We start from the raw sequence: 141,970 nt of genomic DNA on the forward strand, positions 1-141,970 counted from the left end.
GACAATTTGTAACTTTTGTAGTGAAGACACGGTGTGGTAGGTGACTTTGAATCTTCGAGTTAATAACGCTGGTATAAAATGAGGCTGGGGAATGAATGAATGAATGAATGAATGAATGAATAAATAAATAAATAAATAAAATGAGGCTGGGAAAACGCTGTGCCATCATGGGTATTCGCTAGCATCACTCAGGCCCTCAAGGACATGGCAATCAGGGAGCCTGTCCAAGAAAACTGTGGGTCACTTTTGGAGAACCGTGGTTCTTTAATACATTTACACACAATTTTTTTTTTTTTTTTTTTTTTTTTTTTTAGTGCAGCTCGGCCGGGGCGTTGGGAGCTTCTGCTTCTGGATGAATATCAAACAGTCATGATCAACTTCAGGTCTGTCCTTCCATGCCCTTTATCTCAGCTTTCTCTCCATCGGTGGAAAGCTCCACTGTGTCCCTGTTTGGTGTACCAAGGCACCGGAAATCAGAGTTGCTCTCTCTGTTCCCCTGGCCAGCGGTTTCCTTCTCTCGGGGCCTGGCTCTCTTCTCGTGGCGAGCATATCTGCAACTGGTGGTAGATGATCTGACACCAGTGGTGAATCAGTGCTTCTCAAACTGGGGAACCACCGGCGGCTCCTGTTAAAAATGCAGATTCTGATTCAGTAGAGCCGGATGGGGCCGGACAGTCTGTGCCTCTACTAAAATTCCAGCTGAAGTGGATGCTGCTGGTCCGTGGAAACACATTTTAAGTAGCAAGGTATTAAAGTCACAGGTAGGCGTCCCTAAATAGACGAGGGACTCCCACTATACTGTTAGTTAACCTTCAAGACTTTCACAAATTATATTAGTTTAAGAAACATGCTTTTAAGCAAGGTATGATGCTATCATCGATACTAGAGTGTTACGGCTTAGAAATAATATGGAAAGTATATAAAACAGATAAAGTATAAAACACAGAAAATGTTTTCGTATTTGTTTACAGAGCCTAGACAAGTGTAGGTTCTTAGAGATCTGGTATAAGCTGGCATAAGGTAGTAAGATGCAGATAAACAATCTCCATGTGTAGTTTTTTTTTTTTTTTTTAAGCCAGATGTGTGGCATAGTCTTACTTCATGGAACATTTCTGGACTAAAACTGTATCATAGTAAGAGAAAAACAAATTAAAAAGGTGGGTTTTTTTGTTTTGTTTTAAAGATGTTATTTATTTATTCATGAGAGACACAGAGAGAGAGGCAGAGACACAGGCAGAGGGGGAAGCTGGCCCCTATGGGGAGCCTGATGCAGAACTCGGGACTTGATCCCAGGACCCCGGGGTCACGCCCTGAGCTGGAGGCAGACACTCCACCCCTGAGCCGCCCAGGCATCCCTCAAATAAAAAAGGTTTTAAGCCAAGATCTGAAGGAGCAAAAGAGGAACACTAAAATAACATCTCTGGTTTGATTTTGACCATACTTCTCAGTTCTGCCTGCTGGTGTTTCTACCTTTAGGAGGATGAAAATGGGGCGCCTGGGTGGCTCAGCTGGGTAAGTGTCTGCCTCTTGATCTCAGGGTTGTGATCTCAGGGTCGTGAGATCTGACCCTGTGTGGGGCCCCACGCTGGGCACGGAGTCGCTTGAAAGTCTCTCCTTCTCCCTCTGCCCCCCCGCCCCCCACTGTCCTTCTCTCTCTCAACAAATAAGTAAATAAGTAGAATATTTAGAAAACAGAGAAAGAGGGAATCCCTGGGTGGCTCAGCGGTTTAGCGCCTGCCTTTGGCCAGGGTGTGATGCTGAAGTCCTGGGATCGAGTCCCACGTCGGGCTCCCTGCACGGGGTCTGCTTCTCCCTCTGCCTGTGTCTCTGCCTCTCTCTCTGTCTCTCATGAATAAATGGATAAAATCTTAAAAAAAAAAAAAAAGAGAAAACAGAGAAAGAGAGAATGAAAGAAAAAAGGAAAGAAAGACGGAAAGGAGAGAGAGAAGAGACATTCAGACTGGCTTCCACCTTTTCAAAGGCTGGGTAATTACCCTGAACACCAGGTTCTGGAGCAGGCCCTGCTGTGTCTTGCACATCAGCGGCATCTACGGCGTGCGAGCTAAGTTTAGTCCAAAATCTTCCTCACTGCAGGCCTACGTGCTGCCCCCGACCCCCACCCCTGGGGACCCCGCACTGAGCCCTGGGGATGGACCCAGCCTAACTGGACCAGGTATATGTTATCTCCCTGCACACAGAGCCGGTTTTGAGATCACCACAGCAGACTGGTTGTGATCAAGGGCATGCAACGCAAGGAGAGGTTTCCCAGGATTTCTGAAAAAGATAGCTCTTCCTTGTTGCGCTTAATGTGGCGATTTGAGGAAGGGTGGTTTAGAGCCTGGTGAACCATGGCTGGTGAAGTCAGCCCACGGAGGAAGACAGCCCTGGAGGGGGCAGGAAAGCTGAGGAGCCCGCTGACAAGTGAGCCTGAATGAAGCTGCACCAGAAGGAAACTCTATCTCCAGGGTTTCAGTTACAGGACTGAATGGATGCCTTTTTTTATTTAAATCACCTTGAGTTGAGATTTCTGGTCCACTGAAAATGAAAATGATCTTAATTGGCCGGGGTGTTCTTGGAAGCACATGAATATCATTCTTCTTTATGTTTCTTCCCCCACCAGCCCAACGTGGTGCTTTTTCACACAGTAGGTGCTCACTAATGAATGAATATCACAGAAGCCTTTCTGGGTGGGAAGTTGAGAGCTGTTTGTCTAATCCCAGTTCTTGCAATAAGGAATGTGTGACCATGCATACATCGCTTAACCTGTTTGGACTCCGTGTTCTCATTTGAGGTATGAAGGGTTTCGACCAGGTCACATGCTCTTGGCTAATAGTATTTTAGTTCTCACCAGTGTAGCAGTACTGGCTGCTGACATCTCGTGTCATGTCAGCTTTGTTTGGCACAGGGACCTATACTGTTCGGTCAGTGCTTTTGCTGTGCTGTTAAATATTTTAATTATCTCTCTTGTAAATTTATTTTTATTTTTACATTTTAAAGATTTTATTTATTCATGAGAGACACACAGAGAGAGGCAGAGACACAGGCAGAGGGAGAAGGAGGGTCTCTGCAGGGAGCTCAATATGGAACTCGATCTCAGGACCCCAGTGTCACAACCTGAGACGAAGGCAGATGCTCAACCGCTGAGCCACCCAGGCATCCCCTCTCTTGTCGATTTATTAAGTCAACAAACGTTGAGTGCCTCCTGCCCGTCAGGCACAGGGTTAGGCCCTGGGATATAGTAGAGAGTGAAACACACGTGGTCTGGTCTATTGTTTTCCTGCATCTCACGACCCAGAGCTGTGCTGATCAGTATAGCAGGCACTAACCATCTATGGCTGTTGAGCACGTGAAAGGTGGCCAATCCAAATTGAGGTATACTCTCAGTATAAAATAAACACCTGATTTAAAAGAGTAGCTCCCAAAGTATTTCATTAGTCATTTTTTTATATTGATTATAAGTTGAAATGATGACATTGTAAGAACAGTTGAGTTATATAAAATATATTACTATGATTCACTTGGGTGTTTTCTTGGCACTTTTTGAGTGTGGTTGCCAGAAAATATAAAACCACATATGGGGCTCCCATGAGATCTCCAGTGGATGGCACTAGTTAGAGCAGGAGACCAGTGATTCTCAATTTTTAATGTGTCTATGAATCTCCTGAAAAGTCTTGTTAAAATGCGGATCTGGTTTGAGTTGGTCTGGGCTGGGGCTCGAGATGCTGCATTTCTTACAAGCTCCCAGGTAATGGCGCTGCCATTGCATGCAGTAAACCTTGAGCAGATGGGAAGGGCTTAAAAGGCTTATGAAATGGTCAAACGTGGATTGGAATGTATGATTGGGAAAAAAAATGTATAGGTATGACTTCATTATAGAAAGAATGAATATTAAGATAGCTAAAGCAGTCGCAGAGGAAGTCATGGAAGTAAATGTATTGTAAGGTCAGTCAAACTAAGAAACAGTTCGGTGTCTTGTGAGGAATTTAAATGTCCTGTGACTACTAGCATTCGGGTATGGAGCCCCTTAAACCTATGCACGTGTGCACAGTATTCAACAGTTGATTTTGACAAATATTTAGTGAGCTGACGTGGTGCAAGTAGTATATCTACCAGCACACTGAATAGATTTTTAGGGATGAAAAGCCAAAGATGTGCTTCTTCTCCAATAGCTCATCATGGAGTCAGAGAAAGAGGAAGACACGACTGACCATCATACGGCACAAGAGGCGTGAAGCTGTGGCGGTTTCTTTCATCTGGACTAGTAACTGAACTGATTTCTCTGTAGAAAATCTGCATCTATCACCCCATCACGTTGCCTCGGTGCTTTTGAGGTGTGGACTCCTGAACTTCACTGAAGGATCCCACGGTGGAGCAAGTCAGGCAGGTCAGGCCAGAGCAGAATGTTCCTGGCATGCAGACTGGGCAGGGAGGGGGGACACGCAGTACCTCAAGAGGAAATGAGATTTTTGAGAAGCACTGAATTTCCAGGGGGATGGGAGTTGGCAAGGGCCTCTAGCCATCTCGCTGGTCCCAAGGTCCTCAGAGACCGAGGAAGCCGACTTTTGGGAATGGAGCAACTCAAAATTGCTCTGATTTCTTTGGAGCTCCTTATCAAGCTGTCCCTGAGGGCAGATAAACTCCTCTTAATTTTGTGAGCCAATAAATTCCATTTGCTTAAGCAAGGTTAATTTTCATTTCCTATTCTTTGGAACCGAAAGAGGCCTATCCAACCAACCAATTGCACAAACACAGCCCGGAGAATGGGACCAGTAGTTTTGCTTGGGAGCCTCACAGAGCCCTTGACATTTAAGTTAAATGCCTTAAATGATAAAGCAAGATCTAATGAACCTTTATAGGATAGGACTGTGCTCCCTGTTATGTTGATTGATTCTGCAAACCGGACAGGATTTCTAAAAAGGCCAGGTCAAGTTCACATGACACAAGAATACGTTCCTAGTCTCTGGTCGAAGCACTCTAGAGTGAGAAGATGATTTTCTGGCCAAAAGAATCAGCTGATTCCTCATTAGGGCTTAAGGGTCACCTCCTCGGGCCGTCTTCCCTGACCTCTCTATCCAAAAGTGCCTCGCTCTGTTCCTCCTTTCTTCCAGTTATCCCACAAAGACAACTGAAGAAGCACCTTTGACTCTGTGATTATTGTGTTTACTATTTTCACTCATTTGTGATAATGATCTATCTTAGGAGACAAGCTCCTTAAGGGTCAGGACCTTTCCTGTCTTGCTAAGTGTTGTATTTGCGGCATCTGGCACACGACCTGTCATCCGGGCGCTTGTACACATCTGTTGAACTAAGGTGCAGTTAATTAGGGCATGGAATCCCAGCCTTACTTCCAGCCAGTTTATAATGGTATAAAGATTCTATAGCAGGTCCAGAGAAGAGAAGCAGAAGGGATGAAAGGAATGAGAAGTAAGTTCAATAAGGAATTGTGAAAAAAATTAAGACAGAAGGGAAGGCTTGGGGATCATTTGTTCACTTCACAACTCAACTCCTTATCAGGAAAAATGTGGAACGATTGCTCTCGATTGTCACAAACTTCTAAATCAGAGGCGGAAACAAACAGGAGTACTTCTGTTGGTACCAGGTAGAACTTTAGCAACATCAGGTTAAAGGTCTGTAGTTCAGGGCTCAGCATACTGTGCTTTCCGCGGGTTGCTCCACCTTTACCAAGGGGTGGACTGTGGGTGGCTTACCGGATAACTCTTCTTCCCTTCATGGTTAGCAAAAGAATCATGATTTCATTTAAGGTGGTAATGTGTGTGCTTCTGGGAAATTTTCTATCCCAGTCTTTCTGGTCAATGGGATGTAAGGTGAGATGTGTGGGAAAAACAATACCACAATTTAATCGCCTAAAGAGAATTACTGGGAGTTGCATCCTTTTGTATTCTTCTTTTCTTCTTTCCTGATGCTTGGAAGGTAGATGTGATGCCAGAAGCTGCAGATCCAGCAGTTATTTTGTATTTTATGGCCTTGAGCACGGAAGTCACACATGAGGAATAGCAGAGAGAGAGAGAAACATCTTGGGTCTCTGATGATTTCATGGAGTTGCCATACTCCTTTTATGTGGAATTAAAGTCCTTGAATGCTTCAGCCATTATTATTTTGCATTCTGATCTTACGTGTAGCCAAACTTAATTCTAACTGCTATTTCTCACTTTTTAATCAAGTATATCAAGTCTCTATTCCAGACTATCTATTCCAGACTATCTATCAGGACTATAACTGCCTGAATTCAGAGTTCTTTACATTCATAAGATGGAAAGGAGATTCAAGCCAATTGACAAATTACAGAAAACGTTTAATAAAGATAAAAGACGATATATGCAGAATCTCCCACATAGAGTGGCAAACAGGCCCGGCAATGTATTTGAAGAGACTTTTAGGCATATACAAATGGTGGCTAACAAATGTTCATTGCCTTAACTGGAAATTATCATTAATCAAAATGAACTAGGAATAAGAAAGTAGGTGCTGTTCCTTTAAAAAGATCATTAATTTTAGCCCATTTTCATGGAATTCTGGTGGGTAAGAGCTGGGAATAGAGTCTCTCAATATATTTTACAATCATCAGGCCCTTGTTAAACTTTAGGTATTATGTTTTGTCCCCTGAGTAATGAAGAATGGAGAAGAACAATAAAAATGATAAAAGGGATAGATGATAGGGCATTTGAAAAAAAAAATAAAATAAAAAAGACTGTTCAGCCTGGAAAAGAAAAGTAAAAGAGGACTTTTAAAGTATCTCATGAATATTAATGGTTATTACAAGGAAAGTGGTAGGTTCTTAATCACTAAAGTGAAACAGCATTAAATCCCTTTATACTGAAGAATGTGCTGATTGTCATGAGGACACATTGAAAAGCCTCAGTCCCTAGAGATCTTTCCAGTCTCGAGTGGGTATGAGGTATCCAGGTATCCCACTGTGATTTCTCACCCCACAATCGCCACCCACAGTCCTCCTGAACCTGATGTCTGTGTGGCAAAGAAGGGCTTTTCCCAGAAACGCAGGACCACAGGGTTTGGTCTGGACACGCAGGACCTCTTAGAATTGTCCTGATTCTTTCTCTGAAACTCAGTGACTGGAAAATTCCTGGAAATACATTCCATTTCTTTTTCTTTCTTTTTTTTTTTTTAACCAAAGAATAAATGGCAGACACCATCGATTGCCCACCTCCAGCGGATGCTGTGTCTCATGAAAAGATAAAATCTTAAAAAAAAAAAAAAAAAAAAGTCTGGTGGCTTATTAAAAAAAAAAAAAAAAAGATCCCTGGGTCCTCTCCTACTCCACTCCCTATAAATAACCGCCTGACAGAGAGGACCCCCCCCCCCCCGCCCTGTAAGCTTTAGGCCAACCGTGGGGCTTGAGCTGGCGACCTGAGGTCAAGAGGTCAAGGGTCGCTCCCCCCGGGCCGCCGGCCCACAGAGTCTGAGGGGGGCTCGGAGGCGCTGCCGCAGCGCGGCCTGGGGATGAGGTGGAAGGCGGCCGGGCCCAGCCGCCGGTGCCCTCTCGCCGCCCTCGGGGGTTCGTGGCGGCATCGCCTCCCGCTCCCGGCGCTTCGCGGCGGCGAGGCCTGAGGCCCGGCAGCGTGGCGGCCGCCGTGTGACCGCGCGGGGCGACGACGCCCTGGCAGCCGCGGGCTCCCACAGACCCCCGCGGGCGGCGTTGGCGGCGGCGGAGGGGCCTCCCCGGCGCGCTGAGGCACCGCGCGGCCGCCTCGAGGCGCTTTCCCACAGGCCGCCCTTCCCGCGCCCACACTCCCGGGTGCCTTGCAGCCAGGCCGTGGCCCCGTGACCCGATAACGACCCGGGCGCTTCCGGTCAGCGGGGGCGCGCTTCCGGGCCGCGGGCGCTGGGGGGCGAGTGGGGGGGCCGCGCCCCGGCCCCGCAGTCGCAGCACGCGAGGCCGAGAGACGCCGTCGGGCCGCGGGCGTGTCCTGCTCCCTGAAGTCGGAGCCCCTGGGCCCCGACCGAGAGGCCCCGGCGACCGCGGCTGCCCGCCCTGCTCAGGCCCCGGAAGTGACCCCGCGAGGAGGTTTCGGGGCCGCGCCCCGCCAGGCGGCCCTGGCCTCGCCGGCACTCGCCTCGGGAGGGTTGGCGGCGTCCGGCCCTGCGGCCCAGCCCCGCGAGGCTTCACCCAGAGCACGGGGCCAGCGTTCCCGGGATCCCCCGGGCCCCCCCCCCCGCCCCCCGAGGCCCCTGCAACCCGGAGAAGGACCGAGGCCCTGAAGGGTATCGGGGCTGTTCTCCTGCAGTGGCCGTTACCGTTTCGGAGTGGAGTTTTTCTAAAAAGAAGGAAAGTGAAGGCAAATTGCGTGACTTCAAAAGCTCTAGATAAAAATAAAAAATATACGGAAAACCCTTCAAAAAGAAAAGCGCCTGTGCGCGTATTCTACTTAAAAAGCGGGACTTCTAGAGACTAGAACAACCATATTTCCCTTTAGCCTAATGTACCGAAAACCTTTCCAAAAGGAAGGCATCTGTGTCCATAGGACATTTAAAAAGTAGGACCTTTAGGGGCAGCCCGGGTGGCTCAGCGGTTTAGCGCCGCCTTCAGCCCAGGGCGTGATCCTGGAGACCCGCCAGGGTTCCCTGCATGGGGCCTGCTTCTCCCTCTGCCCCTGTCTCTGTGTCTCTCTCATGAATAAATAAATCCTTAAAAAAAAAAAAAGTATGACTTTTAAATAAAAAGTAGAACTTTTTAGAGACTAGAAAAATCAAGTTTCTGTTTAGCCAAAGCTAACGAGATGAGAACCTAGAATTTTAATTCCAAGGAATATTTTCTCATAGAAATAGGTAATATATGTGTATGTAGATACACACATTTTATAAGATGTAGAGAGATAATGAAGAATAGACGTTAAGATGTTGATGAATTCCACTAGTCTACTTTGTGCTTATTGATGGAAAAAAGGTCTAATACTGGTCTTCCTAAAATATGTATGTACATGGGATCCCTGGGGGGGCCCGGCGGTTGAGCGGCTGCCTTCAGCCCAGGTCGTGACCCCCCGGGGTCCCCGATTGAGTCCCGCTTCCGGTTCCCTGCACGGGGCCTGCTTCTCCCTCTGCCTGTGTCTCTGCCTCTCTCCCTGTGTGTCTCTCACGAGGAAATAAAATCTTTTTAAAAAAAAATATGTTCATACATATATATTTATATTTGCTTTTCTCGGTTGGAAATCACCTATTTTCCTAGAGACTTTTCCTGGTTTTGGAACTACCACTTCTACTCTACTTCCCTCTGCATGCAGAAGACTGGGGCTCTTTTTAGATGATTCTGCATTCCATTCACCTTAAGAGTCTACCCTTTGATAGCATTTCTATAGACCAGCAGCCACTGAATATCTTTTCTAGTGGAAGAACAGGTTGGCTGAGTCAGGCATCCACTCCTTTAGGTGGATGAATTGGCCTGGGGCCCAAGGTAAGGTGAGCTTTCTTTGCTCGGTGCATCATCACTCCACCTAGTTCAAGTTCAGACGCCTTCTGTGATTTTAGAAATTCTCTGGGGAAGTGCGCCCTTGCTTTTAGCCTGAGGCTGGCTCAGAAACGTCACCTTTCACCTACTTAAAAGTTCTGCACGGTAGAGAGATTTACTATTCAAGTAGCTATTTCTAGCTCCTTCACTGCTTAAAAACAACAAAAGAAGAAAAACCCGAACCCTCCAAATCAGTTTTATTTCCCGTGGTTTCAAATCTGACTTAATGCTATAACTTTGTTCACAGACCAACTAAATATTTTGTTGGGTTAAAAAAAAAAAAAAAAAAAGAAAAAGCCCAACTCTCCTCCCACTAGGGCAATAAAAGTCATCTTTTCACAACGGAGCCCTGCAGTTGTTTTAGCCATTTCTGTTTTGGTTTGCATGTGTTTGCTTTGGGGAGGCGGTGTACGTGCACTCGTGTCTTTTTTTTTTTTTTTCCTTTTGTGGTATTTAAAATGGATAAACTCTTCAAAAACACACAAACACTTTCAGATTCAGAAGAAGAATGTCCAAAGACAAGAGTTTGGAGTAAACTTCAGCCTTTGAAAGCAAACGTCGGTCTTGCATAAACGGTGCGTGCCGTTAGAGAAGATGGCTCTTTGCTGGGTTAGGGGAAGCCAAAGCCTGAGGAACAGTAGAGGAATTTGCTTTGGATCTTCGAGGCCCTCTCGCTTCAGACATCCCCGAAGATCGTTTCGTCTTACAAAATTCGACGAGGTGTGCGAGAACCGGGGAAGGATGACAATGCCGCGCATGTTGTTTCACGATCTCCGCAGTTTACTGCGTTTCTAGTTATTTTTTTTTTGGGGGGGGGGAAGGGCGGTCCTGCCCGCCCCGGTCCCGCCCTCCCGGGGGGGGGGGACCCGTCGCGGCCGCAGAGCCCGCGCCCCCCGCCCCGCGCCCGTGGCGGCTGCGTCCCGGCGGCGGCGGCGGCTCCGCGCACGACCCGTAGTAACCCCGCCCCGCCCCCGCCGGCCGCGCCGCGCTCCCGGCCGGGCTTGGATAGGCCCAGCCCCGCACGCGCCACCGCCCGCGGGCCAATGGGCGGCGGCCTCCCTGCATATGCAACGAGCGCCGGCCGGGGGAGCGCGTCCCGGGCGGGTCGGCTCAACAGACGCTGGGCGGCCGGCGCCGGGCTCGACGCTGCGGTGGTGGCGGCGCGGCTGGGGCGGCGGCTGGGGCTGGGGCTGGCTGGGGCTGGGGCGGAGCGGCGGGGCGGGGCGCCCCCGGGAGGGCGCGGGCGCTCGCGGGGCGCAGCCGGGCCTGCGTGGGCCCGACGCTGGAGGACGCGGTGAGTGCGGCGGGGGCGGCGCGGCCTGGGCGCGGGGGGGGCGGGGGGCGCCCGTGACCCGGGGCGGGGGGGGGGGCGCTCGCAGCCCCGCGCGGCGCGGCCCGCGGGAGGAAGGTGCGCGGCGGCGGCGGGGGCGGCGGGGGCGGCGGGGGCGGGCGGGGGCGCCCGAGTGGGCTGTGCGCGGCGGCCTGCGGGGAGGCGGCGGCCCGCGTGCCGGGCGAGCATCCTCGACACGCGCGTACCTGGCCCGTCCCCCCGCGGAGGAAATGCGCCCGAGCTGTCTGGCCCACGCGGCCCCTCAGCGACGGAGGGGGACGACGGCGTCCCCAGAAATCGTATGGACGCCGCGGCAGGAGTGGGCCTCGCGAAAGCGGTCACGGCCGAGCACAATGGCAAACGGTCGACGTTTATTAGGGCTCTGCCCGGCGCCTTCCCCGTTAGCAGCTCCAGCCCTCGCTGCGGAAGCTGCGGTTGGGACGCGTGAGCCCGCCCCGGACCCCAGCGAGGGAGAGAAGCCGCACCTCTATGTCCTGCCGCCTCTCGGTGGTGGCCGGCTGAAGCCTTGCCGCCGCGAGTCGTGGTTTTTGTTTTTGTTTGTTTTTTTTTTTTGCCCTTCCCTCGGGTGGGCCGGGAGAGCCGTAGTTTGACCTTCCTTCATGGTGACCTTCTTTGGTGCTTATCCCCACCTTTCTTTGGTTTCCCCAGGTTAGTCCTGGGAGCCGAAGGTTGTGGCCGAGTGGCCCCAGGACTGCGTTAGGAGGTGATGGGAGGGAAGCGGTGTTGGGAGGTGTTGGGAGACGGCGGGGGTCATTTGCTCAGACTTTATTCTTTTGTTTTCTGGCATCTTCCTCCGCAGTTCGTACCCTTAGGGATGACTAAGACTTGTGTAGTCACCGTGGCAGGTTCTTCACGCTTCCCGTGCTCCTGTAGGAAAGGGTCAAGGTGACAAGTCACCTGATGTTTTTGGGTCTCCGATGCTGGATTTGTTCAGGCGTTTGGACGGGATTTAAAGCTGAAATAGTCTTTGAGTCTGAAATGCCCTTCTTTTTTTTTTAGATTTTTATTTATTTATGATAGTCACACACACACAGGCAGAGGGAGAAGCAGGCTCCACGCAGGGAGCCCGACGTGGGACTCGATCCCGGGTCTCCAGGATCGCGCCCCGGGCCAAAGGCAGGCACCAAACCGCTGCGCCACCCAGGGATCCCTGCAATGTCCTTCTTGAAGGAAAGAAGGAAGGAAAAGGGTTGGAAGAAATGAAGGATGGATGAATTAGGAGCAAAAATCATGCCGTGTCTGGTGTTTCGGGGAGGGGGCTGGGTCGTGGAGAGTCAGATCTTAAAGCCTCAGGATCTTTCTCATTGCTTATGTGCCTCCCTGCTGTCTGGTTCTGCTTAAATGACTATTTCCATTCCTCATTCAATTAATTGCTCAGCTAGAGCCTTTTAGCTCATGTTGTATTTTAGGTACCATGTAAGGTGCTGGGAGTAGAGTGGTGAACGGGATTGGTGTGATCCTTGCCCTCACGGAGGAAACAGATAGGAAGCAAATCATGATACAGACAAATATATAATTACAAATTACGAGAAATGCAATGAAGGAAAAGTGTATGAGTAAAGATTATAATGAGGGTTGTGGAAGGTAGGGAGTTTTTGAGTTGATACGGTGCGATTTTACAGCCTTGCATTATGAGTCTGTAATTAAATGTACCTAATGCAAGAGTTTGAGAACTTTTGAACAGTAATGTTCTGTTCGTTTCATGGTGTCTGCTCCTACCCAGAATATCACTGTAGCTCACATTACAAGATACAAAAATGAGATAGAACTTTTGAAGCAGTCATTCTGCCTTACAGCCTAACTGTTCTGTGACACTTAAATTTTCCCTTTGGAACACGAACATTTGGGAATCCGGAATCTTTACGTAAGCTTTGGACTTGGTAAGATTTGGGTGTTTTCAGGAAAGCCAGGCCAAAAAAGGTGATAGGTTTTCCTAACTTAAACAGCATCATAATTATCAAAGGTATCCAGGGTGGTTTACACTTAAAATTCTTGCCTCTTAGGAGACAAAGTGATTATGTGGTTTGGGAAATACAAGCCGTTGAGTATATGAATATTTCAGTCGAATGTGTATTAAGTCAATACAAATAATTCATTGCCGTACTTTTACTGAATGCCATCTGCATGCAAAGCACTGCTAGGTGTACCATGTGGAATAAATAAAAAGGTGAATTTGACAAAGTCCTTGTTTTCAAGGAGATTTAAATGTAATGAATATTAATACTCAGACTGAAGTCATGCCCCGTCCCCCCTACTTTTTCAAAGTAATACCATGTTAGCCCATTTGATCCTCTTAAGAGCCTTATATCACCAGCAGAAATATTGAGAAGGAAATTTGGAGGTAAAATTGTCAGACATGGTGATTAATGGTTGGGAGAAGACATCCAGTGATTGGAGCCACCAGTATAGAGGTGGTGTAGACCCCTGGGCTTGCTGTGGGATTACCCGGGAATGAGAAGTGGAGGAGGCCTGGAATGGAGCTGGGAAGAGGGGGGCTGAGAGGCCTGGGGAAGTGGGGGCATAGCCCCCTGGGAGCTGTATCCCTGTAGCCAATGAGGAAGCTCCTGTGGGAGGGAAGTTGAGTAACATCCTAAGGATTTAGCTACTCCGGGTCACGGATTCCCTTTCACACCCACATTGCTGGTAGGGATGAGGTGGAGAGCAGAAGCGACCAGAAGGTGAAGGAAATGGAGATGGCAAGACAGGACATTTTCTAAGGGTTTTGATTTTATCATTTAAGTTTAAATGCTGATGGGGATGTGGGTGTTCTTTGAAATGGAGAAGTTGGATACAGATGAGAAAAGTGTTCGCTTATTTGTGCAAAGTTCCTGAAAAGATAGATGGGAGGGGGTGGGATCCCAGTGAGGCCTGTGCCTTAGCTGGAAGGTGGGCCCCTCTTCTGTAGTGACCCTAGACAGGTCTGTAACTGATCTGATACTAATCATTACTTTATCCTCGAACCCTGGCATTTCCAAAAAAATTGCCAAGAAAAATCAAGTCCAGTTTTAGCTCACTGATACGGTCTTTACAAAACCTCCCTATGGAGGCATTGTGTGAAATTGATTTAATATGTGATTTAGCGTTGATTTCATCTACCTTAATAGGGTATATACTTTCATTTGTCTTGTGATTATTGTTTTTCTCCTGAAAAAGGAGACATTATAAACATTAAATCTTGTGATTTCTTCTACATGCTATTTTTAGTTTCATAAGAAAGTTTTTAGACTACTTCCCTGACATTTTAAACGACTTAGTTCTTTTTATTTAAAAGTTTAGCTTCTGTTTTTACTGGACTATGTTTACTTCTACTAAGGTTTCCCACTCTGAGGGATAAAGAATTGGTGGATGATTCAGTGGGTTCAACTGATCTGCTAATTCTTTTTTTTTTAATTTTTTATCTTTTTAAGATATTTTATTTATTTATTCGTGAGACACACACACACACACACACACACACACACACACACACAGAAAGAGAGAGAGGCAGAGACACAGGCAGAGGGAGAAGCAGGCCCCGTGCAGGGAGCCCGACCTGGGATTCGATCCCCCGTCTTCAGGATCACACCGTGGGCTGAAGGCGGTGCTAAACCGCTGAGCCACCCGGGCTGCCCATGATCTGCTAATTCTTAAATAGCACTGAAGATACCTGAATAACCTTTTGGATAAACCACCTCCAATTACAGGTTTCCACTTGTTTGTGAAGATATTTGTTGTAAGATATACAGGGACAATGCTTTATTCATTCATAGATTTATTTGGTGCCTGTCTTGCAAGACACTGGGAATTTGAAAATGATTGGTAGTCTGTTCTCAGACTTCCTCATGGTTCATGGAAGGAAAAGTGTACGGACGTTATATGGTGTAGGCAGAGAAGGTCTGAGAGCAGGTGTATTGCAGTGTGGAGTAATCAGTACAGACAGAGCAGAGGAGGGAAAAGGGGAGACCTGGTGGCGAGGATAGCCCGGTTTCCCAGAATGCGTTGGGCTGACAGCAACAAGGGAGCCAAGGAATAGAGTGTTTGACTTTGAATTTGGTCTGGGTGTGTATGTCTACAAATATGTATACATTGGTGATGTTATAATAATATCAAAGAATATTAGAAAAATTAAAAACGCTTCTCTTGCTATCCTAATGTTGTTCAAGAGGGGAAAAGCTGTTCATTTTTCTGTCCCCTACGTAGGAAGAAATCACAGTTACACTCTTCTGGTACAAAGCCTAGTTTTTCTTCTTCTAAACTAATGGTCTTTGGAATAAGGCTGATAGCCAACACCTATACAGTACTTCCTCTGGTCAGGTGCTGCTGCAATTTTCTTGTCACTTTTAATATATATATATTTATTTTTTTCCCAACCATTCTTATTTCACAGATGAGAAATTGAGGCACAGGAGATCTAAAGCGACTTGCCTAAGCGTGTGCTGGATCTCAGCTCAGGCAGTTGGGTTCCAGAGTCCATGTCCTTAGCGCAGGCCGTGCACCTCCTGTCTGGGGCGACAGTTTGGCTTGAGATCTTACTGAGCGCTGAAGACAGGATTATACCAGGAAAGGAGCAGGGACAATGTTTATCTCTTTTAATTACACGTAGTTTACTGCCCCCCAAAGCCCTCCTTTACAGGGGGACATAGAGAGTAACAACCTAAGTGGAGGTAGTTTAGAGTTTTCTTCTTGTACTTGAATGTGAATACTTAAGGTCACATCTTCCTTTAACATTCCTTCAGGGCTCAGTATCATTGCCATGTTAGAATTTTTTGCATCGGGGATATAAAGCAATTTGGGATGCTATAATCTACTAATATCATTTTCTTCATTTTCTTTCTGTTAAAATAATAGATATGCTTTCTGTATGTCTTTCTGTATGAAAAATATTTTATAATATTTAATCCAGTTAAACCCACTCCCTGCCCCCAAATCGTCCAGTTAACCACTACTGTGAATTCGTTGATCTGAATTTTATTACTTGTAGGCATTTCTCTACAATTTTACTGTCCGCAGTTTTACTGTTCACTTTATGTGATTTTAAACTTGCAGATATGGGATCCCTGGGTGGCGCAGCGGTTTGGTGCCTGCCTTTGGCCCAGGGCGCGATCCTGGAGACCCGGGATTGAATCCTACATCGGGTTCCCAGTGCATGGAGCCTGCTTCTCCCTCTGCCTGTGTCTCTGCCTCTCTCTCTCTCTCTCTGTGTGTGACTATCATAAAAAACAAAAACAAAAAAAAAACTTGCAGATAGATAGTATTGTAGGATTGTGCAGCATACAGTTTTTCACTCCTTATCACTTAATCATTGTGGTTTCCTCAATGAGTTTCATCAAAGTGGGTATGTACATGTCTGTTTAGCTCATTTATTTTCACTGTGACATGGTATTGCATTTTAGGACTAGACCACATTTTATTTGCCCTTTGCTCTGGTGGTAGGCCTTTAGGCTGTTTACTGTTGTTGGCATTATGAGTATTAGCATAAGTGTTCCTGAACACCATTCTTCGTCTAATTCCATTTTTTTTTTTTTTTTTTAGGGATCCCTGGGTGGCGCAGCGGTTTAGCACCTGCCTTTGGCCCAGGGCGCGATCCTGGAGACCCAGGATCGAATCCCACGTCGGGCTCCCGGTTCATGGAGCCTGCTTCTCCCTCTGCCTGTGTCTCTGCCTCTCTCGCTCTCTCTGTGTGACTATCATAAATAAATAAAAAAAATTAAAAAAAAAGATTTTATTTATCTATTCATGAAAGACTGAGAGAGAAGCAGAGATACGGGCAGAGGGAGAAGCAGGCTCCCTGCCAGGGAGCTTGATGCAGGCAGGACTCGATCCCAGGACCCCGGGATCACTCCCTGAGCCCAAGGCAGATGCTCAACCACGGAGCCAGCCAGCCCCCCACCCCCCCGCGTCCCTTTAATCCCATTTTTTACCCTGGAGTCCTCCCTGTGCTCCTTTTTCTTTGTACATTCCTAGTTCAGGTGTCCTCTAATCTTGTCCTTATTTGACTTAAGGTACTTCTCCTTCCGTCTTAGTTGTACAAACCACAGTGGGTGCTTTTCCTCTAAAGTTCTTTTTAGTAACTTTTAATTAATCTTGTTTGACTTTCTTCGTTTTTATTTCTGTTTTTGTTCTCAGGCAATTCTGCAGATATATACCTAATATCATTTCATTTTAAATTCCAATAATGACTGTAGGGATAATTCCTCGTGCCCTTCCTCTTGAGAGATTTTTATCAGTTCTACTTTTGATTAAGCCAGTTCTGTATTTTAGTACTTGTTTCATAATTTTTCTCTAAAATGTACCTATTGCCACTGTAATTTGGTGACTAGGGAATATGGACTTGGAGTGAAGATGGCTTGAATTTGAGTTCTGGGTTTACTTTTTTTTTTTTTTTTTTAAGGTCTTATTTATTTATTCATGAGAGAAAGAGAGAGAAAGAAAAGCAGGCCCCATACAGGGAGCCCGACATGGGACCCGATCCCGGGTCTCCAGGATAAGGCCCTGGACTGAAGGTGGCGCTAAACCGCTGTTCCGGGTTTACTTAATCGCTATTGGCCTTCGCCTGTTTAGCACCTCTGTTGATTCAGTTTCTTTTATAAAATAGAGATCGTAATGGAGTATACCGGTAGATCCTTATAAAGGATTATGTGAGGTAAGTGTCTGCATGTAGTCAATAATCAATAAATATTAACTATTTTATTTATTTCAGAGTATGGAATGTATTCTAAGTCTAGTTTTCTTGTTGCCTTCTGAAGCACCATTATTATGGTGCTTTACAAATACACTTCAAAGAAATGTCTGATGTGTTGTATTGGCTTATTAGGAGATGGGGAAGGGATAGTGTGAATTGTGGAAAATTGAGAGACATTTGCCAGTTTGTTATATTTTGACATCAGCAATTTAGGATTTATCTTGTGCTTTAATTAACTGGAAATGTATATAAAAGACATTGAAAGTAGTTTGACATGGTATACTTCTCATTCAAGTAACTTCCTCTCATTCAAGAAACTCTCATTCAAGAGTTTCCTCTTGTTATACATACCTTTTGTAATAAGACCTTGATAATGATTCAGGTAGCATTCCTACACACACTAATTATCCTGTATCATCAGCTCTCTGCTGTTGAGTGGAGAAGGAATCATGCCAACCATGTGTATAAAGCTTGCTGTGTGTAAATTTGAGCTGGTTCTTTAACTTTTCTAAGCCTTTCATTTCAGTTTCTTTAACATAAATATTTTAATTCTCTTCTCATGAAGTTATCATGAGCATTGAGGGAGACAGCAGATGGTAGTTTAGGGTACACAGGTGACCTTCTGTGTTGGTTGCTTGCGTCATTTCTCTGCCTCCTCTATCCACCCCCCCATTTTCTTCTTTGTTCTACCTTTCTTCCTCCTTCCTTTCTCTGCTCTTTAATGAAAGAATCTGCACATATTTAATGTAGACAGTTGAGTTTGTTCCTGCATACACCTGTGCAGCGTCATCACAACCAAGGTAATTGACATGTTTGTCACTCCCACGGGCTTCCTTGTGTCTTTTTGTGTTTTGTTTTGTTTTTCTCCGTCCTCCAGAAGCCGTTTTTTGCTGAGCAGTAATGAGGTATTCTGAATCTGATGTGTGAGGGAACTCATCCTATAATAAAAGTGTACATTATTTAAGGGGGAGTAGGAAGTCTTAGTTTCTTAAGGACAAGAATGTTCAATCTATGGGAAGATACTTACAAGATGTGGTTAATGTTGAGTGAGCGATACAGAGGACAGAATGGTCATGTTTGGCCAGGGTGACCAGGAGCAAAAGGAGACAGGAGTTGGATTTGAAGACGGAGTTGTGTTTGAGAAATGTACTCAAATGGGATGTCCAGAGCAGTTGCCAAGAGCAGGCCCGACAGATAAAATTGAGGCATTCCCCACAGGAGTTAGGGGGTCTAGGGAAGCAGGGAGGACAAATCACCTCCCAGAGGGCAAGCAAATAACAGAGGCCTGGAGAACAGAGACTGTTAAGGACTTGTATAAACTCATTTGATTCCTTCAATTCAGAAGGTAATTTTTGAATGAATGGAAGTTTCTAGGAGTAGAAAGGGACTGAGCAGCCAGCAAGTGGAGAGAACCATGTGAGTTCTGAGTTGTTAGAGGAAGAGTATTTGGGATCCAGCCCAAGTTGTTTCCAGCCTGCCTTGGTGACTTGGGGTGGCCCTGCCCCTGCCGAGCCTGGCGCTGGGGCAGTCTCCACACCATCTAGCCTTTCTGGAGTTGTTTCCTTGTCTAGAATCCTTTCTTGCTCAGTAGTGTTACCATCTGCTGCTCCACCAGTGTTTTTTCTTTTACCTTCCTTTCTGCTTCCTTTTACTTGCCTCAGGATTTTTGTTATCTATGCTGTATTTCTTCAGTTCCTTTGAAACTTTATTAGCTTTGTGCATTTCATTCTGTGTGTTCATTTTATGTGTTTACTACTTGGGATTCACAATTGGGGTGTTTGCATGAGTTTTATTAGATACTAACTGCACTGCTGAAATAGTTCTTAACTTTTTGAATATTATTTTAGTTCTAAATTGATTTTGTAGATATGTTTTAGGTCGTTTTTCTGCATTGATGTTTCTGGGTTGTAAAATTTCAATAACACCCTGGCCAACATTATTAAAAAGTTCTCCTTCAACCACAGAAGTTCTTTCTTTCTTTCTTTCTTTCTTTCTTTCTTTCTTTCTTTCTTTCTTTCTTTCTTTCTTTCTTTTTCTTTTATCAGGATTTGCAGTATTCCTCATTCTGATTCTTGACTTTAGGTTTTTTACTGTAACACTAAAATAACCAGAAATTCCTCTCTTCCCATTTGAGACTGATTTGATCTCTGGGCTTGATACCTCATGTTGACTTCTAAGATGAAATACGGAGTTTTAGTTCCACAGAAGACTAGAATGAACTACAATTAATTAATATTAGAACTGTGTATGATATAATTTTAACATAAATAGAATTCACATTAATTGAAATTATACCACATGGACCACAACCACATTGGTCATTATTATTATTTTTACATATCTACATATTTTACATACTATTTTTACATATCCTGAGTCATTTTCCTTTTGTATTATAATTTTCCATATTGCTAGTGTGCTAGAGTCTGAGAATTTGTATTCATTGTTTACCCTGAAATAGGCCAGTCTTTGTAGACTGATCCTTATTTTGACAGAACAGCACTCTTCTTAGAAATTCAAAGTGTTTAGTTTGTATATCACTTTTCTAAGGCATAAAAGGCATACCTGTTCTATCCAGTAGCATCTTGAGGTGGGAAGGTGGTGGGAGGTCATAGTTGGCTGGGAGTGGGGTGATGTCAAGGAGGGAGCTTATGGGACCCCACGTGTGAGGAAGGAGTAGAGAGGAGTGACGAAGGACTTGGGCTTTGTGACCACTCTGTTACTTGAATCCCCAAATCTAGTTCCACTGTTTTAGTTTTGTGACCAGAGCAAATTCCTTAACCTCTGAGCTTTGGTTTCTTTAGGATAAGGGTGAGGTTGGCCTCGTAGGGTACTTATACTCCCAAGTGTGTATGCAGCCCATCTCTAGGGTACGGGAAGGAATGTTAGAAACTTTATTTCTTTCTAAAATTTCCATATTTTCTGCATGATTCGTAGTGTTTGCAGTATGCTAGGATCACAGTACATATAGACAATATTAAGGGTAGACATGTTTGGAATACCAGTAGTTTTTGCCACAAGGGGCTTGTTATAATTCTTAAAGTTTAGAGACTGGGCTCCTAGATAAAAAGCTAGGCCCTCCTTGGAGGCTTATTAGTTTGGGGGAAACTTTAGAGATGAATGGAGTATGGAATGAGTTTGAAGAGCTTGGGTTAGTTGGTTCTGGGAAATGGATTCAGAGGTGTTAGATGTAGGGAGCATGTCTACAAGTTCATTTGAAAAATGGGGGACATAGTGAAACTGGCATGTGTGATGACTTGGGTTAGTTTGTAAAAGTCTTAAACCGTGTATTTTTACACTATATCATGTATTAGAAGATTACATGTTAGAAATTTGGTTGATATATAACCCAGAAACCTGAGTCAGTATTAGAGAATTGCTCTTGATGCATGGATAGTTAGCCTCCAGATAACTGAGAGCTGACTGTATGTATGTTTAAGTTACTAATGTTTGTTTATATTGTGTGATGCCAGCAGACAGACATGTTAACTATAGGTGATTAATTATAGCTTTGTGTTTCTTACTATTAATTTTAAATTGGCTTTATGAGATAATGTGTTACCTTGTTAGATGTGTTTCTTTTGGGCTCCTCAAGGGGTATGTTTAATGTATTCCTCCCCTGGAAAAGAGCTCTGTGAGGACAAGTATATTTGTATTTTATTTATACCCAGTATATAGAAGATAACTCCTATTTTGTTGAATGAATCGGTCCTTGCATCCCTGCACAGTAAAGGACACGAGATAGTGTTCATTAAATCAAGGGGAAAGATTTGAACATAGCACTGAAAAAATTTTGGAAGGCCAATAACCTGACACAAAATGACCATTGTGTGCTTATTAGTGTGAGCTCAGGAATGCTGAAAGTGTAGACTTCCTGCTGGTAAAATATGCATTTGAATAGCTGGCTGAGTGATATATACAGATATAATTTAGAAATTTCCTGATAAAGAAGATAGGAAGGTGTGATAGGTTGTCTCAGGCCAGGCCAGGTTCTTGAACTTTAATATCATGACTACTTGTTGCCTTTTTAAAGCCTTTAACACTCCTGACAGTGTCCTCATCGACCTTCATTATCTGTTGGTTTCTAGGGCACAGTTCTTGGTTTCCTTACCTTTCTAACTGGCTTTTGTAGTGTCTGTCCTTAATCTTTTTGAAGTGAATATACTGTTTTTGAAGGATTCCATGGTTTTGACTCTTAATAGGAATAGGGTCAGTGATGGTTCTAAAATCTGCATCCACAGCTCTGTTGGGAGGCCCAGTGCTGTATTTCTGACAATATCTTGAGTATCTCTTCTGGTTATTCCCACAAACTTAATATCCATCCCTATCCGTATACACCCCCCCCCCATGTTTCTATTCTTCCTCTTACATTCTTCATATCTATAACAAGATACCCAACCGTCTAGAAATGTTGATACTGATTTTCATAGATTAGTCTTAACATTTCCCTGTGTCCTATTGGTTTTACCTTGAAGTCTCTACAGTTGGTCCTGCTTCTTCTGTAAGTAGTGCCCTAACCTCTGGATCTCTTCATCGTTCATTTGAGTTATTTTAATAACTACATGCCTGGAATCCTTTCTGGTTTCTTTTCTGGGATAACCCAAGTAAACGTTAGGAAAAAACAAATTTGGTCAACTGCTTTGCTTAAAAAGCAATCTCATTCTGTCTGCTACATGTTTCTGTTTTTCATTTTCACTTCTAACTTCCCTCCTATTTTCCTGTGCTGTATCTGTCAGGCTCCTTGAGATTCCTCATTCTTGGCTTGTTCTTGCCTCTGCCTTAGATGGGAGTGGAGGGAGGAGTCAGCACTGAGGGGTTGATTCAGCTCTGTGGCACCAGGCAGGACCTTCCATAGAGGCTTCAACTGAATCTCCAAGGACCAATTTGCGTTGGTAGTCTTTGTAGCTTCTTTTAATTCTCCTAGATTCTTCTAATTCAAGCCCAGGTCTAAGTTCGGGAGAGGATATTATTGGATCATCATGTCTATATTTTTGGTACAGGCCTCCTACGTCATAGGCTGCTGGATCCCTGTGGGTGTCACATTTGCCGTAGTCTCTGGGGGTAGAGGTGGGAGGGAAGCAGCATCACATAGACAGGAGCAGTGCTTCTCTCCCCAGATGTTGCAGGCCAGGCGATGTGGGCTGTGCAGGCTACCATGATCGTGCTGGAGGTTGTTTTATAATCAGAAAAAGACTTGGGAACAAATCCTCTTTGGGACATGGGAGCTGTGGAAGAGAGGTTATTACCACGCTGATTGTTGGCTTCACTGATGTGCTCCTCGTCCTTCTTGGACTTCAATCCGGCCTTTGGCTTAGCTGAGTTTTCTTTAATGCTGCTTAATGTATTGAATAATCTTTTGACCACTGATCTGAAGTGCTCCTGTTGTCAAATATAAAAATCTCGTGACTGTTTTTCTGGTTTTAAAATTCTGTACCACAACAGTTAGAGATCAGTTAGAGATAAAAAACAGTGTTAGTTTTGATCTCTGATAGGGCAGGTATGTACTAAGTATTCTTGTTCTCAAGTTTCATTAGCAAATCTTAAAAAAAAATATTTTCCTCTAGATAAACTTCGGAATTAGTATCAAGTAATCACAAGAAGGGTGAGTATAGTACAGTGAAATGTTTTGAGAGACTACATTCACATTTCTAAATCAAGTTTTTAATTTTAGTTCTAGTACAGTTAACATAGCTTTTATTATAGTATATTGTTATAATTGTTCTATTTTATTAGTTATTGCAGTTAAAAAACAAAATTTTACCAGTAAATTTGAAGACCTAATCGGTTTTATTAAACTATTCATGACTCAGGCAGCATCCCATTTAGTAAGTAGGGGGAGCGGATATGGGGGGGGGGTGTAGAAAATGGAAGAGGGTGGGTGAGAAAGTTCTTAACAAAAGAAAAGGATTGTTTCAAGATCATGGGGTGGGAACGGCAGGGGTTCTTTTTTTTTTAATTTTTATTTATTTATGATAGTCCACAGAGAGAGAGAGAGAGAGAGAGAGAGAGGGCAGAGACACAGGCAGAGGGAGAAGCAGGCTCCATGCACCGGGAGCCCGGCGTGGAATTCGATCCCGGGTCTTCAGGATCGCGCCCTGGGCCAAAGGCAGGCGCCAAACCGCTGCGCCACCCAGGGATCCCGGCAGGGGTGGCAGGGGTTCTTAATATGGAAATTAACTCATCTTCTTTTGGGGCTGTGTGGACAAAGCCCATGTGACCTGTTACCTCATTGATGCTGATCAGAAAATTCCTGACTGACCCATTGAGGCTACATTTCTTGGAGAGGTAGAAACTGTAAGATTAGGTATTAAGTCCTTAAATGGTGGTTTGGCTTCAGTGATGCTGTTTGGGCCTGTGTTTTTCTTTTTAACCTTGTGACATTTTTAATATCTTACTGTGCCTAGTTTATAAACAAAGCTTTGTCATAGGTATGCATGAATAGGAGAAAACTGTGTGGACGGGGATCAGTACTATCTATGGTATTAGGCCCACTGGGGATAAGGGTGGGGAGACTGCTTGTATCTAAGATATTATTTCAACATATAATCAATATAAAAATTTTTAATTACATGTTTTATACTTTTTTCCATACTAAGTCTTTGTAATTCTATGTATATTTTACATTTAGAGCACAATTTGGGCAAGCCATACTTAACTACATGTGGCTAGAGCCTTCTTAACAATGTACAGTGATGGTGGTTACAACTGGCCTCCTTGCCTTTAATACTGAAAGTACCTTTTTTTTTTTTAATTTTTATTTATTTATGATAGTCAGAGAGAGAGAGAGAGAGAGAGAGGCAGGGACACAGGCAGAGGGAGAAGCAGGCTCCATGCACCGGGAGCCCGACGTGGGATTCGATCCCGAGTCTCCAGGATCGCGCCCTGGGCCAAAGGCAGGTGCCAAACTGCTGCGCCACCCAGGGATCCCATACTGAAAGTACCTTTAAGTATGATATTTGGTGTTGGTTTCGGATATATTTTATTAAGTTAAAGAAGTTTTCTTTTGTTGCTCAGTAAGGCGTTCCTTTTAAAGTTAATAATTGACATTTATTTTCCTTAAATACTTCTTCTTTTTAAACATATACTGACATGATCACACCTTTCCCTCCCACTTAAACTGCCAATATAGAGAATGGCAATAGAATCCTGTGGTATAATACAAAAATACGGTTGGTCTTGGTCCCCACTACAGACATAGAGCTCCTGAGACCCTTGGAAGTTCCTGAACCTTGAGTCTTTTGTTACTTGTAAATGCTTCCGCCTGAGTTGATGCTAATGAAGCAGTTTAGGGTGGGGGTCTCAAGATAGCCTCAGGATGGGACTTGTCACTAGAAAGACCCAGCGATTAGAGAGATTAGAGTCGATTAGAGTCTATAGCCTCACCCCTCAACCTCCTATGTGGAGTGCAGGGGGCCAAGAGATAGAAACTCCTGGACAATGTGAAGCTTCCACAATGGTGAACTGCGCAGGTGCTGGGAAGGTGGAGCCCTGGGAGAGGATTTGGAAGTTGTGTTGTCCTTCATCACTTGCCTGTGTGTCTCTTCCATCCTGCTATTCCCGTTCTGCACTGTTTATAATAAACCGCTAGACAGCAGTAATGTGTGTTCCTGAGCTCTGTGAGCCATTCTAGCAAATTATCGAACCTGAGGAGGGGATTGTAGGAATCCTTGATTTGTACCCGACTGGTGAGTCGAGACTAGCAAGTGAGTGATAGTCTAAGCCCTTAACCTGTGGACTTGTAAAATCTTGTAAAATAGTACAAAACTGTAGGTCAGTTCTAGTTTTAATAAAATTGCCTTTAAAATTACTATCAAAGGAATATCTGCACCTCGTGAAGGACTTTTTATTTTATTTTATTTTTTAAAGATTTTATTTATTCATGAGAGACACAGGCAGAGGGAGAAGCAGGCTCCATGCAGGGAGCCCGATGCGGGACCCCAGGATCACGCCCTGGGCCGAAGATGGCACTAAACCCCTGAGCCACCCCCGCTGCCCGATGGAGGACTTTTTTTTTTTTTTTCTTCGATGGAGGACTTTTTAAAGTGATTTCTTAGCAGAGTATGTTTGCAGAGTATAAATTCCTGAATCCTTACATCTCTGAAAATTTCTTTGTTCTACTTGCAGTTGATCAGGAATTTGGCTAGCAGTAGAATTCTAGTTTAAAATTCATTTCCCTCAAAACTTTGAAGGCATTGTTGATGGCCTTCTAGGGTTACCAAGACATCTGAGGCCAGTGGGATTTCTTACTCCTTTATAGGAAGGGCGACTATACGTCCTGGTTTGTCTGGAGCACTTTCAAATTATATCTTATAGCACGTGCTTTTACTCTGTAAAGTATCCTTATTTATTGGTCAATTATACAGTTATTTGTAGGTGACCTGGTTTTTGTTTTTTGGAAGCTTTTGGGATATTCTTAAACCTAGTGCTCTGCGAATTCACAAGGCTGTGTGTCTAGAAGTCAGTTATTCTCCGCCCCGCCTTCACCTGTGCCGTGCTTCGTGGGCCCTTGCCCTCTGAAGACCAGCATCCATCAGCTCAAGGATATTTTATCGTTGAGTTCTTCAGTAATTTCCGCCTCTTCATTTTCTTAGTTCTTTCTAGAGCCCCTTTTAGTGGAACTTGGTCTTTGGGTTAATTTGATACCTTGCAAGAGGACCTCGACTACCTCAGTCTTAACCTCAAACTTTATTTTTTTTTTCCAGCTCATCTCTTTAACTCAGGCCTAAGACCTTGCACAAAACATCTTGTGATGGGAACCAAAACTTCCCCTTCAAGCAGTGCCCTGAGCCAGCAAGGCCCTGCCTGGTTGATCCCAAGGCAGTGACCCAGCGACCTTTAGCCCACCTGCATGTACCCACCCACCTTTGTCCCACATTTTCCTTGCATAAACCTTCAAGTATTTTCAGCACTTTGGAGGCATGAGTCCGCTGTGTTCCTGGTGTGGGCTTCTCTGAAATATGTTTCCTTTCTTGTTTCCCCACCGCTTCTCTCTGTCTTTGGTGAGTGGCTGAACCTGGACTGTTGGAACCTTGAGTCCCTTTGCCCCAGTATTCCTATGCACTGGCTACAACCTTACTTTTAAAAAATCTTTTTGACTTCAGTTTTCTATTTCTTTGATTTTGCTTTCCTTTCTGGGAAAATATTCTCAACTTTTTTTTCCTACTGTATCTTTTTTTTTTTTTTTTTAAAGATTTTATTTATTTGAGGTGAGGGAAGAGGGAGCATGAGCAGGGGGAGGGGCACAGGGAGAAGCAGACCACCCCCCCCCAGCAGGGAGCCCGATGATGAGATGATTGGAGATGATGGGAGATGATGAGAGATGATGAGAGATGATGAGATCCCAGGACCCTGAGATCATGATGTGAGCCCAAGGCAGACAGCTGAGCACCCAGGCGCCCCTATCTGTGACTTAAATTTAATTTCAGGTGCTATTCTTATTTAACAAGAGCTTTTTATTATTATCAGTCCTGTATGGTGCCCTTTTCTTGTTTCAGCAATATAATAGCCTCTCAAATCTTTTTGAAAGATTAGTTGCATATATTTAAAGTATTCCCTCTATTTCCTACATCGTCTGTTCCATTGAGTCATTTTCCTTGCTGCTTCAGTTTTCATCTGTGACTTTCATTGTGAGTTCTTATCAAATATCTGGTGATCTGCAACTTCATATTTATTCTGGATTTTTTATTTTGGTCTTTCTGTTTCTAGTCCTCCCCCCTTCCCCCTTACCAGTAAATCCCCCACATTGGCATGAGATTTGGCAATATGAGAGAGCTGATAGACTATTCTCCTGCATACAAATCTGGATGGCTCTTCAGAGATCTGGGTATTAGCTAAGCCATTTGCACTTAGCATGGCATACAGGGCAGTGGCAGGAAGATCCTGCCTTTGTTTCTTAGAGCTGCTGTAACACCACACATTTGGTGGCTGAGCACAACAAATTTATTATCCTACAGTTCAAAGAGGCCAGAAGTTTACTGAGCTGAAATAAGGGGTTGGCAGAGCGGTGCCTCCCCCCCACCCCGGGAAGAATCTGTTCTTGCCTCTTCAGTTTCTGTGCCTGCTCCAGCCTTCCAAGGCCAGTGCTTTACATCTCTTCTCAGTCCTCACATTGCCATCTCTGAGTGTCAGATCTCCTTTCTTCTAAGGACGCTTGTGATGGCATTTAGGGCCCAGCTGATCACGCCAGACTGCTCCCTCATTCCCAGATCCTGCAAAGACCCTTTTCCCAAGTAAGGTAACATTTACAGGTTCCAGGGATTAGGGCCCAATACCTCTGGGGTCATCAATCAGCCTGCTTACAGGTACTTCAGAGTTCTCAAATGCTTCTGTGCTTTTGCAGATGCTATTATTACTGCCTGTGGTTTCCTCTCTTATGTCCTTTGCCAAAAATCTGTGGATCCACTCAGTTCTTAGCCTTCCTTGACCTTCTTTACCCCTCCTAGACAGAAGACTGCGTTTTCTGTCTGTTTTCTAAATACAGCCTGTCTCCTTATGCAGTAGTTTTTGTCATGTCAGGACTATTTGCCTTGTCTCTGCCACTGGAGTAGAGCTTTTTGAGTATCATGGGCCCATTTCCAGAATAGGAAGCATTGGGTATGGAGCCGAGTAGGCATTCACTAACTAGTTGTTGAGGAGATTCAACATTTATTAAGGGCCAATTAAATACTGGGACCTGTCATCATGTTGGACCATTTAATTAACAAAACAAAATACGGTAAAGTAAGTATGCACATGTGCCAAAATTTCTCCAGGGCAAATTTTTTTTAGGAGGCATTTGCTAGGTCATAGGAATTTACATTTTCAGCTTTTGCTAGATGGCTGCCAAATTGTTCTCCAAAGTGGCTGCACTTCCCCCAACAAAGCCAAGAGCACTCTTGTTTCCTATATCCTTGCCAATGTTTGATTTTTTTTTAATTAAAAAAATTCGATAGGGGGAAATGATGTTTTTATTTGTGTTCTTTGATAGTGAGGCTGTTTCAGTTAATAGGCATTTAGATTTTTTCCCGTGGACATAATGTAGGCTATTTTTTCTACTGAGTTTTCTTTATAGAAATTGAACAAATATTCTGGATATGAATTGTTTATATATGTTGTTGTCACTATTTATGTATGAGGAAACTAGCATCAGAAATAGGTACATTTATGAGTCCCCCCTCCCTGATGGATGGATAAATAAGTGAATGAATCTGTTTGGAGTAATAGCTCCTGAGAAACACTGTGGGTTTGGGGTCCAGGAATATCTCTGGCTTTAAGCTTTAAGGCCTGTTTTTTTTTTTTTTTTTTTTTTTTTTTTTTTTAGTGAATCTGGCTGCTTTACAGGGAACTTAATAATGCGTAGTGATATGCTAGATTTTGTCAAAGTACTTACCTGTTCCACTCATAGGCTCTGTGAGTTTGGGATGATGTTAAATTATTTTTTTAATGACTATAATGACCGCAAACCTGTCTGCTTCATAAGCGATTGAGAAAATCATTGAGACAATGGATGAAAGTGTTGTATGCACAGTGAAATACTGTTTATAAATCTTATTAATTATTCTTGACCATTACCATCATGAGAGAATAAACTCAAGCATATGCTTTAACAGTTTGGATGGACCTTTTTTTAAAAATAAACTTTATTATTTAGTGAGTTTCAGGTTGAAAGCAAAATTGAGCGGAAGGTACAGAGTTTTCCTATATACCCTCGACCTCATACATGCCAGCTTCCCCCATTATCAATAATTTCACACCAGAATGGTACATTCATTACAGTCAGTGAACCTACACTGACATGTCATCATTTAAAGTCCTTATTTTACATTAGGACTCACTCTTGGTGTTGTATGTTCTGTGGGTTTTGAGAAATATGCAGTGATGTCTGTCTACCATAAATAGTATCCGGAGTGGTTTTACCTTCCAGAAAATCCTCTGTGCTTTACCTGTTTATCCCACCTTCCTCCTTAACCCTTGGCAACCTTTTACTGTCTCAGTAGCTTTTCATTTCCCAGAGTGTCGTAGAGTCAGAATCGTACAGTCTATGTTGGCCTTTTCAGGTTGACTTCATTCCCTTAGTGATGTGCATTTGAGTTTCTTCCATGTCTTTTCGAGGCTTGATAGCTCGTTTCTTTTTAGTGCTGAATAATATTCCCTTGTCTGGATGCACCACAGTTTATCCTTTCACCTACTGAAGGACAGCTTGGTTCCTTCCAAGTTTTGGCGGTTAAGAATAAAGCTGTTGTAAATATTTGTATGTAGTTTTTTTTTTTTTCCATTAGTCGTAAGCTTTCTACTCATTTGAGTAAATACCAAGGAGGCTCATTTGCTGAATCATCTTGTAAAGAATATGTTTAGTTTTCTAAGAAACTGCCAATCTTCCAAAGTGGCCATGCATTTTGCATTCCCACCAGCAATGAATAGTTCTTCTTGCGCTGTATTCTTGCTAGCATTTGGTGATGCGGTATTCTGGATTTTGGGCATTCTAATAGGTGTGTAGTGATATGTAATACACTTTTTTGGTGAAATATTACTTGATAAAATGTCATTTGCTAATGTGATAGATGGTGTTTTCAGCAAAAGCAGGTATTTTCCTAAGAGTTTTTGGAAGTAAAAGTGTTTCCAGAAAAAGGCTGATATTTGGTTCTGACTAACTAGACTACAAGTAGTAATATTTGTCTTTTTATGATTGTTTTGACAGGTATTGAAACAAAAGGAGCATATCTTGAAGGCACTAGCACCTCCTACCATTGTCAACTGGTAAAATGTTTATATATTTTTTTTAACAACAAAAGACTTCTGTTAAGCATAACATGTATTAAGTTAAAATTAAGTGTGTCTAAATTGTCAAGAGATTTTAAAAAATTCTTTCCATTTTGTGATTGTAGAATTATGAAAGTTAGGAGAAGATAGCTTTCCTAGTAATTTTAATTCAGTACAAACCCATTGGAACAGTATCACTGATCTTCCTTTTCTTGAATTGAATTTCATATCTATGTGAGAGTTTGAACTCAGTAGCATTTCTATTTTATGGAGTTTAGCGCAAATACTACTACCATTTCATTATGTGCTGGTCATTTTAAATTTGTGTTAGTGTTATTTTAAATTCCTAACTGGACATTTTAACAGAAGTTGTAGGTTCTAGGCCAGGAAAACAGCAGTGGGCTTTTTTGTTAACTTGCAGCAAGTTCTGCATGTTACTCATAGTTGTTGTGGGGTGGAGTGTGGTAAGATTTATTCTTCCCATACTGTGGCTCCTGGGGTGAATTAGTTTCTTGAAATTTTGGTACAAGAACTTGAGGATCAAGTGAATTGAAACTTTGTAGCATCTGAGAAGTATAAGTAAAATTGGATAGAACTGTTAGAAGGAATAGTCCATGTTGGTAAAATGCTTTGGGAATATAAAAGCAGTAAACATTTTTGTCAGTTAGAATCATGAATGTTGACATTTATGTTCTGTTTTAGAAGATGATATTTCAGAATCTTTGCACCCCCCCACAAAAGTCTTTGCCCACATCAAATTTATTATTCTTTGTTTTCTATGGATTTTAAAAAGAATGCAAATACATATTATATTTATTGTTAAAAACTAAACAGTATAGAATTCATAAGTAAAAGGGTAACTTCATTGTTTCCATGATTCTACTGGGAGGGAACTATACCTTACCAGTTTGGAATGTGTCCTTTTGACCTTTTTTTTAATGTGCATTTCCAAGATGACCATCTTGTAATGAAGCAGGTGTGATGGGAAGAGGAATATTCTTTGCCCCTTGATGTGCTTTCACTTTGTTTTAGATATTTCTTTGCCTACATTTTCTTGAGTCACATACTTGGCCACATGAGGAGTACTTTGAAATTACTAAGTAAATACATTAGAACATAGTACTTTCTCTACAAATTTCTTTTGGTGGGTAGTGGGTTTTGGAAACTCCAAACATTGAATTTCTAACTAAGAATTTAGATTTATAAATAAAAATTGAAATTGCAAAGATAATTTACTATGTAGTGGCTAGGCTAGTTGGTAGAGCATGCGACTCTCAATTTCTGGGTTGTGAGTTCAGGCCCCACATTGGGCATGGAGCCTACTTAAAACAAATAATTTACTATGTATTAAACAATGGGTATTAAATAGTAAGGTGTTTGTATACATGACTGCAGCTGGTATTGCCTTTGTAGAGGCTTGGCTGGTTTGGGGTAGACAGGGAAGTGATTTTGGAGTTTTAGTACATCTACTTAGGGGGTAGGGAAGTAGTGCATGGGGAAACAAGGGCTATGGCAAAGTGACTGAAGTAACTTTGTCTTTCATCATTTTGCTTAGACTGGATCAGGTATCCAAAAAGGAAGAGGACCTTTGTCACTGTATACAGGTGCAGTATATTGTGAAGTAAAGGGAATCTCAGACCGTTTGAGGAACCCAGGGTCTTGTTTTCTAAATTATGAGAACCCTGCCATGTCACATGTAGGAACTGTGCATCTTCACAAGGCCTATGACTTCAGAAATGATGGAAGAATTGAACTGATTTGCATGTGGACATGTCCTTTGTCTGATAGTGTTGTGAACACCTTAAAAAATATGGAGAAGCAGATTTTGATTAGTTTTATATTAATGCTGATGGTGTTAGTAGTCCATCGAGAAGGGGCGTGTAGTATTTAAAGGAGAACATTAACAGAATTGTACATGAATAAATGTAGATCCAGTACCATAGGTATTGTCTGGTGTCTTAACTCTTAGAGATGCACAGCTGTCTGTTATTCTTATGTTTTTCTTGGTGTTCAGTTATATTGATTTTAAAAAGTATGTTCTGTCTGATTCTGATGATTTATATATTAAATGTTTCCTAGAGTGGCCAAGTTCTGATGGCCCTCGGGACTTCATCAGTCATCTTGATGATCCAGTGTTCCATATTCAGATGGTAGCAGAAAGGGTTATCTGTGCATATAGCCATGCAGTGAAGAGATTATTCAGAGTATTGCCATTTGTATGTGAACGTGATCTAGAGTTGAAGTTTGGAAGGGATGGGGACAGCAGCAGGTTTGCTGTTTTTTGGAATAACAAGAAAAGATTTCCTAGAGTTCAGCCAAATATTTCTCATAGCTGTTGAATAGCCTTCTATTTTTAAGACACAGTCTAGGTTTTAAACACTTAATGGAAAAGCAGCAGAGGCCAGAAAGCTAGGCATGCTGGAGAATGGAAGAGAGGGAAGATCATATCTTCATAGCTTTATTTTTGAAAAGCTTTATTAGTGGTAAAATAGTTTATTGGAAAGAGAAAATTTATGTAAGGAATTAAAAAAAATAGAATATGATTATATGGATAAAGTTAAATATAGTAAAAGACAAGGTTTGACTAAAGGAAGTATTGCATATTAAACCTTATTCTTAACTATTTAATGTTTAATCAAATAATTAAGTTGATAAACTGTTGGTTGTGATGCAGGTTATTTATCTTGTAGTTACATACTTCTACAACATACTTACAAATTCTTACTATATATTATATTCTGCTTTTCTTAAGTTTTTTTTTTTTTTTTTTTTTTTTTGAGAGAGAGAGAGAGAGATAGGGGGAGAGACAGAATCTTAAGCAGGCTTCATGCCCAGCGCAGAGTCTGACCTGGGGCTTGATCTTACAACTCCTGAGATCATGACCTGAGCTGAAATCAAGGGGTGGAAGCTTAACCAGCTGAGCCACCCGGGTGCCCCTTAAGTTTGTTTTTAACTGATATGCAAGATACAGATAAAGGGCTTTTGGGGTGAGGAGGGATATGGAGGAAAAGATAAGGAAATATCTCAGAAATCTTACTAAATGAACAATTTACAAATTCTTTTTTTTTTTTTTTAAGATTTTATTTATTTATTCATGACAGACACACGGAGAGGCAGAGACACAACACAGGCAGAGGGAGAAACAGGCTCCCTGCAGGGTCTCCAGGATCCACCCTGGGCTGAAGGTGGCGCCAAACCTCTCGGCCATTGGGGTTGCCCACAATTTACAAATACTTAAAATTGAAAGGTATAGATTTAGATTGGATAGATTTAGATGGTGTAAACTAAAATTATCATAAAAATCTTAATTTTGACACATTAATCTCTTTACATTCTCAAAGGCTAAATTTACCTGAATTCTCTCTTCTCAAACATGTTTTATTTTGCTCATTTTAATCACGTTACTTTTGCTGACGTGTTTCATATGTTTGCAACTATTTAGCTTCTGGCCTTTGAATTTTCTTTAATTTTATTTTCTATTTTTACTGTAGGGAAGAAAATAGTTAAGTTCAAAAGTGAAATTGTTAGTTGAACCAACATCTGATCCACTCTTACGTTTAGGTTCATGTAATACTAAATAAAGTACTTACCTGGATTGAGTTGAAATTACTAAGACGCTCAAGTATCAGCCAGCCAGGCTGATGTCCTTATGTAATTAAACAGTTCCTGGTCTCCTGAAATATTTATATAGGTGGCTCTCATTAAGCATTTTGGAGATAATTGGAATAAGTAAAGAATTAGTACTGCAGGAGTAAATAGTCCTATTCAGTATTATTATAATACAATCAGGGCATTTAATTCTTGGCTGGTTAGTACACACTGAATTTGTCAAAACCGTGCTATGAAGTAGGGCTCCTAGATTTGGTTTCCCTGCCCTGCCGTTTGGATAATATGATGACTAAAAATGCCATTCCCGCCATTTCCCTCCAATGGATTAACCTTAAACAAAATTCTAGGGTAAGAAGCTGCACTTCTTTATAGAGAATTTCATGTCACTTCTTTTGGATATGATAAGACAAGGGGAGTTAATGTGACTTGGAAGGTGAGTAGAAAGGAGCATAGGAATAGGTTTTCCCTTAGATGAGGAAGTTGACGCAAAATGATTCAGAACCCTGAGCCTGTGTATGTGTGTGTGAGTTGTCTGAGGGGGAGTGTTTGGGGATCTACCACACGATAGGGTTGATCAATGGACAACAGAGCCACCTCTGGGGACTCCCCCTATGTGTCACTGGGTCTTGGCATGCGGTTATGAATGATAGACGCAAGACTGTAAAAACCCTGAGAGGGAATTTTGTTGAGGATCATCTTTAGTGGTATGGAGGCCAGGTAAAATTGAGTTGGTTACACAGAGTGGGTCCCAAATTACATTCCATGTGTATTCTTTACCTTTGGGATTGGAGTGGGGTCCACAGAGTGGGATCCAATAGTTCCATGTCATAAAATCCAAGGATATTTAAACTTTAGCATGGAGTACAAGCCATGAGAAAAAAAAAATCTTCATATATGTATTTTCTTAAAAATAAATTTGTCATCATCTAACGGAAGCTCCTGGAGAGAAATCCCGTAAATTGGCTGGTGAACTAGAGATGCTTATACGAGATGTGTTAAGTATCCTTATTCTCTTTACTTATTTTATAAGGAATTTTATGGATGGAGCTATGATTCCAGCTGCTTCTAACATTTAGAATCTTAAATGTGTGAAACCTGAAATGGTAGTAATCCACAGCGGAGGCTGGAGTGCTTCTGGTGAGGCAAACATACCAGCCCTTCACACGTGCTAGCTGCTGAATCCTCCTAGTGGTCTTTGAATTTTATAGGTGAGGACACTGAGGCTTAGGAAAGTAAGTGACATTTTATTAAGTAGTATTGCTAAGTGTCAGACTCCCTCTTTTTGGTTCCAGGGCTTGGGCTCTCAGTAAGCAAGCAGGTGACTTCAGCGTCTTCAGTATCAGTGGGGGTATAAATAGGAAATAGTTATGGTGAAAGTAAAATATTGGTTTACATAGTTTGGCATTAATGAATTTCAAGTGCTACGAAAACATGCATTGTATTTTGTGGTTTATGTAGGGTGTTTTCACCTACTTTCTTCATAAAGGGACTTTTGTGAGGTATTAATTATTATCACTCCAGTTCTACAGTGAACCTGAAGCTCTGGAATGTTACAGGACTTGTCCCCTTTTATACAATGAATAAACGCGAAGGCCAGCATCAGACTGAGAGCTTATTGCCATAGTTCTAAAAGGAGCAAGTCTATTGAACATTTTTTATATGCAGTCAAACCAGTGTTGCAAGTTAATAGTACCCTCCGTAGATGATGTAAAGTATGTAAATAAAACCAAGTACCCATCTGCTTTGAAACCTTGCATAAACAGTACTTTGTACCCAAACCAACTAGACTTATAACTAGCATTTATAATGCTTTTGCATTTTTCCAGAATCCTTTATTATTTGCTGCATTCCATTTTATCCTCACTTTAAATTTTGTGCGTGAGATAAATGAGGACAGATGGGAAAATAAGATACAGAAAAGTTGTTTCATAAACAAAAGACCAAAATTAAGTAGTGGTAGATTCCAGGCTACAATTTGTGGGCTTATTCCATGAGAGGGTGAATTGTAGGGAGAGCGGCTTACTCAGGTTTGCCTAAAACTTTCCTGCTATTAGAATTGAAAGTCCTGAGTCTGGGGAAACCCCAGAGCGAGGCACCCCAGAGTGGTTGGTCATCCTAATGAATTGTCCTACTTTGTGGCAGACTGGGGATGGGACTAGGGTTGCCATATGAAACGTAAGGCACTCCGTTAAATCTGAATTTTGGGTAAAAATTGAATAATTTTTTTGCTTCATGTTCCAGACATTGCATGGGACATATGTACACTAAAATTTGTTCATTGTTATTCTGAAATTTAAATTTAACTGGGTACCTTCTGTTTTTTTATCAAGCCTGGCTGCACCAAAGTAAGAGTGAAGGGAAATTCTCATGATAGAAAGATCACGTAGCTGCTTTTTTGTGTAGACTTTAGGCTTTATACATTTATCTGCTTAATCTAGCAGTACTTGACTCTTACTGTTTGAGTTATGTAGATTGAGACACAAGAGGTGAGGATGAATATATGAAGCCATATTTTGCTCAGTGCATTAAAACTGGTATGTGCGTGCGTGCGTGCGTGTGTGTGTGTGTGTGTGTGTGTTGGTTGGTTTGAAGCAAATTTACGTGGCAGGAAATTTAACCCAGACAGAGGTGAGCCATTTCTATGTTTGTTGGATCAGTCCGTTAAGCACGGGCATATACTCACAGGCCGTCCATATTGTCTTTTGATGATATTTTAAGTATTTTTTGCTGTGAAGATGGTGTATTCACGTGAATGAAAATGAAAAGGAGGGCAGCCCCGGTGGCGCAGTGGTTTAGCGTCACCTGCAGCCCGGGGTGTGATCCTGGAGACCCGGGATCGAGTCCCGTGTCGGGCTTCCTGCATAGAGCCTGCTTCTCTCTCTGCCTGTGTCTCTGCCTCTCTCTCGCTCTCTCTCTGAATGAATAAATAAATAAATCTTTAAAAAAAAAAAAGAAAATGAAAAGGAAGTAGATTTTCCTTACTCCCTTCTTGTACCTGTTCATTTGACTGCTATGAAGACAGTCTGATCTGATTAGAAAGTGTTAGAATTTTGGAAGAGGACCTTAGAAATCTTCCTGAGTGTGTGTGTGTCTGTGTGTGTGTGTGTTTAAAGATTTTATTTATTCATGAGAGACACAGAGAGAGGCACAGAAACGGGCAGAGGGAGAAGCAGGCTCCCTGTGGGGGAGCCCAATGCGGGACTCGATCCCAGGACCCAGGATCACGCCCTGAGCTGAAGGCAAATGTTCAAACTGCTGAGCCACCCAGGCACCCTGCCTCTTGAGTGTTTTTTGCTTGTCTTTTTAAGAAGCATAAGAACTCTTGCTCTACTTCCCAGCCCCAGGCCCCTCTCCCATCAAGGAAGAGTGCCTTGTATAGAAGATGATGGATAGAAAGAGATTCTTTGGTCATTTACTTTTTCAGTGTTTGATACTTGTCCGTACTCCAAAATTGATTTGGGAGCCCTTGGCATCAGTATAGTTTAGCTCCCCCTTTTAAGATTTTATTTATTTATTTGATGGAGAGCACAAGCAGAGGGAGTGGGAGAGGAAGAAGCAGGCTCCCCGATGAGCAGGGAACCGAATGCGAGGTGAGGCTTGATCCCAGGACTCCTAGATCAAAACTGGAGCTGAAAGCAGATGCCCAACCAACTGGGCCACCCAGGCACCTCAGTTTAATCTTAAAATAGATTTACTTGAATTCCATCAACATTAATGAGAAAATACAATTTATGGATTTAGACAGGATCTCATAGTATCTATCGTGGGGATGGGCCAGATGGGTGCTGGGCATTCAGGAGGGCACTTGTGATGGCACTGGGTGTTGTATGTAAGTGCAGAATCACTGAATTCACCTCCTGAGACCAGTACTACATTGTATTTTAACTCACGACAACAATTTAGGAAACCCCCTCCCACCATCACCAAAACCCCTTGTTCTGTATCAAGCTAAGAAACATATAAATTACCTTTCTTAGTTTTCTGTTTGATTTCCTTCAAGACTCATCCCTTTTGGTCAGCCCCGGTGGCTCAGTGGTTTAGCGCCGCCTTTAGCCCAGGGCGTGATCCTGGAGACCAGGGATTGAGCCCCATGTCGGGCTCCCTGCATGGAGCCTGCTTCTCCCTCTGCCTGTGTCTGCTTTTCTCTCTCTGTCTCTCTCATGAACAAATAAATAAGATAAAAAAAAAAAGACTCAACCCTTTTTTGGAAAGAACATCTGGTTTGGACACTAGAGAAGGAAAGCAGGATGAAAGAAATTTAAAAAAATGTGTCTCGATCAGCATTAGGGAAGTCAGGGGAGTGTATTTGTGGTTCAAAGAGAATATTCGAGCCCTACTGTTATTTCAACTATTATAATAAAAGGATTGAAAAAGTTTAAAAATTACAGTGAATAACCGAAAGTTATGTAAAGTGAGTTGGCACTGTTCAGCTGCTTTTCAATTTTTGATGTAAATATGATTCTGGCAAAGACTTGCCAAGCTTCCCTCTTCCCTCCCTCCCTCCCTCCTTCCTTCCTTCCTTCCTTCCTTCCCTCCCTCCCTTTTTCTCCCCTTCCCCCCTTCCTTCCTTCTCTTTCCTTCCTCCCTCCCAGTACGTCTTCAGGGCCAAAATTTCATTTCCTGTGGTTAGAATAAACACAAGCTCAGTCAGTGTTCTTAAAAAGAAAAGGGCATAACTATTATTTCCTCATAAAATTTCTTAGTTGTGAATTTGGAAGGTAATCTAATTCAGATGATAATAATGACTCAAGCCTCTGGTAATGCTTTTTGTAGACTTTCCAGTGTAGAATTTTATAACCATTTTATTTGTTGTATTAGGGAAGTACTTGTATGGGTAAGTGGCATTGATTTTCAGCCATACAATCTAATAAATTCGTAGAGCTGTAACAACTGTGGGGTCAGAGTTGAAATTTTCAGAGTTGCTAAGCACCGTGTTAATATTAAGAGTTTTAGGAAGGAGAAGTTCTTTGTGTTTCCGTCAGTAAAGAGTGAGAACCACCATATTGTGTAGTGCTGAGGCAACTAAAAAGCTTTATGTTGATATTTGTAAGAAGTAGGAAAAACTCTGATGGTGGAATCTGCCTTTAAAAAAATTTTAGTTTAATTTTTTTATTTTTTGGCAGGAAATTTAGTGAATGTTTTAAAACCATTCTCCTGAGCCAGCTATGTATTCATATTATTTCTATTATGGTTTTAGTTGTGGGGAGCAGAGAAGTGAGCATCTTCATCAGAGCCAGGGTCCCGCCTCCAGAGAAACTTTGTCCTGAGAGCCAATTCTGGTTGCATTTCTCATTACAACTCATTAGGGCCCTGTCTGGGAAGGACATCTTTCTTTCTGCCTTTCTTGACCCAGTTTCAAGTAATTTAGATAATGTTTCAGGGAATTTTTGATTTCTGTAGAATGTGACTTTTGAAAAGGAGTGTCTCCAAAGTAGTGAAGGACTCCCCCCCCCCCTTTTTGTTTTGTTTTAACGATAAAGTATTAACCCTGGAGTTTAGGGAGTGTGGAGAAATTAAAAATCTTGGGTGGCAGTGACGAAAACGTGAAGGTTAGCATCCCATCTCATCTGTTAGCTGTAAGTGTCTTTGAGCACCATCTGTTTGAAATGTTTTTTTTTTTTTTTTTTGTAACAGAGATGATATAAAGCTCCCTACGCAGTGCTTGTATTATTGGTACTCCAAATTGCTCCCCATTTACTGCAAGTTTTTGGTAAAAACTTCCAGGCACATCTCATCTAGCAAATACGGATTCCTTGATGCCCATCCTTCTGCAATCCACTTATTCGTGCTTCCTCAGAGATAAGATGCTAAACTGTATTTTTCCCAGATATGAATAGTGTTGATGTGTGTTTGGGTGTTGTAGCTGTAAGGAACACAGAGGAAATAAGAATCTGGGGGTAGGGGCACCTGGGTGGCTCAGCGGTTGAGCGTCTGTCTTCGGCTCAGGCCGTGACCCCAGGGTCCCGGGATCGAGTCCCACATAGGGCTCCCTGCATGGAGCCTGCTTCTCCCTCTGCCTGGGTCTCTCTGCCTCTCTCTGTGTGTCTCTCATGAATAAATAAATAAAATCTTTAAAAAAAAAAAAAAGATTCCAGGAGTATTGTCTTTTCTCCCAGCAGATTTGCAGAAGAGTTTCCAAGTGATGGGCTCTGCCCTGCTCTGAAAGGAGAGGTTTACAGGTGGCAATTTGGATGGGGTGGGGGTGGGAGGGGCAGCAGGACCTGCTTTTGTAGCCAGGTAATGGGATAATGTAGTGTGTCTGCTGGCCTCCCTCCTATGAGCGCTGCAGAGGTCTCCAGGCCTGAGCCAAACTGGATTTCCATCGTTGAGTCCTCCAGCTCGGGGAAGTGAGTGGATGGAGATACTGCTGTGTTGTATCTCTCCTGAGCCTGTGAGGTTCTTGGAGTTGTTTAGAGGGCTGCAACTAGATCTAAGCAGATAAAACCATTTATTAGTATGAACAGGATGCCTGTGGCCACCTGCTGGTCTCCCGCTCCCCTACAATACAGGCATTTATAGTTTTTTTTTTATAGTTTTTTTTCCTGTTACTAAAATACATGTCTATGGAAGCTTTTTATATGATTTGTATTGTAGCTTTTTTTTTTTTACATTTACATGGGAGTTAATATAGTTAATATTAACTATAGTTAATATAGTTAAATATTTAAATGAAGCTATAATGGATCAAAGTACATTAATTTTCCACCATGAAGAATATAGTAATTTCCATCTTTACTATACTCTCAGAACTGCTAATTAAAACAAGTTTAAACATTAAAAGAAAATGACCCATCACTATTTACACAATGACTGATGAGCAAATATAATCTCTATGATAATACTCCTTTGTTTTTTCCTTATTTTAATTTTTTAAAAATATTTTTATTATTTAAGAGAGAAAATGAGCAGTGGGTGGGGGGGGGGGGTGGAGAGAAAAGCAGACTCCTGTGGAGCGGGAAGCCCAACCAGGGCCTCGATCCCTGGACCTGGACCCAGAGATCTGACCTGAGCCGAAGGCAGACACTTAACCAACTGAGTCCCCAGGAACCCAATAATACTCCTTTAGTAACCATCAAAAACATAAAATTTTATCTTAACATCAGAATTTCATGTATCCCCTAAGTGTACTAATTGAGGGTGATTTGTAGGTGGGCATTAATCTGAATTACTTTACACAAAGTTAATTTTTTAACCTGAACTCCTGCCCTCAGTTTTCTCACGATTACACAAAATCCTATCTGCCCTTCCTCCTCCTCCTCATACCCAGGTCTCCTGTGTTCTTCCTCTTAAGTAGTAGAGGCCATTCAGGGAAAGATTTTCCTTAAACTTGGTCATTATGGTTTAAAACACCTTATTAAAATGATGCAAGATGTAAATAACGTCTTTTGACATAACACAATGGACCATTTATATAGAATTTCAAAAACACATTTCAAGTGTTTGAATCTTGCTAGTTAAAATCACACAATTTCACATTTGAGATTATATTTGCTCATTGGTCATTGTGTAAATAGTGATGGGTCATTTTCCTTTAATGTTTAAACTTGTTTTAATTAGCAGTTCTGAGAGTATAGTAAAGATGGAAATTACTATATTCTTCACGGTGGAAAATTAATGTACTTTGACCCATTATAGCTTCATTTAAATATTTAGAAATAATTGCTTAAAAACCTTGTCCATATTGTTGTCAGACATAAAATCACGCAGGCCTGTATCTCTCTCTCTCTCTCTCTTTTTTTTTTTTTTGAAAAAGAATTAGCAAGGTACATGGGAGTTTCCCCCAGGTAATTGCATGTACGTATAACTAGTTTTTAATGGTTGCATTATTGTCCATAATGTGGATGTGTATATTCTTCAGCTGTTCTTTGATTGATTTAGATCATTTTTAGTTGTTAAAAGGATATTTTCCAAGGACAGTTTACTGAGGTAGTAGGTTTATTCAGCGCTTCAGCGTCCAATCTAGTGGGTAGAAAGGAACCCCGAAGAGCTCTCAAAGGCGAGGTTTATTTATTTATTTATTTATTTATTTATTTATTTATTTATTTATTTATTTATTTATTTATTTATTTATGATAGTCACACACACACAGAGAGAGAGAGAGGCAGAGACACAGGCAGAGGGAGAAGCAGGCTCCATGCACCGGGAGCCCGACGTGGGATTCGATCCTGGGTCTCCAGGATCGCGCCCTGGGCCAAAGGCAGGCGCCAAACCACTGCGCCACTCAGGGATCCCGCGAGGTTTTTATAGATCAGAGTGAGGAGGGATGAGGGAGTTAGACTGGGCATTTGCTTATTGGTAAAAGCAGGGTTCCTTTCCTTAGATGGAGCAAAGGGCTGACTTGGAGTCCGTGCAGGTAACTTCTGCTCAGCGGGCAAGTGCCGATTGGTTGCCCTGGTTCTTCCTTTTCTCTGCGAACCATGGAAATTTCAGTTTTGGTTTGCCCACTGGAGGCTTGGTATGAGTGACTGCACCTTGGACATAATCTGGTTACTTTTAACAGCTTTTTTTGCCTCTGAAACAGTACTGGCATGTCCTCCAAGCTTTGCCTTTAGATTGTACTGCTTACTCTCCCTTCCCGGTGCAGTCATCTGTCTACTATTCCTGACATATTTGAACATCAGGCTTCCTGTGACTCTGCTTCTGTCCTGTCAAGATTCTTACTGGCTTCAGTATCTTTCCGATACTGTGGTCTTTGCATTTCTCACCTCCTGTCCTTAGATGATCCCATACCCCAGTCTGCCTTTGCCACCCCTCTCCCCGAGATTACAACCTGGGCCTCTCTGTGAACAGTGATGGGCTGCCTTCTGCTGGAAGAGCTCCGAGCATCCTACTCAGACCACCGCCTCCTGCGGTTCATTTTACTCCCTTCGTACCTCAGCTCCAACAGTTCTATCACCAGACCCAGGATCTGATGTCCTGGTTTGTCTTTTTCACAAACCCTTCCCCTCCGTATGGGCCTAAATCTCCCTGATGAGTCATGGAAATAGTCTCCGTTCCCTCGTCTTCCCTCCACTGTGTTTTGTTCAGGGACTTGTCAGGTAAAACCCTCTCCTTGGCTAATCCGCTCCCTGCCTGGTTCACCTTTGCGCTCCACCGGTTGAACTTGGCTGGGAACCAGCTTGATGGGTCTCCTGCTACATCCAGGACTCAGAGTTCAGGTGGCCTGGGAGCTGTCACCTACTCCATTTATCTTCCTGTACTCTTAGGTGACTGATACTTTCTACTTTTAAAGATTTTGAGAGCGAGTGAGCGCAGGCACAAGCAGGGAGGGGAGAGGCACAGGGAGAGGCAGACCTCCCTGAGCCAGAGCCTCCGCTGTGGGGCTCAGTCCCAGGGCCCAGGATCATGAGCAGAAGCTTCCCCGACTGAGCCCCCCAGGAGCCCCGGGACAGGCATCTTCTCAGGCCTCTCCACCCCACTGCCCCCCAGTATTGTTTGTTCCCTTTAACTTGCGCATGTGTGTCTAGTTGTTCCTACCTCATGATGTTTAGTTGTTGGTCCGTGGTCTGTTTTTTTTTTATTTTATTTTTTTATTTTTATTTATTTTTCGTGGTCTGTTTTATGTTTTGTTCATGACTCCGACTCTAATCTGGAAGAGTGAGTGGTATGCATCCTGTCTGTGTTCAGTACGTGTTTGAGAAATAAACAAATGATTGAGCCTTTAATTCATATGCACTTAACACGCGCTCACTTTTCTGAAGAATAGAGCTCCGGGTGTGGGACTGCCAAGGGTTTGTGTGTGTCTTAAGTACTGCAAGGTTGCTTAGTGGACTCTGGATATTACAGTCTTGAAGTCGTTAGTACTGGAACTATTGAATGAAAATTTGTAAGGCTTCATTTTAATCTTAATTCTAAATTAAGGGAGAACATACTATTTGGATTAATGATTTGTGTTTTCTCATTTGTTTTCCTCTGTGTTGCTTGATTTTTTTATTTTTGGATTTATAAGAGCTCTTTGTATATTTTGTCACTTATTATTTTTCCCTGAATCTTGTTTTCCTTTTGATTTTCAAACTGGTTCACCAGACAAATGTTAACTCTTTAAAATTTATGTTAGAAGAATAAATCTGTAAGAATTGGTAAGAAAATTTTGAAAGACATGTGCATAAGTGGAAGTCTTACTAGATAGTTGTAATAGTTCTCAGTGTACATAAAATTTATATGGTTGTTTAAAAAGGGGACTACATGTCAGAAGACTATTCTATTTCAATACTCTCTAAAGGTAATTGTGATATGATTGGTCCATGGGTCACAGTTAGAAGCACTGCTACACATCGGCTGTGTTTGGAGGTAGGGCAAAGCAGTAAAGCAGTAGACGGATCCAAGGAACAGACTATCTAGAAACAGATCCAGTTGTGAACGAGGACTTACTATTGAAGATGACATTTTAGTAACTGAGAAAAGGGTGTTTATTTAATAAGCACTTCAGGTAGTTCATCCAAAAGAAGTAGTTAGTTTTCTCCCTTAAACAATATATGAAAATAAACTCCCTATTGATTAAAGATCTACATGTAAAAATCATGCAAATACTAGAAAAAATTTAGGAGACCATTGGTTTAACCCTGGTATGGACGAGGCCTTCTTAAGATGGACTGGAAACCTTGAAGTCATGAGGGAAACGATGAACAGATTTAATTGTTCAGGTTTTCTTTCGGAAAAGTGATAGTCACTGTAAGATGAGGCCACGTACTAGAGCACCGTGACTGCTTTCCTAGTTCTGTAGATTTTCCACAGTGCCTTCAGTAAATAGGATGCAGTTGGCCAGCGGTTTGTACTTGACCCTGTTTTAGAAAAGGATAGATTCTTTTGGAAGACTTTGAGAGAAATGAAACCTCTTAATTGCATGTCGCTGGCACATGGAGCCTGCATTCGATGCCATGGAGCCTCCTTGGCTCTCCCGACCCTGCGGCCCTCTACGGATCTCCAGGTCTTCTGCTTTTATTGGTCTTGCCAGTGGGAGTTTCCTGCTCAGTCTAGGCTTTGGTTCTCTCCAAAGTTTTCTGTCCTTGAACTTGATCTTGGAGATTTCCTACATTCTCATCCTTCATCTGATTATGGCTCCAAAAATGTGGGCTTCTAGCTCTGATCCCTCATAACCTTCACAGTTTATATATTTGGATGACTCACGAACATTATAAACTCCTCATTTTCGAGCCTTGTGTTCGCCTCCTTCCCACCAGCTGTCCGACTGCTGACCAGCTGCTGCTTCCATGTCTGTCTCAGTCGAAGGCACCCACACCATTTTGCCTTCTTTTCACTGTAGCTCCTCTCATTCGTGGCTTTATCTCTAGGAGCCGGGTTAGAAAGATTGTAGTCGCTGGGGAGGGCTCTAGAACAGCTGTTGCTGCCACCCTCTGGGCGGTCGGGAGCTGGGAATCCTAGCTGCTGGCTTCCCTCGCACCCCCTAGCCACCTTACTCCAAGGACTGAAGGGTTATCTCAACTTTCTCGTACCTGGTTGCCTCACCTCTGGTTTCTGCTGCCCTGAGCTGGTAGTTTTCTAAAACACCTGAGTGCAGTGTGCACTGAAATGCAAATGAAGTTTCTGCTAGCAGTTTGACTTTAATGCTCTACCCTCCTCTCCTCACCTGCTCCCCTGGTGACTCATTGGTCCCCAGTGAACACCTGCTGCTTTGGGTGCTTGTTCAAAGTACATGATGTCATCCATGGAAAATTTCGTTCCCCCCCCCCCTCCGCCCCCTTTAGGTGGTACTACTCTGTCTCAATTACTATTACTCTGTACTAAGTCTTGGAATGGAGATGTAAGAGCCCTCCAACTTTGTTCATTTTCAAGATTGTTTGGCTTTTCTGGCTACTTGGAATCTCCATGTACATTTTAGAATCAGCTTATAAAATTCTGTATAAAAGCCAGTAGCCTTGGTGAGGATTGTGCTGAATCTGTACATCAGTTTGGAGAACGTTGTCATTCTAACAGTATTAAGTCTTACAGTCCATAAACAAAGATGTTTGCTATTTATTTAGGTCTTGAAATCTTTTAATAATGTTTTATGGTTTTCATAGTACAAACTTTACACCTCTTATATCTTATCCTAAGTATTATTTCTGATAGTGTTGTAAATACATTCATTTTAACTTAATTTTCTGATTATTGCTAGTGTATAGAAATACAGTTGATTTTTTTTTTTTTTTTTTTTTTGATATTTGTCTTCCATCCTGCAACTTTTGCTGAACTGTTAGCTCTTCTTTTTACTAGATTCTTTGGGATTTTCTGTATGGTCACCATCTTATACAATCATCTTCTGCAGATAAATTTTTTTTATTACAACGTTTTAAAATCAAAACACAGATACATGAAATTAAATTTGAGGGAGAGCACCTCATGAGGTAACATCATTTCTCCTGGGTTATCCGAATGCATCTATTCTTTGCAGCTCTGATGTCTTGGAAGTAGTAGGATCATTTGTTTTCATGGTGCTGATTTCCTCTATAGAAACCTGTGGTGCCTCCCCATACCCTTAAGGGCACAAATCTAGGTTTCTCAGACTCTTTTTTCCAAATTACTGCACACTATATCACCAAAGAACACGCTGTGGAAATGTGAACAGTGCCTGGGGATTAGTTGGGAGTCTTGGCTTCTCACTAGCTGTGGATGGGCAAATTACAAGATAATCTTTAGCTTGTAGAATTGCAGAGTTGGATTAAAAACATTTTTTTAAAAAATTATTTTAAGTAACCTCTGTACCCAGCGTGGGGCTTGAACCTACAACTCTGAGAATAAGAGTCATACACTCTATGACTGAGTCAGCCAGGCACCCCTGGACATTTAATTTTTTTTTAAATGTCAATCTTATTTTCTATATTTTTAAAAAAGATTTTGAGAGAGAGAGAGAGAGAGAGAGAGAGAGAGAGTGTGCTGGAGCATGAACAGGAGGGAGGGGCGGGGAAATGGAGGGGCAGAGGGAGAAGCAAATATGTTGAGACCTGGGGCTTGAGACAGGGGGCTCGGTCCCAGGACCCGGGGATCACAACCTGAGCCAAAGGTGGGCGCTCAACCCCTGAGCCCCCCGAGTGTCCCCATAGTATTTCTGAATGCCGATTTCCCCTCTTCCCATTTCCGTGGCTGCTTGTTGTATTGCTGGCTTGTCTGTTTGTTCAGTGACTTTCTAATTTGTTTAGTGACTTTCAGTTTCAATGCATCCTCCCCCCATCCTTTGATGTCACTCCTCAGTGGGCACAGCCTTGGGAGTGAGTTCCATTGAAGTGTTCTCTTTAGGGGATGACAGCAGGGTTTGAGTAGGACTCGTTTTGTTTTGTTTTGTTTTCTTTTTTAAATATATTTTTTATTGGATTTTGATTTGCCAGCATATAGCATAACACCCAGTGCTCATGCCGTCAAGTGCTCCTGCCGCTCGCTGATGCTGCTGTGTTGAACAGCGCCCTGGGCCCTCAAGTGCCCCTCAGTGTCGTTCCCTTACATCAGGTGGCCTTTGTAGGGGTTGTTTGAGGCCAGTCTCCGAGCTCTCCAGGCTCTTATGTTCTTTTCCCCTGATTCTGTTAAACTTCTATGTGGTCTGCTCCTGTTGTTGCTCTTGTGGAACTACCAGCCTCATTGTGATTGCTCATCACCAGTGTCTCCCTGGTTCTCCGCAGAGCCACTGGGCTTGGGCTTCCCTGTTCTGTGTTCCAACTAGAGTCGGGCTACTTAGGGACTGGAACTGCTCAGGGGCCCTCTGTTCTCACAGCCTGCTTTGGCCTGTGGGCCCGGGGCAGGAACGGCAGCTCACCCTCTGTTGTGGGACTGTGGGCCTGGCCTGTGACTGTCGCCGCTGCTCTTCTTTGTTCTGAGCTCCTCTCTCTGCATTGGCCTTATGAGCAGGCCGAGGCAGGGGCAGACCGGAGCCTCGTATTTGTTGGCTTGCTGTAGCCACAGGACAGCTTCCTCACATTTATTTCTTGGCCACGTGTGCCTGGAATCAAATTTCTCCACTGTGGGGTTGGGGTAGAAGATGAGAATAGAAATAGAAATAGAAATCATAACCCTGGGTTTGGAGCTGGAAAGAATAACGAGTAACTTGCTTCAGTTTTGTTTCTTCCAAAATGATACTAAACCCACCTGCCCCACAGACACTGTTTCCAGCCCGGAGTGCTCTGTTTCCCCGGGAGGGGCACCTGGCTCATTCCCTCTTCCTCGTAGGCCCTGCCCAGGTGTCTCCAGTGGGGAGCCCTGGTGGATGGCCTGTAAGCCCTGCCCGTTGGCTTTGGGTTCGTGTCCTGGGTTCATCCTCCCTCTGGATGCCCTGACCCCTGGCGTGCACCTGCACACGTGCTGGCCTGCTCTCCCGGGGCTGTGTGGGTTCCACGAGAGGAGGCCCTGAGACCCATCCCCTGGCGTGCACCTCCACATGTGCCGGCCTGCTCTCCTGGGGCTGTGTGGCTTCCACGAGAGGAGGCCCTGAGACCCGTCCCCTGCGTGCACCTGCACATGTGCCGGCCTGCTCTCCCGGGGCCATGTGGTCCCCACGAGAGGAGGCCCTGAAACTGTTCACTCTTAGAGTTCCTGTGCTTAGGCCAGCATCTGGCGTGCAGTAGGTTGTCCGTAAATCTGATGAATGCAAAGTAGAAATGGGCAGTTTCCTGCCTTCTCACTTCACAGTTTAACTTGCCTAAGGTGAAAAATCTCATGAGGGGAAGTGAATTCTGTGTCGTTTGCCAACTCTGGTTCCTCACTGATGCCCAGAGTGAGATTGGAGCTCCCTGGAAAGAATGCAGTGCTTCTGGAATGGAGGCCTCCGGGGCTGTGAGGGAGGAGGGCGGTGTCTGTGCAGAGCCCTTGCCATCCCTCAGGACTGAACAGGAAATGGGTGCATTTTTGTCCTCCGTTCTGTTGTAGGCCCTTGGCTGGCTCCCTCTCACCACCGGGAAGGGTTTGTGGATGCTTGGGTTTAGGTTGGAAAAGCCACCTGTTTACAGAATGAGGTGGAAACTTCTCCGTGGTAATTTTTGTTGTGGATAGTTTTAAGAGAGTCACTCATACTGTATGATCAGGAGTGGACTGGACATTGCTGGAGGCCAGTACTAGCGGCTGCTCCTTGGGGGGAAAAATCTCTTTATTTGCCTATCTAATATGAAGATATATTTATTTACAGTTATTTAAAAATAATTTTTAACTAATATCTTTTTCTTCCTCCTAGATTCTTACGGAAATCTGTTAATTCCACTTTTTGAGCACTTATGAATAACCACGTATCTTCAAAACCATCTACCATGAAGCTAAAGCAGACCATCAACCCCATTCTTTTGTATTTCATACATTTTCTAATATCACTCTATACTGTTTTAACATACATTCTGTATTATTTTTTGTTTGAGACAAGACAAGAAAAATCAAACAAAATTAAAGCAAAGCCTGTAAATTCAAAACCTGAGTCTGCATACAGATCTATTAACAGTTTGGATGGTTTGGCTTCAGTATTGTACCCTGGATGTGATACACTAGATAAAGTTTTCGTGTATGCAAAAAACAAGTTTAAGGACAAAAAGCTCTTGGGAACACGTGAAATCTTAAGCGAGGACGATGAAGTACAACCAAATGGAAAGATTTTTAAGAAGGTAAGGTGGCCCTTCACTGCCTTTATTTCCGCTGGGGAAAATGCTCGCTGACAACAGCAGCAGGGGCAGGCCCAGCCCGCTTCTGTTGGATGCTGCTGGTGCGGCAGGAGGGGTGACTGCGTGGGTGGGACGCGCTCTGCACACAGATGTGCCTGGATTTGTCAAGACAGTCGGGAGTGCCCACCACGCCTGAATGTCTACCGTGGCTTGACTATAATGTCCTGAGCACTTTGGGGTCAGAAACCATGTTCCTTGCTGGTTCCACAGGTGCATGTGCATGCTTGAGATGGTTCTGGATTTTGGCATGGGAGGCCTGCCATTTCTGATTTTAACGTAGGCTCCAGTAGGTGCTTAATGTTTTCATACCTTGGTAGTGGCAGATGCTCGAGTGTTCTTTTCACAGATACAGACATCTTCACCTGCCATTGGTGATTTGAAACAGGAGTCAAGACATCCTTAGAGGCAATGTGACATAGTGGTTGAGAACCTGGATTCCAGATCCAGACTATGGGTTTGGAGCTCAGTTTTGCTGCCTACTAGCTATGTCATTGGAAAAGTCATGTAACACATTTGCCTCAGTTTGTTTATCTATAATATGAAGACAGTGGTAATTGCTGATATTTTATTAGCACTTGTAACGAGCCAGGCTGTTGTAAGTGCTTTACATGTAGCAGCTTATTTAAGACTTAAAATAGCCCTAGGGGTTAGTGTTACCATGTTATTTTGCGGGTGACAGCCCAGAGGCACGGGATAGGGTGACTTACCTAAGGACGGTCCAGCTATCAAGTAGTCCAGGACTAGACCAAGGTTGTCTTGCTCCGTACTCCTTAACTGCTAGCTCTCGGGGTGTTGCGAGTGTATACCCCCACATGTAGAATAGCTGTGGCATCCAGTGTAAATGCTCTGCTGTTTATTATGTTCTTTTGCCTTGGGAATTGGGTGGGCAGCGTTATGTGAGTGAATACAAAGATAAGGGGTAGGGAGTGTAACACTGTGAAGGGGAGAGTAGAAATGGCACGAAAACGCTGTATTTGAGCTTGGTTCCGTGACTCTTGTAAGCTGTCGTCCAAGCTCCAGTAGGTGAAAATTGAAGATAAATTTTTTTTAGAGGCAGTAAGATCATCTGTAACCACCTTCGATGGACTGACAGTTTGGTCCGATTATAGGTTTATTACGCGTGTGGGTAGAGTTGTTTTTCCTCCTGTTTCCTTTTTTCCAGCTACATCCTGACTCTAGCTGCCTTTTTTCTGTTGGTCATGAAGGAACTCTAGGGCCTAGAGGAAAATTCAAATAATCACACCATAAATGAAATCCCCAGAGCTGCTCCTGTGACTGCAGGGTGGGGGGTGGGGTGGGGTGGGGTGTTATTTATTTACCTTAATGACCCATTAATTTTGGCACCAACCCACACAAATTCCAGAGTCCTTTTCTTCTAAACATAGAGGAGATGGCCAGCAGGTCAACGCCAGTCAGTCCTAGAGATGAAAAACATTGTCTGGAGGTTTTATTTATCCCTTTATTTATCTTGCTTGGCCTGCCGTGTTGACAGTGCCCCTTGCAGTCTCCTAGTTGGCTTGGGGAAGCGATAGAGTCACTTGCCTTTTAAGGCATATTCTCAGTTTCTGCTGCTGACTTAGTTTTGCCTCACTTAAGTGAATTTTTTCCTGAGTTAACTTCAGGTCTACCAGGAGAGTTTCTTGAAGTTGAAGTCCTTGTTAAGCATGTTTGCTTACTCTTCTCTAACCTATAGATTAAAACTTGCAAATACATTTTATCATAAGGGTGTCTGATTTTTGGTCATATTTAGTTGCTGCTTTTGAGGGTGTACCATCCTTGATTTGTCTTTGAGAGATCTGGTGGTTATCAAAGGTATGGAAAACACTAGGCTTTTTTAGATGCTAAAGTTTTCCACTCCTCTGCCTACGCTTAAAAACATTCATTTTTATTATTTGATCTAATGCTATTTGAGTTCAAAGATTGGGTTCCATGGTTTTTAATCTCAGCATGTCTTAGAGAAGTCCTGTGTTAGCAGAAGGTTGAATTTTTCTCCAGAATGGCATATTCCAGACATTAATGGGACTGGTGCTATGTTTTCAGTCTTCATTCAGTATGTACAAAGGAGATCGATATGGTAAATATGAAATTCCTTCCTGATTCAGGTTATCAGTGTGATTAGGACACATTCAACCCTAGAGCTATCACAGTTGTTCCTTAAATGTGGCCAGATAACACAGTGGACACAGGGAAAGTGTTTTTCTCTGCTGTGTGTTCCTGTCTTCGGCTTTTCCTCCCTGTCGGGTGGGGAGGGGAGCGCTTTGTCGGCATCGGCATCGTTTATCAACAGGGGAGCATTTGAACTCAAAGAAGAAAGTTAGAAGGTGAAAAAAACTGTAATCCATGGCCTTTTCTACATCACTATCAGGCCTGCCTACCGTTGACAATTGCCTTCAAATTGGCGTTTGTGACATCAGACTTTTGGGGAGTCTTTATAGAACCCCTGATAGTAGAAAATGTTAGGTCTTTCCTATTTGAAATTCAGCTCACTGGGAAAGTCAGGTTGGTTTTTAGGTTTCGCGGGTAGTAAATGAAGCAGTTGTTTTCTGTGAGCCTTTCTCAAGAAGAGCGTGGCCTGCCCGTGATTAGCTAAGACCTGAGTTTCTGTCGGTCGGTGTTGCTACAGTTGCCGCGCTGAGCACCCTGGGCAGCGGGCGCCTCCGCGGGGAGCCGGGAGCAGGCTGGGCTGCTCGCGCCCTTGGGTGCCTTGTTCACAGCCGGCGGCTGCCAGAGGCAGCTTGTGCTTCGGCAGCACAGGCAGGACCGCGGCTGCAGGCAGGCGTCCGACAGAGTGGACTTCCGTGGGTGAGGATGCTCTGGGATTGGGAAAGCCAGCCGGTGCTGCGGCAGTGTCTAGAAGCTTCCTCCCTTCCTGTCTGGGGGGGCCGAGCTTTGGAGATTAACCCCAGAAGCTGTCTGAAACGGTTGAAACAGAGATCCCAGACCTTTATTTCAGTTCAGTGAGCGCCGAAGCTTTGTTTCCATCTTCTCCTGAGTCTGTTTTGAGCTCCCAAGGAAGATAAGCAGAGGCAAAGGCCGGGGTGGTGGTTGTGCCGCAGGTGTGCCCACAAGAGTGTGGCGGTCAGCCTCACGGACACTTTTCTGGGTGGCGGGCCGGGGAGGCAGGGCTGCTGTGTTTCCCAGGCGTGGCAGGCTTGTTCATAGTTACCTCCGGCCTTAGAAACTACAGCAGCATGTGTGTCAGCAGCGCCTGAAGCCACCAGCCTTCCCAGCCTCCTGAGGTCTTTGGAAATGAAAAACAGTGAAGGGTCAGTGTCCAGAGCATCTTAAAAATACTACCTGTACCTGAAATAGAACAACTTTGCAAAGAATGAAAATAAGTTTACAGTGAAACAAAGGAGCACAAGGCCGGCTCTAACATTTAGTAATCTAACTACCAGAACCACTTCAGATACTTTTTCTTATGTATTTTACACACATCAGAGAGAAGAAAATAGACGGGATTATGTAATCACAGTGCTTAGAAAGAGAAGATTTCACGATGACCTTCCTCCTAAATGGTTGCGAAATGATAATAGAAATACTCATTTCTGTTCATAGGAATTGACTTAGCTTTCCTTTCTGCTTCCTTGGTGCCTACTTTTTGTTATTTCTTGCTCCAGAGTCCTCTCTCTCTCTCTCTCTCTCTCTCTTTTAATCTACTTGCATATGTGTGATATTTATTTTCTGAATGGTTAAGACATTTACATCGTAGTTTACGTGAAAACCAGTGGTCAGTCTTTTGGTCAGGACTTGTGTCTTGTTGATTATAGACCCTCCGTGGCCCAAACTGGTTGCCTGTCTGCTTGTTCTTCTGGTCAGCCCCTGTTTGTGAAAGGCACCACTGTGTACCAAATGGGTTTTTTTTTAACCAGGAGTCTGATTTTTTCCCCTCCCTTTTTAACTGGCCTTCACCGCCACCCACAGACAGCAGTTGAAACGATCCTTTACACGTGTCAGGCCACCGTCTTCACCTGCCCGGTACCTTCGTCCGGTCTCCGTCCGGTCTCCTTCCTGCGGCGCAGTTGGAGCGCTGTGATTTAGTACGCGGGTTCCGGAGTGAGTCTGCCTGCATTCGTATTCTAGTCCTGTCACTTAGGCCGTGTGACTTTTGAGTAAGTTAGGCTCACTCTCTCAATGCCTCAGTATCCTCATTTGTAAGAGAGATGCTAAGAGTAGCCATGTCTTGAGTTACGCGAGTCCCGTAAGCTCTTGGCAGCATGGTTACCGCAGAGGGAACACTGGCGAAGGTTAGCCGCCCTCGTCCTCCCCGGGATCGCTACCAGCCCCCCAGACCTGCTGAATATTTTCACCTTCTGGGCTCCCTCACAGTACATTGAATAATCTTCATCCCCAGAGAGAAAGCTTCTGTGAAGCCGGGGGTACTTTGTTGCAGGCAGGGAAGTGTGTAATTTGAGGTATTTCTATCCTGAATGGCTACAAAGAAAAGTCCTGTACTTGCACTGGTTAAACCCCCAGCTCCCTGAAACCTGATCTTTATTCCATTATCTCATTCTTCAGGGTCCTGAACGGTTAAGTATTTGTTTGCTTTTATTTTACAGAATATTCTATATGTGATCTGTTTTATTTTTATAGTTTATCTTGTGAGATGAGGCTCTCATAATTAGCATCTTCAGAACCACCTAACTTCATCTGTTTCTGAACAAAGTAAATTATTAAGTTCCCGTGTCCCGGGCAGTTGTGTCTGAGTGATAACAGTGATATGGACCCATGTGTATGTCACACCTGTCCTAGCATGAAAATACAGCCAATGAAATGTGAGATATGAAAGTGACCGTAGGGCCAATCTTCACTCTCCCCCTACGTTAACAAATGAGGACGCTGCTTAAAGGGTCCAGGGTCGTCCTTTACAAAGCCACTTGAGTCATTCTTTGCCTGACTCAGAGTTGGGAAAACCAAACGCACTTGTGTCTCGTGGGTCATGGGTGAGAATATTTAAGAGGTGGTGGGCAGAGGACGTGTGTAAAGGAATGGTGACCAGAGCAGAAGAAGCTCTAGGGGTTAAATTATTAGATGAATGTGGGTTTGAGTTTGTTTGTTCGTTTGTTTTTTCCAAGTGGTCTTTTAAAAAAGGAGGCTTCTGGAAGAGAGGTGTTGAAGACTCCCTAAAGGCCCAAAGTGACTTGAAATTGTGTTTAATGACATTGTTCATTCCACGCATATAGCACATAATTACTGGGTGCTGACTATGCCAGGCTCCGTCCTAGGCCCTGGGGAGACAGTAAGGAACAGGACACACAAGTTACTCCTCTCGGGTTTTACTGTCTCTCTTCCTTCCATACAAATGTAAGTAGTAAGTGAACGGATTAACAACTACTCTGAAGACATAAAGCTATTGGAGATCAGGGATAGCGTCTCTTGTAGGTTATGGCCAAGTGGAGGCCTTAGCAACAGAGGAGCCAGCTTTGCAAAAATCTGGGTAATGAACCTTTTGTGCAGTGGGCGAAAACCAGAATGAGCCCGGGGGGAGGCATGCGGGGCCCAAAGTTGAAGAAGGCATTCAACCCCGAGAGTGAGCACCTCTCTAAATTTTGTGCCTATGGCACCTGTCTTGCCTCATCCTAGTTCCTGCCCTGGCCCAACCTGTTTGAAGGACGGAAAGGACCAAGTTGTACTTAGAGGAAGTAATGAGTTAGGGGAAGTGAGCCTGGGGAAGAAGCTTTGGTGTGAGCACGTGAGCACAGAGACTGGCACGGCTGCGTCCCTTAGGGCTTTGTTAGGCCAGTGTAAGGTTTTTGAGCTTGGATGTGCAAGTATAGAGGTGGTTAAGACTGGAGATATAAATTTGGGGAGTGCTTCGAAGTCCAGTCCTTGTAAATTTGGCTTCTGTTAGGGATGCTTCAACCATTTAATACCATGGGGACTGCAGTGAGTAGGAGTACATGTGTATGGATTATTAAACTTGGTGGTAGGAAGAGAAGGGTGTTTCTGTTGAATTTCTAATTTCTCAGTGATGTATGAGCCCATGTTGTCCCCTGGAGGTGGAGGAGGGATGAAGGGGGTGAAGGATATTTGAGTAGAGAGGGTTCAAGTAGCCATTTCAGAGGTGAGGAAATGACTATACCAGGGAATCCTGGTAGGATTGCTGGATGGTGAGATGTATGATCCTGGATAGAATGAGGTTGGGTGTTCTTCAGCAGTATGGACAGGGAATAAATAAATGGGTTTAATCTCATGTTTAAGCTAACCTTGGGGACAGAGTTAGAACTGGAATTTTTTTCAAAATTATGGAGTAGGTGGAGGCCTTTAATCTTTACGGGAAAGATCATGACTAGGAGAATCAGTGGTTTAAAGAATTAGGTGAAATTCAGTTCATTTACACTTGAATTAAACTCGTGATTTTATTTCCTTGCCACATAGTGGCCTATCACATGGGTTTAAATATATGGATTATGTAAATAATATCTTTCGGAATATGTACATTTTTGAAACATACAGAGCTCATCATTTAGGTTCTAGAATCTAAAGAGGTAGCTCATGCTGATCTGTGGAGTGTAAAATTTTTAATAATTGTATTCAGGTCGTGCACATTTGGGCCAAATTCTCTGCCCAGGTCGTGCACATTTGGGCCAAATTTTTAATAATTGTATTCAGGTCGTGCACATTTGGGCCAAATTCTCTTCTCACCCCCACAGAGCTCCTTTCGAAGTCATTGGAGCTCCCTGTGCTGAGCGTTTCATGGGGGTGCAGAGTGAGGTGATGGTTGAGGCCACTGAAGTTCAATAAGTATTTTAAATCCAGTTGCTTTAGCCATCGAAGAATTTATTTCCGAAGTCCATTATGGAATAGGACACTAGGGGGCAGCATTTATCCTTTTTTCCCCCATTTCTATCTTCACCCAATCTCTTATTTCTAGAACACTGAAATGTTGGATGTATTTTTGAAAATGCATGTGGTTAGGTGGTTTTACAGTGTGTGAGACATGAGCGAAACAGTCCTGTTTGGAAACTGCATGTATATATGTGCAATACAAGGAGCTTTTTATCCAGTCTGTGTGTAATTGGGGATTTATGGACTAATCTAAGTTGGAGAAAATCCCTAATCAAAAATGTATTAGCCAGTTTTAAAAGAAGATTATTAGTAATGAGGATGTAATGTTACCTGTACTTCTGGTAAGCACAAATGAAATACCTTTTTTTTTGAAGATTTTATTTATTTATTCATTAGAGACTTGCAGAGAGAGGCAGAGACACGCAGGCAGAGGGAGAAGCAGGCTCCCCGCGGGGAGCCTGATGTGTGGGACTGGATCCTGGGTCTCCAGGATCATGCCCTGGGCTGAAGGTGGCGCTAAACTGCTGGGCCACTGGGGCTGCCCACAAATGAAATACTTAAAGTCTAGTGGTGCCAGTGGGGCATTTAAGGCTTCGACAGAAAGACTTTGATGCATAATAAAACCAGTCCTGGTTTGTAAGTAGAGACTTGTTTACTTGGCCTATTCAGAGTTAGGTACAGGAGACAGCAATTAAAATTGAACAGCCACGGGGCAGCCCGGGTGGCTCAGCGAGCGGTTTAGCGCTGCCTGCAGCCTGGGGTGTGATCCTGGAGACCAGGGATCGAGTCCCATGTTGGGCTCCCTGCATGGATCCTGCTTCTATGCCTCTGCCTGTGTCTCTGCCTCTCTCTCTCTCTCTCTCTCTCTCTCTGTCACTATGAATAAATAAAATCTTTTTTAAAAAATTGAACAGCCGTAAATATGTGTTTTTCTTGGGTCTGGCCAATTTATTTGTAAATCATATGGTACCATTTGGTATTGAAATCTGGGAATTCGTTAAGTAGAGGGAAAGTAAATTTTTGATATCATTAGTACTGGATACTAGGCTGAATTTTAAGCTAATTTTAAGCGACTGATATGTAAACGAATTATCAATATATGATGTTGAGACAAAAAAAGGTGACCTTTAAAATCCTGTGAAATTCTGAAGATTTTTGAAAATAACCTCCCATTACAATTAAGGATTTAGCATATAATTTGTCATAGAAAATATCACAAAATAGCTAATTTTCAAAATAGATTTTTTTTTAAGCTCAAAATTTACTTTCTAGCTTTTTGTTAGGAAAAAATATTAAATTACATGGAAACCTAACTACTTTGTCAAATTGGGACAAATGTTGGCTTCTTTCTAGAGAATAATATTAAAAGGTATTTGTGTGTTTTTTGTTTATCAGGTTATTCTTGGAAACTATAATTGGCTCTCCTATGAAGATGTCTTCGTTAGAGCTTTTAATTTTGGAAATGGCTTACAGATGTTGGGTCAGAAACCAAAGACCAACATCGCCATCTTCTGTGAAACCAGGGCCGAATGGATGATTGCTGCGCAGGCGTGCTTTATGTATAATTTTCAGCGTACGTAGGCTTTCTGGTCTTCGGTGTGGGATAGAGGATGCTGTTTATCATGAATATTTCACTCTTTAGAAATTAAATTCTGAAGTTAAATGTCACCTTGCATCTAATCAGGAGATAATTCTGTTACAACTTAGAGTTCTACAGTTGTGCGGTTGGTATCGGAGGAGGCCTGGAACCTCTTAGTAGGGGCCTTGAGGCCTTGCTAACTAGGCCTGCACCTGTGAGTCATTGTTGCCCTGCTGGTTCACTCAGGAATCCTCTTGTCACTTTGTCTGCCACTTCCATCAGTAGCAGCAGTTGAGCTCTAAAACTGCAATACTCGGAGCCGCAAGCTGGGTTGTGGCAGTCCTGATGCCCCAGTCTGTGAGGGAGTTCTGGAAGCTTAGTTCACAGATCTTGGTGCCAAAATGTGACATTAGGTACGGAGGTTGTCTGAGCCTTTCAGATGAAACAGAAGAGATGCTTTTACCAGATCTCTTCCTGTAAATGCCTCCTGGTTTTAAACTGCCCCCCACCCCCACCCCCGGAGATTTGGGCTTATACTGCTTTGGGGAAGCTTTAAAAGAATTGCCATCTCTTTTTTTTTTTTTTTTTTTAAAGATTTATTTATTTACTTAGAGAGGGAGAGACACAGGCAGAGGGAGAAGCAGGCTCCATGCAGGGAGCCCGACATGGGACCTGATCCCGGGTCTCCAGGATCCCACCCCGGGCTACAGGCAGCGCCAAACCGCTGTGCCACAGGGGCTGCCCAAGAATTGCCATCTCTTAAAGTCACTTTAAGTCTAACTTCTGTGGGTTAGGCAGCAAGCAAGTAAAAGAGTAAAAGTCCACAATTATTAAATTTCAACATTGCTAAGAATTTTTCCTTTAGGTTTCTACTTTGGAATAAGCTGTAGTGCCACTTGTTATTTTCTTAACATAAAACGTTAAGCCTGATATTCAATGTGATAATCAGTGCATTATCTTACTGTTACGTATTTTTCATATTTTAGTACCAAATATTTAATAACTATGGCTTTGACACTGTAGGAATCAGAAATAATTCCTTGCCTTGTGACATCCCAGAGTAGTAACATCTACCAGTGAAACAAAACTTAAAAAAGAAAAAAAAATTATTTTTTGAGTATTGGCAATCTTGGGGGACATTAAGGAAAGGGTTGAGTGAGTGGACGTATTTATTAGCATATAGAAATAATTTAGAAAATCAAGAATAGGTACATAATAAACTATGGGTCTGACAGTTTAGAGTTCAGTATTACCCCCTTAGAATTCATGACTGCTTTCAGAGACTTGATTTGCATTTAGTGCATCCTGAAATGTTCAGATATTTGACTTGCCCTCCTTTTCCCTTTAGTTGTTACGTTGTACGCTACTCTAGGAGGTCCAGCTATTGTTCATGGATTAAATGAAACAGAGGTGACCAACATCATTACCAGTAAAGAACTCTTGCAAACAAAGTTGAAGGTGAGGACTATGGTTATTTTATAACTGTCCAGTACTCTAGAATACTCTAGAATTTTCAGTGTCATGAGCTCTAATATTGATACTTTTATGATCTTTAAAATCCTGAATATCTTTGTAAACTTTTAGGATTATCCTATTTTCTTCCTTTCCTTTAGAAAAGAAAAAGATTTGGTATATATTTGTATATTAGCGCAGAGAGTTACAGATTATTAACGTGGTATGCCCGTGTCTAAGGTGAAGGAATTCCCTTTTCTTGTGCTCATTTGTTTTCTAGTCTATTTTCACTAAATTTATAATTTTGAAGGGTTGTTTCTAAAGTAGTGATTCATTTATTTTGTTTCTGAAGCAGAGTCATTATGAGTTTTTAGAATTTTTTACAGGGAAAAAAAGACTTTATGAAACCGTAGGAGAAGGAGGTTTTGAAAGTCTCTAGACGACTTCCCGTAAAAACAGTAATATCTGCTGGATTTTTTATGCCCACATTTATAAGTGCATTCCTTCCACTTCACCTCATGTCTTTAGGAGCCTCTTAAAAACCTGCAGAACTTGTGGCTAATCTGTAGTTCAGGCACCCTGTTTATATGCCTCTTGTGTAAGGAAGGGACACTGTGGATTAGGATTTTACCAAAGAACAGTGTACAGACAGTGAATCTAATGCTATAAAATAGCAATTTAAATTTCAGAGGAGTATTTCTCCTTCTGAAAGAAGTGTTCTTCATACCAGTGCACCTCCTCACGAACATAACGAGTGCTCGTGTTTTTCCAGGATATCGTTTCTTTAGTCCCACGCCTGCGGCACATCATCACCGTGGACGGTAAGCCACCAACGTGGTCCGAGTTCCCCAAGGGCGTCATTGTGCACACGATGGCTGCGGTGCAGGCTCTGGGAGCCAAGGCAAGCACAGGTACGCCGTATGGCCGTTCTGCAGCGACCGTATTCTCTAGACGTGTTGCAGATCCTGAACTTAGACCAGGGACAGACCCATTTTCTAGACCATTGCTTTGGGAAGTAAGGTCACTCCAGGTATACTTTCATACATGCCCTTTTAAGAAGGGTTTAAGGAAGAACACAAATACTAATTTGTTAATGTTCTAAAAGTAGCAGTTATCTGAAATGAATTTCAAATACCTTTTACTCTATACAGGTTTCCTGTTTCTCTTTTGTGACAGCTTTTGGTGGTTTAAAGTTAGTTGTATAAATAATACCATTGAACTAGTGCTCCGTGAATTCTCTGTGAGTAGGAACAGATAGCCGGAGCAGCTAAACCTAGATCCCCTCCTTCACTCCCTGCTCCAGCTCTGCCTTTTCCAGAGGGAGCATCATCTTGTTCTCCAACTGAAGGGTTTTTGCCTAAGTAGGCATGGTGACCCCAAAGCTCCTCCTCTCAAAGAAGTGTCAGAAAATGTTAGAAAGTGTGCTGATATTTAGGAATATCCCAAGAGCTGCTAGGATGCTAGGACTGTATTTCCTTTGTAGCTGGAAACTCAGTGTTTGATTAGATGTAAGCCCTCAGCTTGGGAATGGGAATGGGGTTCTGCTGAATAAAATGCTGGGCATATGGAATTTTAAGTGCTGGGGAGACCCTCACATGTGGATATTTAGAGGGGCGTAGCACATACTGTGGAGTTAAGTTTGCAGTTTCGAGATATAGAAGCCAGAAGTTAGGGTTTAAGTATAACCGTGGAAGGAGGTGAGGTCACCCACAGAATGTGGTGCCTCCAAGAGCAACGGAGGGTGGGTCAGAGAGGAAGAAGGGAGGCCCCTTAGCGAGGCAGGAGGCAGGAGTCGAGGCAGGAGTCGGCAGCAAGAGCAGGTGCCCTGGAGGAGTCGATGAGGCAGGGATTGCAGGAGGCCCACCTTAGAGCAGCTTCTAGGGGGCGGTGGAGAGTGGTGCATTGGGACGAGGGACTGAATGCCAGGCTAGGAGGACAGGATGGGAATGGAGACCATTGTCATGAAATACATCTGCGCATATAGGAAGGGAAGCTCAGCACGTTTAAAATGGTTTCCCCCCACTTCTTTAGGAAGTCCACACTTTGGAGAAGTCCCATATTAATTCGGGCGGTGCCCTCCATGACCACACTTCTCTTTGCCTTCCTGCTGTGTCACCTGTAGGACGTTGGGTGCCACTTTTAGGCTTGTGCAAATGGAGGACATTGTCCTCTAATCCAGCGTTCAGATGGTAGCCAAGTCAGCTTCACTACTGGGAGGCAGAGAGCTTTTTTTTTTTAGCAAGTGTCTTAGGTACCTGGCCCAACCACGCTTACTTCATAGTTGGATCGCTAGGATAGCCTTTTGTCTCCCCACCGCCTTTCTGCCCTTTCTCAAGTCGGGCAGCCACGTAGCAGCCAGAGTGACCCTTGTCGCTGGTGACGACAAGCCCCTGTTCCAAACAACATTGTGTCTGGGGGGCTCAGGCGGTGAAACGTCTGCCTTCTGCTCAGGCCATGATCTCAGGGTCCTGGGATTGAGCCCCACATCAGGCTCTCTGCTCCACGGGGATCCTGCTTCTCCCTCTCCCTCTGCTGCTTCCCCTGCTCATGCTCTTGTTCTCTCTCAAATAAATAAAATCTTAAAACAAAACACGTTGCTTTCTACCCCAGAGTGAAATCCAAAGTCCTTAGCATGGCCTTGAAGACTTAGCATGATATGGTCCTGGCTGCTACTTTCCCTTTTGCTCATTGGTCTTAACCTGCCAGTCATGTGGCTACGTCAGGGCCTTTGCTCTTGCTTATTTTCTACTACTTGAAACAGTCTCCTAAATCCAGGGTTTCCATGGCTCTCTTCCTCACAGTGTCCATGTCTTTATAAAATACCAACATGCCAGGAAAGTGTTTCTTGACCCTTTTCATCTAAATGGCTCCTACTATCATCTCACCTTGTGTTGCTTGATTTTCCACCCTAGTTCTTTTTTTTTTTTTTAATGTTGTAATTTTTTTTTAAAGATTTTATTTATTTATAGAGACAGAGAGAGAGGCAGAGACACAGGCAGAGGGAGAAGCAGTATCATACAGAGAGCCTGATGTGGGACTCGATCCAGGGCCTCCAAGATCACACCTTGGGCTGTAGGCGGCGCTAAACCGCTGCGCCACCGGGGCTGCCCCACCCTAGTTCATATTACATTATTGGTTTATGGTTTATCTCAGTAGAACATATGTCCCATAAGTGCAAGGACTTGGTCTGTTTTGTTGACCTCTGAATGAATACAACTAGTAGTTGTTGAATTATCAAATATGATTATTAAAAAAATTTATGATATGACTAAATTTCTCAGAAGTATGTGTGTGTGTGTTTTTTTTTTCTCCAATGCAGAAAACAAACCTCAGAGCAAACCAATGCCCTTAGATATTGCAGTTATCATGTATACGAGTGGGTCCACAGGACTTCCAAAGGGAGTCATGATCTCCCACAGTAACATCATTGCTGGTATAACCGGGATGGCAGAAAGGATTCCAGGACTGGGGTATGTCACCTGGCAAATGCCTGTGAAGTAGTCCCTTAGATGCTGGTTGTTACATTGACTTTGTGCCACTTAGTAGTGTGTGGCTAAATTGTCTTTCTGCCTGTTTACAGTAGGCCTTTCCTTCAAAAAAAAGGGGGGGGGGACTTTAAAATACAAAACAGTTGCAAGGTTTAAAACAGTTTTATGTAGCGTTGTCAATATTTCTGTTTTACTCTAAAAGTATAAATTTTAACTGACCTAAATCCCTTAAACTATTTAATCCTTTAAACTACAAACTATTGGTAGTATTGCTGCTGCAGTCATTCTTATACCTAAACGTGGTATAATTCAGGTGAACAGATAGCTTCATATATTCCAGTATTTATTGACCTTTATTCAGTCTCTAATTTTCTTTAAAGACCAGCAGTAACAGGGCAGGGTGGGCGTACTGTGGGAAAGGGACTAACAGAGGAAACCAAATGAGAATGTGAGGGGGTGTAGAGGGGTTGCTACCTCAGTGGATGGTCTGGTGTGGTGGTACTGGTTGGGTATTCTTGATTCCCTTATGCACAGAAATTACACTCCCAGGTTACTGTGGCACTGAATTTAGGGATAGATAGAAATTTCTCTTATGAATGGATAACTTCTGGAAAAAGTTAAAAGCAGTGGTTTCCTGGGTCAGTCTTAGTTTGCCTTTCCTATGGGGGTGGGGGACAGTTCTTAAAGTACACACACACACACACGCACACACACACACACACACACACACACTTTCCTGCATACAGAATAGTTTATTTCTAAGTGACTTTCAAAACTGGAATCTCTTGTAAAATTCCTGCCCAGCAGTTGTGGATTCTATTCTAAGTTGTGGAACTTTCTGTTTGGGAGCCCACCAGCTTTAAGGATCATTTCCTCTTTGGATGATTTCCTCTGTCCTTCAAAAGAAGTCCTCTTGTTTGGCCCTTCATCCCCCATCCCTCTGCTTTAGCACGTTGCTCCTGCAGCGCTCAGGGAGCCAGCCGCTTCCTCTGTGGCCGCCTCCTGGGTTTGAGGTTGAGCTGTCGTTCTTCTCACCACCCCCACATACTCCCCCCCCAACACACACACACACACACACACACACCCACACCCACACCCCTCTCCAGTGTCTGCCTGCCTCCCGTACCTGCACACACGGGTGCTCTCACATGGGCGGGCTCGCTTTGCAGTCACTTCCAACAGAGATGACATCTGACAGTTACTCTTTTATATCTCCTTTTCTTTTAGGGAGGGAGATGTCTACATTGGCTATCTGCCTCTGGCCCATGTTTTAGAATTAAGTGCTGAGCTTGTCTGTCTGTCTCACGGATGCCGCATTGGCTACTCTTCACCACAGACTTTAGCAGATCAGGTAAGTTCAACGTTTGTGACTTCAGATACTAAAAAAAAAATTATAATTTTTAAACACATTTACATCCATAAGACACAGTATCATTAAGGATGACAATTACTCATTTTAAAGTTAATTGTTTGCCTTTTAATACATAAATTGATGAATTTATAATATATATTTTTGGCCTAAGAATTCCACCAAATTTCTAAAATAAGGATCATTTTATATAGATCACTTTTTCTCTCTCTAGTCTTCAAAAATAAAAAAAGGAAGCAAAGGGGATACAACTATGTTGAAACCAACACTGATGGCAGCTGTTCCGGTAAGAATTGACCATTAGTTAATGTTGAGTACTAAAGAAGTGTCATCTGCTACAGAATATAAATGCTAGTTGATAAGGCAGTTTACGTAGGTTTTATTCCTTATTGGTTATCTATATTATGCTCTATGAGATTTATTGTCTTTTTTTTCCAAGCTTTATTTTTTTTTAATTTAACTAAATATTTAAGTTAGTTTCAGTGTCCCTATGATATTATCAGCTCCTTTCCCTAAATGGCTTCTTATTCAGATCATTTTTATGATACATTTGCTGTTAGTAGAAACTTGAAGCCCAGCAGGAGATGGGGGGAGGTTTGATATCACTTCCTCCTCGTCTAAGCAAATTGTGTAATTACCTCCCAAGTCCCCAGGAACGTCTGGCCTCGTCCAAAAGAAGTGACAGAGAAGTTGGTGCAACTTGAAATGACCTGAGCAGCACCATGCACCTAACATACCAGGCATTGGGGGATGGGGGTGGGGGTACTGGGAATTAGATGAGTAGAAACAGGACAGTAACAGTTTTCTGTCTCCTTAATATAAGTTTTATTTGGCTTCTGATATTGTTTGAAAGTGTTGGGAATTGTTACCAGATACCTGGGTACTCCTATCCAAGCAAAGTTATAAAGTTATTTAGTTACTTCAAATATATAAATGACCAGTAGTTTGATAGTTTCTATAGATGTATGGTTTCCTTAGTGTAGTATTTTTTATTCTTTATTTCTGTAAACTTTTAGTTCGTGTAAAATGAAATACAGTTTAAAATTGGAAGGGATCCCTGGGTGGCTCAGCGGTTTGGTGCCTGCCTCTGGCCCAGGATGTGATCCTGGAGTCTTGGAATTGAGTCCCGCATTGGGCTACTTGCATGGAGCCTGCTTCTCTCTCTGCCTGTGTCCCTGCCTCTCTCTTGATGTGTGTGTGTGTGTGTGTGTGTGTGTGTGTGTGTGTGTGTGTGTGTGCGCGCGCGCACACACCTGTCTCTCATGAATAAATGAATAAAATCTTTAAAATCAGAGAGGAAAAACTAATTTTAAGCCATTAAAGTAGACTTTATAGTAATAGGCCTAGCAAGCGGAATGCAGTGCAAACAAGGAAAACTTCGTGCGTGCTGCAGCATTAAAAGACAACCAACCAAACAGAATAACCCTGTGTCCTTTTGTAACAAAGAATGTGGTTCTCTCTATTTTTATAAGGTTAGAATTTTACAAACCATTTCATATAGTCATTCATTTGTGTGTAGTGAGCTTACTTTTTCCAAAATAAACAAGCAAAAGCAATATAAAGAATCAATGATATTATTACTGCCCAAAGGTTTTTATCCCCCTCCCCTCCCACAACTCATAGGCATTTAGGTACATTTGTGCTGTGAAAAGTTATTTTTACAGAAAACTCATTTTTAAACTAGCTGTGGCTCTATTTTAAAAGTTTGTTCCTGATAAAAACTATTTTTAAATGTGTCTATACTGTTAGAAGTATTTATCTGGTGTTAAGGTAAAATACGTAAGGCAGCTGATAAGATTATTGGCTATATTAACTCATTTTTATATATCTAGGAAATCATGGATCGGATCTACAAAAATGTCATGAATAAAGTGAATGAAATGAGTAGTTTCCAACGCAATCTGTTTGTTCTGGCCTATAATTACAAAATGGAACAGATTTCAAGAGGGCATGGTACTCCACTGTGTGACAGGTAAGTTCCCTTCTCTTTGGTGACTTAAATCATTTGTTCATATTATTATCCCAGTTAATTGAGATAGTTAGAAGAAATAAAATGGTTTAAAAAAGTCAAAGGGATTCTAAAAATCCATCTTGCATAAGAATATATGAACAATTAAAAAGATTGCAGTGATATTTGAAAAAATGTTTCACTTACAATTTTACTGTATTTAATAGTGCGTGTTTATTTTCTATGGACATGTGTGTGATTTTAGTTATTTTGACAAATAGTTTCTCTTTTAAATTTATTTCAATATGAATATAAAATAGCAGGCAAATCTGAGTAAATGTTTTGTGTTTAAAGTGTTAAGTGATGGATTTTGCCACAGACCTGTTTTTTGTTTTTGTAGTGCTAATAGAGTAAGTAGATTTAATTATAAAATAGTTTAGAAGTTAGAAAACAAAGTATGACATTTAATTTGTTTTTTGGGAAATATTAATAAGGCCTTCAGATGCTCCACATTATTTGAAACTTTTTCATATATTTTTTCTGCCTCATTTTAATTAAATTCTTAGTGAGATATGAACTACTTGGTAAAGCCTGTTAACCTTTTTTTTTAATAAAACATTTTAATTAGATGTTTGAATTTTTTTTTTTTTAATTTAGCAGACATTTTAAAACACTTCAGAACCCAGGGAAATTTTAAAAAGAGATTGCACAAATATGTACACATTTCTTTAAAAAAAAATTTGTTTGAGAGAGCCAGTGCACAAGCAGTGTACAAGAGAATGAGAATCTCAAGCAATCTCTACCCTGAGCACAGAGCCAGACGCGGGGCCAATCCATGGCCCCATGACTCTGAGATCATGACCTGAGCCCATGACCTGAACTGAAACCAAGAGTCAGACACTTACCTGCCTCAGCCCCCAGGTGCTGCAATTATGTACACATTTCTAATGAAATAAGCTAAAGAAAAAAATAATTTGCTTTTAGTGCTAAATTTTATAAAGATGCGGCAGGATTATTTAATATCAATATGTATATTATATAATATAAAAGTAATTACTCTGCCTATAAACATGGTGTGCCATTATTATACTAAATTAAACCTGACAATTTTGAATTCAAATATTACTTGAATTTGTTCTTGAAAATCATACGTCCTTTACTTGGTCAAACTTAACAAAAATTAAGATTTAAGTAGGTCAGAGAATCTCTTGATTTGGTGTGTGGCCTAACTCAAAATCTCACATATCAAAATTGGGAGATTAGTCTGAATGATTTGGAAAATCCCATTTAGCTTTAAAAATGTGTGATTCTGATTCTTTTTTTTTTTTTTTTTTTTAAGGTTTATTTTCCGAAAAGTTCGAGGCTTGTTAGGTGGAAACATTCGGCTTTTGTTGTGTGGAGGTGCTCCACTTTCTGCAACCACACAGCGATTCATGAACATCTGTTTTTGTTGTCCCGTTGGTCAGGGATATGGACTCACCGAGTCCTGTGGTGCGGGCACAATTACAGAAGGTTGGTGTTACCCACAAAGTGGTGTGTGCAACGGAGGCTGCGGTGCAACTCTCTCGGGCAGTTTTTGGTGTGGGTTGTTTTCTGCAGTAGGGGGGCAAGAGTGGTTAAGGTGTTTGTGTAGCAGAATAATGATAAATTCTAAGTACTGTGATTATTGATAAAGTATTTAGAATGTATTGGGTACATCGAATAGTCAATAAATAAGTAAAGGAGTCTTTCATGTCAGATTACGATATGTCATATTAAAAGCTACTTAGCATCCGAAAAGAAGTTTTAGTAACAAGCATTGGCTGTATTGTATACATTTATTTTCTTACGTCAGTTATTTCCCTTTGTGAAGAAAATTAGTATGTTTTGTACCGTTGTTTAGGTATGTGTATTAAAGCTCAAACTCTGAAGTGGTTTATGGGGGTGGTCAGTGTAAGTGAGAGAGAACCCAGATTCAATATTAGAGAATATAATTTTAGGGTCCACTACCCAGGTGGTTTCCAGCTGAATCCCAAAGTGCCTCGTGCTCCCTTTATGGAGAAAAGTTCAATTTTGCTTATCAGTACTAGGAAAAGTACTGTATTTTCTAGATCCTGATAAATACTAAACCTTCTTAATTGATTACTTTCCCTTATTTACCTTGAGTGTTTCTGTCATTCTTCTGTCAGGTTTATCTTGAATTCTCTATTTTCCTGTTTTCAGTATTTTGGAAGCTACTTGTGAGTCTTGTCTTGCAGGAAATAAGCAATCTTTTTTTTTTTTTTAAGATTTTGTTTATTAGGGGGATAGAGAGAGAATGAGTAGGGGGAGGGGCAGAGGAGAAGCAGGCTCCCCTGCGGAGCAGGGATCCCATGTGGGGCTCCATCCCAGGACCATGACCGAGCTGAACACGGACACTTAACGGATTGAGCCACCCAGGTGCCCATAAGCAAGCAATCTGAAATATGTGCATTTGTGTGGTGGTTCTTTTCTTCTGAGGATCCTTATAGTTTCTGTTCTTATGATTCATATTGAATGTGATTAATCACTTAAAGTTTATGTTGGAAATAAAACAACCTATAAATCATTAAATATCAGCCTTTTATTTCTGATCTTTGAAGAGGAAACGTAATGCAGTTGTAATTCACAATAGAGGTGTATGCTTTTCCCAGATCCTCAAAAGTTAATCTTCGTCTTCAGCCTGGTCTTCTGAACTCTTGCGCAGGAGTTTAAATAGCGAGACAGCATAAGCTGGTGTCAGGGAGGCTTTTGAGGCCTCACTTAGAAAAAACGATATATGGGAGAAGATGGGCAAGGTTATTTGTACTGCAAAACCCTCAGGCCTAATAAGAGAGTGGAGTAGGTGTAACCCGTTGTGATCCATCGTCCTTTAAGATAGGGGCTCCAGACTCAGGAACCAGGCAGCTCCTTGGGTGAGTGAAGGGGGTCCTGAGGTGAGGAGGTAGATGATGGGTGTGAGGAGGGGGCCTGGGGAACCGGAGGGGCAAGGCCCATCCCGCGGGGCCTGCGTTGTGGCTGTGCTGGAAATGGTTCCTGGAGAGTCCACACTGCTCTGTGAAATGTCTTGATCTTTAAATGTCACTAACTGATTCAGAATAAAAAAACCAGAACTCCGTGTGGGCCACACAGCTCTTGGTTCACCAGTTTGTGACTCCTGCCTTTAAAGATTCTCTGGGGATGTCAGAGCTTTGGGATAAATCATCATTTTTGGTAATTTAGAAAAATGAAGCTGTTGATTCACCGCTGTAATCAGATACTTTTTTTCCATTTGCATCTTAGTATGGGACTACAATACTGGCAGAGTGGGAGCACCATTAGTTTGCTGTGAAATCAAATTGAAGAACTGGGAGGAAGGTAATAACCTATTTTAACCACAGAGTGTTAATCTGTACAACATTAAACCCTGAAATTACAATTGTGTTTCATTTTCTTCCTTATTTTAGAATATAGAATCACCTGCAAGTGCTTGTTTTTGTTTATAATAGAACTGTTTTGTCTAGAACAATATGAATCTATTTATTTCACTTGTTTAAAGGATGATTCTGAAGAATTATAGTTGTTTTTATTTTGCTTATTTTATTACATGAATGCAAGTAAGAATTATGGCAAAAACTTGAGAAATCTGCTAAATGAATAAAGTGAGTAAATTAGGAATGATCATAAGTTTATTTTGTAGAAGCAGAAATCATAAAATGTAATCTGTGATACTGGAGATTTTTACATATTTTTTTCTTTTTTCTTTCCCTGGTGGCTTCAATCTAGATTGGTCAAAAGGAAATTTTTACTATAATTTCATAAAAATCTGTTCTGCCATTTAAATACTAGTCATTTTTTTAAAAAAAATCATTTGATACTACTAGTGTATATACATTATCAATGATTGGATGCACTTTTCTTTTACACAGTGAAGAGTCTGTGGGTTCGATGCCATTTTTCAGTTCTCTTTTAGCAGAATTAGTGAAAATGTTCAACAGATTTAAACTTGGAATCATTGTGAAATTATCTGTAAGACATAAATCTTAAACATAGTGTACTTTGAGTTTACAGAGATGTTTTATTGAATACGTGATTTAATACTTTGATCACTTACGTAAGAATCTCTACAGAATCCCTAAGGAATTTACCTGTGTAATATATGTGATTATTTTATACCACATATGTCGGGTTTTTTTTAGTGTAATTTTTACTAGGAATTCTATTTTAAAAGCATAAGTGCTTATGGTTAAGCAACTGAAATTATGTGCCTAGTTTTATGTTAGTGAGTTTTGTTCATTCGTACTGTCTGCCTCATTTCCTTTGGGAAACTCTGATTGGATTAAAATCAGGTGTTGTCCCTATTTAGAAACTCAGTTTCAAATTTCACATGTATATAGGGATAAAAATATTGACTTAACTCTAAATTATTTGGTGTTTGTTAGGTGGATACTTTAATACCGATAAACCACACCCTAGGGGTGAAATTCTTATTGGTGGCCCAAACGTGACAATAGGATACTACAAAAATGAAGCAAAAACAAAAGCTGATTTCTTTGAAGATGAAAATGGACAGAGGTGGCTCTGTACTGGAGATATTGGGGAGTTTGACCCTGATGGTTGTTTAAAGATTATCGGTGAGCCATCTAATGTTTTATTTTTCCTGACAGTAGATGTTTGTGAGATAGTTTTACAAAGGAGATAACTGTATGTTTAGAGAAGTTGTTTAGTAACATAAGAACTTCTGTTTCTGCAGTGTTGACATGGTCCGTTGTAGCATCCCTGGAATATAGTATTTCATAATCGAGACTGCAGAAGTTTTACAGCTTGACATTTGAGGGGGGTCCCAAAATCTGTTGAATAGCAGTGGTATCTTTAAATTACTAGATAACCGTCAAAGAGTCAAATTTTTAGGAAGAAATATTTATTTTTGCGTGCTCTTTGCTATCTAGAGTCCTTGGACAGGGCTCCCTCCTGTGAGGATGAGGCGGCCCTGGCAGGCTGAGGACTGCGACCCACCAGGCAAATAATAGCCCCCTGCCTTCCCTGCTACATTCCATTTCTCAGCGATCAGTGTTCTGTCCTGGAAACCTGGGAGGAGGGGAGACCTTCAGTCGGCTCCCCGGATCTTAGCAGTGCTCCCGATTGAGCGTGTGACACATGCCCCGAGGCCGTTCTGTTCTTTCTGTCGCCCTCTGACTGGGCTCATCGGTCAGGCCTGCACCTCCTGTCACCCTGTTGCAGACATTGCTCTCTGTCGTGCCCGTCCCCTGGGCTGCTGAAGGTCCCGGGGGCTCACTGCGGTCCCGTCCGTCCCCCGTCACTCCCCCGCCCCCCCGCGCTCCTGACCTCTGGATCAGGCCACATGTCCGCCCTCCACCCTCGCCCAGAGCGAGGCTACCACCCACCTTCCCTCAACCCTCCCCGGGCCTCCTTCCCAAATCCGCAGCCGGCAGGCGCGGCCGCTCACTTCCCCATGGTTGGGGAGGCGATGCGCGTCCCCAGAGGAGTGACTTCCCCCATCGCCGATCATTCGCCGCCTTCCTGGTGTTCTGTGCAGCAGGAACTGGCGTTCGGCGGGACGTACCTGAAGCCCTTACAACCACCCCTCTTGGTCGGGGTCCCTCTACCAGAGGCTAATTTTCTTTTCTGAAGGAATTGATGTAATTGTACAAAAAATCGGGCCTGATTTTACGGTATTTAAATTTTGGCGTAACTATTACAGTAAACGTCCCCGCCAGCGCAGTCCGTAGGGAGGGGCCAGTGTTCGTATGCGTGACGGTGGCGCTGAGCTCGCGTGTCCCCTCCCGGCCTCTGTTCTGACAGATCGGAAGAAGGACCTCGTGAAGCTCCAGGCCGGGGAGTATGTTTCTCTCGGGAAGGTCGAGGCGGCTTTGAAGAACCTCTCCCTCGTAGATAACATCTGCGCTTACGCAAACAGGTAAGTGCGGCTCTCTTACCTTTACTGCGCCCGTTGTGGCATTCGGCTCTCCTTCTTGGGGGTCTTCCCCGCGAGGTCCAACTGAGCCGTCCTCCTCCTTACCTGTCGTCCCTGGGACCGCGCCGGTGACAGTCCCGAATGCTGACCTCGCCCCCTCCTCAGTGTCCTGTGTGTGTGTGGGGGGGTGGCGGGGGGTCGAGCCGTCCTCCTGCTGCCTCGGTACCCCCAGCCACCCGCCCCTCTGCACAGGAAGCGCCCCAGAAGCAGTCAGAGCACCGGGGAGGGGAGAAGGAAGTTCTGGGGCTCAGCACTCCGCCCTGCTCTAGGCTGGGCCAGGCCTGAGGCTCCGCCCTGAGTTAGGGCAAGCTGGGCTCCACGCACAGCGTCCCTAGTCCCTAGTCCGCAGTGATATGGGGGCAGCTGGGACAGAGACTTTAAAGTTAAAAATCCCAGAAATGTGCCCTTGGACGTGTGTTTGGAATTTACACGGACACTCTCATGGCACGTGCACAGCTGTGTGATCCGTAGGACTCTTCTCTGGGGGCAGTGGTCAGATGCTTCGTGGCCAGCCGAGGATCCTCACTGCACCAGTTGACGCGGCAATTATTAGGAAAAGATAAAATCTGGTACCAAAAGAACCAATTTAGAAACAGACTCTAAAGATTGACTCTATTGAATTATAAATTATTCTGTCCTTTAAGTAACGATGAGATCTTTTCTTCAGGGATGCTACAGTTCTGGATTTTACTCGCGTGATGTTAACCAGACGGCCCTTCTTCTCTGCTGCTGCTTGCTATTACTGCCATCCGCAGGCAGACCTAAAGTTACTCTAGCAACAGTTTTCATGATAACCAAAAAAATTAAATATAGCCACATTACTTTGCTGCCAAATATATATACATATAATTTCTTGTTTTTAATTTTGATGTTTAAGTATATTTTTAAAAATATTTAAGAGCGAGAGAGCACATGAGCCGGGGGGGGGGCAGAGGGAGGGGGAGAGAGAATCCCAGGTCCACTGTGCGCGGAGTGTGGAGCCTGATTTGGGGCTCAAGCTCACAACCTGAGCTGAAATCGGGAGTCAGGTGCTTCTCCGACGAGCCCCCAGGCACCCCAGATACAATTTCTGATTTACATTAGTTTTTATTTTTGTGTAACTTGACGTGAATTACTGATTTTCTTAAAGGTTGAATTTTCTAATTGTGATTTTTTTAAAAAGAAAAGAAATGTGTATATGGACCTATTTCTAACAGTTACACATAGTTGAGACTTGTCACTAAATATCAGATTAAGGCTTATTTAGCAGGGAACGTGCTACGAATTGGACTGAGAAGCGGCTGTTGGGTGAGCTACCTGCTGGTGCCAAATGTGTGTCACGCGTGTGGTTTAAGGCAGTCGAGTATTGATTATGACGCCGTCCATGTGCCGGTGTGCCGCTTCTTAGCCGAGTGGTCCTTTATGTATTTCAGTTATCATTCTTACGTCATCGGGTTCATTGTGCCAAATCAAAAGGAACTAACGGAGCTCGCTCGAAAGAAAGGACTTCAGGGGACCTGGGAGGAGTTGTGTAACAGCTGTGAAATGGAGAACGAGGTACTCAAAGTGCTTTCTGAAGCTGCTATTTCAGGTGAGTGTGACACAGATCTGAAGTCTGAGGCAGGAGGGATGCCCATGTTCACTCCCGTTGCTGTCGCAAGGCTTAGGTGACATCATTCCCTGCTCAGGAACCAACTGTATTTTCCTACCATTAGATAGAAGAGCAGGCTTCTGGGCGCGTCCAGGCTCCTCCCCAGACTCGCCCACCTTGTGCTCCCGAGACAGATGTGCACCAGCCAGAGTGTCCTTGACCCTGCAGCTCCTGGCTTCGGGGTTGGCCCTTTCTCTCCTTTCCTCAGCTGGAGCTTGGCTGCCCCAGCCCACCCTGCACTGTCCAGGACTCTGTTCTGCATTTTCTATACTGTCCGCGTCCTGGTAGTTGCTTGTACGGATGTGTCCTGTACCCCCTTTTTGCGTGTGTGTTGGGGGCTGCAGTGAGATGAGGACCTTTGGGGACTTAGTGGATCGTGCTGCCATGAGCACTGATATGCAAGGGTTTGTGTGGACATACTCGTTTCTCCCGGTCGGTGCTGATGCAGGGATTGTTAGGCCTGGGTCAACTTTGTGTTAAACCTTTTGAGAAAGTACCAGACTATTTTCCAGAATTTTTTTCCCAAATATTTTCCAAACTATTTTCTAAAACGGTGGCATCATTTTACCATTTCCACTGTGTTGATTCCCGTTTCCCCATGTCCTCGCAACACTTGTTGCTGTGCATCCTTTTCAGTCTTTGGAGTCTAGCATCTTAGTGGGTATAAAGTTTGGTATCTCTTGGTTTTGATTTATATTTTAAAATAGCCTGGTGACTACTGATGTTGAGCATCCTTTCTTGTATTTATTAGCCACATCTTCTCTAGAGAAATGTCTGTACAGATATGTTGCTCATTTTTTTTTTTAAGATTGTATTTATTTATTCATGAGACACACAGAGAGAGAGGGAGAAAGAGAAAGAGGCAGAGACACAGGCAGAGGGAGAAGCAGGCTCCCTGCGGGAGCCCAGTGCAGGACTTGACCCAGGACCGGTCAGGACCTGAGCAGAAGACAGACCTTCAACCACTGAGCCACCCAGGCATCCCTTTGCTCATTTTTAAACGGGATTGCATTTGTATTACTGAGTTACACAAGTTTCTTAGATATTCTAGACACAAGGGTCTTCCCAGATTTGTGATTTGTAAATATTTTCTCCCATTCTGTGGGTTGCATTATTTTTTTTTCGCATTTTTATTTATTTATTTATTTTGATGTTATCCTTCAAAGTACAACAGTTTTAATTTTGAAAAGAATATTTTTTTTCCTTTGTTGCTCATGCTTTTGGTGGCACATCTGAGAAATTACTGCCTAACCTCTCACAAAGACACACCCTGTATTTTATTCTAAGAGTTTTGTAGTTTCAGGCATTACATTCAGGTTCTTGATCCATTTGAATTCATTTTTATGTGATGTGAAGAAGGGATCCAACTTCATTCTGACACAACATCTACTTTAGGTTTACACCTGAGAAACAGCATTACTAGGTTATATATAGGGAGACTTACCGGGAAGAATTGGTTTATGTGATCTTTGGGGCCGACGAGGCCAAGCTGGTAATCGGTAGGGCAGCCTGTGGAGGGGGTGGACTGGACTCTTAAGGCGGCAGCTGCAGGTCCCACCACAGGCAGGATCATTTCTTGTGGGGACACGTCAGCTCCGGCCTTTCCGTTGACCAACCCAGGCCCATAAGGTGATCTAGGACAGTCTTCCTCACGTCCAGTAAACTGGTTACAGACTTAGTCATATGTACAGAATATCCTCAGAGCTGCACCTTGGATTAGTGTGTCGCTGAACAACTGGGAACTCCAGCCCACCCGGTTGGTGCATAGAACTGACCTTCCCAGCGCACCGCGCATCCCTTCGGCGCCCGAGTACAGCTCCCTAAAGCATGCCTGATTTCTAGGTCAAGACGGTAACAAGCCTCCTGCCTGCGGCGACACAACTGCCCTGCACGCAGCTGAAAATACATTCATGTTCTCTGCGGAACGGGATGCAGGCCCTTGAGGGATTTTTATTCTTACTCTGGGATATGAAGTTAGCTTATTAATACCTATTAGGATAGATAAGAGAATAAAAGGGAAGAAAATAAAAATACTTGCTTTAACCTCTATACAAACACAACCAAATAAAAAAGCTCCTCCGATAGAGCCCTCATTCCTCCCGCTGGTCGTGTGGCTGTGCGTGTGTATGTTCTGAGTTCCGGAGGGCTCAACACGCCTGCCGCGCTCTTGAGTCCGGTCCTGGAGGGCAGTGCTGAGCGCGGGCTGAGATTCAGAGCCTCCGACGAGGTCTGTAGGGCGCTCCTTAGTCCCCAGGCTCCTGTGCCCGCTGAGTGTGGGGTCAGGCCCCGCCACCTTTGCTCACAGTGAATTTCCCGCTCGGGGAGTGCTCCTGAAGGAAGGTTAGTCTTTGAAGAAGAAAACCTTGCTGTATCTGTGTGTCTGCAAGTTGGGGTTAATAGATGTGTTGGCGCCCAGGGTACCAGGGCCTTCACTGCAGTGAGCAAGTGTGTAATCATGACTGGGTGCGCACCCCTTTATCCTCGTTAGACCGCCCACCGCTTGAGAACAGAAACTGTTCTTGTGTTTTATAGAGTGTTTAGTAAAGCACTTTACACAGTAATCTTTTTCAACAAATATTTGTCGAGTGAATGCTGGAGAAACCACACCTCCCTCCCCTCCCTGGGTCCACCCTGCGCACCGTCTCCAGCCCTGTGCTGGGACAGTCTGCTGGTGCCCGGCAGGGGATTAGGAACAGTGGTGAGCGCACATGCTTTCCTTTAACTTACACGGAATATTCTGGTTCGATGACAAGATTCTATTTACTTATTTACTTATTTTTTCTCTTTAAACTTGATTATTTCTTAGTTTCTCAAGTAATCTCCTTGTACTAAACTCAGAACATAGGTGTGTGGCATTTCCTTTCCTTAATCGTGGCTCTTAGGCCCTAGGGGTATACAGTTTATAGTTCCCGGTATATGCAGCACCTCCTACACCTACATGCATATAGTTTATCTGGTTTTTTTAAAAAAAAAAACTTTTTTTTAAGCCCAACAATATATTGCAAATATCTTTACACCCTGTACGTACCACATAGTTGGAACTCATTTTTAATGGCGGAATTATTTCATCTTCTGCCTATATCATAACCACTCATTGATGGCCATGTTGATTTTTTAAACAAGTATTTTGCTATTATAATTCTCACACATCTCTCTCTCTTTCCCTTTTTTTACTTCTAACTTTTGAGGGGTGAGTTATTTACTTAATTTTTTTTTTGTAAATTTATTTTTTATTGGTGTTCAATTTGCCAACATATAGAATAACACCCAGTGCTCATCCAGCCAAGTGCCCCCCTCAGTGCCCGCCACCCAGTCACCACCACCCCCTGCCCTCCTCCCCTTCCCCCACCCCTAGTTCATTTCCCAGAGTTAGGAGTCTCTCATGTTCTGTCTCCCTTTCTGATATTTCCCACTCATTTTTTTTTCTCCTTTCGAGGGGTGGGTTATTTAGAAGTGAGATTCACAAGATGTGCATTTTGCTGGGTGCTCAAAGAGTGGAGAAGTTATACAATTTATACTAAGAATCATACATTTCTCATGCCTTTGCAGTTACATTTTTTTTTTTCCTTTTCTACCATCCCAGCGAGTCTAGAAAAATTCGAAATTCCAGTAAAAATTCGTTTGAGCCCGGAACCGTGGACCCCCGAAACTGGTCTGGTGACAGATGCCTTCAAGCTGAAACGCAAAGAGCTTAAAACACATTACCAGGCGGACATTGAGCGAATGTATGGAAGAAAATAGTTGTTCTCTTTCAGCCTCGCTTGCTGCAGGGAGCTCAGATCAAATAGGAAAATACTTGAAGTGCATGTCTCCACCTGTGAGGCAAACCCCGTTCCTCGTAGTAAACCTAAACTGTTACTTCTCATGACGTCGCCGTTTTTACTGACAGGATTAGTAAAACATTACGACAGCAAACCGGTGTCTGGCTCTTCTTTCGTCCCCCTTCCAACTGACCTTACCACCTAGGACTGCACTCGTCAGCATGAGGACTTTCTGAATCATTTTGGGGAACAGTGATTTTAAAACCTCAAGTTTTTAAACATGATTTATATGTTCTGTATAATGTTCAGTTTGTAACTTTTTAAAGTTTGGATGTATAGAGGGATAAATAGGAAAATATAAGAATTGGTTATTTGGGGGGCTTTTTTACTTACAGTATTTAAAAATGCAAAGGTATGGATGTGAAATTATGTAAATTCAGATGCTTATGAATCAAATCATTGTTGAACAAAAGATTTGTTGCTGTGTAATTATTGTCTTGTATGCATTTGAGAGAAATAAATATACCCATACTTAAGTTTTAAGAGATTGAGACCTTGTGAATATATGCCTGACAGCGTCTTCTCTATATATTTATTTTTTATTGGGGAAAAAAATGGAAGTTCGGTTGGGGCTGCATGAGCCAAGATAGCACTAGAGGTTATGTTCAATAGTAAAGAAGGAAACCCAGCCAGTGTAGCACCGTGGACAGCTAGTGTCCAGTAGCCTGCCCTCGGAGCATTCAGAGTCTTCTGGTTAGCTCTGAAACTAGGAAGATGGCCTTTTTTTTTTTTTTTTTTTTTTAAGTTGGAAGCAATTCTAAAAGGGTAGGTTTTAAGCAGCAACGGCTAGAAGGGTATTCGTCAACTGTATGTACTTTGAGTTGCCGATATTTACGATCCACCCGTTTATGGGCAGATCTGTCCACCCCTATATGGTATTCTAGATGTGTAATCCTGTATCTCATTTCAAAATGAGGATTCTTTCCCTTGATGGTTCGCACTGGGGTGTGTGTGTCAGTGTCTGTTGGCAGCTGATTACAAAAGCCCCTGACCCCTTCTATGGAACAGCCTTTACACTAGAACGTGGAAACGTGGAGAATGCTTCTGACGCTGGTGTTCTAAGATACATGAGAATTTAACTTCGTACCGCGCGGTGAGTTAAGATTTAATCTGTAGATTTTTATGTTACTGTGGAAACAATGTATGATTCTGAAAGCCCTGTGATACCTACATAGAAAGTCTCTTCATCTGTGTTGCTTGTCTTACTTGAGCATGATCAAGAGTATTTATTCCTGCACCAACGAAGATGTGTTCGAATCAAACTTAAAAATCATAGGTACCATGTTTTTTATGTGCTATTGGTTATTGATTCTCAGTCGGCATCGAGAGGCACCGGCAACAAGTGAAGAATGTCCATCGGTGCAGGATGGGAGTGCTGAGACCCAGGGCCCTGGAGCTTTTGGCCATGCCACACTCACATCTTATTTGGAGATATTGCAGTGTAGTGTCTGTCTTGAACTTTTCCCGTATTTGTGTATATTTGTAATATGTTTTGAGTGTGTTTCTCCTTGTCATCGTTTAAATTTTCATCAAGTTTGGGAAGGCTGCCAAGAAGCAAAACAACGAAAGATGAAACGGAGCTTCTCTGTCGGGATGTTGGGATTCTAAAGTCAGGGCGGGTGGAAAATTTCTTTCATGCTTTATCTTTAGAATAATTGTTTGCTTTCAGATGACTTTTGAGAAGCTCCCTTTAGAAAAAAAGGTACAGGGCTTCAAAGGAGAACACAATCGTGACTTGAGACAGCATCAGAGGAATACCCAGCTTACCACTGATTCTGGATAGGAGTTTCTTTTCAGAAGCATCTACTAAGTCTGGTTTAATCTGCATTCAGTCCCGTTTTTCAGGATTCTTTTCAGTCCTAAAATCTCAGATGCCAGGTGTCCGATGTCACAGCAGAGTGTGAGGGTACATAAAGTATGCTCCCCTTTCTCCCACAGATCACTCTCTGACCCAAGCCGTCTTGAGTGACTTGAAAAACGCTATCGTAATATTACCCTTTCCAAAAGAAACAGTTTAAAGACCCAAACCCAAAACCCCACCCAACAACGATAATTTTATTAAAATACTGTTCTGGCAAGAAGATGCTTGGGGAGGAAAAATGTCAAAGTGAGTTGCTAAATGTAATACATCTGAATATAGCCCATAGATCCTAAACAGAACGAGTCCCAAGAACTTGTTTTCTGGAAACAAGTTACATAAAGGTCTCGGCCTTTCCCTGGGCAGTAAGCAGGTTGGCAGCTGCCTCTGCTCCTCCTCATCAGGCTTCCCCCACCACCCCTGCTGGGATTTTTTCCAAGTTTTTACTGACAGAACAAAACAAAGTGGTCTCTACTTTATTAGTACTACTTTGTTCTTAAGTAACATCTAATACTATGGTGTTCTCTGAAGCTTGCAATTTTTTTCAGCAATGTTTAAAGCTAGACTATCCTGGAATAACTTTTTTTGCTGCTAAAATACACACCATTTTATAGTTTTTAGAGCAATTATTCCCTATGATACAACTTTTAAGTCTCTGATGCGTGAGTTCTTTTCTAGGAGAATGACGTGTGTCTGATGTGAAGGGGACCCATTTGTAACAGGTGTGCACACTGCACCGCGCTGAGATGTAGTGCGTCCTTTCTCTGCACTGTACAGCTGCTTATTCACTGCAAGTTTCCCTTTGATGTGTTCTTGGTTATCGCGGTTTTCTGCCTGAGGAAGTGTACGTCATCAAGGAGCAAGGTAGCCACGTGGTATGAACTATTTATTTGTAATTTGACATCGAGTCTGAAGAATAAAGAGTATGTAAAAAGTCTCTGATCTTAAGATTCAATATTTTGTTTTTTTCAAATAAAACCTCTATAATAAAATCAAACTTTAATTGGCATTCTTGAAATATTTTAAAAAATGAGTTTGGGGAATTTTCTGGGCCTGGCCAATCCATTTGAAGGAAAACTTATTTTAGAAATTCTGTTCTTAATCCATTTAGCTGTAGCATTCTTCTGTTCTCCCTTTCTCTTAACCCTTTTTGATGCCTTCTTTCCATTTTTTTTGTTTTTTTTAGGATTTTATTTATTCACTAGAAACAGGAGAGACGCAGGCAGAGGGAGAAGCAGGCCCCCTGTGGGATCAAGCCCTGAGCCTGAGCCGAAGGCAGCTGCCCTCATCTAACCGGCTGAGCACCCCCCACCCCCCGCGGCGCCGCCTCCACCACGATTCTGACTATACTGATGCGCTGCTGTCAGCATTTAAAATCAAGTGCTGACAAAATATTTTCTGCGCTTAAAATACTCCTGTAGCCTGAATTAGAGGGGATAAAAAAATTTGTGGCAGAAACAAAAAGCACCGCAGTCCTAAATCTAGGTGTCACGCGTACATTTAACCCTGCGCTTGTGGGAGTTGTAGCCTGCCCCGATCGCTCACAAACCCAGGGGCCCCTTTTGGTTTTCCTTTTGGCTGATTTTCTGACTCTGGTTCTTGCCTTTGGGTGCTGCCCTGTCATCCCTCCTCCCCGCCGCGGCCAACCCTGTGGGAGGATTGTACCAATGTCCTGTGGTTCCGTCCCCATTGTGATATGCTTTCAAAACAAAACAAAAACCCTTCTATTTGAGGTTAATTGCAGTCATAACATTTGGCATCATAGTTCTTAAAGAACTGCTTAGGTAACGTAACGTGAATGTATGCTCATGATCGAATTTCTAGCACTTTAGAAATACAGACTAAAAAGGAACATCCTTCATATACCTAGTGTTGAGAGCAAGTTGTGGGCCGGATGATACCTCGCCACAGTTCACGCCTCGAAGCCCTGGCCCCAGGGCCTCAGGATGTGACTGCATTTGAAAATAGGATGAAAGGAGATTAAATGAGAGTGAGGTCATTAGAGTGGGCCCAGATCCAGTGGAGCTGGCGTCTTCACAAGAAGGGGATGGAGACAGACCGGGGTCGGTGAGAAGACCAGCGGAGGGGGAAGCCCAACCTGCCAGCGGGTTGTTCCCAGCCTCCGCGCCTCCAGAATAGTGAGAAAATAGGCTTTCGTGGTGTAGGCCTCCCAGTGTGCGCGCTTGTGACAGCAGCCCCAGCGCACTAGCGCAGCCTGGCCGGCCGGCCTGCCCCTTTCCACGCGGAGAGCACCTGCCCCGGGTCTTGCTTCACCTGCGCGCTGAAATTGCCCTAGTTAATAAATCCATCTTTCTCGTGGCCACATAGCCACATAGCTTTCCGCAGCATGGTTGTATTACCGCGTCTTTCATCACTTTCATTACTGGGCATTGAGGTCAGTCCCCAGGCCCCCTACAATCCCGCGACAACCAGGAGCCCTTACCTTGCTCACATTCTTGGGCGTAAGGAGAAGCTCCCCGCTCGGCCAGGCCCCGGGTCGCGGGTGGGCCATCAACCCTACAAGTTCCGCAAGCTGGCCCATTGCTATTTTACTTGGAACCTATACATCCTGACTCCTGGGGTAAATTTAAGTCCCCGAGGACCCGGGGGCTTTGGGGATTCTTTTTACTCCCCAAGTGGAGCGTAATGTGTCGGGAGCAGGGGGAAAGCTGTGGGCAGTGGGGCCTGCCGGGTCTCCCGCCCTGGTGTCCTTCCCTGCCTCCCCGTCCTCCTCCCTGATGACTCAGAAATAATTTCATATGCTTTTTGAGTCCCTTGTGAATTTGTTAGCCTGCCCCTTCCCAGGAATACAGTAATAAGGGGTGAAATAAAATGTCTACAGTACCGTCAATCCAAAAAAGACAAGGCAGGCTTTGGGGGTGGGGGTGCGAGGGCAGCTTCCCCTTGGGCCCCTTGTCTCCGTCCTGTGTGGACTGCGGCCCCCGGGACGCCACCTGGCCTTCCCTGCAATGCTGCCACCACCTGGCCTCAGCTCTGGCCCAGCTCCAGGCCCAGCTCCCGGCCCCAGCTCCCGCCCCAGCTCCGGGCCCAGCTCCTGGCCCCAGCTCCAGGCCCAGCTCCCACCCCAGCTCCCGGCCCCAGCTCCAGGCCCAGCTCCCGGCCCCAGCTCCCGCCCCAGCTCCAGGCCCAGCTCCTGCCCCAGCTCCAGGCCCAGCTCCCACCCCAGCTCCCGGCCCCAGCTCCAGGCCCAGCTCCCGGCCCCAGCTCCCGCCCCAGCTCTGGCCCAGCTCCTGGCCCCAGCTCCAGGCCCAGCTCCCACCCCAGCTCCCGGCCCCAGCTCCAGGCCCAGCTCCCGGCCCCAGCTCCCGCCCCAGCTCCAGGCCCAGCTCCTGCCCCAGCTCCGGGCCCAGCTCCTGGCCCCAGCTCCAGGCCCAGCTCCCACCCCAGCTCCCGGCCCCAGCTCCAGGCCCAGCTCCCGGCCCCAGCTCCCGCCCCAGCTCCCGGCCCCAGCTCCTGGCCCAGCTCCCGGCCCCAGCTCCCGCCCCAGCTCCTGGCCCCAGCTCCAGGCTCCAGCTCCAGGCCCAGCTCCCGGCCCCAGCTCCCGCCCCAGCTCCGGGCTCCAGCTCCTGGCCCCAGCTCCCCCGGGGATCCTGCCGCCTTCCGTGGGCTGCGGGCGGACGCGGGGTCCTGCGCCTCCCCGACCCGGGGCGGGCCTCGTGCGCTCCGAGCCCCTCAGCCGCGCCCTGCCCCCACCCACCTCTCGAGGGTCTCAGGGAGGGGCCGGGGCCGCCCCCCGGGGCCTGCGGCCTTCCTGCTCCTCCTCGGTCGTCACCGCCGCTCGCGGCCCGGCCCCCGGCCCTGGCGGGGCTGCTCGGGGACCTTGGGGACCTCGGGCACCTCGGGGACCTCGGGCCTGCGGCCACCGCCTCCCACACGGGGACCCCGACGGCAGCGTGTCCCGCGGGCTGCCCTCCGCCCTCCCTTCGCCTCCGCGGGAGCTGAGGGGGGTGCGCCCCGCTGCCCCTGGGAGCCCCCCCCCCGCTCTCCTGCACCCCCGCTGCCCCTGGGAGCCCCCCCACCTCCTGCGCCCCCGAAGCCCCTGGGAGCCCCCCCACCTCCTGCGCCCCCGAAGCCCCTGGGAGCCCCCCCCCCGCTCTCCTGCGCCCCCGCTGCCCCTGGGAGCCCCCCCACCTCCTGCGCCCCCGAAGCCCCTGGGAGCCCGCCCCCCCGCCCTCCTGCGCCCCCGATGCCCCTGGGAGCCCCCCCACCTCCTGCGCCCCCGATGCCCCTGGGAGCCCGCGCCGCCCCCGCTGCCCTGGGAAGATGCCGACAGGCGGGGCTGTGGTGGCGCCGCCTGACCCCGAGGCCGCACCCCACCTTCCGGCTTCTCCCGGAGGCCTCAGGGACCCTCGGGCGTTTGCCGCAAGCGGAGCGAGGACCGGCGGGAGTCAGAGCCGGAGCAGCGCCAGCCCCCTTGCTCCTCGCCAGCCCCGCCCGGGGTGACCCCGCGATGCCCTCGGCCCGGGCCGCTGGGGCGAGTCCGCCCGACCCCGCCCACAGAGCCACACGTGGGGCCCTGTCCCAGGCGCGCGTCCCTCTGTCCCAGGCTCAAGTCCCTCTGTCCCAGGATCGCGTCTCTGTCCCAGGCTCATGTCCCTCTGTCCCAGGCTCGCGTCCCTGTGTCCCAGGCTCGCGTCCCTGTGTCCCAGGCTCAGGCCCCTCTGTCCCAGGCTCGCGTCCCTCTGTCCCAGGCTCGCGTCCCTCTGTCCCAGGCTCAGGCCCCTCTGTCCCAGGCTCACGTCCCTCTGTCCCAGGCGCGCGTCCCTCTGTCCCAGGCTCGTGTCCCTCTGTCCCAGGCTCGCGTCCCTCTGTCCCAGGCTCAGGCCCCTCTGTCCCAGGCGCGTGTCCCTCTGTCCCAGGCTTGCGTCCCTCTGTCCCAGGCTCAGGCCCCTCTGTCCCAGGCTCACGTCCCTCTGTCCCAGGCTCAGGCCCCTCTGTCCCAGGCTCAGGCCCCTGTGTCCCAGGCTCACGTCCCTCTGTCCCAGGCTCGCGTCCCTCTGTCCCAGGCTCGCGTCTCTGTCCCAGGCTCAGGCCCCTCTGTCCCAGGCTCGCGTCTCTGTCCCAGGCTCAGGCCCCTCTGTCCCAGGCTCACGTCCCTCTGTCCCAGGCTCGCGTCCCTCTGTCCCAGGCTCGCGTCCCTATGTCCCAGGCTCGCGTCCCTCTGTCCCAGGCTCAGGCCCCTGTGTCCCAGGCTCACGTCCCTTGTCCCAGGCTCAGGCCCTCTGTCCCAGGCTCAGGCCCCTGTGTCCCAGGCTCGCGTCCCTCTGTCCCAGGCTCGCGTCTCTGTCCAGGCTCAGCCCCTCTGTCCCAGGCTCGCGTCTCTGTCCCAGGCTCAGGCCCCTCTGTCCCAGGCTCGCGCCCCTCTGTCCCAGGCGCGCGTCCCTGTGTCCCAGGCTCGCGTCCCTGTGTCCCAGGCTCAGGCCCCTGTGTCCCATGCTCACCTCTCTCTCCCAGGCTCAGGCCCCTCTGTCCCAGGCTCACGTCCCTCTGTCCCAGGCTCAGGCCCCTCTGTCCCAGGCTCGCGTCTCTGTCCCAGGCTCAGGCCCCTCTGTCCCAGGCTCAGGCCCCTGTGTCCCAGGCTCGCGTCCCTCTGTCCCAGGCTCAGGCCCCTGTGTCCCAGGCTCACGTCCCTCTGTCCCAGGCTCAGGCCCCTCTGTCCCAGGCTCAGGCCCCTCTGTCCCAGGCTCAGGCCCCTGTGTCCCAGGCTCACGTCCCTCTGTCCCAGGCTCGCGTCCCTCTGTCCCAGGCTCGCGTCTCTGTCCCAGGCTCAGGCCCCTCTGTCCCAGGCTCGCGTCTCTGTCCCAGGCTCAGGCCCCTCTGTCCCAGGCTCACGTCCCTCTGTCCCAGGCGCGCGTCCCTCTGTCCCAGGCTCGCGTCCCTCTGTCCAGGCTCAGGCCCCTGTGTCCCAGGCTCACGTCCCTTGTCCCAGGCTCAGGCCCCTGTGTCCCAGGCTCGCGTCCCTCTGTCCCAGGCTCAGGCCCCTCTGTCCCAGGCTCGCGTCTCTGTCCCAGGCTCAGGCCCCTCTGTCCCAGGCTCAGGTCCCTCTGACCCAGGCTCGCGTCCCTCTGTCCCAGGCTCAGGCCCCTGTGTCCCAGGCTCACGTCCCTCTGTCCCAGGCTCAGGCCCCTCTGTCCCAGGCTCCCATCCCTCTGTCCCAGGCTCGCGTCCCTCTGTCCCAGGCTCGCGTCCCTGTGTCCCAGGCTCGCATCTCTCTGTCCCAGGCTCGCGTCTCTGTCCCAGGCTCAGGCCCCTCTGTCCCAGGCTCGCGTCTCTGTCCCAGGCTCAGGCCCCTCTGTCCCAGGCTCGCGTCTCTGTCCCAGGCTCAGGCCCCTCTGTCCCAGGCTCAGGCCCCTCTGTCCCAGGCGCGCGTCCCTCTGTCCCAGGCTCGTGTCCCTCTGTCCCAGGCTCGCGTCCCTCTGTCCCAGGCTCGCGTCCCTCTGTCCCAGGCTCAGGCCCCTGTGTCCCAGGCTCACGTCCCTTGTCCCAGGCTCAGGCCCCTCTGTCCCAGGCTCAGGCCCCTGTGTCCCAGGCTCGCGTCCCTCTGTCCCAGGCTCGCGTCTCTGTCCCAGGCTCAGGCCCCTCTGTCCCAGGCTCGCGTCTCTGTCCCAGGCTCAGGCCCCTCTGTCCCAGGCTCGCGCCCCTCTGTCCCAGGCGCGCGTCCCTGTGTCCCAGGCTCGCGTCCCTGTGTCCCAGGCTCAGGCCCCTGTGTCCCATGCTCACCTCTCTCTCCCAGGCTCAGGCCCCTCTGTCCCAGGCTCACGTCCCTCTGTCCCAGGCTCAGGCCCCTCTGTCCCAGGCTCGCGTCTCTGTCCCAGGCTCAGGCCCCTCTGTCCCAGGCTCACGTCCCTCTGTCCCAGGCGCGCGTCCCTCTGTCCCAGGCTCGCGTCCCTCTGTCCAGGCTCAGGCCCCTGTGTCCCAGGCTCACGTCCCTTGTCCCAGGCTCAGGCCCCTGTGTCCCAGGCTCGCGTCCCTCTGTCCCAGGCTCAGGCCCCTCTGTCCCAGGCTCGCGTCTCTGTCCCAGGCTCAGGCCCCTCTGTCCCAGGCTCAGGTCCCTCTGACCCAGGCTCGCGTCCCTCTGTCCCAGGCTCAGGCCCCTGTGTCCCAGGCTCACGTCCCTCTGTCCCAGGCTCAGGCCCCTCTGTCCCAGGCTCCCATCCCTCTGTCCCAGGCTCGCGTCCCTCTGTCCCAGGCTCGCGTCCCTGTGTCCCAGGCTCGCATCCCTCTGTCCCAGGCTCGCGTCTCTGTCCAGGCTCAGGCCCTCTGTCCAGGCTCGCGTCTCTGTCCCAGGCTCAGGCCCCTCTGTCCCAGGCTCGCGTCTCTGTCCCAGGCTCAGGCCCCTCTGTCCCAGGCTCAGGCCCCTCTGTCCCAGGCGCGCGTCCCTCTGTCCCAGGCTCGTGTCCCTCTGTCCCAGGCTCGCGTCCCTCTGTCCCAGGCTCGCGTCCCTCTGTCCCAGGCTCAGGCCCCTGTGTCCCAGGCTCACGTCCCTTGTCCCAGGCTCAGGCCCCTCTGTCCCAGGCTCAGGCCCCTGTGTCCCAGGCTCGCGTCCCTCTGTCCCAGGCTCGCGTCTCTGTCCCAGGCTCAGGCCCCTCTGTCCCAGGCTCGCGTCTCTGTCCCAGGCTCAGGCCCCTCTGTCCCAGGCTCGCGCCCCTCTGTCCCAGGCGCGCGTCCCTGTGTCCCAGGCTCGCGTCCCTGTGTCCCAGGCTCAGGCCCCTGTGTCCCATGCTCACCTCTCTCTCCCAGGCTCAGGCCCCTCTGTCCCAGGCTCACGTCCCTCTGTCCCAGGCTCAGGCCCCTCTGTCCCAGGCTCGCGTCTCTGTCCCAGGCTCAGGCCCCTGTGTCCCAGGCTCGCGTCCCTCTGTCCCAGGCTCAGGCCCCTCTGTCCCAGGCTCACGTCCCTCTGTCCCAGGCTCAGGCCCCTCTGTCCCAGGCTCACGTCCCTCTGTCCCAGGCTCAGGCCCCTCTGTCCCAGGCTCGCGTCCCTCTGTCCCAGGCTCAGGCCCCTGTGTCCCAGGCTCACGTCCCTCTGTCCCAGGCTCGCGTCCCTCTGTCCCAGGCTCGCGTCTCTGTCCCAGGCTCAGGCCCCTCTGTCCCAGGCTCGCGTCTCTGTCCCAGGCTCAGGCCCCTCTGTCCCAGGCTCACGTCCCTCTGTCCCAGGCTCGCGTCCCTCTGTCCAGGCTCAGGCCCCTGTGTCCCAGGCTCACGTCCCTTGTCCCAGGCTCATGCCCCTGTGTCCCAGGCTCGCGTCCCTCTGTCCCAGGCTCAGGCCCCTCTGTCCCAGGCTCGCGTCTCTGTCCCAGGCTCAGGCCCCTCTGTCCCAGGCTCGTGCCCCTCTGTCCCAGGCTCGCGCCCCTCTGTCCCAGGCTCAGGCCCCTCTGTCCCAGGCTCGCGTCTCTGTCCCAGGCTCAGGCCCCTCTGTCCCAGGCTCGTGCCCCTCTGTCCCAGGCTCGCGCCCCTCTGTCCCAGGCTCAGGCCCCTCTGTCCCAGGCTCGCGTCTCTGTCCCAGGCTCAGGCCCCTCTGTCCCAGGCTCGCGCCCCTCTGTCCCAGGCGCGCGTCCCTGTGTCCCAGGCTCGCGTCCCTGTGTCCCAGGCTCAGGCCCCTGTGTCCCATGCTCACCTGTCTCTCCCAGGCTCAGGCTCCTCTGTCCCAGGCTCACGTCCCTCTGTCCCAGGCTCAGGCCCCTCTGTCCCAGGCTCGCGTCTCTGTCCCAGGCTCAGGCCCCTCTGTCCCAGGCTCACGTCCCTCTGTCCCAGGCGCGCGTCCCTCTGTCCCAGGCTCGCGTCCCTCTGTCCAGGCTCAGGCCCCTGTGTCCCAGGCTCACGTCCCTTGTCCCAGGCTCAGGCCCCTGTGTCCCAGGCTCGCGTCCCTCTGTCCCAGGCTCAGGCCCCTCTGTCCCAGGCTCGCGTCTCTGTCCCAGGCTCAGGCCCCTCTGTCCCAGGCTCAGGTCCCTCTGACCCAGGCTCGCGTCCCTCTGTCCCAGGCTCAGGCCCCTGTGTCCCAGGCTCACGTCCCTCTGTCCCAGGCTCAGGCCCCTCTGTCCCAGGCTCCCATCCCTCTGTCCCAGGCTCGCGTCCCTCTGTCCCAGGCTCGCGTCCCTGTGTCCCAGGCTCGCATCCCTCTGTCCCAGGCTCGCGTCTCTGTCCCAGGCTCAGGCCCCTCTGTCCCAGGCTCGCGTCTCTGTCCCAGGCTCAGGCCCCTCTGTCCCAGGCTCGCGTCTCTGTCCCAGGCTCAGGCCCCTCTGTCCCAGGCTCAGGCCCCTCTGTCCCAGGCGCGCGTCCCTCTGTCCCAGGCTCGTGTCCCTCTGTCCCAGGCTTGCGTCCCTCTGTCCCAGGCTCGCGTCCCTCTGTCCCAGGCTCACGTCCCTTGTCCCAGGCTCAGGCCCCTCTGTCCCAGGCTCAGGCCCCTCTGTCCCAGGCTCGCGTCTCTGTCCCAGGCTCAGGCCCCTCTGTCCCAGGCTCAGGCCCCTCTGTCCCAGGCTCGCGTCTCTGTCCCAGGCTCAGGCCCCTCTGTCCCAGGCTCGCGCCCCTCTGTCCCAGGCGCGCGTCCCTGTGTCCCAGGCTCGCGTCCCTGTGTCCCAGGCTCAGGCCCCTGTGTCCCATGCTCACCTCTCTCTCCCAGGCTCAGGCCCCTCTGTCCCAGGCTCACGTCCCTCTGTCCCAGGCTCAGGCCCCTCTGTCCCAGGCTCGCGTCTCTGTCCCAGGCTCAGGCCCCTCTGTCCCAGGCTCACGTCCCTCTGTCCCAGGCGCGCGTCCCTCTGTCCCAGGCTCGCGTCCCTCTGTCCCAGGCTCAGGCCCCTCTGTCCCAGGCTCACGTCCCTCTGTCCCAGGCTCAGGCCCCTCTGTCCCAGGCTCGCGTCCCTCTGTCCCAGGCTCAGGCCCCTGTGTCCCAGGCTCACGTCCCTCTGTCCCAGGCCGCGTCCCTCTGTCCCAGGCTCGCGTCCTCTGTCCAGGCTCAGGCCCCTGTGTCCCAGGCTCACGTCCCTTGTCCCAGGCTCAGGCCCCTGTGTCCCAGGCTCGCGTCCCTCTGTCCCAGGCTCAGGCCCCTCTGTCCCAGGCTCGCGTCTCTGTCCCAGGCTCAGGCCCCTCTGTCCCAGGCTCAGGTCCCTCTGACCCAGGCTCGCGTCCCTCTGTCCCAGGCTCAGGCCCCTGTGTCCCAGGCTCACGTCCCTCTGTCCCAGGCTCAGGCCCCTCTGTCCCAGGCTCCCATCCCTCTGTCCCAGGCTCGCGTCCCTCTGTCCCAGGCTCGCGTCCCTGTGTCCCAGGCTCGCATCCCTCTGTCCCAGGCTCGCGTCTCTGTCCCAGGCTCAGGCCCCTCTGTCCCAGGCTCGCGTCTCTGTCCCAGGCTCAGGCCCCTCTGTCCCAGGCTCGCGTCTCTGTCCCAGGCTCAGGCCCCTCTGTCCCAGGCTCAGGCCCCTCTGTCCCAGGCGCGCGTCCCTCTGTCCCAGGCTCGTGTCCCTCTGTCCCAGGCTCGCGTCCCTCTGTCCCAGGCTCGCGTCCCTCTGTCCCAGGCTCAGGCCCCTGTGTCCCAGGCTCACGTCCCTTGTCCCAGGCTCAGGCCCCTCTGTCCCAGGCTCAGGCCCCTGTGTCCCAGGCTCGCGTCCCTCTGTCCCAGGCTCGCGTCTCTGTCCCAGGCTCAGGCCCCTCTGTCCCAGGCTCGCGTCCCTCTGTCCCAGGCTCAGGCCCCTCTGTCCCAGGCTCGCGCCCCTCTGTCCCAGGCGCGCGTCCCTGTGTCCCAGGCTCGCGTCCCTGTGTCCCAGGCTCAGGCCCCTGTGTCCCATGCTCACCTCTCTCTCCCAGGCTCAGGCCCCTCTGTCCCAGGCTCACGTCCCTCTGTCCCAGGCTCAGGCCCCTCTGTCCCAGGCTCGCGTCTCTGTCCCAGGCTCAGGCCCCTGTGTCCCAGGCTCGCGTCCCTCTGTCCCAGGCTCAGGCCCCTCTGTCCCAGGCTCACGTCCCTCTGTCCCAGGCTCAGGCCCCTCTGTCCCAGGCTCACGTCCCTCTGTCCCAGGCTCAGGCCCCTCTGTCCCAGGCTCGCGTCCCTCTGTCCCAGGCTCAGGCCCCTGTGTCCCAGGCTCACGTCCCTCTGTCCCAGGCTCGCGTCCCTCTGTCCCAGGCTCGCGTCTCTGTCCCAGGCTCAGGCCCCTCTGTCCCAGGCTCGCGTCTCTGTCCCAGGCTCAGGCCCCTCTGTCCCAGGCTCACGTCCCTCTGTCCCAGGCTCGCGTCCCTCTGTCCAGGCTCAGGCCCCTGTGTCCCAGGCTCACGTCCCTTGTCCCAGGCTCATGCCCCTGTGTCCCAGGCTCGCGTCCCTCTGTCCCAGGCTCAGGCCCCTCTGTCCCAGGCTCGCGTCTCTGTCCCAGGCTCAGGCCCCTCTGTCCCAGGCTCGTGCCCCTCTGTCCCAGGCTCGCGCCCCTCTGTCCCAGGCTCGCGCCCCTCTGTCCCAGGCTCGCGTCTCTGTCCCAGGCTCAGGCCCCTCTGTCCCAGGCTCGTGCCCCTCTGTCCCAGGCTCGCGCCCTCTGTCCCAGGCTCAGGCCCCTCTGTCCCAGGCTCGCGTCTCTGTCCCAGGCTCAGGCCCCTCTGTCCCAGGCTCGCGCCCCTCTGTCCCAGGCGCGCGTCCCTGTGTCCCAGGCTCGCGTCCCTGTGTCCCAGGCTCAGGCCCCTGTGTCCCATGCTCACCTCTCTCTCCCAGGCTCAGGCCCCTCTGTCCCAGGCTCACGTCCTCTGTCCCAGGCTCAGGCCCCTCTGTCCCAGGCTCGCGTCTCTGTCCCAGGCTCAGGCCCCTCTGTCCCAGGCTCACGTCCCTCTGTCCCAGGCGCGCGTCCCTCTGTCCCAGGCTCGCGTCCCTCTGTCCAGGCTCAGGCCCCTGTGTCCCAGGCTCACGTCCCTTGTCCCAGGCTCAGGCCCCTGTGTCCCAGGCTCGCGTCCCTCTGTCCCAGGCTCAGGCCCCTCTGTCCCAGGCTCGCGTCTCTGTCCCAGGCTCAGGCCCCTCTGTCCCAGGCTCAGGTCCCTCTGACCCAGGCTCGCGTCCCTCTGTCCCAGGCTCAGGCCCCTGTGTCCCAGGCTCACGTCCCTCTGTCCCAGGCTCAGGCCCCTCTGTCCCAGGCTCCCATCCCTCTGTCCCAGGCTCGCGTCCCTCTGTCCCAGGCTCGCGTCCCTGTGTCCCAGGCTCGCATCTCTCTGTCCCAGGCTCGCGTCTCTGTCCCAGGCTCAGGCCCCTCTGTCCCAGGCTCGCGTCTCTGTCCCAGGCTCAGGCCCCTCTGTCCCAGGCTCGCGTCTCTGTCCCAGGCTCAGGCCCCTCTGTCCCAGGCTCAGGCCCCTCTGTCCCAGGCGCGCGTCCCTCTGTCCCAGGCTCGTGTCCCTCTGTCCCAGGCTTGCGTCCCTCTGTCCCAGGCTCGCGTCCCTCTGTCCCAGGCTCACGTCCCTTGTCCCAGGCTCAGGCCCCTCTGTCCCAGGCTCAGGCCCCTCTGTCCCAGGCTCGCGTCTCTGTCCCAGGCTCAGGCCCTCTGTCCCAGGCTCAGGCCCCTCTGTCCCAGGCTCGCGTCTCTGTCCCAGGCTCAGGCCCCTCTGTCCCAGGCTCGCGCCCCTCTGTCCCAGGCTCGCGTCCCTGTGTCCCAGGCTCGCGTCCCTGTGTCCCAGGCTCAGGCCCCTGTGTCCCAGGCTCACCTCTCTCTCCCAGGCTCAGGCCCCTCTGTCCCAGGCTCGCGTCCCTCTGTCCCAGGCTCAGGCCCCTCTGTCCCAGGCTCGCGTCTCTGTCCCAGGCTCAGGCCCCTCTGTCCCAGGCTCACGTCCCTCTGTCCCAGGCGCGCGTCCCTCTGTCCCAGGCTCGCGTCCCTCTGTCCAGGCTCAGGCCCCTGTGTCCCAGGCTCACGTCCCTTGTCCCAGGCTCAGGCCCCTGTGTCCCAGGCTCGCGTCCCTCTGTCCCAGGCTCAGGCCCCTCTGTCCCAGGCTCGCGTCTCTGTCCCAGGCTCAGGCCCCTCTGTCCCAGGCTCAGGTCCCTCTGACCCAGGCTCGCGTCCCTCTGTCCCAGGCTCAGGCCCCTGTGTCCCAGGCTCACGTCCCTCTGTCCCAGGCTCAGGCCCCTCTGTCCCAGGCTCCCATCCCTCTGTCCCAGGCTCGCGTCCCTCTGTCCCAGGCTCGCGTCCCTGTGTCCCAGGCTCGCATCCCTCTGTCCCAGGCTCGCGTCTCTGTCCCAGGCTCAGGCCCCTCTGTCCCAGGCTCGCGTCTCTGTCCCAGGCTCAGGCCCCTCTGTCCCAGGCTCGCGTCTCTGTCCCAGGCTCAGGCCCCTCTGTCCCAGGCTCAGGCCCCTCTGTCCCAGGCTCGGCCCCTCTGTCCCAGGCTCGCGTCCCTCTGTCCCAGGCTCGCGTCCCTCTGTCCCAGGCTCGCGTCCCTCTGTCCCAGGCTCAGGCCCCTCTGTCCCAGGCTCACGTCCCTCTGTCCCAGGCTCAGGCCCCTCTGTCCCAGGCTCAGGCCCCTGTGTCCCAGGCTCGCGTCCCTCTGTCCCAGGCTCGCGTCTCTGTCCCAGGCTCAGGCCCCTCTGTCCCAGGCTCGCGTCTCTGTCCCAGGCTCAGGCCCCTCTGTCCCAGGCTCGCGCCCTCTGTCCCAGCCGCGTCCCTGTGTCCCAGGCTCGCGTCCCTCTGTCCCAGGCTCAGGCCCCTGTGTCCCATGCTCACCTCCTCTGTCCCAGGCTCAGGCCCCTCTGTCCCAGGCTCACGTCCCTCTGTCCCAGGCTCGGCCCCTCTGTCCCAGGCTCGCGTCTCTGTCCCAGGCTCAGGCCCCTCTGTCCCAGGCTCGCGTCCTCTGTCCCAGGCTCAGGCCCCTCTGTCCCAGGCTCGCGTCCCTCTGTCCCAGGCTCAGGCCCCTCTGTCCCAGGCTCGCGTCCTCTGTCCCAGGCTCAGGCCCCTCTGTCCCAGGCTCAGGCCCCTCTGTCCCAGGCTCAGGCCCCTCTGTCCCAGGCTCGCGTCCCTCTGTCCCAGGCTCGCGTCCCTCTGTCCCAGGCTCGCGTCCTCTGTCCCAGGCTCAGGCCCCTGTGTCCCAGGCTCACTCCCTTGTCCCAGGCTCAGGCCCCTGTGTCCCAGGCTCGCGTCCCTCTGTCCCAGGCTCAGGCCCCTCTGTCCCAGGCTCGCGTCTCTGTCCCAGGCTCAGGCCCCTCTGTCCCAGGCTCGGCCCCTCTGTCCCAGGCTCGCGCCCTCTGTCCCAGGCTCAGGCCCCTGTGTCCCAGGCTCGCGTCCCTCTGTCCCAGGCTCGCGTCTCTGTCCCAGGCTCAGGCCCCTCTGTCCCAGGCTCGCGTCTCTGTCCCAGGCTCAGGCCCCTCTGTCCCAGGCTCGCGCCCTCTGTCCCAGGCGCGCGTCCCTCTGTCCCAGGCTCGCGTCCCTGTGTCCCAGGCTCAGGCCCCTGTGTCCCATGCTCACCTCTCTCTCCCAGGCTCAGGCCCCTGTGTCCCAGGCTCACGTCCCTCTGTCCCAGGCTCAGGCCCCTCTGTCCCAGGCTCCGTCTCTGTCCCAGGCTCAGGCCCCTCTGTCCCAGGCTCAGGCCCCTCTGTCCCAGGCTCGCGTCCCTCTGTCCCAGGCTCAGGCCCCTCTGTCCCAGGCTCACGTCCCTCTGTCCCAGGCTCAGGCCCCTCTGTCCCAGGCTCAGGCCCCTCTGTCCCAGGCTCAGGCCCCTGTGTCCCAGGCTCACGTCCCTCTGTCCCAGGCTCGCGTCCCTCTGTCCCAGGCTCGCGTCTCTGTCCCAGGCTCAGGCCCCTCTGTCCCAGGCTCGCGTCTCTGTCCCAGGCTCAGGCCCCTCTGTCCCAGGCTCACGTCCCTCTGTCCCAGGCTCGCGTCCCTCTGTCCCAGGCTCAGGCCCCTGTGTCCCAGGCTCACGTCCCTCTGTCCCAGGCTCATGCCCCTCTGTCCCAGGCTCGCGTCCCTCTGTCCCAGGCTCAGGCCCCTCTGTCCCAGGCTCGCGTCTCTGTCCCAGGCTCAGGCCCCTCTGTCCCAGGCTCGTGCCCCTCTGTCCCAGGCTCGCGCCCCTCTGTCCCAGGCTCAGGCCCCTGTGTCCCAGGCTCGCGTCCCTCTGTCCCAGGCTCGCGTCTCTGTCCCAGGCTCAGGCCCCTCTGTCCCAGGCTCGCGTCTCTGTCCCAGGCTCAGGCCCCTCTGTCCCAGGCTCGCGCCCCTCTGTCCCAGGCGCGCGTCCCTGTGTCCCAGGCTCGCGTCCCTGTTTCCCAGGCTCAGGCCCCTGTGTCCCATGCTCACCTCTCTCTCCCAGGCTCAGGCCCCTGTGTCCCAGGCTCACGTTCCTCTGTCCCAGGCTCAGGCCCCTCTGTCCCAGGCTCGCGTCTCTGTCCCAGGCTCAGGCCCCTCTGTCCCAGGCTCAGGCCCCTGTGTCCCAGGCTCGCGTCCCTCTGTCCCAGGCTCAGGCCCCTGTGTCCCAGGCTCACGTCCCTCTGTCCCAGGCTCAGGCCCCTCTGTCCCAGGCTCAGGCCCCTCTGTCCCAGGCTCAGGCCCCTGTGTCCCAGGCTCACGTCCCTCTGTCCCAGGCTCGCGTCCCTCTGTCCCAGGCTCGCGTCTCTGTCCCAGGCTCAGGCCCCTCTGTCCCAGGCTCGCGTCTCTGTCCCAGGCTCAGGCCCCTCTGTCCCAGGCTCACGTCCCTCTGTCCCAGGCGCGCGTCCCTCTGTCCCAGGCTCGCGTCCCTCTGTCCAGGCTCAGGCCGCTGTGTCCCAGGCTCACGTCCCTTGTCCCAGGCTCAGGCCCCTGTGTCCCAGGCTCGCGTCCCTCTGTCCCAGGCTCAGGCCCCTCTGTCCCAGGCTCGCGTCTCTGTCCCAGGCTCAGGCCCCTCTGTCCCAGGCTCAGGTCCCTCTGACCCAGGCTCGCGTCCCTCTGTCCCAGGCTCAGGCCCCTGTGTCCCAGGCTCACGTCCCTCTGTCCCAGGCTCAGGCCCCTCTGTCCCAGGCTCCCATCCCTCTGTCCCAGGCTCGCGTCCCTCTGTCCCAGGCTCGCGTCCCTGTGTCCCAGGCTCGCATCCCTCTGTCCCAGGCTCGCGTCTCTGTCCCAGGCTCAGGCCCCTCTGTCCCAGGCTCGCGTCTCTGTCCCAGGCTCAGGCCCCTCTGTCCCAGGCTCGCGTCTCTGTCCCAGGCTCAGGCCCCTCTGTCCCAGGCTCAGGCCCCTCTGTCCCAGGCGCGCGTCCCTCTGTCCCAGGCTCGTGTCCCTCTGTCCCAGGCTCGCGTCCCTCTGTCCCAGGCTCGCGTCCCTCTGTCCCAGGCTCAGGCCCCTGTGTCCCAGGCTCACGTCCCTTGTCCCAGGCTCAGGCCCCTCTGTCCCAGGCTCAGGCCCCTGTGTCCCAGGCTCGCGTCCCTCTGTCCCAGGCTCGCGTCTCTGTCCCAGGCTCAGGCCCCTCTGTCCCAGGCTCGCGTCTCTGTCCCAGGCTCAGGCCCCTCTGTCCCAGGCTCGCGCCCCTCTGTCCCAGGCGCGCGTCCCTGTGTCCCAGGCTCGCGTCCCTGTGTCCCAGGCTCAGGCCCCTGTGTCCCATGCTCACCTCTCTCTCCCAGGCTCAGGCCCCTCTGTCCCAGGCTCACGTCCCTCTGTCCCAGGCTCAGGCCCCTCTGTCCCGGGCTCGCGTCTCTGTCCCAGGCTCAGGCCCCTGTGTCCCAGGCTCGCGTCCCTCTGTCCCAGGCTCAGGCCCCTCTGTCCCAGGCTCACGTCCCTCTGTCCCAGGCTCAGGCCCCTCTGTCCCAGGCTCACGTCCCTCTGTCCCAGGCTCAGGCCCCTCTGTCCCAGGCTCAGGCCCCTCTGTCCCAGGCTCAGGCCCCTGTGTTCCAGGCTCACGTCCCTCTGTCCCAGGCTCGCGTCCCTCTGTCCCAGGCTCGCGTCTCTGTCCCAGGCTCAGGCCCCTCTGTCCCAGGCTCGCGTCTCTGTCCCAGGCTCAGGCCCCTCTGTCCCAGGCTCACGTCCCTCTGTCCCAGGCTCGCGTCCCTCTGTCCAGGCTCAGGCCCCTGTGTCCCAGGCTCACGTCCCTTGTCCCAGGCTCATGCCCCTGTGTCCCAGGCTCGCGTCCCTCTGTCCCAGGCTCGCGCCCCTCTGTCCCAGGCTCGCGTCTCTGTCCCAGGCTCAGGCCCCTCTGTCCCAGGCTCGTGCCCCTCTGTCCCAGGCTCGCGCCCCTCTGTCCCAGGCTCAGGCCCCTGTGTCCCAGGCTCGCGTCCCTCTGTCCCAGGCTCGCGTCTCTGTCCCAGGCTCAGGCCCCTCTGTCCCAGGCTCGCGTCTCTGTCCCAGGCTCAGGCCCCTCTGTCCCAGGCTCGCGCCCCTCTGTCCCAGGCGCGCGTCCCTGTGTCCCAGGCTCGCGTCCCTGTGTCCCAGGCTCAGGCCCCTGTGTCCCATGCTCACCTCTCTCTCCCAGGCTCAGGCCCCTGTGTCCCAGGCTCACGTCCCTTGTCCCAGGCTCAGGCCCCTCTGTCCCAGGCTCAGGCCCCTCTGTCCCAGGCTCGCGTCTCTGTCCCAGGCTCAGGCCCCTCTGTCCCAGGCTCGTGTCCCTCTGTCCCAGGCGCGTGTCCCTCTGTCCCAGGCTCGCGTCTCTGTCCCAGGCTCAGGCCCCTCTGTCCCAGGCTCAGGCCCCTGTGTCCCAGGCTCGCGTCTCTCTCCCAGGCTCAGGCCCCTCTGTCCCAGGCTCACGTCCCTCTGTCCCAGGCTCGCGTCTCTGTCCCAGGCTCAGGCCCCTCTGTCCCAGGCTCAGGTCCCTCTGTCCCAGGCTCGCGTCCCTCTGTCCCAGGCTCAGGCCCCTGTGTCCCAGGCTCACGTCCCTCTGTCCCAGGCTCAGGCCCCTCTGTCCCAGGCTCCCATCCCTCTGTCCCAGGCTCGCGTCCCTCTGTCCCAGGCTCGCGTCCCTGTGTCCCAGGCTCGCGTCCCTCTGTCCCAGGCTCGCGTCTCTGTCCCAGGCTCAGGCCCCTCTGTCCCAGGCTCGCGTCTCTGTCCCAGGCTCAGGCCCCTCTGTCCCAGGCTCGTGCCCCTCTGTCCCAGGCTCGCGCCCCTCTGTCTCAGGCGCGCGTCCCTGTGTCCCAGGCTCGCGTCCCTGTGTCCCAGGCTCAGGCCCCTGTGTCCCATGCTCACCTCTCTCTCCCAGGCTCAGGCCCCTCTGTCCCAGGCTCGCGTCCCTCTGTCCCAGGCTCGTGTCCCTCTGTCCCAGGCTCGCGTCCCTCTGTCCCAGGCTCGCGTCTCTTGTCCCAGGCTCAGGCCCCTGTGTCCCAGGCTCGCGTCCCTCTGTCCCAGGCTCGCGTCTCTGTCCCAGGCTCAGGCCCCTCTGTCCCAGGCTCGCGTCTCTGTCCCAGGCTCAGGCCCCTCTGTCCCAGGCTCGCGTCCCTCTGTCCCAGGCGCGCGTCCCTCTGTCCCAGGCTCGCGTCTCTGTTCCCAGGCTCAGGCCCCTCTGTCCCATGCTCAGCCCTCTGTCCCAGGCTCGCGTCCCTCTGTCCCAGGCTCAGGCCCCTCTGTCCCAGGCTCAGGCCCCTCTGTCCCAGGCTCGCGTCTCTGTCCCAGGCTCAGGCCCCTCTGTCCCAGGCTCAGGTCCCTCTGTCCCAGGCTCGCGTCCCTCTGTCCCAGGCTCAGGCCCCTGTGTCCCAGGCTCACGTCCCTCTGTCCCAGGCTCAGGCCCCTCTGTCCCAGGCTCCAGCCCTCTGTCCCAGGCTCGCGTCCCTCTGTCCCAGGCTCGCGTCCCTGTGTCCCAGGCTCGCGTCCCTCTGTCCCAGGCTCGCGTCTCTGTCCCAGGCTCAGGCCCCTCTGTCCCAGGCTCGCGTCTCTGTCCCAGGCTCAGGCCCCTCTGTCCCAGGCTCGTGCCCCTCTGTCCCAGGCTCGCGTCCCTCTGTCCCAGGCGCGCGTCCCTGTGTCCCAGGCTCGCGTCCCTGTGTCCCAGGCTCAGGCCCCTGTGTCCCATGCTCACCTCTCTCTCCCAGGCTCAGGCCCCTCTGTCCCAGGCTCGCGTCCCTCTGTCCCAGGCTCGGTCCCTCTGTCCCAGGCTCGCGTCCCTCTGTCCCAGGCTCGCGTCCTTGTCCCAGGCTCAGGCCCCTCTGTCCCAGGCTCGCGTCCCTCTGTCCCAGGCTCGCGTCCCTCTGTCCCAGGCTCAGGCCCCTCTGTCCCAGGCTCGCGTCTCTGTCCCAGGCTCAGGCCCCTCTGTCCCAGGCTCGCGTCCTCTGTCCCAGGCTCGGCCCTCTGTCCCAGGCTCGCGTCTCTGTCCCAGGCTCAGGCCCCTCTGTCCCAGGCTCAGGTCCCTCTGTCCCAGGCTCGCGTCTCTGTCCCAGGCTCGGCCCCTCTGTCCCAGGCTCGCGTCCCTCTGTCCCAGGCTCGCGTCCCTCTGTCCCAGGCTCAGGCCCCTGTGTCCCAGGCTCACGTCCCTCTGTCCCAGGCTCAGGCCCCTCTGTCCCAGGCTCAGTCCCTCTGTCCCAGGCTCGCGTCCCTCTGTCCCAGGCTCGCGTCTCTGTCCCAGGCTCAGGCCCCTCTGTCCCAGGCTCGCGTCTCTGTCCCAGGCTCAGGCCCCTCTGTCCCAGCTCGGCCCTGTCCAGCTCGCGCCCTCTGTCCCAGGCGCGCGTCCCTGTGTCCCAGGCTCGCGTCCCTGTGTCCCAGGCTCAGGCCCCTGTGTCCCATGCTCACCTCTCTCTCCCAGGCTCAGGCCCCTCTGTCCCAGGCTCGCGTCCCTCTGTCCCAGGCTCGGTCCCTCTGTCCCAGGCGCGCGTCCCTCTGTCCCAGGCTCGCGTCTTTGTCCCAGGCTCAGGCCCCTGTGTCCCAGGCTCGCGTCCCTCTGTCCCAGGCTCGCGTCTCTGTCCCAGGCTCAGGCCCCTCTGTCCCAGGCTCGCGTCTCTGTCCCAGGCTCAGGCCCCTCTGTCCCAGGCTCGTGTCCCTCTGTCCCAGGCGCGTGTCCCTCTGTCCCAGGCTCGCGTCTCTGTCCCAGGCTCAGGCCCCTCTGTCCCAGGCTCAGGCCCCTGTGTCCCAGGCTCGCGTCTCTCTCCCAGGCTCAGGCCCCTCTGTCCCAGGCTCACGTCCCTCTGTCCCAGGCTCGCGTCCTCTGTCCCAGGCTCAGGCCCCTCTGTCCCAGGCTCAGGTCCCTCTGTCCCAGGCTCGCGTCCCTCTGTCCCAGGCTCAGGCCCCTGTGTCCCAGGCTCACGTCCCTCTGTCCCAGGCTCAGGCCCCTCTGTCCCAGGCTCGCTCCCTCTGTCCCAGGCTCGCGTCCCTGTGTCCCAGGCTCGCATCCCTCTGTCCCAGGCTCGCGTCTCTGTCCCAGGCTCAGGCCCCTCTGTCCCAGGCTCGCGTCTCTGTCCCAGGCTCAGGCCCCTCTGTCCCAGGCTCGTGCCCCTCTGTCCCAGGCTCGCGCCCCTCTGTCCCAGGCGCGCGTCCCTGTGTCCCAGGCTCGCGTCCCTGTGTCCCAGGCTCAGGCCCCTGTGTCCCATGCTCACCTCTCTCTCCCAGGCTCAGGCCCCTCTGTCCCAGGCTCGCGTCCCTCTGTCCCAGGCTCGGTCCCTCTGTCCCAGGCTCGCGTCCCTCTGTCCCAGGCTCGCGTCTCTGTCCCAGGCTCAGGCCCCTGTGTCCCAGGCTCGCGTCCCTCTGTCCCAGGCTCGCGTCTCTGTCCCAGGCTCAGGCCCCTCTGTCCCAGGCTCGCGTCTCTGTCCCAGGCTCAGGCCCCTCTGTCCCAGGCTCGTGTCCCTCTGTCCCAGGCGCGTGTCCCTCTGTCCCAGGCTCGCGTCTCTGTCCCAGGCTCAGGCCCCTCTGTCCCAGGCTCAGGTCCCTCTGTCCCAGGCTCGCGTCCCTCTGTCCCAGGCTCAGGCCCCTGTGTCCCAGGCTCACGTCCCTCTGTCCCAGGCTCAGGCCCCTCTGTCCCAGGCTCCCATCCCTCTGTCCCAGGCTCGCGTCCCTCTGTCCCAGGCTCGCGTCTCTGTCCCAGGCTCAGGCCCCTCTGTCCCAGGCTCGCGTCTCTGTCCCAGGCTCAGGCCCCTCTGTCCCAGGCTCGTGCCCCTCTGTCCCAGGCTCGCGCCCCTCTGTCTCAGGCGCGCGTCCCTGTGTCCCAGGCTCGCGTCCCTGTGTCCCAGGCTCAGGCCCCTGTGTCCCATGCTCACCTCTCTCTCCCAGGCTCAGGCCCCTCTGTCCCAGGCTCGCGTCCCTCTGTCCCAGGCTCGTGTCCCTCTGTCCCAGGCGCGCGTCCCTCTGTCCCAGGCTCGCGTCTTTGTCCCAGGCTCAGGCCCCTGTGTCCCAGGCTCGCGTCCCTCTGTCCCAGGCTCGCGTCTCTGTCCCAGGCTCAGGCCCCTCTGTCCCAGGCTCGCGTCTCTGTCCCAGGCTCAGGCCCCTCTGTCCCAGGCTCGTGTCCCTCTGTCCCAGGCGCGTGTCCCTCTGTCCCAGGCTCGCGTCTCTGTCCCAGGCTCAGGCCCCTCTGTCCCAGGCTCAGGCCCCTGTGTCCCAGGCTCGCGTCTCTCTCCCAGGCTCAGGCCCCTCTGTCCCAGGCTCACGTCCCTCTGTCCCAGGCTCGCGTCTCTGTCCCAGGCTCAGGCCCCTCTGTCCCAGGCTCAGGTCCCTCTGTCCCAGGCTCGCGTCCCTCTGTCCCAGGCTCAGGCCCCTGTGTCCCAGGCTCACGTCCCTCTGTCCCAGGCTCAGGCCCCTCTGTCCCAGGCTCCCATCCCTCTGTCCCAGGCTCGCGTCCCTCTGTCCCAGGCTCGCGTCCCTGTGTCCCAGGCTCGCATCCCTCTGTCCCAGGCTCGCGTCTCTGTCCCAGGCTCAGGCCCCTCTGTCCCAGGCTCGCGTCTCTGTCCCAGGCTCAGGCCCCTCTGTCCCAGGCTCGTGCCCCTCTGTCCCAGGCTCGCGCCCCTCTGTCCCAGGCGCGCGTCCCTGTGTCCCAGGCTCGCGTCCCTGTGTCCCAGGCTCAGGCCCCTGTGTCCCATGCTCACCTCTCTCTCCCAGGCTCAGGCCCCTCTGTCCCAGGCTCGCGTCCCTCTGTCCCAGGCTCGTGTCCCTCTGTCCCAGGCGCGCGTCCCTCTGTCCCAGGCTCGCGTCTTTGTCCCAGGCTCAGGCCCCTCTGTCCCAGGCTCAGGCCCCTCTGTCCCCGGCTCGCGTCCCTCTGTCCCAGGCTCAGGCCCCTCTGTCCCAGGCTCAGGCCCCTGTGTCCCAGGCTCGCGTCTCTCTCCCAGGCTCAGGCCCCTCTGTCCCAGGCTCACGTCCCTCTGTCCCATGCTCGCGTCTCTGTCCCAGGCTCAGGCCCCTCTGTCCCAGGCTCAGGCCCCTCTGTCCCAGGATCGCGTCCCTCTGTCCCAGGCTCGCGTCCCTGTGTCCCAGGATCGCGTCCCTCTGTCCCAGGCTCAGGCCCCTCTGTCACAGGCTCGCGTCCCTCTATCCCAGGCTCAGGCCCCTCTGTCCCAAGCTCGCGTCCCTCTGTCCCAGGCTTGGCCCCTCTGTCCCAGGCTCGCGTCCCTCTGTCCCAGGCTCGCGTCCCTCTGTCCCAGGCTCAGGGTCTACACATCTGTAGATCTGCAGGCTGTTTCCTCACAACTGGATTCCATCCGGTTCCCCTTCAGGGGCTTCGTGTCTGGAGACCGCGAGCTGGGGAAGCGGCTGTCGCCCCCGGCCACACTTCGGCCCTTTATTACTCAGCACTGACATCTGGCTTCTCACCGGTCAGAATCCTGCATATTGGGGTACCGAGGGCCCAGGGCGTGACCCCAGGGTCCCAGAATCGAGACCCACATCGGGTCCCCCCAGGGGCCTGCTTCTCCCTCTGCCTGCGTCTCCGTCTCTCTGTGTCTCTCGTGGATGAATACATAAGAAAATTTAAAAAAGAAAAAACAAAACAAAAAGAATGCTACATGTCTTCCAAGGCTGAGCATGCCACAAGGCTGTGACATCTTTCCTCACGACCTGACCCCTCATTCCCACCTCTAACTTCTAACTGTCTTGTATCATTTCTTTGACAATTTCTTCTCTTCCCCGTCTCTTTTCCTAGAACTCCTATTAGCTGATACTGGATCCATGCATTAGTCTACAGGTCTCTTATTTTTACTCTCACCTTGTTTTTATAATCTCTTGAGAGTTTGGGACCCGATGTTCGGGAAGTCATAGAGATTTTATTTTCCCAACCCTTGTAATGAATTTTCTGTTTGCAATAATTCAACATTTTTCAGTAGCTCTTATTTTGGTCTATGACTTTCTTCTTTCTGTATATAATAGCATCCTATTTTTGTTTTCTGAGTACAATTGCTAATTAGAGTTTTCATTTTTTGAGTTCTTGTGCATGATCCAGCTTTTCTTTATATTGGTGGGAGTCATCCAAAAAGTGACTATTACAATCTCTATCCTGAAATGTCATCCTTGGGTTCATTCAGGATGTGAGGCAGTAAAAAGATCCTGTATGTGGGCAAGCCCGTCCGTTGGAGGAGTTTGCCTCTGCAGGGTGGAGGGGTCGCAGTGCCGCAGTGCAGAGGTGCTCCCAGCGGCGCCGTTTGATCTGCGATCTAACTATTAGAGGGGGGCCGCGGACAGAGCAGATGCAGCAGGCAGGGCAGCTGTTTCTCAGACCCTGTCCAGTTCATTACCTGGACGTGCCTGCTGCGTCTGAGTTCTGAACCTCATCAGAGGGTTTGGCTCATTTTCCGGAATGTCCTTCCTTCCATGCAGACGCTAGGTTGTCATTTCCCTTCATCTTCATTTTAACATCCCTCCGCCCAGCCTCTGTCTTTCCAGGTGTTTGTTGACTTCGCCTCAGCAACAGCTCTTCTTTTCTTGTCTTTACTGTCCTGGGCTTAAGCCCTTTAACATTTCCTTGCTTCCATTTTAGCGAGAACCCAGGAAGGGGGGGAGGTGGTGCGTTAAAAGCACGCCTTCAACCCTCCATTGAGACTGGAATTCCTGTTTTCTCTACTAGTTCTTTTTATTTTTTTTTTTATTTATGATAGTCAGAGAGAGAGAGAGAGACAGAGAGAGAGAGAGAGGCAGAGACACAGGCAGAGGGAGAAGCAGGCTCCATGCACCGGGAGCCCGACGTGGGATTCGATCCTGGGCCTCCAGGATCGCGCCCTGGGCCAAAGGCAGGTGCCAAACCGCTGCGCCACCCAGGGATCCCTCTGTACTAGTTCTTTATTCAAATCAGGGCAGTTTTCTGTTTATGGACCTAAATGTCTAAATAACATAAAGTAGATTAGAATCTAGCACCGGGAAGGGATAGTGTTTGAGTCGTCGTCTCCTGGAGCCTGGCCCACTATCCTTCGGGTGGTGTGTGCTCACTACATGTTTATCGGCAGAGCCACAGCACCGCTTTCTGTCCTGTGTCACAATTTTCTCCAGCCTCGCCAGTGGGACTTCTCACACATCTGGAGAGCCAATTGCATCTCCGTTTCGTGACCTTTCATATTTTTAGTCTTGACCACGCTCTTTCACTGGATCGCAATGTGACAAGACCGTAGAGTAAGTGCCCTGCATGGGGAGATTCATATTCTCTAACTTGTTTTCAAAGCTAGAGTCCCCTTGGCTCACTTTTCTTCCAGGTGGAAGTGTAACATGGGCCTCTAACTATTCCTTTCCCTTTCTCTCTTGCTTTTTTTGTCGTCGTTGTTGTTCACTAGGAAGACTAGGTTATTTCCTCTGTGAGTTCCCGAGTTCTCTGAGTTAGGGGCCACCTCTCCCTCCTTCTGCCTGGCTCTGAGCATGTGAGTGTGTGTCCACTTGCATGTGCACAGCCCCCTCTACACACCCTGGTTTTCTCAGAACATTTTCCCCCCTCAAAAGAAAACTAAATTGGTGGTTTAATCTCATCCAAATAAAAACCGTCCAAGCAGAGCAGTGTGACATGGTCCTTAAATCCCATAGGTCACATTTTTGGCAAATAGCTGTGTCCTGCAACTGTCATTCCCATGATGTCCAGCTTACTCATCATCTAAAGCATGACATTTTCTCGGTCTTGGAATGTTCCATCTCAATTTGCATTGGAGGAAAAAGTTATCCTTTTACATTGTAAATAGGAAAAAAAAGTACATTGTGGAGACTTTTCTCATCAAAACTAGGAAGAAGAGAAATTGCTTGCCTTGCCCTCCCACCTCCGCCCCCCCCCCCCCCGCCCCAGGGAGACAGCTGGTCTGGGGTGGGATCAGCTCCGGAGGAAAGCCAGAAGTAATATTGCATATTTGGAAAAAAAATCCATTGCACTATTTTTCCTTTTCGCGCTTCAGGGACCAAGAAAACCACCCAGTTAATTGGCATCTCTTCACACTTTTTGCAGATTGATCCTCGACAGAACCACAGTTCAGCACGTTTGGAATGAGAGGACATGGTGGAAAGGACACGGATTGATGCAGAGCTAGGAAAGCCTTGGCTTGGGGCAGCAACTCAGCCCCATTGCTTCTGTTGTGGTGAAATACGTTTAACAGCTAAGTTACCATCTGCACCACTTTTGAGTGGACTGGGCTGCGGCACCAGGCGCGTCCATGTGAGCCGCCGTGGCCACTGTGCGTTGTTGGAATTCTTGCATCTTCCCCAACCAAACTCTGCCCCCCGCTGCACTAACTCCCCGTTTCCCTCCCCAGCTCCTAGTAACTAACCTCTATTCTACTTTTTGTCCCTACAAGCCGAACTTGCCCATTCTCGCTGCTCCTAGAGGTGCCATCGCACATGTTCGTGTCGACCTCATCTCACTTCGCGTCATGTCAGGGTTCCCCCCCTTGTCGCCCGCATCAGAATTCCATTCCCTTTAAGGCTGAATAATGATTCTCTGTGTGTTGATACCGCATTTTGGGGACTGAGTCCTCTCTTGACGCATGTTTGGGTTGTTTCCCCCTTTGGGTCATGGGGAGAAATGCTGCTTTGCGCTTTGGTGTACAGATGACCGTCTGAGTTCCCGCGTTCATTCTTCTGGGTGCATCCCAGCGGTGGACCTGCTGGGTCCTACGATAATTCTGTATTTAGCTTTTTGAGGAACCGTCAGACTGTTCTTCACAGCATCAGCATCATTTTATGGATGAGAAGGCCTAGGCTCAGGGAGGTTAAGTGAGCGGCTCACGGTCACAGAGCCTCTGAAGAGAGTTATTAATTTAGATGGAAAGGTATGGAGGCCCCTGGGTGGCTCCGCCAGTTAAGCATCTGCCTTCTGCTCAGGTCATGATCCCGGGGTCCTGGGATCGAGCCCCACATCGGGCTCCCTGCTCAGTGGGCGTCTGCTTCCCCCCACCCCTGTACTTGTGCCCTTGCAAGCATGCACTCTCTCTCCACCTCTCGAATAAATACATAAAATCTTAAAAAAAAAAATAGAGAAAAGGTATGTAATACCTCTCCATAAATAGGTTCTTAATAATGGTTATTCTCTTCCCTTTTCCTTTTGATGGGAATTCAGCTATTGTGGCCTAAAGTCTCACTGGTCTGAAAACTCCACACGCTTTCTTTCATTGCTTTATTGATGTCACAAACACAAACCTTCCCCCACCCCTGGCCAATGTGATTCAGGAAACCTTCTCAGACGTCAGAAGTGCAAGCCCTAACAGACAATTCACGGGCTAATTTCAAATCATAGCTCTTTGTCTGCAGCCTTTCCCGGGGCCAACTTGGGGTGGCGGTGGCCAGTACTGTCTGGGCTTCCTGGGAGTAACGTGACTGCCTCAAGGTTACGTTCACGTAGAATTCTCACCTGTGAAGACCCACCTGCGACCTCCCCTGCCCCCTAATCCCTAATCCCAGATGGATGCTCGAGGGAGGGAGCCCTGAGACCCTGCTGAGCAGAGGCCACCGGAGGGGGACACAACATGAGGGGTGTGGGGCCGAATTTAGAGGCTCTGCTGGCTTTCCTTGTCACAGGCCTTGCTCCTCGGTGTCCACCTTCAGACCTTTCTCCTCCGCCTCACCCTTCCACACCAGTCTGTAGGTGGGTATGATTGGAAATTTTAAGTTGTTACCTCTCCTGGGAGTATTCATATCTAAACCCTGAGTTCTGGGGGTACCTGGGTGTCTGAGTGGTTGAGCATCTCCCTTCGGCTCAGGGCGTGACCCCACGGTCCCGGGCTCGAGTCCCGCGTCGGGCTCCCCGCAGGGAGCCTGCTTCTCCCTCTGCCTGGGTCTCTGCCTCTCTCTGGGTCTCCTGTGAATAAATATATAAAATCTAAAAAAAAAAAAAAAAAAAAAGAAAAGTCTGAGTTCTGATTGTGGAATGAAAGGCACCTGTCAGAACTCCCCGCAGATGAGTTTGGGAAGCTGCCCGTGACGTCACACGTCACAGGACACGGATCTTAGAGACCGACGCTACCCTCGGTGCCTCCCAACCCAGGGCCGAGGGTGCCAGTGAAGGGCCATGTGGGAAGACTCCAAGCCGCAGGGGCCTGCTGGTGTCTCTTTGGGCCACCAGGACACTCCTTTTTTTTTTTCCTGAAAAAGAATGAGAATCCCCGACCCAAAGCGCTCCGGACGTCGGACGTCGGGGGAATGGGGAGAAAAGTGGCCTTGCTCTGGGGCCCAGAGCAGGGAGCAGACGGGACAGAGCCCGCAGCAGTGTCGCTCCCCCGTCGGCCACAAGGTGGTGCGGGAAGCCCGCGCTCTGCCTGTCGCCGGCCGTTGGTGGCCTCTGCCAGTCGGAGTCGGAGTCGGTGGCTGGTGCGCCCGAGAGGGAGGCGGGGGAGCCTTCGCCCAGCAAAGATGCTCTTTGACATTTTAAGCATTCAGACTGAAAATCTGATTAAAAATGCACCGAGTTCCCCATAAATTAAATGAAATTAGCAATTTCATTTATTTTGTATGAAAGCTCATCTCGCACCTGCTCTATGCAGGGACCAGGGTCTGGGAGAAGAGAAAGCACAGGGAGAGCACGACGGCACCCCCTGGCCCTGCAGGATCTCGATGCCCCGCCGGGGCTCGGCTGTCCTTCAGCCTGGGCCTTTGTGGAGACAGCGCTTGCTGCGTGTTGTGGGCGCAGCGAGGGGAGAAACGAGCCCAGGACTGGGCTTGCGTCCCGTTGGGAGGATCAGACAACCAGGCAGTTAAGAAGAGCAGCAGCGTGCCGGGCCGGGCGGTGCTGCCCGCTGCGCTGCGGGGAAGGAAGCCAGCAGGCGGCGGGGGAAGCCCGCGGCTCTACGGAGTGTGGCCACCAACGCCCTCTCTGAGAAGGTGACATTTCAGTAAGACCTGAAGGCTTGATGGGGCAAGTTGTGGGGATTGCAGGGGAACAACCTTCTAGACAGACGCACCGCAAAGGCAAAGGCCCTGAGGTGGACTGTGTCCGGCAGACTCAAGGAAGAGCCAGGAGGCCCGTGTGGATGCGGACACAAGGGGCCGAGGGGTGGGGCACGAGTCGTAGACACACTGTTGGCGTAGACGGGGGAGGGGGCGGGACTTGGAAGCAGGTGGATCATGTAAAAGCTCGTGAAGATGCTGTGAGAACTCTGGCTCTCCCCCTGGGATTGATAGGGGCCTTTGGGGGAGTCCCCATGGAGAGGTGGTGTGGCCTGGCCGCCGTTTTGAGAGGGGTTGGAGGTGGAAGTGGGGAGACCAGGGTGGAGGCCAGGGAAGGTTCCAGGAGAGAGACCATGGTAGCCAGGCCGTCAGTGGTGACAGCAGGGAAGTGGGGAGAAGTGGTCCCATCTGGGTGTATTTTGGGTCCGCAGGCTTTGGTGGTGGATCAGGGATGAGTGTCCGAGCGGAAGAGATGCATCAGGGCAGAGGCAAGGTTATTCCCTGGAGCAGCTGGGCACAGGGGTTGCCGCGAGCACAGGTGCCCTGCCCCGCCCTCCCTGGGCGTGCCCCCTTGGGCCTACCTAGCTCGGCACCGCCGACACCCCTCACCCGCGTCTCCCGCTCGGGCCCACGGAAACGTCTCCGGAAAGCCCTGCCTCCGGGCCGAGCCCGCTGCTCGGGGTCCCAGGGGCCACCGTTCAGGGGAAAAGGGGAGAAAAATCTTCTGGAGAACGTGACTCTCAGGCTCGGGTAGAGTATCGGGAGCCGCTGAGGCTGGGTGGGCCCGGGGCCGGGGGTCAGGCTCCGGATTCTTGATGAAAGGCCTCTGCGTGGACACCAGATCTGGAGCCAAGGAGACAGTTTCAGGCACAGGCGTGGTTTCCATGACATCTTTCTTCCCCACAAAGGAAGACTAGAGATTACAGCATTTTTTTTTTCCTTTGAAAGATGATTTCAGGAGGTTGAGGCCCCACAATACACGGCATATACCATTTTAAAAACTGGGATTAAAAAGTGAAGCTACTCCTCTGCCCTCCTCACCTCTCCGGCCTCCCCACCCCTGGCATCGCTCCGAAAAGTTAAGAGAAGCTTGTCTTCCCCCCTGCGGGCCCCGCTTCCAGATACAAGGTCAGATTGTTTTTCCCCTGTTGGAATAAAAGATTAATTTATTGCTTTGCTTAAATCTGACTCAAGATCTCTCTCCCCTACAACACACACACACACACACACACACACACACACACACAGCTGAAATACAGCTCTCTCTCCCGCTCTCTCTCTCTCACTTTAAAGCAGTAGCCACTCCATGGGCTCACTAGGAATTTCACTGAGCACCTATGGGAGCGATTCTTTTCCTGGACATTCAGCCACTACGGTCAGAGGACAAACTCACGTTGCACTCACAAGACTCTCAACAGGAAACGTGTTCAGCATGAGAAGGGGTCGTTGGATTCCACTTCAGAGGGGAGATGTCCGGATACAGTTCAAGGGAAAGGCCAGGTTAAGTGGAAGGCCTTAGGACTTTGGAAGGGACTTTTTTTTTTTTTTAAGTTTTTAGTAAAATTCCGGTTAGTTGACAATACAATGTAATATCAATTTCAGGTGTACAGGATAGTGATTCAACACTCCCACACGTCACCTGGGGTGCATCACAAGCGGCCCTCCTGAAGCCCCATCACCCATTCCACACATGGCCCCACCCCCTCTGGTGACCATCGCTTTGTTCTCTATTGTCAAGAGTCTGTGTCTTGCTTTGCCTCTTTCTTCTCTCTCCCTTTGCTTGTCTGTCTTGTTTCTTAAACTCCACACACGAGTGAAATGATAGGGTGTTTGTCTTTCTCTGCCTGACTTGCTCTGCTTAGCATCATGCTCTCTACCTCCATCTATGTCTTTGCAAATGGCAAGATTTCATTCTTTTTTTTCAAATGGCTGAGTCATATTGCATTACACACACACACACACACACACACACACACTACATCTTCTTAATTAATTCATCAATTGATGGACTCTTGGGCGGTTTCCATAGTTTGGCTCTTGTAGATAATGCTGCTGTAAACATCGGGGTGCATGTATCCCTCCAAATTAGTATTTTTGTATTTTTTGGGTAAACACCCCAGTGCTGCAATTGCTGGATGGTAGGGTAGTTCTATTTTTAATTTTTGAGGACCCTCCACACCGTTTTCCAGAGTGGCTGCACCAGTTTGTATTCCACCCACAGAGCAGGAGGATTTCTTCTTCTCCACGTCCTCTCCCACACCTGTTGCTTCTTGTGCTGTTGATTTTAGCCATTCTGACAGGTGAGAGGGGGTGTCTCATTGTGGTTTTGATCTGCATTTCTCTGGTGATGAGTGATGTGGAGCATCTTTTCATGTGTCTGTTGGCCATCTGTGGGTTTTCTTTGGAAAAATGTCTATTCATGTTTTCTGCCCATTTTTATTTAGGTTATTTGTGTTTCGGGTGTTGAGTTTGATAAGCTCTTTTGATATCTTGCACACCAACCCTTTATGGGATACGTCATTTGGAGATATCCTCTTCCATTCTGTAGGTTGCCTTTTAGCTCTGTTGATTGTTGGAAGGGACTTTTTTACAGCAAAGGAGCAGGAAAACCCCTGGATAAGTAGAAGGGACTGGCTTTTGGTGTCACATTTTCTTCTTGGAACTTATGAGGCAAGGTCCCCATTGGTGAATTATAAGAAAGACTGTTAATGAGGAGTTGGTGTTAGGTGCAAAATCTGTAAAGCTGGGTGTGGAAATGGCCTATTCCAGGGGTTCTCAAAGTTGGTCACTCATCACAATCACCGGGGTGCTTAAGTAAAGGGTCCACCCCTACACTTCTAGCTCGGTCCATGTGGGGAAACCTCATGGCATCTGTAATTTGTAAGTGTTCCCCACGTGATTCTGACCAGCCCCAGACTCCACATTGGCATCTGGCAGTTATTTGCCCAATTTTAATAGACATGAAGAAGTTCTAGGTCTTAGACAAGGATGAGGTTCTGTAACTTGATGACCATGACTTTCCATTTTTAAAATCAACAAATTGGTATCTAAATGAAGATGGTAAGATGAAAGCAGAGGGACAGCTGAGAAGGATATCTTGGCTTTTTGTTTTAGGATGACTTCTGCTGAGCATGTGGCAAATTTTTGCCTTCCTCTCTTTTATTCTTCCCCTTTGTCTTGGCCGTGAACACAGGCATTCAGCACCCTTGGTGCTTGGGTCCCTGATTCTGTGTCAGACGATCTGGTCAGCCTAGGTCAGAACCAGTGACTGGGACTCTGCTTACCGAAGTGGTTTCTGTGTATCGATGTGCACCTGTCATTCACCTGAAGTGACGCGACTTCAGGCCTTCTCTCTTCTGAGGTCTGTCAGCCTCAAAGAAATGCCCATCTCTCATACCATACCCTTCAGAGTGTGGTAAGCAAGGCCGGATAACTCTATTCTTCAGGGATGGGCAAAGCCGAGAGTTTCCCAGGAATGGCTCTGCCGCTGCAGCCATTTTTCATTAATGATGATGCAAACTTGGTGAATCCCACCCGGCTTGGAGGGTATCCCTTGATGGCCTTGTGCCTGCCCTGTCTATTCTTGTGGCAACATGCTGGCACCAATCTCAGAGATCCTTCTCCATTAGCAGTAGAAAGAACAAGACTGATGGGGGAACCACTCGTCAACGATCTTGGTTTACTTTGGAACTATCACCATATAATGATGCGCGACAAGGAATGTGTCCTATGTGGGCCTAAAGGCTCCCTGTGAGATCCCGACCAGCCTCCATCAAAAATCTGCCTTCTAAGCTGGAAGGTAGAAATCGGTACATATGACCATCTGATTTGTGGTTTCCTCCAGAAGCAGAGACCCCTTCTTTCTCCCCTGGGTGGTACAATGACTGCAAAGTGCTTTATACTCTGTAAAGAAAGAGGGTTGACTAGAAAGATGTTTTCAGAGAATAATAAAGGCATTTCCATTAGCACTTAGGAGGAACCAGACACAGCACTAAACCTTCCACGCGCTTTATCTCGTTTAATTCTCAAAGCACCCACGAGCTGGTACTGTCATTGCTACCATTTTACAGATGAGTAAAAGGGAGGCTCAGAGGGGTTAAGAAGCTTACTTGAGACTGGTGTGGGGCTAAGCGAGCTGTCAAACCAGATCTGCCGGACTTGAAATTTAGATTTTCTTAACACCTTTGGTCCACCGCCCTTTCTGAGCGGTTGAACCGTATGGTCCTGCGAATTTCCAGGCCGATGGATCAGTCTGCACACTCCAGGCCCTAGACTTGTGAATTCTGCATCTGGAAGATGCGTTTAGAGCTGCTTCTCTGGTCTGTGTAGATGCTCTTCTAATTAGCAAATATATGTCCTAGGAGGACCATCGAGTCCACTGCTCTCTTCCATTTAGATAGTTTTAAAAATGAAGTGATGGGAAATGTGCTGTGACATTCCGGTGGAAGGGCTTGGAAACTTTTTGGGTGTTCAGATATGGTCTTTCCCACCTGACAGTTTGGAAGCTACCTCAGCTTATTATACCTTGACGATGGCCAGGGCTCCACAGGTGCCTTTGGAAGTTGGACAGGTGGCGAGATGGTGCTCCCAGGAGAGGCAGTGCCTGCACCAGTGTCTGGTTGCAGCTGGAAAAACGGCCCAGGACATCTGGTCTCATGATGGCACCCCCACCGCTCAGTGTGGAGAGTGGCTCCTGGGGAGCACCCTGGGCCATTAGATGTCTGGGTCTTTGTCCTTAGGCTTCCCCCCACCCCCGATGCCTGGACACCACGTTCTCCATGAAGCCACCGACGATTTTAGACTTTAAATGGAAAACAAGATGACACCGTTTTGTCATCGTGCAGAAGTCAGGCTTCAGGAGTGCATGCTAGGTTTTAAACAGGGTGGAGTGACTGCTTGTTAGTGATCTGAGTTGACACACATGGAGGGTTATTCGTGCACAGGCAGCTCAGCTGTAACTGTCGGGGCAGCCTGGCGTCCATCCAGTTCGCTCCGGGTGCCCGCTGGCCCTCCCCGTGGGCAGGGGAGCCGCTGTGCAGCCACTGTGGGTGCGGCTGGGCCCCTGCGGGAGCCGCTCTGCTCCCTGCCTGGGGGCGCCTGCCCTCCTGAGACCCTGTGCTCACAGACGTGGCTTCTGCACTGGGTCAAGGGGCGCCAAAGGCCTCCGGGACAACCTCCGGCCCGGTTTCAGCTCCTCCGCTTGCCTCCACCCTGACACACGAGCACGCTGGGCGCCACCCAGGGCGGGGAGCGGGTCCCACGAGGCCTCCTGCGCTCAGACCCTCCGTCCCCGTCCTCCCCAGGTGCCCCAGGATGTCGCGAGCTGGCCTGAGACTCCTCGCCCCACTCTTTTTTCCCCGTCCTCACTATCATTCTCTAATAGCTTTACCCATAAACACAGATTCCAAGCGTGCCGTGTGAGGAGTGTGGACATATGCACCCAACAAATGTACAGCTCACGTTATGAAAGGTAAATGTAAAGGCAGATGTGGAATATCGTCCTGGTGTAATGGTTGTCTGTTAATCGCTCTTAATTTCAGGGTGACAGTGAAAAGACAGAAGAGTCGAGACTATCTCTGACTTCAAACCTGGCTAATGGAGAGACGATAAAACCGTGTGAATGGTGACAGCAGTTCCCCGTCCTGCGGAGGTCTGTTAAGCCTGTGCTCACGGAGGGAGGCCACCTCTCCCTGGGGGGACAGAGCCTTCCCTCAGTTTCATCTGCGAAAGTGGGCTGCTCTCATCTCTACTGAACAGGTTGCAGATAAAAGTTGCAGGGAAAGAGGTTCAGAGGGGAGGACAAAAAAAAAAAAAAAAAAAAAAAAAAGGAAAAAACAAAAACAAAAAAAACCCCCAAAACCCCCAAACAACTGAAAAGAAAACAAGACAAGATAATACAGGACGAATCCAGGATCATTTCCTGAGCCTAGCATGTTTCCATTTCTGGTCCGATGGCTCAAATATTAATTTAAGGGATTTTCAAAAGATTAAAAATAAGTCTCCATGTTGAAAGATTAAAGAGAAGTTCCCATATAAAGTAAAATAAAAAAACTCGGATTAAAGAAAGTGACATTGCCGACTAGCTTTTCTCCTCCTGGCTCCAACCTCGACCCCGGGGTCGAACACGGAACAACTTTAGAAGACTCTCGTCCTTTCCAGTCCTGCTTCTGCCTTGAGGCCGAGGGTGACGGGGACCCCAGAGGCCACCTGCCTGGTGGGGTAGGCCCTGCCAGCCTCTTGCACCCGGGGTAATCGTGATTTTCACACGCGATCGGAGAGCGAGAACCGCCCCCGCCTTACATGAACAACTGCCATTGGCAACGCACCAAGCGTGCTTGTCGTGTCTTTCTGCTCTTGCTTTTGCTTCCAGTCTTCGAAAGTGGCCCGGCCTGTTTGAAGAGCCGACGTCCGTGCGGCGAGGCCCGGGAGGGCGAAGGAGCCTTGAGGCCACGACAAAATGGGCCTCCAGGGGACCCGGCTGTATTTTGGACTAACATGAAGATTTTTAAGATGTGGAAGGCTTGTTTATCTACTGGGGCTCCAACGTGACAACCGCCGGAGTCCGTAGACGTCTTCTGATCCCAAGGAGCACATATTGGAGGTTCTGGGTCACTCACCTTCCCACGGCGCCGTCGTGTTCCCAGAACCTTTGTTACTCGTGATGAGCTTGGACAAAACCACTTCCTCTGGACGCCTGCCCTCCGCCCTCCCGCTGGCCTTCCCGCCGACCTTTCCATGCGCTCCCGTCGGGTGCTGCCCCGCCGCTCGCCTCTCCCTCCACCTGCGCCCCTAGTCACTGGGCCTCTCACTGGGCCTCGCCCCTGTCCTCGTGTCCTCGTCCTCGGGAGGAGGAGCAGAGGTGGAGAGAGGCTCGTCTCAGGGATGATTCTTGTGGGGTTTTCAGTAGCTCTGATGCCTCATTCAAGGAGCTTTGATTTTCCCCCTCACTCAGCAAAGTGTTTTTTAAAATAATTTTTTTTAGAACATTTCATTTATTTATTTGGCAGAGAGCACACAACAGGGGGATGGGCCGGCAGAAGGAGAGGGAGAAGCAGACTCTCCACTGAGCAGGGAGCCCGACGTGGGGCCTCGATCCCAGGACCCAGGGCTCATGACCTGAGCCCCAGGCAGACGCTTCACTAACTGAGTCCCCTTAGACACCCCAGCAAAGTGCTTTAAATAGCAGACTTTTCACAGCATTTCAGTTTGCAGCATGGGAGCCACTTCTGTGTGGCCCTGGGAAGACCCCCTCCCGTCCCCACGTCGCAACGGCCTCCTGGAAGGTAACGTGCGCCTCTGACTTTCTGCAACCTCGGAATTTCACCGTTGTGTACCCGGCTGGCCCTTCTCCAGCGTCGCCACCTGGATAGGGATGCGTATAAAGGTCTTGCTCCTACTTCTGTCCCATGTATGAGTGGCAGTGTCAGCGTTGAGGAAAAGGGTCAAGGGTCTGGGGTCAACAGGCCTGCAGGGAATCACGGATTACTTGCTGTGTGACCTTGAGCGAGTTATGCGGTGGCTCTGGGGCTCAGCTTCTGCTTCTGCAAAGTGGGGTCATAAGAAAACCTACCCGTAGATCGTTACAGGAGATGGTGCATGTGAAGAGCTTAGAATAGTTTGTGACCTATTGTAAATGGTCAAAGAATGTTAGCTGGTAGCCAGAATAGAATTGGAGGGAGATTCAATTACATTTATAAAAATCAGGCAAGTCTGCACACGCCCAGGCCGTCGGAGGGTGGTATCCAGTTATCTCGTTCCTGCTGTACCCCCGTACACATCGGGCCCACGGCTCCGTCCCGTCCTTCTCCCCTCACCTGGGGGGCATCCTAGTTGAGGGCAAGAGTAGCCTCAACCAAAAATGGTCACTTTATCCCTGAAGATATAACCTCAAAGAGAATAATTGGTGCGCAATCTTCATCCACTATAATTTGAAGTTTCATCTCTTATTGTACATGGACGTCACTGTCACCGTCACCACCATCTCACCAACAATGATGAACTTTTGGGACGCCTGGGTGGCTCAGCAGTGGAGCGTCTGCCTTCGGCTCAGGGCGTGATCCTGGGGTCCTGGGATAGAGTCCCACACCGGGATCCCTGCATGGAGCCTGCTTCTCCCTCTGCCTCTGGCTCCGTGCCTCTCGTGAATAAATAAATAAAATCTTAAAAAAAAAAAAACAATGATGAACTACGACCACCACCACCACCACTCACTTGGTGTGGAAGGGGCTAGTTCAGGCTCAGGACAAGATAATTTTTAATAAAGATGAGCAAAAAAAATATACACAGCCATTGCCTCAGGATGAAGCTATTCTCTTGTCCGACTCCACATTGCAGTATCAGAGAAAAAAAATGACCTCGAGCACCAAGCCACAAAGAAGATGAAGCTGCCTCCTCTGAACTCAAGCCACTGCCTCGCAGAGCCTCACCCTCGCTGGCTGGACCTCTCGGCGTGTCCTCCCTGGTGGTCCTGTCTCTGCTCTGGCCCCAGCCCCATCATCCCCAGCACCGCCGCCAGACAGATGGATCCTATTTATATTTATTTATTTTTTGTTTTGTTCTTAAATTTTATTTTTTTCTTTTTTCATATATATATATATATACATATATATATATATTTTTTATTGGAGTTCGATTTGTCAACATACAGCATAACCCCCAGTGCTCATCCCACCAAGTGCCCCCCTCAGTGCCCATCACCCAGTCTCCCCATCCCCCAGCCCACCTGCCCTTCCACCACCCCTTGTTCATTTCCCAGAGTTAGGGGTCTCTCATGGTTTGTCTCCCTCTCTGATTTTTCCCACTCAGGTCCCCTCCTTTCCCCTATAATCCCTTCCACTATTTCTTATATTCTCCGTATGAGTGAAACCGTATGATGATTGTCGTTTTCCGACTGACTTACTTCACTCAGCGTCATACCCTCCAGTTCCATCCACGTCGAAGCAAATAGTGGGCATTAGTCCTTCCTGATGGCCGAGTAATATTCCATCGTATACACAGACCACAGCTTCTTTATCCATCATCTGTCAAGGGATCCTTTTTATTTTATTTATTTATTTTTTAAATATATTTTAAAAATATTTTATTTATTTATTCATGGGATACAGAGAGAGAGAGAGAGAGAGAGAGAGAGAGGCAGAGACACAGGCAGGCAGAGGAGGAAGCAGGAACCCTGCAGGGAGCCTGATGTGGGACTCAATCTGGGGACTCCAGGGTCACGCCCTGGGCCAAAGGCAGGTGTTCAACTGCTGAGCCACCCAGGCATCCCAGGATCCCTTTTATTATTTTTATTTATTTTTTATTTTATATTTTATTTTCTGGGATCCCTTTTAATATGCAGATTTGATCAGGCTGCTTTCTAACTTGAAACTCTTCCATTTCTCTGCTTCCTTGAGACACTGTCCGAGGCTCTAGCTAGAGAGCTTAGGGCCCTCCTGGCCCCGGCTTCTCCCTCTGGGGGGCTGCTGGATGCAGCTTCCTAGATACGCAAGTGACTCCCCATCTTCTCTTAAGAAATCTTACTTTAGCCTCCTAAGTGCTTTCCTTTTTGTTGTCGTTGTTGTTGACTGCATAGAGAATTACTATTTGTCACTTAAGAGCCGGCTCAGACGTCACCGCTTCCAAGGAGATTTCCTCGGTATCTCCGGGGACAATGAGGGGTTCGTCCCACTGCGCGCACAATGCCTTGCTCCGGTCTGGATGGGATGCCAAGGAGCGTATGGCCAGATTCCTATAAACGCGGCGTCCCAGGCTCGCAGGACCTGTGCTCTGCCCACTTGATCTCGAGCGCCGAGGGCTGGGTACAAAGTGGGTATTTAACAGTCACCGAAGGCGTAAAAACACGTCATGTCATTTAACATCAAGCCTAAGGACAAATACCAGAAGTTTATTTTTGTGATGAGGAAGTGATATTTTTTCCTTCCGGGGAATTCTTCCCCGTCTTCGGTGTGAACGGGGTAGAGGGCCAAGCAGAGTGTGGACCACTTGGGCCGGGGTCGGGGGGACTCGGAAGACATCCAGGTGTGGCCCCGAACAGTGGGGGCCCAGAGGTAGGGAAACGAGTCTCTCTGTCTTTATGCTCGTGTGGGGTTCGGGGCCAGAGGGAGCAGCTCCCACGATTCCCGAAGGGCGGTGGAGCTCAAGGCCCGTCTGTGGCCCGGAGCCCAGGGAAGGGCGGGGGCGGCCCGTGTGCTGGGGCCTCGGCCCGTGTGCTGGGGCCTCGGCCCGTGTGGCCCGTCGCTGCCTGGGCCCAGCCAGGGGCGACGCCTTTGTCCCCGTGCACGTGCCGCCCCGGGGCGTGGGGCCGGGCGGGCCACGGTGTCCCCAGCCTGGCTCCCGCTCAGGAGGGGGCTTGGCGAGCGGGCGCTTGTCTGTCCGCAGTAACTGCACACACTGTGCTCCCTCCAGGGCCAGACACCCAAAGGTCCTGGGGTTCCTGGAACTGGAATTTGGGCAAAATACGGCTCCATGTCAGCGGTGGCCAGGCGCTGCCGGCATCCCGCCCTCCAGGTGCCCGGCCCAGCCCCCCCGGTGATGCCTCTCCTGCCTGGGGCCCACCTTCCCACCGCCTGCCCAAGGTGAGAATTAAATGGTAAAGTATGCACGTGGGCAGCCTGCCCACGGAGTCGATAGACTCAAAAACTCCCCGTTAGCAGAACATCTTCACCAGGCCCTGCACTGCGTTTACGGCCCAACTGGTGACACATGGACAGAGATCGGCCCAGCCGGGCCCAGCAAGCGCACATCCCACCGCAGGCACGCGCGGCTTCTCCTGCGACCAGCAGTTCGTTGGGGAGGAAACGTCAGCCACGTCCTCTGCATTTGTTTGTTTCTTCGTGTGAAATGTTTTGAGCACTTTTATGCGCCAGCGTCTCTCTTAGGAACTGGACCATAGAAGAGGGTGACGCAGGGGGTCTTTACCGCATGAGGCTCAGAACTACTGCAATATATATATTTTTAAGATTTTATGTATTTATTCATGAGAGACGCACAGAGAGGCAGAGACCCGGCCAGAGGGACAAGCAGGCTCCCTGCAGGGAGCCCGACGCGGCCTCGATCCCAGGACCCCGGGGTCACGCCCTGGGCTCAAGGCAGATGCTCAGCCGCTGAGCCCCCCAGGCGCCCCTTAACTAACATAATATTGGAGAGTAGCTTGAGATCTCTGTTGTGTCTGCAGCACAGTATTTCCATTCTCTGATTGCCTCTCTCCTGGGTCGTGGCGGTTCTGTGGGTCCCGGCGGCTCTGTGATCCCAGAGCAGACGTTTCCACGCGGCCTCGTGTCCTCCAGGCACATGGGGCTTGGTCCACACCATGTGATGGAAAGGCCAGTGCCCGCCCCCCCTCCGCCACCAGGGCCTTTCTGTGGACTTGGGCGTCGCAGCAGCTGTTCTGAAAGCCTCCGCGGGGCTCTTGCCCTTAGCGTGTCGCGCGGTGCGTCCATCCGTGTCCGGGCCGAGGCCGGGGACCGCGAGCTCCGAGGCGCTGAGCCCGGCCAGGGAGGGATGGTGGCTTCCTCGGCGTCTTGTCTGCCCTGCCTCAGGTGACGCAAGAGCCCCGGCGCCCTCCGCTCTGCAGGGACCTCGGGTGACCCGCGGGTGACAGGGGGCTGCCTGCCGGCCTCAGCCGCGACCCCTCTGCTGCCCCTTCCTCTGTCAGCGGGTGCAGTTAGGGCCTTTCATTTCCTTCCCCTTATCTTCCCTGACACAGAACCACTGGGGAAAAGAGGCTAGAAACTTCCAGGTTATCCCAGGCAACTGAGAAATATTGACAGAAACAAAGATACTAGACTCGCTGAATCCTGGGACCCGAATGTCAGCGCCACACTAGGGCCTGTGGACCCACCGTGCACATGTAGATCTGTGCGTCGGCTTGCGAATGTGCACTTTTCTTCCCCAAAGTTTGTACCAAGATAGGAAAGAATAATAGTTCCCTTGCATCACCTTTGTTGTTTTTCTGGATAAAAGGCAAAGATGCCATTCAGCTTGGCCGAAAAGAGTGTTTCTGTTGTACATTTTGGGGCAAGGTTTTGTGGGGAATCTAGGCTTTCCATCGTTTTTCTTTTTTTAATATTTCCATATTCTAATTTTTACAGAGACCCTTTCTCCTGGGAAATGTGATGAGATTAGGGTAACACTGCGCGGGTTGGTTGAAGCTCTATACTCCATCCTCCTCGTCCATTTCACTGCCTTCTAGTATGTTCTACCAAAGAAAGCGTGTGGTGTTTCTTCTTCACAACACAGTCTAGTCTTATATAGGGAGAGTATTACTTCTATCCTTAAGACTTTAACTCCTTCTCTCCTGGCTGTATAGTAAAGTTAACATCCTTTCTCTGAAGGGATTTGATTCTTATGCCGATTTACCTCATAAAAAGCCTCCGAGGAGGGATCCCTGGGTGGCGCAGCGGTTTGGCGCCTGCCTTTGGCCCAGGGCGCGATCCTGGAGACCCGGGATCGAATCCCACGTCGGGCTCCCGGTGCATGGAGCCTGCTTCTCCCTCTGCCTGTGTCTCTGCCTCTCTCTCTCTCTCTGTGACTATCATAAAAAAAAAAAAAAAAAAAAAAAAAGCCTCCGAGGAGCTGAGGATGGCTTGTGAGCCACTGAAACTAGCCGGGCCGAGCATACATAGGTCATTTCTGACTCAGTTTTCTCCTTCAGTGTGGAAGGGAGCATCGGGGCTCCGTAAACTCTACCACCAATCTTTAATTTGTAGACACATTTATATGTAGAAATGGTTTAAACAAATTCATCTATTTGTTTAAGTTGCTGAAATATATATATATATATATATATATATATATATATATATATATTCTTAGGTGAGAAAATACACACTTCGATTCCCTGTCTGATTGTTTTGGAATCTGACCATCTAAGGGGAAAGATGAATGTGGTTCACGCTATCGTACAGATAGGACAAGTCACTATAAACTTGGCTCTAAAGGGATTCGAGGAGTCAATTATCATGACATTCCATTTCTAAACTGTCCAAAAAGCGAAGGCTGAAAAATTGCTCTTGAGAGTGACCAAGGGAATCCGTTTACTAGTCTGTTGGGATCTAGAAGCAAAAGCCCTGAGAAAACTGGTCTCACAGAGGCCATTTCACTCGATTATTAGCTTCTCCTGGAGGGACGTGGAGCCCTCTCCAATCACCGGCTAAGCTGCCGTGTGGGGTCACCTGGCTAAGTGATACACAGTCACTGTCCGTTCATGACACTTTAATTTCTGGAGCTGCAGATGTTGTCCTTCCTTACAAGTCACTATGGCGATGGCCACTGTGCGGACAAGCTGGTACCTACCATGATTAGAGATGCTACCGTCTTGTCAACTACAATTAACTGGGATCTTTCCCCCACTCCCCACCCCCACCCCCACCCCCAGATTTGTAAGGCAATTGGCGTCAGCATTTCCAGGGTGCAAATAAATACATTTTGGATCTGGGCAAAAAGCAGACTTCGTTTTAAAATCATGGCATTTCCTCAGGCAGCTCTGGGGAGGGAAGATGCCAAGGGGGAAGCATCAGTCTGGTCCACCTTCTTCTTTTCAGAGGGGGACCCTGTCAGTGCTTCTGTGTGTGACATTCCAGCCTGTGACCCTATGCATATTCATGTGTAGAACGAGTAATTTTTTTTTCTTGCAATATTTAGACAGAAAGCATCCCAGAGAAAATGTTGAATAGTGATATGGCATTTTGGATAGCCCTCAAGACGGCTGTTTCTCAACCTTTCTAATGAGTTGTTTTTAGTTTTATTTCTCCAGTGGTAAAAAATAGTCTAATTATTCTGATTTTGGAACTCTACTTAATGGCATTTTGATGTGTCAGAAAATGGGTTGGCAAGAGACTAGGGCTTTGAGAAAGCTCTGCTGTGGAGTGTATTTAGCACCGTGGTGGGGTCAGGAACAAAGCTTGCTTCGGTGCGTGTTGTGAAGCCCTGAAAGGCACCCAGAAAGAAATTTCATCAGATTCTGGGCATTTATTGAGTGCCCAGTTGTGACTTGAGGAGTACTAGCAGCTTTCACAGTGATTTCCTCGCTGAAGAACGCAGCATCTTTCTTCAGGTAAAAAGAACCCTTACAATTACACTCGAAAATGTATATATGTAAAACATGCTATTATATTTTGTGACCCAAGGAGATAATTAATCAAGGACAAAAAAGAAAATGACATCACTGCATTGAAACTGCATATAATTTATTGCAGGGGAAAAAAAGAAAAAAAATGGAAGCAGAGCCCGGCAGGTGGCCGGATCGTCTGAGCTGGTCCACCACGGGGACTGTCACCTCTAGGACTTTTATTTTTCTTTACTAATGTGACAGGTTCTCACCACCTCTTCAAGGTGGGAGTTTTTTCCAGTGATGTTTTTTGCCTGGAGATTGGACTTTCTTCAGCTGAGCTGTTATTCCACGATACTCATACTAGGCCAGTGGCTAATTAAAATCTCGAAGCCTCAGGCTGTGCTTATCACATACAATCTGATTTCCCGGGAGCTTAGACCTGGGGGTCAGACAAAATCAGGCATTGAGCCTCATCATACCCAGCCAGACCAAAGGACATTCAGGTCATTATTTTACTATAGAAATTTCCAGAAACTTCCTTCTAGACTGGAAGCTGAAGAAAGTTGGGTTCAGAAGTCAGCAAACTTGGATTTGTGGAATTCTGGCCCCAATCTTTGCTCTGTGTGCAACTTGGGACAGATTATATCATCAATTTCTCATTTTTAAACTTCATATTGGAAGATATTATAATAAGGTTGATGTAAGTGTAAAATGAGATTTTGATGCATTCTAAAATACTTTTGTAAAACTCACAAACACACTATTGGAAAGCATTAGGAAATATGATCTTAGGGCACCCGAGGGGCTCGGTTGGTTGCGTCTAACTCTTGGGTTTCGGCTCTGGTCATGATCTCACGGGTTGTGAGATGAGCCCCGTGGCTGACTCTGCGCTCCAGCTGGGAGTCTGCTTGAAGATTCTCTCCATTTGCCCTTCCCTCCACTCATGCTTTCTTTCTCTCTTTTGCTGTCTCTCAAACAAATAAATAAATTTAAAGAAAATATGATCTTGGGGTTGGAGAAAGAAAAGGGAGCCAAATGATTGGCATTGGGATAAATTTCTTTGCAATGCATTCTTGGGTGAGCTACATACGATGAAGATGAAGCATATCAGCCTTAGTCCACATCCTGCCAGTTGGGGTTTTGGGGGAGGAATTTGAGAAGACGGATAGAAGGAGGCGTATAGTCAGGAATGTTTCAATACTTTTTGATGTTTTTGGCATAATGGTATCCTGGGTGTAGTGATGTAGCTCTCCAGATTGGAAAAGGGAATGATAATGACACTGCCATTTTTTGAGTGCCAACCATGTGATAGGTACAGTGAAAAATGCTTTATAGACATTCCCTTATTTGTAACAACAAATCAAAGTAGATGAACTCTTACTCCCCTAGTCTATAGGTGAGGAGACTGGCATATAAAGAACTTCACTAACTTGCCCAGGGCTCACCTGGAGAGGGTGGGAGAGCTAGCACCCAAAGCCACGGAGGAACTCTGGCCTGCCCGGTCCTCACATAAACATACTTTGAATTGGCTCAAATGGAGTAAAGTTATAACTTGATTTATATAAAATAGATGATGTATTTATTATTTATTCATTTACTAATAATAATTCCTGCAGGTTTCTGTGCTAGAGCCTGGGAATATAGAATTGAGCATCTTGACCAGCTGTAGCTTCTAGTCTACTGGAAAAGATTGATAAATATGAAATATATACTTAAATACTAATAGATTAATTTTTTATTAAATGCAAGTATAGTGAGTGCAGCATGAGAGTATATAGATAGGGTGATGTCATGGCCAAAGAGATGATCACTTCCTTGCTTGAGGAGGTGACACTGCAGAGGATTCTTGGATAGGAGTGGCCAGATGAGCACATGCACATATAATGGCATCTTTTCTCCCTGTGGCCACATTTTATAATCAGTTCTTCAAATCTTAGTGCAAATGCTACTTCCTCAGTGGTCTCTTAGTGGGATGCAATTTCCTCACATGGAGTCCAACAACTACCTTATTCATAGTGAGCATTTTCTGTGAACCTACCATATGCTGAATGTCCTCAATTCTTTCAATGGGTAACACATCTGACTCACAACAACATCTAGATTGTTAGTGTTATTGTCACCATTTTATGGATGAGAAAATTGAGAGAGCTTAAGTAACCTCCCTGCAGTCATACCGAACAAGATTTAAATCTAGACAGTTGTGCACAGCCCAAGAGAAAATGGTTATAACCACTCATCTGTGCAGGCTCTGGCTGTGCCTCTCATGGGACTTCAGCTTTCTAATAGGCATTAAGCTAATTTTTGGAGGTGTTATCTTCCTTGTTGGACTTTAAGCACTCTTTGATGTATATAATTCACATACGACAAAGTAAACAGATTTTAAGCCATTAAACATACTCTCCTCCTCCATTCCACCCCATGAAATACTCTTCTGATTTATATTACCATAGGTCATTTGTTTTCTGATCTAGAACATTGTGTATATGGAATCATACAATATGGCTTCTTTTTTATCTGATTTCCTTTGCTCAACACAAGATTTTTAAGATTTGTCTACTTTGTTCCTGTTTATTGCTAGTGGTACTCATCTTCAGGTTCTTTAAAGACAGAGCCTGCTTGTCTTTATACCCAGCATTGTACTTAAAACAAGGGTGATATTAGAAATATTTATCAACAGGGATCAGAACAGACACTGGCCGAGGGCTGGAGTGGGGTCCTGTGCCAAAGATGAACCCTTCGTCACTGGACCATGGGAAGGTGGAGTCATAGCAAGCGAGATGGGTGGCATGGTAATAAGGTGCTTAGAGGCTCAGGATTGGCTATTTACTATCCAACATGGGAATTTTCACTATTTTAACAACTGATACAAGTATGCCAGTGTGTGCTGTTGTATGTCACCTCTGCTGAGGGACGTGTCCTATACAAAAAAGACATTCAATGGCATTTTCATTGATTGGATGAATAAGTACAAATTAAGTGCATATTCAGGATCCCTGTTTGTAACACTTAGAGTTAAAGTTGATGTGTCTAGCAAGCATCGCTAAGCTCTTTGGTTTTATCAGTAGTTGGGTAGTAGAGGTTATTAAAATGATTTCAGAGCTTGTATCTAAGTTATAGCATTTGGCCCAAGGTTGATACCTATCATAGTAACAAAGATTGATAAACGACAGATAAATGCTGTACTATCTTATTTGAGTTCCCTAATGAGAACAATTATACCTGAAAGCATCATGGAGAGGAGCTGGACCATCAGAAGAGTGGGTATGCCACCATGGGGTGAGCACCGGGCACAAAGTGAAGGCTTGAAAATACTTGCTGAATGAATCACTGTGTGAATGACTAGTTGTATTGTATATGTTCAGAAGAGAAAGAGGTCAGTAGAGGTTGTAAATCCAGAAAAGACTTCTTGGAGAAAGTGGGTTGAAGTTGGACCACGTAGGTGGGTGGGTGAGAATCATGGCTAGTGTGCATAAAGGAAAGGCATAGATCCTGTAGAGGACACCTGCTGCTTCTGCCTGCCCAGCTCCCCTTCTTCTTACTTTCAGAGGACTCAGCTATGCTTTCTCTGATGCTTTCAGGATTGGAAGGAACTGCCAGTCAAGGAATCTGGTTTCCCTAGACAAGAAGTGGGTGGGTGATCCAAGCTATACTGATAAAAAAGCTTTTTCCCTAGAGTGTAGACATCATGTGGAGTGATGTGAATGATTATGGGTTGACCTGATGAATCCTGATGTTAGTTCCCTGAACAGATTAGTCCTTGCTTCCTGCTACCTAGTTTTCCAGAGCTTCCCTGATTCCTGGCTTTTCTGAAATTTGACCTCTCTGCTTTTCCTTCACTTCTGTGAATTAGTCAATAGATTTCCAATATTTCTCTCTCTCTCTCTCTCTCTCTCTTTTTAACCTACTGCAGCCAGAGTCTGTTTCTGTTGCTTGCAACCAAGAAACCCTGATTGATTTAGGCAGTTTCCAGCTTCCCAGCCTCCACCAGTATTTTAGGATATCCTGGCTGGTCAGTAGCTGAGTACAAAATACTTTTGAGTGTTTACTTTAGAGAATGGAATCCCCTACACTTTCTTACGATCAGATCATGTGGTCTTGCTACTTGAGTCATACACTGAGATGTCTGGAAATCGGATATTTCACTTCATGAGTCAGTTTCACGTTTTGTTACACATGACTCTCTAAGAGGTTCCATTCAGAAAGCTGCTGTGGAGATTTGGAAATGATGGTGATCATCCAGTAGACTCTTGAGAACAAAGACACATATTGATTAAAGAGAAAAAATGAAGATTCTTATTTTTATAGCTATAGCCAGTGGCTGTAGTGTGTGCGTGTGTGCGTGTGTGCGTGCACATGCGCATATGTTTTAATCTCATTTCATCTACTCCTTTTTTTCCCAATACAATTACATATTTCACTTTCTCTTTCTAGCTCTCTTCACTAGGCTAAACTATTGCTTTGCCATTGCCCTCCGTCTCCCCTTCTCAGCCCCCACTAATTTTTCTGCTAGCTTCATGTCTTGCTACTTACTTGGAACACGCCAATGTTTGCTTCTGACGAGTGCTAATTGAACTATACTCCTCATTTTTTCTCATGAATCCCGGGGAGAGTAGCATTTTTCCTCCCCAAGGGAAAATGAAAACATGACAGAAGACTGAAGTAGCTATTATGTAAACAAACGAGGAATGATAGAACAGATTTCAGTGGCCTTTGTGCAAAAGGAAAGTGGAAGGAGAGCAATTCAAGTCCAGGGCTGGCCACATGGACTGGTCTTTTGCAACAGCACGGCATGAGAAAAAGGAAGGGCCTGTCTCAAGAGGAAGCACCCACATGGAATGACTGAACAAGAAGTTGCTGTTACAGTCTCTGTGGACTCAGGATGAATGAAACGCATGCCTAAAGAACTAGAAATGGCATGAATTCAAGAGAATCTGTCTGAAAAGCAATAGGACTCTCAGTAATTTTAACCTCTCTCATTGGTTGACCATGAGAATAAAGGCAGTTAGCAGATAGAAAATAAGCATAAGCTTGGAAGGTAAAATCGGTCCTTCTGGCCTCAAGGTAAGCCCCATATCGTTTGGTGCTTTGAGAATTAGCTGCATGTCTCACTCATGCTCTTCCCATCGTTGCTCTTCTTCAAACTCTTCATTATTCCTGGCATGATTTTCTAATGGTCTTTCTTCTCCCGGTACCTCCCCTCCTTGGCCTCTTCTCTTTGCTCCTAGAATAAGCAAGGCCTGATCATGTCAACCACCTGCTTAAAGACCTTTGATTATGCTCCTTATTTCACTGGATCGGGCTGGATTCTTTGTTAGGATGGACAAGACCCTACCCCTGTGGTTCTCCATATGTTTCCCAGCTTGGTACCAGCTTCCCTTCTTCTCCCACACGGGTCTACCCAAGACTCGCCAAGTATTTTAAGGCCTCTGTGATGCTGCCCAGACTTCTTCTATTTTGGTTTTCTCCTCAAACTTCTTTTAAAGTCATCCCTTAGAGACCAACATTAAATTTCAAAATCTCTGCCCAGCAGAATCTAGGCTTTTCCTCTGTCCACAATTGTCTTTCTGTAGCACATACATTATATCAGTGCAGTCCAATAGAAATATAAACTGAGCCAGACATAAAATTAAGATTTCCCAGTAGCCATATTAGAAGAGGTGAAAAACTCCTAACTCTGGGAAATGATCTAGGGGTGGTGGAAGGGGAGGAGGGCGGGGGGTGGGGGTGAATGGGTGACGGCACTGACGGGGACACTTGACGGGATGAGCACTGGGTGTTATTCTGTATGTTGGTAAATTGAACACCAATAAAAAATTAATTTATTAAAAAAAAAGAAGAGGTGAAAAAAATGCAAAGTTAATAACATATTTTCCTTATGTAATATATCTAAAATATCATTTCAACATGCAACAATGCCAAATTTATAAAGGAGCTATAACAAGTTCTTTGAAATCAGGTGTGTATCATACACTTAGAGCACATCTCTGTTTAGACGGAGTCCATTGAAAATGCTCATAGTGACATTTGGCCACGGCGATCAGTCGGCTTTATGTTATACGTCATGTACACTGCCTCTCCTCTGGTTCAGTGCTGTGTTTCTTGAGGGGTATGCCTTATTCATTCTTTGGTGTCTGATATATTGTCCCATGAAGGGAGCATAGCAGCTGAGTAAATGTGTGGTGAGAGGAAGGATAATTTTTAAAAGTCTTAGAAATCTATGAATATTAGGCCTACAAATTAATCATTGTTTTTCCATTTCTGTCAAATTCCCTTGGTGGTCTCAGGGCAGGCTATAAAATAATGTTCAATAATTCCCTGAAATCAATTGCCAGATGGTCAGTGGGGTGGTGTGTAATAGGAATGACCTGAAAGGAAGATTAGTTGCACTGTTCAAATTCCATTTGGCTGTTATGAAATTAGCATAAGAGTTTGAATACATTATGACTACAATGATTAGATTGTAATTGTACACCTTTTGGGTATTTTTCTCATGACATTGACCTAGATGAATCAACCATGCACATGTGATCTCATCGGTCATGGAAGGCATCCCTGAATGTGTTCAGAGGAGATGAAAGTGGGAGAAGAAAAGAGATTAGTTAAATACAACCTTATTTGATTACTATCTTTCCTGAACTCCTATAGCTTTATAAATCATACCGAATGACATGTGTACGTGGTGATCCTACGGGGACAAGTCACACGGAACCTGTGGGATCTCCAATAGTGGTCACGTGCCCTTGCAAGAGTCTTTCTTTAATCCTACACTGTTAAAAACTTCTCAGTACCACAAAGAAAGAGTCTGTGGTGGGGACTCTTGGGATTTCAGGATAAAATTACAGAATACAAAATACTGTGACATGCATCTAATGAATTATAAACAATTTCTCTTTTTGCCAGAATGAAGTCCTTGAGAATCATTCAATGACTTAAAATACAAATAATGATTGTGTCTAAGAAGATTATCCAAAACACATGGTTTCGAATGCCTTGGCTAAAGTAAAATCCCATTTCTGTCCCGTAGAAGATGACATTCAGATGGGACCCTTGTCATGTCTCTCACCATATTGAGCATTCCAGGTCATTTTGACTTTTCCAGAGTTCTTCCGTGCTTTAATCCATCCATCCATTTGTTAATTTGAAAAATATGCATTAAACTATTATTGCCATCACTTGCAGTATGATTCACATTGGCCATGGAAACTATTAAAACTGTTCTAGCTAGTGTTTGAGAAAGTGTCTGTTATTTTTCGCCATATAGACATGACCACAAACAATTTCTCTGGTGCTAGAAAAGAATCAATAGCTGTAATTAAAGGAAAATCAACTAAAAAGAGACGTCAACATTGGGACTTTGGCTCCCTTCTGTCTTCTCTCTGTGGAAGAGACTCTTGAATGCTGAGAGTAGGAACAGACTGGGTCTTGATGGCCAGTGTGGGGTGGTTTTGTCTCCAGCTGGGCAAAAGTACGACTACGCTGGCATGTCTCAAAGGATCCAACAGAGCAACCTTTTACATGCGCTGGAGAAGGGACTAGCCAAACATGAAAGGATAATGTCAATTTTCAGGCCATTTAAAATCTGCATCTCAATGTTAAACAGCAATAATGCATTTTAATTGTAATAAAGGCAATAATGCATCTCAACATTAAAACATTTTTAAGTTCAGGTTCAGCCCAAGTACTTGAAGCATGTATGTTTTCCAATGTTTTTTTTTTTTTTTCTCCTAGACTTAAACATTGGTTGTCTGAGTGACATTTAGGTCTTGTCCAGAGAAAAATAAGAATCTGAAGGTGTTGGATCATGAAGTGCTGTAAGGGAGCATCCTGCAGGCTCCACCTGACAGCAAAGCTCCCTTGCTTTGTTGGAGAGACGCTGCACGTTCCGCAGTGTGCGGCTGTGTTGTGTTTGTCCTTCTCCCAAACATCCCATCGGTTCTGTATTGAGTGGAGGCAGAGAAAATGGCTCTGGTGTCAGACAGACCTGCGCTGGGTATGTGGCTTCACCACCTGCCTACTCTGGGATTTGGGGCATAATTTTACTACTCGTTAAACCATGATGCCTTTTCCTTATATTGTTCTTGATTCTTTTAAAATTGTGTGTACACATACCACCTCAAATTCAAAGTAAACACTCAACTGAAACAGTTTTAGAAAATTTGATCATTGGCAAATTTAGTTTTTTTCCAAGCATGTAACAAGGGGGGACACCTGGGTTGCTCAGTGGTTAAGCAACTGCCTTTGGCTCAGGGCATGACTTCAAGTCCTGGGATTGAATTCCTGCATCGGGCTCCCTGCATGGAGCCTGCTTCTCCCTCTGCCTGCTTCTCCCTCTGCCTATGTCTCTGTCTCTCTCTCTCTGCGTCTCTCATGAACAAATAAATAAAATCTTAAAAAAAAAAAGAATGTAACAAGGGGAAGAACTTTTACTCTCTTATTGCATTCTATCAGCTTTGGACTATTTATTAGGCCAGCTGACCACATCATTGGTGTGGCTAATTTGGAATAGCCTAAAACCAAAACAACTGTTGTTTGGGATTCCCTTCAACTTGGGTAATTTCCACTGGGTAAAGCCACATAGCCCTGTAGTTAAGCCCAAGTATCAAACACAGTAATGGTTTACTCCCAATTTTAGAAAGACTAGTAATAAAACTTGCTAAGCAAATAAAATAGGGGATAGTGTTTTTCACTGACAAGAGAAATATTTAGATTATGCTCTATCCTTGGATTCCTTTAAATCAAATATCCGCGGTGGAACCAGTGCTGGCTGTGGGGGGCATTCTGAGTGACACAATAATTGAAGCAGCAATACTGGCATGGAGTAGGGGGAAGCGGGTGGTGCCTGTGTCAGAGCCCAAGAGCTCTGCACCAATGAATTGTCTCTCAGCCTCCACAATTGTCAAAAGCCCAACAGGACATTCATACAGGTGTAAATCTCATTTTTAAGGAACTGAGCCTAGAACCGAACTCTATTTTACATATAAACTTAATGTTGGTTTGGTTGGTAGGGGCACAGTTTTAGTAATAATATGTTTTGTGGGAACACAATTACTCTGAAAAGTGATGGAGATTGCCACTTTATTTTGTTTAGAACCTGACCAAGAACTGGCTACTATTATGGTCTGAGTTACCTAAATTCACACGTTGAAGCCCCGGCCTCCAGGACCTCAGAATGTGACTATGTAGACACAGGGCCTGGAATGAGGCAATTAAGTTAAAACGGAGTTATGACAGCGGGCCCCGTATGGTGTCCTTATGAGAAGAGGCGATCAGGGCCCAGACACGGAGAGGAGAGGCACGGAGGGGAGGTGGCCACCTGCAAGCCGAGGGGAGCGGCCTCAGGAGACACGGAGCCTGTCCACTCGCTGACCGTGGTCTTCTGTTTTCTCCGGGACTGTGAGAAAACAAATTTCTGTTGTTTAAGGCACCTGCTCAGTGGTGTTTTATTACGGCAGCCTGAGCAAACTGACAGAGCTGCTTTATTTGGAGAACCACACTCCTGACGTTAAAGCCATTTGCTGCACGGAGTCCCCAGTACAAGACATCCGTGCGCGTCTGCATGTGCGGTGGGGCCACTCGTGGCGAGTCTGCGTGTAGTGCGCGAGTCCGACTACATCATGCACGGGCCTGGGCCTGGGCCTGGGCCTCCACTTCCGGACATTCCGATTACCGTGCTGTAAGTTACCTTTCTGTACCCTGCCTCTGATGGCAGGTAGATTAATACGTTGAAATTTTGGGAAAATTAGGCAAATTATTACTTTATTATTATATATTATATTTATACTTTATCATATCTTTTTTTATTTAGGAGAATGGGCAAATTGTATTAACCACGGATTTTATTTATTTATTTTTATTTAATTATTATTTTCTAAAAGCTATTTTATTTGAATTCAATTTGCCAACATATAGTATAACACCCAGTGCTCATCCCATCAAGTGCCCCCCTCACTGCCCGCCACCCAGTCACCTCATTCCCTCACTGTCCTCCCCTTCTGCAGCCCTTTGTTTCCCAGAGTTAAGAGTCTCTCATGATTTCTCTCCTTCTCTAATTTTTCCCATTCAGTTTCTCTCCTTTCCCTTATAATCCTTTTCACTATTTCTTATATTCCACATGTGAGTGAAACCATATGATAATTATCTTTCTTCGACTGACTTCACTCAGCATAATACCCTCCAGGTCCATCCACCTCGAAGCAAATGGTGGGTATTTGTCATTTCTAATGGCTGAGGAATATTCCATTGTATACATAGACCACAGCTTCTCTTCTTTATCCATCATCTGTTGATGGACACTGAGGCTCCTTCCACAATTTGGCTACTGTGGACATTGCTGCTGTGAACATTGGGGTGCAGGTGTCCTGCCGTTTCACTGCATCTGTATCTTTGGGGTAAATCCCCAGCAGTGCCATTACTGTGTCATAGGGTAGCTCTGTTTTTAATTCTTTGAGGAACCTCCACACAGTTTTCCAGAGTGGCTGCACCAGTTCACATTCCCACCAACAGTGCGGAGGGTTCCCCTTTCTCCACAACCTCTCCAATATGTGTTGTTTCCTGCCTTGTTAATGTTCCCCATTCTCACTGGTGTGAGGTGGGATCTCATTGTGGTATTGATTTGTATTTCCCTGATGGCCAGTGATGCGGAGCATTTCCTCATAGGCTTGTTGGCCATGTCTATGTCTTCTTTGTAGAAATGTCTGTTCATTAATGATGAATTTTAATTCAGAATATAAAGAAGACATTTAAAACTATGTATTACAGGGAGCTGGGGGGGATTGGCAAGATGGGTAAAGGGAATCAAAAGGTACAAACTTCAAATAAATAAGTCATGGAGATGCAACGTACAGCATGGTGACTGTAGTTAATGATGCTGTATTGTAGATTTAAAAGTTGCTAAGAGATTGGATCTTAAACATTCTAATCACAAGGAAAAATTCTGTAACTATGCGTGGTAATGGATGCTAACCAGGCATCACGGTGATCATTTCTCAATATATACAAATATCACAATTCTGAGGCCTTTATGCATGTTGCTCACACACATGCACATGCTTGCACACACATGTGTGCACACCCACTGGAATTGAACAATTAAATGGATAACAGATGCTGGGAGTCAGGCTTCTCACTGTTGGAGCAGGAGGTAGTCCAACAGATTTGCAAAAGGAGAGCTTAGAATTATTCATGTCGTAATGAGGTGGAGCTGGAGACATCAGTAGAAATCCATGGTTAGCTTCATATAGATATTTACATGTAGATATATTTATAGTTATCTTAACACATGTGTATTTCCTCAATATATACACACACAAATATTGAATCATTATGTTGTATGTCTGAAACTAGTATAATATTATATATCAATTATATCTCATAAAAATATATTTATTACAAAAAGTCAGCCTTGGGTTTGCCGAGGCTGATAAGTGAGCATTAACAGGGGTAAGTTTTAGGTACATTTAAAAATTTTGTCTGTCTAATGCTGTGGCTCAGGGTTGGTTTCATGTTGCTGAGGGATTGATACCTGGGCTCCCCCCTGGGAGAGTCTATTTTGCTTGGAGCATAGTGTGAGCGTCGAACACTCCCCAGGGGGTCCTCATGAGTCAGTATGGTTGGAAACCACTGTGGTGAGTTTAAAACATGTCTGCAAATTCGTTGACCCTCCTTCCATCACAAAGTGGATCTAATTCCCTCTGAGTGTGGGCCAGTTTGGTGAGTGGCTTCTAGCCAATGGCATACAGTAAATGTGTCACTGCATAACCTGAGTGAGCAGTGAGAAGCATCCACCTGCTTCTCTGTCTCTCTCTTCCTCCCTCTCTCTCTCATGCCTTTACAGCCCTGAGCAGCCGTGTAAGAATGATCCGCTGAAGCCACCAGGCTGGAGGGATCATGTGCAGAGACCACCTAGAGGCAGAGAGAGCTATCTGAGGTATGCCAGCTGCTTGGTTCTTCCAAGCCCAGATGCCAGTCGTGTGAGTGGACAAGGCTCCAAGATGATCTCTGACTGCTACCTGGTAAAGACCTCGAGCAGAACAGGGCTGCCCAGTGGAGCCCACGTAACCATGGGTGGTAGTAACACGTGGGGGTTATTGTCTAGGCCAGGGTTTGGGATGGTTGGTTAGGTAGCAAGAGAAAACAGGAATAAGCTTTGTTGGTATTTGCAAAGCCTTTTCTCTGATGGAATTAAAGAGTGGCTTTTGTGCCCTCACCTTGCTCTCCAGAGCCCATTAGGATGGGACACATCCTCTCTTTGCTCTGGTAAGATTACATGAGTCTGCTGGACTCTCTAGGAGTTCTGCTTTCAGGCCTCATTTATTTCTAACTTGTTAATGGGTGGAGGGGTGGTTATCAGTCCAACACAGAAAGGACTTGGTTACAGGGCAACGGAGTATTGTATTGTATTTTCTGTGCTGCCTGGTTAGTTTATATATTAGACTCTGCATTTCCAAGAAGTGTTTTCATTTTTTATTTTTTAAAGGTTTTATTTACCTGAGAGAGAGAGAGAGAGAGAGAGAGAGAGAGAGAGAGAATGGAGGGAAGGGCAGAAGGAGAGGGAGAGAATCTCAAGCCGACTCTATCCTGAACGCAGTGCCTGATGTAGGACTTGATCTCATGACCCTGAGATCACAACCTGACCTGAAACCAAGAGTCAGATGCTCAACTGACTGAGCCCCTCAATAAATGTTTTTTTAAATAATCCTTCTCACACAAATTTCTGGCACATCTGGATGAATGCCAACGAGTCCAATTCTAGGGGGATAAGGACTCGAATTCCATCTCACCTCCAGCGATCTTGCTGTGATGCTCCCATCTCCAACACAAGCCAAAGGTACCAGCATAGAGCCCGGTACAGGGAGGCCCTGAGTGCCTGGATGAGTCCTGTCAGAAGAAACCAGGCAAAGTGCCGAACGTCATAAATACTCATGTGGCTTTCTCTTGAACAGTCAATCTGGAAGGCAGAGTGAACAAATAATGTCAATAATAATGCATCTTGTCACTGGGGAAAGCACTTTCCAAATGATGACCCTGTGCAGTGATCTCTTCCTCACCAAGAGTTTAGTTAGAACCAAGGTGAGTAGGTCAGGTGGTCATGGAGTTTGAGCGTTGTGGTTTTCTAAAAAATGTTGAGTCCCTTTATTTTTTAAAAAAATATTTATTTATCTTAGAGAGAAGGAAATAGAGAGATGGTGCAGAGGGGGAGGGAGAGGGAGGGAGAGGGAGGAAGAGAGTCGCTGAGCACAGAGCCTGACTCGGGACTCAGTGTCACCACCCTTGAGATCATGACCTGAGCTGAAACCAAGAGTTGGACATGTAACCCAGTGAGCCCCACAGGTGCCTCAAGGTTGAGTCCTTGGAAGTCTCAACCTCAGTCTTCCAAGGAAGACTGAATCCTTGGAAGTCTAGGAATCAGGTTGACCTACATCGTTTCTGGGGTGTTTGGGGCCTCACACACATCCTCCCCAAATGGTGTTTTCTCATGATAATTAATCTGGGGGAGCCAGGTATTGAAATAACTAGGGCCACCTAGACCAAGAGACTGCCTGGCTATGAGGCTGCCAGTCTTGCAGGGGAGGCATCTTTAGAAGCAAGTGGAGAGAGGGGCCCAGCTTTGTAAGGGACTGAAACGGCTTTCTCTGGCCTGAGTGTGAAGCAGTGGATCTGGACAATCAACACTTTATTACAAGGGAAGGAAATGAAGGATCTATGGAGCCTGGAAGGTGCAGGGGGAATAGGAACATTTGCATGGAATTTTTGGAGAAGGGAAAAAACCCCAAACGGGAGACTTATTTTGAGAGGTGGTCTCTGCTGAGTGCCCTTGGGAATGGTGCATCACAGCTGTTCTCGCGGATCAGTGTGACCCGGGACAGGGCGCCTCAGGTTACGGAGGGAGGCCGGAGATGAAGGCCGCGTTCCCTTACAGTGGGCTGTGCCATTTCTCAAGCATTTATGACACGGATTTGCACGAGGGAGGAATGCATCAGGCTCAAAGCCTGGGAGTCCTTTTGGCTGCTTCCGAGCTGCATGGATAGCCCGGTAATTTCACAGGAGGGACCTCGATTGCATCGAGTCCCAGGCCCTTCTTGCAGACAGAACACGCTGGGCTCAGCATGACCCAGGAGGCTGTAATGACATCTTTGGTGTGTAGAGACCAAAGAGAGAGCTTTCAGAGATGGAAATGGCAGGATGGAGAGCGGGAACGTTAATTCTGGGCTTCGGCCCATTGACCTGCAAGTATGGGTGAGAACAGAGGCCCTGAGCCCAAACTCCGGGGCCCAAGTGATGGCAGGTTATTGAATCTCTATGCCAGCCTCAGTTTCCTAATGTGCCGGGGGGGGGGATGTTGGCATCGTGTCCTGCAGGACTTGGGGAGGATGACATGAGTTGAGCCCAAGTCTGAGCACCTGATGCGTGGTGCGCTCCTGTTTTGAGGCATTCAGCTATGCCAGGGTTTCCCAGCCTGGGCACTGTTGACATTTGGGCCTGGATGATTCTGTGGTGGGGGGCAACCCCGTGCATGGTCGGATGTTTAGCAGCAACCCTGGCCTCTGCCCACTAGGTGAGAGTGGGGCTCCTGTCCCCAGGTTGGGACACCCCAGAACGTCTGCAGACATTGCCAAATGTCTTCCAGGGGCAAAACTGTCCCTAAGTGAGAATCCTAGATTTATACACACTTAAGTGGGTGTGTTAGTTTACTGGGGTCGCCCAAAAAGGAGCCACAGACTGAATGACTTAACAGACCATTTCTCGTCTCACAGCTCTGGAGGCCAGAAGCGTGAGATCCGGGTGTCAGCAGAGCTGACAAAGAGCTGACCTCTGTGATGCAGAATTTTTCAAGAGAAGCCTGTCAATCCACGCATTTTGGTGAAATTTCTCAAATTAAGCATGCCAAATCACCACTTAAGATCATTTGTTAAAAGGTGCCAGGTCCCCAGATGTGCTTCTGAGCAGCGCCTGCCTGTGGAGAGCCCGTTTGCAAGCCCTGCGCATAGACGTTGTTAAATTTCACGAAAGGAATTCTCAAGTGTCAGAAGCAGATTAATTTTTCCCACTGAGGGAGAATGGTGAGAATTATAAGCAGATCCTCCAGCTTTGGGTGACCAAGTCATGTGACGTTCAGACCGAGACACTTTTGACAATGAAAGGGGGTGCTGTTAACAATTGCATAAGAGGGGAAGCATCTCATTCAGCCGGCTTATGTGTCCCCACGATCTAAACCGCATCTTAATAGAGATAAACTTGTTTTGACCCGGATGATCTCAGTGGTTGGGGGAGGGCCTGGGACAGGGGCAGGGTGCAGGCGATGCCAGCAGGTGCCATCTCAGGCTCTACCAGTTACCAGCTGGGCTGACCGTGGCCAGGTTACCTTCTAGATTCCATCTCTCATCTGGCAGAAGAGATCCCAGGCTCCGATCGCCTCTCTGCTCCCTTTAGCTTGGGTCCTATAGACAGAAAATAAGACAACCAGGATCCCATGAATGATTTAACTCCTCGAATATCTGCTTTTGTTGGACAAGAGGGCGAGGGAAAGGTTTACCTGGAGGGTTTCATAGGTGGAGAGGTATCTGGTTTGGGGTTACACGCTTCGGCCTCTAGGGTGGTGGGTCTTTCCTTTCCATGGGTCATGTATCTGGGGAAAATGAGCAATCTTCCTTGGAAAATCTCCACATCCACACACACAAAAATTACATTCTGTTTCAGGGAAGTCATGGGTCCCCTGAAGTCCATTTATAAATTTCCCAGTGCTCCGTAGATCATCCCAGGGTGAGAACCACTGCCTTAAGGGACATTTTTTGTTTGTTTTTTTTTCCCAGAAAATCCTCTAGATTTTGATTGATTATTTCATTGATTGATTTCATTTCCACAGCCGATTCATTCATGCGAATGCACCAACAGATTTGTAGCCCTGCTGCACGCGTACCTGTCGTTCACGTCGGTGACTGTGTGCCAGGTGTCCGGCATATGGCGGTACTTCTTAAAGTTTGAGCCTCTTTGTATTTTAACGCATGGATGCTTTTACCGACTGCAGATTTTTGATGGAAAAAAAGCAGAGCATCCGGGGAAACTGGCCAGGAATCCGCCTTTTAAAATATCGCGCTCCTCGCCCCTGATTGCTCTTAGGTCCACCACAGTTGGAGAACCGGTGGCGCATGGCATTTCCTGGCTTGCCTCCTGCAGGGAGAGGGTGACCGGCCACAAAACTGCTGCATGACCGCCGAGTCACACGCCCCTTCATCCACAGCCCTCCAGGAGCCGCTGCTCGGGCCCTCGAGTTAATAGAACCCATCGCAACTCGGGCTAACGCGTGGCCAGTGGAAGGGGAGGAAGAGTCCCCACTGTCGCTCGCAGACAGAACAAATATTTGGAGAACTCCAGACAGGAGATGAACAGATCCCCACAAAACAACACAAGTGGGCAGCCTGGGTGGCTCAGCAGTTTAGCGGCGCCTCCAGCCCAGGGCCTGATACTGGGGTCCTGGGATCGAGTCCCGTGTCGGGCTCCCTGCATGGAGCCTGCTTCTCCCTCTGCCTCTCTCTCTCTTTCTCTATGTCTCTCATGCATAAATAAATAAAATCTTAAAAAAAACCCCACAAGTTTCAAACCAATGAACTCTAATTTTGGTTCCCACATTTTTTTTAAAGATTTTATTTATTTATTCATGGCAAACACAGAGAGAGAGGGGCAGAGACACAGGCAGAGGGAGAAGCAGGCTCCATGCAGGAAGCCGATGCAAGACTCGATCCCGGGTCTCCAGGATCACGCCCTGGGCCAAAGGCAGGCGCTAAATTGCTGAGCCACCCAGGGATCCCCCACATTTTTGTTTTTAGGAAGAACATTACGTTTGAGTCCAATTTCCTATGGATCGTCCACTGCCCGTGGGTTGAAAGGCCGGTGGGGGTGCACACCTGGGGCTCTGTCCCCATCTCCCTGGAGACACCCTGGCTTTCGTGACTTAGGCCCAAGGGAGCAGAGGCTGGCTGGGGCCGGAGTCCGCCGGCCCCGAGAGAAGGGAGGAGGGGGCCTGGGGGTGTGACACCACCGGGTGAAGTGGCCTCAGAGCCAGGAGGTAGGCGGCTGTGGAAATGCTCCCAGTCCAGGCAGGAAAGTCACAGACGGCCCCGGCGGAGCAGAGAAGCGCCCGGGGCTGCCGCGGGGGGGGGGGGGGGGGTGCACAGCTGGAGTCAGATGCTCCCCGCCAACCCGCGGGTGGCCGTGGGCGTGGCACCCCGCCTCCGTGTCCTAAGTTGGATCTTTGGACCCAGCTGTTTGGCAGGGGGGCCCCAGGGACACCGGAGACAGAGGCACGGTGAGGCGAGGGCTGCAATGACAGCAGCTCAGAACGAGCCGATTTGGCTTATTTGGGTTCTGCGTTAGCTTGCTGGACAAATACAGGCTCGAGTACTAAAAAAAAGAAAATGTTTGAAAGACGCTGGGCTTCGCTTCAAGGCAGGCTGAGGCTTCGTGTCACTGAGGCTGGTGTCCCTGGACCCCTGGGCCCAAATGTGTGGCAACTCACCTGAATTCAGGTGAAAAGAAGCACATCATAAGCATTTAATTTCTTGCCTGCAACTTAGAACCCCAAGTTCAGGTGAGCAGAATGGAGGTTAAATGGTAAATATTGGCCCCTAGTTAGGGCCAATATTTAATTTAAATAAACACAGCTGAGCAAACAGGAGGCTTTAAGCTAGGGCTGTATTTACATAGCCATTTCCTCAGTGGGTTATGTGCCAAATGAATTCAATGGCTTTGTGACTTTTTTTTTTCTTCCCCTCTGATCTTAATTGGGACCCGTCTGACTAAGTTGATGGAACAGATTGGAAAGCCTAGACATTAAAAAAAAAATGGGGAACCTTTCTGTAAAGGGCATGTTTAGCTAAGCCTTTCAGTATTCAGTGCTGTGAAACAGGCCTTCGAGGACTTCTAGCAATCCGAAACAGAACGATCTGTGCGTCTTAATATTCTTCGCCTTCTTTCTTTGACTTAGGAGAAGGCAGAGATCATTTTGGGGCCGTTCTTGTGACGCTCCTGGGGGCCGGATCCTGGGTGACTCGGCAGAACCGCCCTCCGTGGCTGTGGCTGTCGCGGGTCGCCTGGGGCTGGTCCAATACTTCTCGGCCGAGGAGGCATTGATGTCACGGCCTTGGGATCTGCGGTGTCATCTTTCAAGTCACAAACAGCACACGTAGACAGGGTGTCCAGGCAATTTCCTGGCTTGGGATAGATTTTCTATGTTTCGAGATGGTTCTCGTTCGATCCCGTGTTAGTGATCCTCCGAGTTGCCCTGCGGCGAAACTCCCGGACCTGAGTGGCTCAGCCCCTGAGAGGTTATGCTCACTCTCGAGAAGTCCCAGGAGGCTCCGGGCCTCCCGCCGTGCGAGTGGCGAGGGATTCAGGGACCCGGGCCCCTTCCACCTGGGGGTCGCACACTGGCTTCTCACCCATCGTTATCTGAGGCGGGCTACCCCTCCTTTTGCTCGTGGTCTGTTGCTCATGGGTCTGCACTGACCCCGCCAAGTGCAGGGAGACCAGGAATGTCATTCTGGAGGGATGGCCATTTCCCGGCAAAATCTCCAAACCATGGAAAGAAAGCACAAGTCCTAGGCGGAGAGCTGGCATCTCTGCCGAAATCACAACCACGCACCTTTACCTGGGGGAGAATCATCATCTGAGTGCGCGGTTTGGATGGCTCATGTCTCAGTCAAGCTGGTGGCATCACTGACCTTAGTCAAAGCAAGAGGAGGGAAGGAAACGTCTAAGGAACTGACACATGTTGACACCTGGAGCAATGTCCCATCCATTCCACCTGTTATGACGGGCACAGACAGGTTCTGTGAGCGGCGAGAGAATGTGCCCAAAGCAAGCTCAGCTTTTCCCAGGTAGTCTGGAGAGTTATTTCCTTTCTCTCTGCTTTGGAGATCATCTAGAATACCTCCAGTCTGGCGCCTTGAGTTTGGTTTCTTACCAAACTCAGTTATTTGAAATCACTGAAATGCATGTATCTGTCCTTGATAGGATGAACGGTTGTTCCCCAGGAAAGACGCAGACAAAAGTGTTCTGAAAATTAGTCAGAGGAAATGGGGAGCCAAATGTTTGCTTTTCTTAATGAATCTTGGCCGTGTTTCCAAATATTTAAATGTAAAATATGTATCATTTAACCACAACTTCAATGTTAAGAGCAAACACAAAGCAGATGGTTAAATGGCATGCATTTTAAAGTATTAATCCCAAACAACCTACACATGCAATTTTCAAATAAGAATAAGCCCTATTACGTCTCCACAGATAGGAATGTTAAAAATTATTGCTTGATTTTCAGTTTCAGATCAAGTTTTGTAAGAATGTGTTTTATTTCCTACCACGTTATGTCACTGTTTTTTTTTTTAAGATTATTTATTTATTTATAATGAGAGAGAGGCAGAGACAGAAGCAGGCCCCATGCAGGGAGCCCAACGTGGGACTCGATCTCGGGACTCCAGAATCAGGCCCTGGGCTGAAGGCGGCGCTGCCCCTCACTGTTGGCTTTTAAAGAGACACATAGCTGCTAAGGTCCCAGGACAGTGAGGTTTCCTACTGAATCACTCATGATGGGGTTTGATCCTGAGCCTTTGGGGCAATCCAGTTTATTTTTATTTCTGGCACCGGAAAGCAGCTTTTCCTCAGAGAAGGCCTCCCCAGCTTGCCTTATCAGTATTCACAAGACTCTGGGTCTGTAAATGCAGGAAAGCATTGATATTTTGGTGCTGAAGTATAAACTGATGTGAGTTAAATTGGAGAGAAGATTTGTAGTGCATGCCTGTTGGCAAATAAGATGTTTCTGCAGTTATTTGCACGTTGGAAGAGACATGGTCTCTTCCTTAGCGGCTCTCTTCCTTGGGGCAGAGAGGAGGACGGCTGGTTCTCATTTGGCTGTGGCCAGAAATCAGGAAGACAGAGGATGGTTCCTGGGGGACAGTTTTCCTGTCTGCCCTAAGAACAGCTTATATTGTCCATCCTATTCATTTCTATTTACTTGTTTTTATTTAATTTTTAATTTCTCAAGCTCTCCTCTCTATGGATTTCTAGGGGAAGGACTGGAACTCTCTCTCTCTCTCTCTCTTTAAAAGATGTTATTTGCCAGGGCCCAGGGGCAGAGGGAGAGGGAGAAACAGACTCCCTGCTGAGCAGGGAGCCTGACATGGGGCTCGATCCCAGGATCCAGGATTATGACCTTCACTCTCGTAAAGATCTCGTAAAGATCTCCGAAGGCAGATGCTTAATCTACTGAGCCACCCAGGTGCCCCAGGATGGGAACTCTGTTTTGTTTTTTTCTTAAAGATCAGACCAGGTTTTTGTTTTTTTTTTTTTAATTTAATTCAATTAATTAACATATAGTGTATTATTGGTTTCAGAGGTAGAGTTAAGTGATTC

The 141,970-nt window shown here is 48.3% G+C and overlaps 1 protein-coding gene across 3 annotated transcripts; it reads left to right on the plus strand.

Annotated features, from left to right (window-relative positions):
* The first annotated feature begins 10,698 nt into the window (after nt 1-10,698).
* On the plus strand, nt 10,699-77,997 carry ACSL3 (acyl-CoA synthetase long chain family member 3). 3 transcript variants are annotated; one of them, XM_055345265.1, is made up of 17 exons: nt 10,699-10,775; nt 30,170-30,228; nt 31,787-31,835; nt 48,993-49,410; nt 57,652-57,829; nt 59,184-59,293; nt 60,060-60,198; nt 62,607-62,757; nt 64,003-64,126; nt 64,359-64,430; nt 65,977-66,116; nt 67,432-67,604; nt 69,372-69,446; nt 70,511-70,702; nt 71,892-72,006; nt 73,476-73,633; nt 77,277-77,997. In XM_055345265.1, exons 4-17 carry the CDS (start codon nt 49,033-49,035, stop codon nt 77,432-77,434), a joined length of 2,163 nt encoding a protein of 720 aa, XP_055201240.1. In that variant the 5' UTR covers nt 10,699-10,775; nt 30,170-30,228; nt 31,787-31,835; nt 48,993-49,032; the 3' UTR covers nt 77,435-77,997. The 3 variants fall into 3 exon arrangements, with proteins under 3 accessions (XP_055201240.1, XP_055201238.1, XP_055201239.1); XM_055345263.1 differs by lacking the exon at nt 31,787-31,835; XM_055345264.1 differs by lacking the exons at nt 10,699-10,775; nt 31,787-31,835 and adding an exon at nt 17,312-17,454.
* Nucleotides 77,998-141,970: the final 63,973 nt, after the last annotated feature.

The sequence above is a fragment of the Nyctereutes procyonoides genome, unplaced genomic scaffold, assembly GCF_905146905.1.
Source record: "Nyctereutes procyonoides isolate TBG_1078 unplaced genomic scaffold, NYPRO_anot_genome, whole genome shotgun sequence".
NCBI lineage: Eukaryota > Metazoa > Chordata > Mammalia > Carnivora > Canidae > Nyctereutes > Nyctereutes procyonoides.

Coding starts and splice junctions, on each gene's coding strand:
- ACSL3 (XM_055345265.1), top strand. CDS start 49,033: ATGAATAACCACGTATCTTCAAAACCATCTACCATGAAGCTAAAGCAG. Junction 60,199..62,606: donor GGGAGCCAAGGCAAGCACAG/GTACGCCGTATG, acceptor TCTCCAATGCAG/AAAACAAACCTCAGAGCAAA. Junction 67,605..69,371: donor TGCGGGCACAATTACAGAAG/GTTGGTGTTACC, acceptor TTTGCATCTTAG/TATGGGACTACAATACTGGC.